This window comes from Oncorhynchus mykiss, chromosome 28 (genome assembly GCF_013265735.2).
Source record: "Oncorhynchus mykiss isolate Arlee chromosome 28, USDA_OmykA_1.1, whole genome shotgun sequence".
Classification (NCBI taxonomy): domain Eukaryota; kingdom Metazoa; phylum Chordata; class Actinopteri; order Salmoniformes; family Salmonidae; genus Oncorhynchus; species Oncorhynchus mykiss.
In genome coordinates this window covers 4,600,248-4,744,426 of record NC_048592.1, presented here as the reverse complement: position 1 = coordinate 4,744,426, position 144,179 = coordinate 4,600,248, and the positions used below count along the sequence as shown (strand labels likewise).

Genomic DNA, 144,179 nt, shown 5'->3' with positions numbered 1-144,179 from the left:
GTCAATTGGAGATGTACCTGTGGATGTATTTTAAGGCCTACCTTCAAACTCAGTGCCTCTTTGCTTGACATCATGGGAAAATCAAAAGAAATCAGCCAAGACCTCAGCAATTTCCAAACGCCTGAAGGTACCATGTTCATCTGTACAAACAATAGTACACAAGTATAAAGACCAGGGGACCACACAGTCGTCATACCGCTCAGGAACAACAGCAAAGGACCTTGTGAAGATGCTGGAGGAAATAGGTACAAAAGTATCTATATCCACAGCAAAACGAGTCCTATATTGACATAACCTGAAAGGCCACTCAGCAAGGAAGAAGCCACTGCTCCAAAACCGCCATAAAAAAACAGACTACGGTTTGCAACTACACATGGGGACAAAGATGGTACTTTTTGGAGAAATGTCCTCTGGTCTGATGAAACAAAAATAGAACTGTTTGGCCATAATGACCTTCGTTATGTTTGGGGGGGAAAGGGGGAGGCTTGCAAGCCGAAGAACACCTTCCCAACCATGAGGCATGGGGGTGGCAGCATCATGTTGTGGGGGGTGCTTTGCTGCAGGAGGGTCTGGTGCACTTCACAAAATAAATGGCATCATGAGGCAGGAAATGTACGTGGATATATTGAAGCAACATCTCAAGACATCAGTTAGGAAGTTAAAGCTTTGTCGCAAATGGGTCTTCCAAATGGACAATGACCCAAGCATACTTCCAAAGTTGTGTCAAAATGGCTTAAGAACAACAAAGTCAATGTATTGGAGTGACCATCACAAAGCCCTGACCTCCATTCTATAGAATATAGAATTTGTGGACAGAATTAAAGAAGCATGTGCGAGCATGGAGGCCTACAAACCTGACTCAGTAACACCATCTCTGTCAGGAGGAATGGGTCAAAATTCACCCAACTTATTGTAGGAAGCTTGTGAAAGGCTACCCGAAACATTTGACCCAAGATAAACAATGTAAAGGCAATACTACCAAATACTAATTGAGTGTATGTAAACTTCTGACCAACTGGGAATGTGATGAAACAAATAAAAGCTGAAATAAATTATTATCTCTAATATTATTCTGACATTTCACATTCTTATATTATAGCGGTGATCCTAACTGACCTACGACAGGGCATTTTTACTAGGATTAAATGTTAGGAATGGTGAAAACTGAGTTGAAATGTATTTGGCTGAGGTGTATGTAAACTTCTAACTTCAACTGTACATCCAATTTTGAACTTGCACACACAGACACAGACAAAAATCCATTGTACCTACTAGAGCGCTGGTACGGTTGAGGTCTGGATTTCCATGGTTCTTGTCAGAAAACCAAAAACATAATGGAAGACCTGTGGGTAAACACACATGTAAACAGGACAGACCAGAATGCCTGGCAATGGACTGACTATCATTTTGTAAGAAGAGAAAGAGAAACACAAGAAGAGAGAGGGAGGAAGATCTATGAAACAGAAAGAAATGCAATAAAATTGACTTTTATTGCATTGGTTTTTGGCGTTTAGGGGGAAAAAAAGCATGAAACACACACACCGATTATGGTGTTCACACCGATTGGTCGGTTCTATTAAATGGATTCTCACTGTCTACATCAGTCAGTACTGTCCCTCCATCTCGTCAAGGAAGAGTCCTCAGTGTGTGCCCAAGCAGGGTGGACTCTCTGTGGAGAAAGTGCCTCAGGCAGTACCGCTCCCTATCCCCAGTCGCTTCCCTTCCTCTTCGATGTCAGAGACTACTTGGAATAAAGGGCCTATATGACAGAGCCATGCACCTCTGTAACGATGATTGCTACAGAGTGATTCATTTGTATCTCAGACACAGAGCCGGAGGTGCATTCACTGACAACTAGTTCAGTCACAGTTCTCTGAATACCATGTAGTAAGGTTGGCGAATTCTTATAGTTATTTTTCATACATTCCTGTCATATAAACAATTGTCGGATGTCTTGGCTTGTTCAGTGTGACAGGGTCTAAGTCTGCCAATTAAGTAACACTTTGTAAGTAAGTAGCGTGGATGTGTGGATGTAGGCTCAAAGTTCTGGCACTGTCCAAGTGTTTTTTGCCTTTATTGTGTAGTGTGGCTGGTGCTATGCTGGGCAGAATTACCGAACGGTAAAGTAGGGCACGTGCCCTGGTGCTCCCGACCTCCATGGGGTATCCAACCGATACACATTTTAGGTTGGAGGTCAGGCGCCCCCCAAACAGCATATGAACATGTCCTAAGCAATGGCAAAATGTGTAGAATAGCAAAGGATTGGTGGGACGGTTGAGGTAACATAGGTTAATGCAATTAGCTTGAGGTTGTAAGTGACAAGAACGTTTCCCAGGACATAGACATATCTGATATTGGCAGAAAGCTTAAATTCTTGTTAATCTAACTGAACTGTCCAATTTACAGTAGCTATTACAGTGAAAGAATACCATGCGATTGTTTGAGGAGAGTGCACAGTTTTGAACATGAAAAGTTATTAATAAACAAATTAGGCACATTTGGGATACACCATTTTGAACAGAAATACAATGTTTCATTGGATCAGTCTAAACCTTTCCACATACATTGCTGCCATCTAGTGGCCAATATCTAAATTGCACCTGGGCTGAAATAATACTTGTTAACCTTTCTCTTGCATTTCAAAGAAAAAAATACAAAAAGACGGTTGTTTTTTTCTTTGTATTATCTTTTACCAGATCTAATGTGCTATATTATCCTACCTTCCTTTCACATTTCCACAAACTTCAAAGTGTTTCCTTTCAAATGGTACCAAGAAAATGCATACCTTTGCTTCAGGGCCTGAGCTACAGGCAGTTAGATTTGGGTATGTCATTTTAGGCAAAAATTTGAGAAAGAAAAGTGGGCTAATCCTAAGGGTTAAAACTGCAATATCTTCTCTCACTCATCCTCTGTCAAAATGGGAAAAATAGCATGAGATGTAAAGTATTTTTTTTACATTTTGTGGGAGGGTTGGGGACCCCTGGAGTTAGGTGCCCCGATCCTGGCGACTGACCAATAGGAACACAGCAAGCATGGATTATCCACACAACAATAAGAGTATTGTGAATAGTCAGATTAATATAACAGCTATTATTATATTATGTATGATCTTTTTGGGAAGCCTATTTGATTCATAGTTCAGACATGTAAAGTTTGCAAGTGAAAACTATTTCTAAGGTGCATACTTTCAGTTTTTACAAACTCACTTCAGTCACGCATCAAATCAAATTCAACTTTATTTGGCACATGAGCCAAATACAATGTATTAGTCCGGTGGCCATTTGATTAATTGAACAGTAGTCTGGGGGTAGAAGCTGTTATGGAGCCTTTTGGTCCTAGACTGGTGCTCCAGTATCACTTGCCGTGCGGTAGCAGAGAAAACAGTCTATGACCAGGGTGACTGGAGTCTCTGACAATTTTTAGGGCTTTCCTCTGACACCACCTATTATATAGGTCCTGGATTGCAGGAAGCTTGGCCCCAGTGATGTACTGGGCCGTACACACTACCCTCAGTAGCGCCTTGCGGTCGGAGGCCGAGCAGTTGCCATACCAGGCAGTGATGCAACCGGTCAGGATGCTCTCGATGGGGCAGCAATATAACTTTTTGAGGATCTGGGGACCCATGCCAAATCTTTTCAGTCTCCTGAGGGGGAATAGGTTTTGTCGTGCCCTCTTTACGACTGTCTTGGTGTGTTTGGACCATGTCAGATTGTTGTTGATGTGGACACCAAGGAACTTGAAACTCTCGATCCGCTCCACTACTGCCCGTTGATGTTAATGGGGGCCTGTTCGGCCCACCTTTTCTTGTAGTTCATGATCAGATCCTTTGTCTTGCTCACCACACTGCCATTTCTCTGACCTCCTCCCTATAGGTTGTCTCATCATTGTCAGTGATCAGGCCTACCACTGTTGTGTCATCAGCAAACTTAATGATGGTGTTGGGGTTATGTTTGGCCATCCACGCAGTCGTGGGTGAATAGAGAGTACAGGAAGGTACTAAGTGCACACCCCTGAGGGGCCCCAGTGATGAGGATCAGCGTGGCCTACCCTTACCACCTGGGGGCAGCCTGTCAGGAAGTCCAAGATCCAGTTGCAGAGGGAGATGTTTAGTCCCAGGGTCCTTAACTTAGTGATGAGCTTTGTGGGCACTATGGTGTTGAACACTGAGCTGTAGTCAATTAACAGCATTCTCACATAGGTGTTCCTTTTGTCCAGGTGGGAAAGGGCAGTGTGGAGAGAGATTGAGATATCTGTGGATCTGTTGGGTCGGTATGCGAATTGGAGTGGGTCTAGGGTATCCGGGAGAGTGCTGTTGATGTGAGACACGGAATTTTTAGGATTAAATGTCAGGAATTGTGGAAAAAAACAGAGTTTAAATGTATTTGGCTGTGGTGTATGTAAACTTCTGACTTGTTTCCCCTTTCACCTGTGTCTGGTGTTAGCTAGTTACTGGCTAGCTAGGTCTTCATCTGTCTGGTGTTAGCTAGTTACTGGCTAGCTAGGTCTTAATCTGTCTGGTGTTAGCTAGTTACTGGCTAGCTAGGTCTTCATCTGCGTCTGGTGTTAGCTAGTTACTGGCTAGCTAGGTCTTCATCTGTCTGGTGTTAGCTAGTTACTGGCTAGCTGGGTCTTCATCTGTCTGGTGTTAGCTAGTTACTGGCTAGCTAGGTCTACATCTGTCTGGTGTTAGCTAGTTACTGGCTAGCTAGGTCTTCATCTGTCGGTGTTAGCTAGTTACTGGCTAGCTAGGTCTACACCTGTGTCTGGTGTTAGCTAGTTACTGGCTAGCTAGGTCTACATCTGTCTGGTGTTAGCTAGTTACTGGCTAGCTAGGTCTTCATCTGTCTGGTGTTAGCTAGTTACTGGCTAGCTAGGTCTACATCTGTCTGGTGTTAGCTAGTTACTGGCTAGCTAGGTCTACATCTGTCTGGTGTTAGCTAGTTACTGGCTAGCTAGGTCTACACCTGTGTCTGGTGTTAGCTAGTTACTGGCTAGGGGGGATGGGTTGTTCAACACTTAGACGCAGTTGTCAAGTCAACACATCCGTCAGTGCTGCTGTGAACGGCATCATAAGAGACATTACAAATGGGAGATGAATAAAAAAATTATATAATTCATGCAATTTCAATGTTGTTTGAGTTGCTTTGTGTGTCACCAAATCAGCATGAGATGATTTGACTGCAACACTGTTCACTGCATCCAAGTTGCATGACACAGGCGTTTCAAAGAGCTCAGTCAAGGGGAACTTATGAATATTAGTTCCTTGCCCACTCAGCCTGTCTTTTCAAACTTGCTGGTAGTTAGCCATGCAAGAAAAACAAAATTCAGAATGACTGTTCATGACCTGTTCAGGAATTGTAAAAGACTGAATCTGACGTACAGTGTGGGAAGGCCTTTATTTAGACTTGTACCTACTAATTATCACTATGTACAAAAAGTCAGCTAACAGAGACATATTTAATTAATAATGTGCTATATTGATAGTCTAGTTATTTTGTTTACACAAGGCTAATGCTCTAGATAACTAAGTGCTTGTGGAAATGAAACAATCCCATCATGTATTCTGCTGACATTTCCATAACCATTAGAAACTAGAGAAATGTAAAAAATAAAGTAACCAAGTTGACAGGAGAAATTAAACTGTGCCTTGGCTGTATCTGTCAGGGGGGTTGCCTTTCCCCCGTCTAAAGTTTAGAGTAAATGACTGGTTGCCCTGTTGGCTCTGCCTGCCTGCTGTGTGTGTGTGTGTGTGTGTGTGTGTGTGTGTGTGTGTGTGTGTGTGTGTGTGTGTGTGTGTGTGTGTGTGTGTGTGTGTGTGTGTGTGTGTGTGTGTGTGTGTGTGTGTGTGTGTGTGTGTGTGTGTTGCAGCGATCAACTTCTGCTAAATACTAATTACTGAATACTTAGTGCGGGTGCCCTTTCTATTGAGTCCCTTTAGTATAAACATTCATTATGGCTCTTTTTGTCCTTTGTAGCTCCATCATCATTATTCCACCGCATCCCCCGGAGGAGAGTGGGAGCCGAGGCCGAGACTGGGGCCGGACCCGGCTGGAAAAAACACTGATATTTGTGCGCAGAGATCAAAAGCATTTACCTTTAGATGTTTCCCCGATATGAATATTCAATGTCCTTATTGAAATCTAATGTGGGTCTCCTTGTCTCAGGGGCCTTTTCATCAGTGCCTGTTGCCCGAGGCCACTGCTGATTGACAGCCAAACTTTAATAAAGAGAGAGGAGGGAAAAGAGAAGAAAATCTGGTGGTGCTGGAGATGTGAGCAGAGAGGGTTGCTGTGTGAATCCAGGGAGGGCTGAAAAAGCCATGAGCGGAGGGGTGAAGGGTGGAAGAGGGGTGGAGGGGCTATTTAACCTCGTGTATTTCCAAGCGGAATCCAGGAGTTTATTAACACCTCTGGAAACAATAAACAAATTGAAACAAGGCAAAACACACCCTATTGTTTCCTAAAATTACATTCCTTCAACATTTGTAATGATGAGTTTCTCTCTGTCACAGACCAAATACTTTTGAACTCTCTCTCTTTCTCTGCCGGGAATGTCGTGATGATATTGTGTGTTTGTGTCTGGTGTCCGAGCTAAGACAAAGCCCATTGAATATCACTGCATATCAATAAATACGTGAGTGAACAACATCCTGAAGTCATGAAGTGATCTGCCTCTTGGGTATGATGGATGACTACATTTGGACAGACAGACTGACAGTGACAAACGCCACAGCTCAAGGAGTAGGAAACTCCGATGTGATGTGGACAATGGACTTTTAAGCCCGTTTATACCTGGTCCTAACATGTGTCCTGTGTCCTGATCTTGTCCATATCCTAATTGTGTTCACATTATAGACACGCGTTCCCCTTGGTATTAATGTGTCTTTTATATGTCCACTGTGTCCGTATTGTGACTCCATTTCCTGGTCCCTCCCTGTATGCAAAGTATTTGACAGATATTCTCTGAAAATAATATTTATTTATTCTAAGGCATACACTGAGTGTACAAAACATAAGGAACACCTTCCTAATATTGAGTTGCATCCCCTTTTGCCCTCAAAACAGTCAGGGCATGGACTCTACAAGGTGTCAAAAGCATTCTACAGGGATGCTGGCCCATGTTGACTCCAATGCTTCCCACAACTTTTCTTAATCCCATTTTATTTGTTGAGTGGATTCTCTTCCCTCCATGGTGCGTTTAAGGTCCTGCAGAGTAGTAAAGAATTGTCTCTCTGTCTTTCAGACCGACTGCTGCTGAGCTGCTAAAGCATAAATTCTTCACTAAAGCAAAGGTAAGACAGATACTGTATATACACTGAGTGTACAAAACATTAGGAACACCTACCTAATATTGAGTGACACACGATTTTGCCATCAGAACAGCCTCAATTCGTTCACTCCACACTAAGGTGTCAAAAGCGTTCCACAGGGATGTTGGCTCATGTTGATTCCAACGCTTCCCACAGTTGTGCCAAGTTGGCTGGATGTCCTTTGGGTGGTGGACCATTCTTGATACACACGGGAAACTGTTCAGCGTGAAAAACTCAGCAGCAGTGCAGATCTTGACACAAACCGGTGCACCTGGCATCTACTACCATAACCCGTTCATAGGCACTCAAATGTATTCTCTTGCCCATTCACCCTCTGAATAGCACACATACACAATCCATGTCTCAATTGTCTCAAGGCTTAAAAATCCTTCTATAACCTGTCTCCTCCCCTTCATCTACACTGATTGAAGAGGAATGAATAACAAGTGACATCAACAAGGGATCATAGCTTTCACCTGGTTTCACCTGTGTTTAATGATCATTGAAAAACAGAAGATTCACACACTCTTAGTAAATCAGCATGTATAACCATTTACAACAGAGTAAAACATTTATTTCCAACTCTCTACATTCCAGCCCAATTTACATCATTTAAACATTTGATTCGGGCAGACACAAAGTATTAGAGTATGTCAAGCAACTGTAGCCACTAGCCAGGTAGGCACCCCTGATGATAGCAGAAAGCCAACTGAAACTTAACTTACATGTAAAGAGAGGGAGCACACACACACACACACACACACACACACACACACACACACACACACACACACACACACACACACACACACACACACACACACACAATCATAGTGAAGACCTCAAAACAATGAAATAACACATATGGAATCATGTAGTAACCAAAACAGTGTTAAACAAATACAATTATATTTTATATTTGAGATTCTTCAAAGTAGCCACCCTTAGCCTTGATGACATCTTTGCACACTCTTGGCATTCTCTCAACCAGCTTCATGTGGCAGTCACCTGGAATGCATTTAAATTAACAGGTGTGCCTTGTTAAAAGTTAAATAATGGAATTTCTTTCCTTCTTAATGAGTCTGAGCCAATCAGTTGTGTTGTGAAAAGGTAGGGGTGGTATACAGAAGATAGCCCTATTTGTCACGTTCTGACCTTAGTTTCTTTTTGATGTCTTTGTTTTAGTATGGTCAGGGCGTGAGTTGGGTGGGTTGTTGATGTTTGTTTTTCTATGTTGTGTTTTGTGTTTGGCCTGGTATGGTTCTCAATCAGAGGCAGGTGTTGTTAGTTGTCTCTGATTGAGAATCATACTTAGGTAGCCTTTTCCCACCTGTGTTTCGTGGGTGATTGTTTTCTGTTGAGTGTTTGTATCTCCACCAGACAGAACTGTTTCGGTTTCGTTCGTTCACTTTGTTGTTTTTGTTCAGCGTTCTATTACTTTACTTACCACGCTGCGCATTGGTCCTCACCTTCTTCCACCGCCAACGGCCGTTACACTATCGGTAAAAGACCAAGTTCATATTATGGCAAGAACAGCTCAAATAAGCAAAAAGAACTGACTGTCCATCATTACTTTAAGACATGAATGTCAGTCAATATGGTTTTTGTGTAGTCGCAAAAACCATCAAGCGCTATGATGAAACTGGCTCTCATGAGGACCACCACAGGAAAGGAAGACCCAGAGTCACCTCTGCTGCAGAGGATAAGTTAGAGTTACCAGCCTCAGAAGTCAGCAATTAACTGCCTCAGATTGCAGCCCAAATAAATGCTTCACAGAGTTCAAGTAACAGACACATCTCAACATCAACTGTTCAGGGGAGATTGTGTGAATCAGGTCTTCATGGTCGAATTGCTGCAAAGAAACCACATCTAAAGGACACCAATAATAAGAAGAAACTTGGGCATTAGACCAAGCAATGGGCATTAGACCCGTGGAAATCTGTCCTGTGCTCTGATGAGTCCAAATTTGAGAGCTTTGGTTCCAACCGCCGTGTCTTTGTGAGACGCAGAGTAGGTGAACGGATGATCTCTGCATATGTGGTTCCCACCATGAAGCATAGAGGAGGAGGTGTGATGGTGGGGGGTAATTTGCTGGTGACACTGTCAGTGATTTATTTAGAATTCAAGGCACACTTAACCTGCATGGCTACCATAGTATTCTGAAGCAATATGTCATCCCGTCTGGTTTGCGCTGAGTGGGACAATCATTTGTTTTTCAACAGGACAATGACCCAACACACATCCAGGCTGTGTAAGGGCTATTTGACCAAGAAGGAGAGTGATGGAGTGCTGAATCAGATGACCTGGCCTCCACAATCACCCGACCTCAACTAAATTGAGATGCTTTGGGATGAGTTAGACCGCAGAGTGAAGGAAAACCAGCCAACAAGTGTTCAGCATGTGTGGGAACTCCTGTTTGCAAAGCATTCAAGGTGAAGCTGGTTGAGAGAATGCCAATAGTGTGCAAAGCTGTCGTTAAGGCAAAGGGTGGCTACTTTGAAGAATCTCAAATATAAAATATATTTAGATTTGTTTAACACTTTTTTGGTTACTACATGATTCCATGTGTTATTTCATAGTTTTAATGTCCAAACGTTTACTGGTACTGCATGTGTACTGTAATCACATTTAACAAATGAAATTAAACAAAGGAAATTAATCAAAGAAAGAATCTAGTTAGCTGGCACTAGTTTGCATCAAGCCTGTCTTGAACATTTCGCCAAAGGTTCTCATCGACATCGCAGTTAATGTCCTCATTGTTCATGCACCTGGGGGAAAAACTTTTGGAATGGCAAATCCAAGCCTGACATTGGTCTGGGTTGATCCGCATGCCTCATCCATGGCCTGAAGGAGGCTGGCACGCTTATGTGGATGGTGATCATACACCTTCGACCTCCATGCTGAAAATAAATCCTCAATAGATTTGAGGAAAGGAGATTATGGGGGCAGGTATAGGGTCAGGAATCGGGGATGGGCCTGAAACCATGCCTGAACCACAACTGCATGGTGGAACCTGACATTGTCCCACACAATGAAAGAGGTGACCCTTTCTCCTTGACAAGCCTGCTGTATCTCATTGAGGAGGTGTGCAGCATTGTAGGACACAAGTAGAGGCCTATTCCCTACCACACCATCTTCAGATATGGCTGCACACATGGAGATGTTTCCCCCACACTGTCCAGGAACTTGAACGGTCGGTCGCCTGTTGGCCGATGAGGTTCGCCCACGGTGGCAAGTTTTGGCCAGATTGAAGGCCGATTCATCAACAAATATGTATTTCATTGTTTCACAGCAACATCAAGCATCCTTCACCCTCTAAAAAGAGATTTGGGTTAGTTATTGTCATTTACAATACAATATGGTGAAGTAGCATGCACATCAAATAGCATGCACAGCCCGCAGTTGTTTCATCTGGTCATTGTTTCTCACAGAAGGCACCAGGCATATCTGTTTCATAGATACCTGGGTCCTCTTCAAAAAAGCCTATCGTAGACATGCTGATGGATGCCACATTAGCAAAGGTGTCATTGTTGTCGTCAATGGCCTGTTTGATTTCATTCAGACATATATCATTCCTGGCCCTCACCATTTCCACCACTGCCTGCTCCTGTTGGTCGGTCAGCAAACGGCCTCGGCCCCCACGTGGCCCTCTGTCACTTCTGAGGGTCGAACGGAGTACACAGTCAATCTATCATAAGAATACAGGTACTAAAAACATACATACAACACTTACTATACTATTTTGTGTGAATTTAAATTAATTCAAATATGTAATTTTGCATTATAGTGCATATCCGGCAGACTTACCGGTTTTCTTTACGAAAATGTCTTAATGATAGAATTGACTGTTGACCTTTTGAAGTTAGGATGTACCAATCATTCAGCCTCTGCCATGGTAAGGCCACTGTTTATAACATGGTCAACGGTGATGGCCTGGACTTCGTCCAACACGACACATCTCTGTTCTCTGCCTCCCCCTCTCTGATGACCAACTCTCTGACGGGACCCTTGCCACATCTCTGATGGGGCCGTTGCCACCTCTTTGTTGGGGCCCTTAGCCACCTCTCTGATGGGGCCCTTGGCCACCTCTCTAATGGGGCCCTTATCTACATCCACCAGCTCTGAGTTTTCTTTTTCTTCCTCTCCCTTGCAGTGGTCCTGCTACATGTTGAAAGAAATTGTGTTCACACACCGCCTTTTAAAATGGTTACCAATTCTGGATACCACTATGTGAAATCATTAGCAATAACAAGTAGTCATTGTGTATGGTAATCATCATGTATTGTATTTTACAGTATTGTATGTTACTTATGTATTATTGTGGTCCTGTGTAGCTCAGTTGGTAAGAGCATTGCACTAGTAACATCCGGGTTGTGCATTTGATTCCCACTGGGTGATTATCAAATAAGAGCAGTTGGATTAAGTATTAGTAAAAGGTATTTTAACAAATGAGACGACAGTCATATCAATAGTAATGTGAGCATTTACTTCATATCAGTGGTTTCTAAACTTTTTCACCCCCTCCCATCATTGGGGAACATTTGCGGAGAGAACATTTTGAAGGTTTAAAGTTTATTTCCTGCAATTCTATAACATTTTGCCATGTCTTATGTGTGTTCATGTGATATATAAGCGACTCAAACAGTACAACAAAATCAATACCCCATAATGTCAACGTGGAATTATATTTTTCTAAATGTTTACAAATTAATAAAAAATGAAAAGCTGAAATGTCTTGAGTCAATAAGTATTCAACCCCGTTGTTGAGGCAAGCCTAAATATTTGTATTTTTATTTAACCTTTATTTAACTAGGCAAGTCAGATTATTTACAAAGAAGGCCTACCAAAAGGCAAAAGGCCTCCTGCTGGGACAGGGCCTGGGATTAAAAATGTGGAAGAAAAGAGAAAGAAAGAGCATACGTTTTCTGTTTTTTATTGTTGTAGCATCATCTTTCACATGTACTAGAATAGCCCCACAGTCAGATAGGATGCTGGAGATAATTGTGATGGATGACACAAGAGGGCAACTGTAGGTGTGCAAAGTGTCAGACTGATAACTTCAGGAATGGGTGAGCTACATGACATTTAGCATGAAGTCACCCAGGTGTCCCACACAAGTTGCCCAAATGTACCCAAGTGGCCGAATTGGTGAAATGACCTAACACTATATACAGCAGTGCAAATAACTATATACAACATATCAAAAAGCAATTCTAACACACACACACACACACACACACACACAAAAATGTTTAAAAAAATATTAGAAAATAAATATTTGTTAAAAAACAGTACACCCCTTGTAAATCCTCGTCACAGTATTTTGCTGCCTGTGCCCTGTCCCACAGCAGTCTCTTTCTGATGTAAAGCAGAGGCAAACTGAACAAGTGGTGCATTTCATGCGACACAGAACACAACGACGCCTCCATGCTGTGCCCTTTTGGCTCTGAGGCACAGTCATGCCTGCAGTAATGAACTGTGGCATATGAACACCACTGGGGGCACAGGTAGAGCGGGCAGCTTGGCACCGGGGGCTCCCAGTCGGAGTCGCTATCACTGTGAAAGAAAACATTTTTAAAAAATTGCATTGTATGAGCCTTTTATCATCACATAAAATAAAACAGATATGTATTGATTGTATAGAGCAGAGGGAACAGTCACTAAGGTGTTCCATTCAACTCCGGCCATTGTTGTGTGTATATATATATATATATATATATATATATATATATATATTATATATATACACACACATACATACACACACACACACACACACAAACAAACCAACAGACACAAACTACACATTTCATTGCAAAAAAATACAAAATATATATATTTTTTTATATATAATATATATTTTTATATTTCATAAAACGGCATTAGCACTTACCCGTCCAGAAGTACGTCCTGTCCTTGCAGAAACAGCTCCTCAGTTCGTTTGAATCAGAACACTCCAAGATTCCTCAAACAAAAAATCTGTCTCACTTTCACTTTTTCACTTTAGAGTTTGACTTCGCTTTACATGATTTATTTGCCATGATATCTTCAATGAAATCGTTGAAACTACAACTTTCCAAAATACAGCTGTGCGTAAAAAGCCTTACAGCAACTCCTCTGATCGTCAAGGCGAGAATGGAGTTCCCTGCGCGTGCGATTACAACCAAGGAATTGTGGTCCAACCCCAAACCATTACATACTGGCGTTTACCTCAGCTCATTGGCTATCTACCCAGCTAGATTTCAAGAAGATCAGTGGTCATTGGGCAGAAATATAGTCAATCAATGAAGCTTCGCTAAAATTATTGGTGCGTAAGGTAGTCATTTATCGTTGTCTTCAAAGCAGCTCACTTCGGTCAATACTCCCAGCAAAAAAACCAATGACGTTTGGCTGTGTTGCAAACATCCAGAGGAATGCACTGAAACCCACCATGACTAGATAAACAATTGTTTACAGGGGCGATTCACGCCGAATGCTCCGTAAAAAATTGATAGAGATGGAATTCACGGCACAAACAGTTTACAAAATGTTTTGATTTAGGTTATAAAAATTGATTTTATCAAAGAAAACGGCACTTCATTTGATCAATGGGACACTCAGGAAGAGAAATAAGAGCAAGATATCAGAATGTAAGTCATAATTTTACCTTCAGATGTGAATGTGTAAAAACTGTCATGGCGGAAAATAATTCTGTTGTTGATTGCTCTTCTCAAACAAAAGCATGGGATTTGATCTCTGTAATAGCTATTTTAAATTGGAAAACGTAGTTTGATTACCAAGATTCTAATCTTTTGAAGGGTGTAAGACACTTGCATTTTCAAGAATGTTTAATGTTACGAAGTTGTATTTTTAGTTGTCACTCTGAAATTTCCCCTGATGTTGTTAGAAAGGCCAGCTCGCAGAAGTGTTTTAGGGAGCGTTTGACAGTGATGAGGGGTGGTCGTTTAGTCGCAGACCCATTACGAATGCAGGCAATGAGGCAGTGATCGCTGAGATGTTGATTGAAAATAGCAGAGGTGTATTTGGAGGGCGAGTTAGTTAGGATGACATCTATGAGGGTGCCCATGTTTACGGATTTGGAGTTGTACCTGGTAGGTTCATTGATAATTTGTGTGAGATTGAGGGGATCAAATTTAGATTGTAGGATGGCCGGGGTGTTAAGCATGTCCCAGTATAGGTCACCTAGTAGCACGAGCTCAGAAGATAGATGGGGGGTAATCAATTCACATATGGTATCGAGGGCACAGCTGGGGGCAGAGGGAGGTCTATAGCAAGCGGCAACAGTGAGAGGCTTGTTTCTGGAAAGGTGAATTTTTCACCACCCCTTTGGCAGTTCTATCTTGGCGGAAAATGTTATAGTTAGCGATGGAGATTTCAGGGTTTTTGGTGGTTTTCCTAAGCCATGATTCAGAATAGGTAAGACATCAGGATTGGCAGAGTGTGCTAAAGCAGTGAGTGAAACAAACTTAGGGAGTAGGCTTCTAATGTTAACTCTTGAGAATAGGGAGACACTAGCGTCTCAACTGGCCAATTGCCAGGGGAAATGCAGAGTGCCAGATTCAAATAAAATGCTATAAAATTCAAACTTTCATTAAATCACACATGTAAGATACTCAATTAAAGCTACACTCGTTGTGAATCCAGCCAACATGTCAGATTTTAAAAATGTTTTTCGGCGAAAGCATAATAAGCTATTATCTGATAGCATGCAGCCATCCTCACCAGTAGTAAACAAAAGAGCTAGCAGGCGCTACACATAACGCTGAAATAAAATATAAAATATGCATTACCTTTGACAAGCTTCTTTTGTTGGCACTCCAATATGTCCCATAAACATCACAATTGGTCGTTTTGTACGATTAATTCCGTCCATATATATCGAAAATGTCCATTTATAAAGCGCGTTTGAGCCATAAAAAACAGCTTAGAAAAACACAACGTCACTACAAAATATTTCAAAAGTTGCCTATAAACTTTGCGAAAATATTTCGAACTACTTTTGTAATACAACGTTAGGTATTTTTAAACGTTAATAATCGATCAAATTGTAGACGGGGCAATCTGTAGTCAATACATGAACGAAAAGAAAAAAGCTCTGCTCTACACATCTTGCGCAACTCACAAAAGTGTCCCCCGTTCCGAGTTGGCCTACTTCCTGATAAAACAAAGGAATAATCTCAGCCATATTCCAAAGACTGGCGACATCGTGTGGAAGCGGTATGAACTGAAAATAGATTGCTATTAAATATCCAATGGAAAAGACAAAATAGGGAAGAGAGATGGGAAGAAAAACATTTCTGAACAGTTAGTCTTCAGGGTTATGCCTGCTAGATAAGTTCTGTTATACTCACAGACATGATTCAAACAGTTTTAGAAACTTCAGAGTGTTTTCTAATAATATGCATATCTTATATTCTTGGCATGAGTAGAAGATGGTTGAAAGTGGGCACGCTATTTATCCAAAAATGAAAATTCTGCCCCCTAGCTTTAAGAGGTTATTAACATGCATGAAAATAAGGCTTTTACGGTTACAGAAGTAAACAAATGAGAGCACCTGGGGAGTGGGAGTGTAGCTAGGCACCTCTACATCACCAGAGGAACAGAGGAGAAATAGGATAAGGGTACGGCTAAATGCTATACGAACCCTATATGTATAGTAACCCTAGGATTAAAATAGTAAATAATGGCTACATCTCAGAAAGTTGAAAACTGTCTAGAGGAATAAAACAGGGTTGTCCACTATCGGCATATCTATTTATTATTGCCATCGAAATGTTAGCTGTTAAGATTAGATCAAACAATAATATTAAGGGATTAGAAATCCGTGCCTTATAAACAGTACACTGATGATTCATGTTTTCTTTTAAAACCACAATTAGTCTCTCCACGGCCTCATAGAGGATCTAGATACATTTGCTATCCTCTCTGGATTGAAACCAAATGATGATAAGTGATGATGATAATATTACGTATTGGATCACTAAAAATGCAAATTTAACATTACCATGTAGTTTACCAATTAAATGGTCTGACAAAGATGTGGACATACTCGGTATACATATCCCAAAAGAAAGAAATGATCTCACTCCAATAAATTTTTATAGAAAGTTAGCAAAAATAGATAAGATCTTGTTACCATGGAAAGGAAAATACCTGTCTATTTGTGGAAAAATCACCCTGATTAACTCTTTAGTCACATCACAGTTTACCTATTTGCTTATGTTTTTGCCTACACCTAGTGACCTGCTTTTTAAATTATATGAACCAAAAATATTCAATTTTATTTGGAACGGCAAGCTAGATAAAATTAAAAGGGCCTATTTATATAACGAATATGAATTCGGAGGACAGAAATTATTAAATATTAAAGCATTAGACCTCTCACTAAAGGCATCAGTCATACAAAAGTTATACTTAAATCCAAACTGGTTCTCTAGTAAATCGGTACAAATGTCTCATCCTGTTTAAGAAGGGCCTTTTTCCCTTTATTCAAATTACACCTTCCCACTTTCGTTTGTTTGAAAAGGAAATAATCTCCAAAATACCTTTATTTTTTTAAACAAGCCATAGAAAGTTGGTTGCAATTTCAGTTTAATCCACCAGAAAAGACAGAACAAATAATACAACAAATATTATGGTTAAATTCAACTATACTAATTGATTAGAAAAAAATATTTTTGAAGAAATTTAAAAAAAAGGTATGATTTTAGTGAATGATATCATAAATAGGACTGGTGGAGTTATGTCACAAATGCAGCTAACACAGACATATGGAAATGTCTGCTCTACCCAAAATTACAACCAATTAATTGCAGCATTACCACAAAAATGGAAGAGGCGAGTAGAAGGGGAAAAAGTAAGGAACTTGTATGTCGGCCCTGTATTAAAGAACATAAATGGTTAAAGAAAAGTGTGATAAATAAAAACATATACCAATTTTCATTTAAGGACCAAAAAACTGACATATGGAAATGTCTGCTCTACCCAAAATTACAACCAATTAATTGCAGCATTACCACAAAAATGGAAGAGGCGAGTAGAAGGGGAAAAAGTAAGGAACTTGTATGTCGGCCCTGTATTAAAGAACATAAATGGTTAAAGAAAAGTGTGATAAATAAAAACATATACCAATTTTCATTTAAGGACCAAAAAACTGACAGCTGTGCCATATAAATTGCAAAATAGTTGGGAAGAGATTTGCGATGTACCCATTCTATGGCACATGGTTTATGAATTGATACGCAAACAATGCCGGATTCAAAACTTCACATTTTTCTATTTAAATTACTATACAAAATTATTGCAACTAATAGAATGTGATATATATATGGGGGATACAATCTTCCCAGCTCTGCAGATTCTGCTGTGAAGAGGCATAGTCATTAGATCATTTATTTTGGTATTGTCCATATGTAGCTCGTTTTTGGTCACAGGTCCAGGAATGGATGAAGAATTGTAACATTTGCCTAGAACTAACGCTGCTGTAACGGCGTTCATCGGAAGAAGAGGAATCGTCAGACCAAAATACGAGTTCATCTTTATTATAAGGAACTGAACACTGACTACAAAAATAACAAAAAGGAAAACCCGAAACAGTCCTGCAAGGTGAAACCAACACTAAACAGAAATACAGCTACCCACAACTAAAAGTGGAAATACAGGCTACCTAAGTATGATTCCCAATCAGAGACAACAATAGACAGCTGTCCCTGATTGAGAACCATACCCAGCCGAAACATAGAAATACAAAAACCTATAGAAACATACAACGCAGTCTACGGTCAGGGCGTGACAGCTGCAGATAGCAATACTGGGTGATTTGAAAGGCCATAGTCAATCAATCAATAATATAATAATTATTTTAGCAAAAATGTTTATTTTTAATTTCCAATCTGTAGAAGCTATGAGAATGGAAAGGTTCAATTATTTTGCGAAGCATCACAGCACAGTTGAAAAATATATGGCAAATAGAAAAACCCGAAATGAATGATGTTGAGAGATAGATGGGAGGGGTTCAATGGAGCTGAAGGGAGGGACTAATAACAAGATTAACAATGTAAAACATACCGGGGTCTGTAAACTGTATATAGGTCCAGAACTTTTGTGAAATAGTGGGGAGAACAAGTATTTGTTTTTGCAGGTTTTCCTACTTACAAAGCATGTAGAGGTCTGTAATTCTTATCATAGGCATCATGAGGTAGGAAATTTATGTGGATATATTGAAGCAACATCTCAAGACATCAGTCAGGAAGTTAAAGCTTGGTCGCAAATGGGCCTTCCAAATAGACAATGACCCCAAGCATACTTCCAACGTTGTGGCAAAACGGCGTAAGAACAACAAAGTCAAGGTATTGGAGTGGCCATCACAAAGCCCTGACCTCAATCCCATAGAAAATTTGTGGGCAGAACTGAAAACGCGTGTACGAGCAACTCAGTGACTGACTCAGTTACACCAGCTCTGACAGGAGGAATGGGCCAAAATTCACCCAACTTATTGTGGGAAGCTTGTGGAAGGCTACCCAAAACATTTGACCAAAGTTGTTGTATGTAAACTTCTGACCCACTGGGAATGTGATGAAAGAAATAAAAGCTGAAATATATAATTCTGTCACATAATTCTGTCACATGTCACATTCTTAAAATAAAGTGGTGAACCTAGCTGACCTAAGACAGGCAATGTTTACTAGGATTAAGTGTCAGGAGTTGTGAAAAACTGAGTTTAAATGTATTTAGCTAAGGTGTATGTTAACTTCCGACTTCAACTGTATGTGTGTAAGAGAAAGGGAATGAGAGTGAGAGGGGCATTTGGCCATCACAGAATCATTCCAAAACAAGTATGGGCAGCTGCAGCCCAATATGGTGACTGGAGTATGGGTGAGTCAAAAGGACTGGGTGTATGGAAAGCAAATCAGACCAGAGGGCAACACCAACACCTGGACACAGTGCCCTTCGTTCCTGCTTGACAAGCACTACTGTCTGGCAACGGCATGGGAAGTATCTATCTAGTAGCCAATATCAGGGTGACAGTCACAGCAAGCACACGCATACAATGCATGAAGCAACAGTACACCCATCATCATTTAATAACACATTCACTATTACTAGTTTTATAACTGAAAATGCAGAATTATTTGTGTAAAACTAACAGTGAAATACGACTCATTGTCTGGCTTCAAAAAAGAAGTGCAAGCTCTCTGTACTGTAGGTCAATCTACAGTGGTTGCCTGGTAAGAGAAGGAAGAACAACACACTGCTTAATTAAAACGTCTAACCTATAGCAGAGCACTCCGTTCCACACGCCCACAAATGTCCTTACGACACACACTTTCAACATCGGATGTTTGTCCCAGATGCTGCCCACTACCCGGTCCTGGAATGGGCTCATTCCTCCAGGCTTGCCCGCCACCCTGGTTCCTGTCGGTACCCTGAACTTTGTGCGACAACGCTTTTGGTGGCCCACCATGGTTCCGGACGTCTCCGCGTTCATTGCCACCTGCACTGTCTGTGCTCAGAACAAGACACCTCAGAAAGCTCCGGCTGGCCTCCTTCAACCTCTTCCTGTCCCTCACCGTCCCTGGTCACACATATCCCTGGACTTCGTCACTGGTCTCCCTCCGTCTGATGGCAACACCACTCTCCAGGTTTTCCAAAGCCGCCCATTTTATTCCCCTCCCCAAGCTACCTTCGCCAAGGAGACAGCCCAGCTCATGTTGCAGCACGTCTTCCGGATCCATGAACTTCCGGTGGACATGGTCTCTGACCATGGTCCTCATTTCTCATCTCGGTTCTGGAAGACGTTCTGCACATTGAGTCGTCGGCCAGCCGGTCCTCCGGGTTGCATCCCCAATCCAACGGCCAGTCGGAGCGAGCCAATCAGGGCCTGGAGACGACTCTTTGTTGCCTCGTCTCCACCAACCACACAACCTGGAGCCAGCAACTCATGTGGGTGGAATAAGCACGCATCACACTTCCCTGCTCGGCCACTGGTCTCTCGTCTTTCGAGTGCCCCATGGGTTATCAGCCCCTGCTCTTCCCGGAGCAAGAGGAATAGGTCAAAATACCCTCTGCCCAGATGTTTGTCCGCCGCTGTCACCGTATCTCGAAGAGAGCTCAGTCAGGAGCTCAGGTATTGTCAACAGGCGGACCGTCACCAGACCCCAGCTACCCACCATCGTCTTGGGAAGATGGTATGGCTGTCTACTCAGAATCTGCCTCTCCGGGTAGAGTCCCACGAACATTCCCCCTGTTTATCCTCCCTTTCCCCATTTCCTTCGTCCCTCTGCTGTTTGTCTTCTGTTGCCCCGCACCCTCCATATACATCCTACGTTTCATCTATCAAGGATTAAACCTCTGTATCACAGCCCTCTGTCTCCTCTTTCCAGGGCAGACCATTCTGCCTGCCCTGAGCCTGCCGTTCTGTACCTTTCAGACTCTGACCTGGATTACTGACCTCTGCCTGCCCTGACCCTGCCGTTCTGTACCTTTCAGACTATGACCTGGATTACTGACCTCTGCCTGCCCTGACCCTGCCGTTCTGTACCTTTCGCACTCTGCTCTGGATTACTGACCTCTGCCTGCTCTTGATCTGTCGTTTGCCTGCCCCCTGTTTTTGTACTACACCTTTGTTACTTCGAACTGTCTGCATCTGGGTCTTATTTTGAGGTCTGATAGACGTAGGCTATACTGGAAATATGTTACTTCTATCAGGCTGCAACGTCTAAAATTAACCTCCTAAGGAAATCCCTAACATCAGGCTAACAGGCGCAATGCAATTAGCGTTTAAACCATGTCAATGGTGTTCCAATACAAAGGCTCTCAGAGGACCTCAGGACTTCTAACACCTGATCTATCACCAGTGAATGATTAATCCTCAACAACAGAATGCCCAGTCGTTAACTAGGTCTTTATGTCCTTAGTTAGTCCTAATAAACTCCCTGTGCCTTTTAGTGTCGTTAACTCGCATTCAACTAATTAGCATTCTGATCAGGGGATCAGGAGAGAGAAAGAGGGCGAGAGAGTGAGGAGGGGGAGGGACATACAGTAGAGTAGGCCCTCTGCCACAATGGAAGGATATCCCATGAGACGGTGACACTGTGACATTGTCATTAACTTGATGTTAATTACAAATTAATAGGGCTATTTCATTTACATGTATCTCTGGCTCTGTGACGGGGCCCTCTTATAGCAGGTTACTCTAGCGAGGCCCATTGAAGCCCAGAAGATGTGGGGAGGTTCCTCTTGTCCCATCTCCCCCCAGTGTTTCATGGGAGCTAATTAAACAGTGGGCATCATGATTATGTCTGTGTGCTGCTTTAGCTCTGCAATTAAGGGACTTTTTGAATCTACCCATCTAGACCGTGAAGTGACTGACTGACCCTCCGCCTACTCTTAAAATGGAGGCAGTGTTCCGCTCTAGAGGTCAGCCAATTATGATTTTTCAAGGCCGATACCGATTATTGGAGGACCCAAAAAAGCCGATACCGATTAAATCGGGCAATTTAAAAAAATGTATTTGTAATAATGACAATTACAATACTGAATGAACACTTATTTTAACTTAATATAATACATCAATAAAAATCCATTTAGCCTCAAATAAATAATGAAACATGTTCAATTTGGTTTATAAATGCAAAAACAAAGTGTTGGAGAAGTAAAAGTGCAATATGTGCCATGTAATATGTAATATGTGCCATCCTCGGAGTGGGCCACAGTGTCTCCTGACCCCTCCTGTCTCAGCCTCCAGTATTTATGCTGCAGTAGTTTATGTGTCGGGGGGCTAGGGTCAGTTTGTTATATCTGGAGTACTTCTCCTGTCCTATTCGAATCTAAGTGTGCGTTCTCTAATTCTCTCCTTCTCCTTTTCTCTCTCTCGGAGGACCTGAGCCCTAGGACCATGCCCCAGGACTACCTGATATGATGACTCCTTGCTGTCCCCAGTCCACCTGGCTGTGCTGCTGCTCCAGTTTCAACTGTTCTGCCTTATTATTATTCGACCATGCTGATCATTTATGAACATTTGAACATCTTGGCCATGTTCTGTTATAATCTCCACCCGGCACAGCCAGAAGAGGACTGGCCATCCCACATATGCTCTCTCTAATTCTCTCTTTCTTTCTCTCTCTCGGAGGACCTGAGCCCTAGGACCATGCCCCAGGAATACCTGACATGATGACTCCTTGCTGTCCCCAGTCCACCTGACTGTGCTGCTGCTCCAGTTTCAACTATTCTGCCTTATTATTATTCGACCATGCTGGTCATTTATGAACATTTGAACATCTTGACCATGTTTTGTTATAATCTCCACCCGGCACAGCCAGAAGAGGACTGGCCACCCCACATAGCCTGGTTCCTCTCTAGGTTTCTTCCTAGGTTTTGGCCTTTCTAGGGAGTTTTTCCTAGCCACCGTGCTTCTTCACCTGCATTGCTTGCTGTTTGGGGTTTTAGGCTGGGTTTCTGTACAGCACTTTGAGATATCAGCTGATGTACGAAGGGCTATATAAAATAAATTTGATTGAAATTTGATGTAAGAAAGCTAACGTTTCAGTTCCTTGCTCAGAACATGAGAACATATGAAAGTTGGTGGTTCCTTTTAACACTTCAATATTAAACTTCAATATTCCAAGGTAAGAGGTTTTAGGTTGTAGTTATTATAGTAATTATAGGACTATTTCCCTCTATACCATTTGTATTTCATATACCCTTGACTATTGGATGTTCTTATAGGCACTATAGTATTGCCAGTGTAACTGTATAGCTTCCATCCCTCTCCTTGCCGCTAGCTGGGCTCGAACCAGGAACACATCGACAACAGCCACCCTCGAAGCAGCGTTACCCATGCAGAGCAAGGGGAACAACCACCCCAAGTCTCAGAGTGAGTGACGTTTGAACCGCTATTAGCGCGCACCCCGCTAACTAGCTAGCCATTTCACATCAGTTACACCAGCCATTTAGCTCAATATGCAGGTTTAAAAATACTGTATATACTTCTGTGGATTGATTTTAAGAAAGACATTGGTGTTTATGGTTAGGTACAGTCGTCCAACGATTGTGCATTTTTCGCAAATGCGCTTTTGTTAAATCATACCCCAGCGTTGCATCGATTATATGCAACGCAGGACACGCTAGATAAACTAGTAATATCATCAACCAGTTATAACTAGTGATTATGATTGATTGATTGATTGTTTTTTATAAGATTAATGCTAGCTAGCAACTTACCTTGGTTTACTGCATTTGAGTAACAGGCAGTCTCCTCGTGGAGTGCAATGAGAGGCAGGTGGTTAGAGCGTTGGAATAGTTAACTGTAAGGTTGCAAGATTGGTTCCCTCGAGCTGTCAATGTGAAAATCTGTCGTTCTGCCCCTGAACGAGGCAGTTAACCCACCGTTCCTAGGCCGTCATTGAAAATAAGAATGTGTTCTTAACTGACTTGCCTAGTTAAATAAAATATATAAAAAAATTATAATTTAATCGGCATCCAAAAATACAGACTTCCGATTGTTATGAAAGCTTGAAAATCGGCCCTAATTAAATCGGCCATTCTGATTAATCGGTCGACCTCTATTCCGCTCTACCTCTCCCGTCCATGTAACTACAGCGACAGTAAAGTCTTATTAGATCAGAGGTCTTAGAGGAAAGGAGACAAGGAACTGTTTCAGACTATTTGGGACATGATGTAAAGTGCGATTCCTGTTTTTCTCATGGCACCTGTAGTATATTGTCTTCAGATTGTGTTGCAAGTGAGATGGAGATGGTCAGAAATCAAGTCATCATCAGTGTAAGACATTTATAACAACAATATTACCTAAAAACCTGCAACTCCCTGCTCCAGCCATCTTCAAATGATTAATTCTGTTAACCATTGAATTCCCCAGAACCACCCTTAGTCTCTGACCCCTCCACGTCTATCGCCACGTTGACGGCCACAAGCCACTGGTCTCCATGGTAACCTGAGCCTTTAGTCCCGTGAGAGTGGTGTCAGCTAGCCAACATGGCACATAGCGTTCTGCCATATGGTGCCACCCCATACGTCCTGGCTGAGCTGGGCCTGAAGAGAGGGGAGTGTTAATGGGAGAGACCTGCCTGCACCAGTATACACTGCACAGCTGAGGCAGAGAGATCGGAGAGCACATGATGCCCACTATAAGGTGCATGTTGCATGCTTGATGGTTTTACTATTGCTCAGCCGTTATCGCAAGGGTGTGTGCAATGAGTACAACAAGTATGTTATGCAAGAAAGTACAATATCACTGAAACATCTTTGAAGTTAATTGCCATGATACAAACAAATCTGATTGGACGGAAAAAAATAAGTATATGACATCTTGTAGACATACGTAAACACACAATTACATTTTTTGTATTTCTAAAGTAAGACAAAACATGTATTGTACTGCCCTTTCCCAATGAGCTACTTTGTGACTCTTGATTATAAGCCCTCTGCTGCCCCTGTGTGGTAGCAGGTGAAAGTACATCTTACAGTCTAACCAGTCACTTTCCATGGCAGGAAGGAATAGTCCAACTCACTACAGTTGATAAAATAGTTGTAATCTTATTTTATTGAACTTGAAAAAAATACAAATACAATATATGTCTTAAACAATAGAATGCTATTTATTTTGCATAAACCTTTTTTGATATATATTACATTGTCTTATCAAAAATAGTCCGTATGCTTTTGAAGAAAGCTACACGTTTGTGAGGGGGGAGGGGGGGTTATTCTGGAGAAATTGAAGTTCATCAAAATTCCAATTAAATCATTTTTTAAATCCTAATTGAGATGGCATTTTTCTATTCTTGAATTAGAATTTCAATTCACTCACTGATTGGACCCCAAACCTGATGTGACAGAAATCAAACAAGCAATGAAGGCATTTTCAAACAATCATCAGCTAAGGCAAGTGAACTGAAAGAGCTTTTGAATAAGGGCATCTCTTAGTCAGCTTCTGTGATCGAAAATGTTGGGTGTTCAGTTGACAACAAAGTAAAAACAGTAGACTACAATTTGGTCAGACATTGGCAAACTAGGGCACAGTGTTTGTACAGTACCCAGTCACTAACAGTGTGCTTCCTTTTATATGCCAAGGCCTAAGGTATAAAGCAGGTCTATATGTAAGTTTCATTTATATATGCATCTACAGGTAGAGTCAACACTGTTCATGTATTCAGTTACAAGAACACGTTCAATCAAAAATGCCATAATATAACTGATTCATAACGTCATCCTGTTTGACCTCATCATAACCTTAGTGCAATCAGGGCCTTTGTTTCGGAGAAGCAAGCACCCTACTGTGTCCGTACCACTCTGTGGGTGGTAAGGCTTAACATGTTACAGATGACGTCACATCCTGTCCAGACTGAAGTAAATCACAACAAACAGGGAGCCGTCTACGGCATGGCAGTTGACTGCCTCATCAGCTGTGCGGAACTGCATCCATCAAGCCTCTTTTAAGTGGCCCCTCTCAAATGATACACTATGGCATCTTTCTACAGGTCTCCTATGCTTTATTGACAACATCATTGATATCAATTTCCATATAAATGAAATACATCAAATTAAAATAAGAATCTGTGATTCAGGTCTTTGTATTTGAGCATGTCATGCAATTATCATCTTTACATTAAAAAAAGGAAACGTAATAACCTTTGGCCTTCTTAATTTAACCAATAACCAATTGTGCAAGTTCTCCCACTTAAAAAGATGAGAGGCCTGTAATACCAGCAACAGTGTGTGAAAACCTTGTGAAGAACGTTTGACCTCTGTCATTGCCAACAAAGGGTATATAACAAAGTATTGAGATAAACTTTTGTTATTGACCAAATACTTATTTTCCACCATAATTTGCAAATAAATTCATTAAAAATCCTACAATGTGATTTTCTGGATTTTTTTTTCTCATTTTGTCTGTCATAGTTGAAGTGTACCTATGATGAAAATTACAGGCCTCTTATCCTTTTAAGTGGGAGAACTTGCACAATTGGTGGCTGACTAAATACTTTTTTGCCCCACTGTATGTTGAGGCTACAGTCTCTCTATGACAGCTCTGGAGATAAAACAAAACGCAGTGAAGCACACTGACGAGCATGTAACCATGGTGATAGACGATGGCAGGTAAATTGTACAGTACATCAGAGTGGGTGTATGGGTGATTAGTCACCTCCTAATTAGATGCCACTCACACAGTCAGGTCTTTTTCTTTTAGTATGCTTTCCCAATAGTCTCCACAGAGTAGGGCTTCCTTCATCAGCCACAAACACACATCTTTCCCAATAGTCTCCACAGAGTAGGGCTTCCTTCATCAGCCACAAACACATATCTTTCCCAATAGTCTCCACAGAGTAGGGCTTCCTTCATCAGCCACAAACACACATCTTTCCCAATAGTCTCCACAGAGTAGGGCTTCCTTCATCAGCCACAAACACACATCTTTCCCAATAGTCTCCACAGAGTAGGGCTGCCTTCATCAGCCACAAACACACATCTTTCCCAATAGTCTCCACAGAGTAGGGCTTCCTTCATCAGCCACAAACACACATCTTTCCCAATAGTCTCCACAGAGTAGGGCTTCCTTCATCAGCCACAAACACACATCTTTCCCAATAGTCTCCACAGAGTAGGGCTTCCTTCATCAGCCACAAACACACACCTTGTTCGGTGGGTGCTCGGTTACCTATAGAGCACCCACCGTCAAACTGACTACTCACACACGTTATTCTCCTCATATTCCTCTAACATAAACCCAGACCTGTGTGTGGAACCAGGAGACACTGAGGTCATACTGAACCTTTGAACTGTTAACCACAGTCACCATTTCCACGACCGCTACTCCACAGTCCCAGCCCAACAGGCCCAACCATGGCTGAAATTCGAACAATCCAAAACATGACAGGAATGGTTCTTTAAATCCAAATATGGAAGCACTGTCAGTGTTCCCCTCTGATTTTTTTCAGCAGTGGTGGCAAGGTTAGTGGGTGGGAAGGGAGGGAGAGAGGATTGGTGCATTGCAACTAATGTTCGTGCAATGACATGCTAGCTGTTCCCATATAATTAGACACACTACTTTGTGCATGACAAGTCATTTTTCCAACAATTGTTTACAGACAGATAATTTCACTTATAATTCACAGTATCATAATTCCAATGGGTAAGAAGTGTACATACACTAAGTTGACTGTGCCTTTAACCTCTTAGAGCTCTAGGGGCGCTATTTCATTTTTGGATAAAAAACGTTCCCGTTTTAAGCGCGATATTTTGTCACGAAAAGATGCTCGACTATGCATATTCTTAGCAGCATTGTGACGTATTTGTAGGCATATCATTGGAAGATTGACCATAAGAGACTACATTTCCCAAGTGTCCGCCTGGTGTCCTGCGTCGAATTCGGTGCGCAATTGCCAGCTGCTTCCACTTTACCATTTGATTCAGGGGAGAAAGCATGTGTCCAAGAACGATGTATCAATGAAGAGATATGTGAAAAACACCTTGATGATTGATTCTAAACAACGTTTGCCATGTTTTCAGTCGATATTATGGAGTTAATTTGGAAAAAAGTTTGCGTTTTGAGGACTGAATTTATGGATTTTTTTTGGTGGCCAAATGTGATGTATAAAACAGAGCTATTTCTAATACACAAGGAATCTTTTTGGAAAAACTGAGCATCTGCTATCTAACTGAGAGTATCCTCATTGAAAACATCAGAAGTTCTTCAAAGGTAAATGATTTTATTTGAAGGCTTTTATGTTTTTGTTAATGTTGCGTGCTGGATGCTAACGCTAATGCTAACGCTAAATGCTAACGCGAAATGCTAACTCTAGCTAGCTACTTTTACACAAATTATTGTTTTCCTATGGTTGAGAAGCATATTTTGAAAATCTGAGATGACAGTGTTGTTTACAAAAGGCTAAGCTTGAGAGATGGCATATTTATTTCATTTCATTTGCGATTTTCATAAATAGTTAACGTTGTGTTATGCTAATGAGCTTGCTGATAGATTTACACAATCCTGGATACAGGGTTTTTTTCATAGCTAAACGTGACGCAGAAAACGGAGCGATTTGTCCTAAACAAATAATCTTTCAGGAAAAACTGAACATTTGCTATCTGAGAGTCTCCTCATTGAAAACATCTGAAGTTCTTCAAAGGTAAATGATTTTTTTGAATGCTTTTCTGTTTTTTTGTGTAAATGTTGCCAGCTGAATGTTAATGCTAAATGCTACGTTAGCCATCAATACTGTTACACAAATGCTTGTTTTGCAATGGTTGAGAAGCATATTTTGAAAATCTGAGATGACAGTGTTGTTAACAAAAGGCTAAGCTTGAGAGCTAGCATATTTATTTCATTTCATTTGCGATTTTCATGAATAGTTAACGTTGCGTTATGGTAATGAGCTTGAGTCTGTATTCACGAACCCGGATCCGGGATGGGGAGATCAGAAAGGTTAAACAGCTTGGAAAATTCCAGAAAATGATGTCATGGCTTTAGAAGCTACTGATAGGCTAATTGACATCATTTGAGTTAATTGGAAGTGTACCTGTGGATGTATTTTAAGGCCTGCCTTCAAACTCAGTGCCTCTTTGCTTGACATCATGGGAAAATCAAAAGAAATCAGCCAAGACCTCAGAAAAAAAATTGTAGACCTCCACAAGTCTGGAAATTGCTCCCAAGGATGAACCAAACGACTGAAGGTACCGCGTTCACCTGTACAAACAATAGTACGCAAGTATAAACACCATGGGACCACGCAGCTGTCATACCGCTCAGGAAGGAGACGCGTTTTGTCTCCTAGAGATGAACATACTTCGGTGCGAAAAGTGCAAATCAATCCCAGAACAACAGCAAAAGACCTTGTGAAGATGCTGGAGGAAACAGGTACAAAAGTATCTATATCCACAGTAAAACGAGTCCTATATCGGCATAACCTGAAAGGTCGCTCAGCAAGGAAGAAGCCACTGCTCCAAAACCGCCATTAAAAAAACAGACTACGTTTTGCAACTGCACATGGGGACAAAGATCGTACTTTTTGGAGAAATGTCCTCTGTTCTGATGAAACAAAAATAGAACTGTTTGGCCATAATGACCATCGTTATGTTTGGAGGAAAAAGGGGAAGGCTTGCAAGCCAAAGAACCCCATCCCAACCATGAAGCACGGGGGTGGCAGCATCATGTTGTGGGGGTGCTTTGCTGCAGGAGGGACTGGTGCACTTCACAAATTAGATGGCATCATGAGGGAGGAATTTGTGTGTGGCTATATTGAAGCAACATCTCAAGACATCAGTTAAAACTTGGTCGCAAATGGGGCTTCCAATGGACAATGACCCCAAACATACTTCCAAAAATGTAGCAAAATGGCCTAAGGACAATAAAGTCAAGATATTGGAATGGCCATCACAAAGCCCTGACCTCAATCCTATAGAAAATGTGTGGGCAGAACTGAAAAAGCATGTGCAAGCAAGGAGGCCAATAAACCTGATGCAGTTACACCAGCTCTGTCAGGAGGAATGGGCCAAAATTCAGTGTATGTAAACTTCTGACCCACTGGGAATGTGCTGAAATAAATAATTCACTCTATTATTATTATGACATTTCACATTCTTAAAATAAAGTGATGATCCTAACTGACCTAAGACAGGGAATTTTACCAGGATTAAATGTCAGGGATTGTGAAAAATTTAGTTTAAATGTATTTGGCTAAGGTGTAAACTTCCGACTTCAACTATATATATATATATATATATATATATATATATATATATATATATATATATATATATATATATATATAGTATGTGGACACATGCTCGTCGAACATCTAATTCTAAAATTATGGGCAATAATATGGAGTTAGTCCCCCCTTCGCTGCTATAACAGCTTACACTCTTATGGGAAGGCTTTCCACTAGATGTTGGAACATTGCTGCAGGAACTTGCTTCCATTCAGCCACAAGAGCATTAGAGAGGTCGGGCACTGATGTTGGGCGATTAGGCCTGGCTCGCAGTCAATGTTCCAATTCATCAAAGTTTTTCGATGGGGTTGAGGTCAGGGCTCTGTGCAGGCCAGTCAAGTTCTTCCACACCAATCTCGGCAAACCATTTCTGTATGGACCTCGCTTTTTGCACGGAGGCATTGTCATGCTAAAACAGGAAAGCACCTTCCCCAAACTGTTGCCACAAAGTTGGAAGGACAGAATCATGTAGAATGTCATTGTATGCTGTAGCATTGTGATTTCCCTTCACTGGAACTGAGGGGCCTGAACCATGAAAAACAGCCACAGATCATTATTCCTCCTCCACAATCTTTCCATTTGGCACTATGCATTGGGGCAGGTAGCGTTCTCCTGGCATCCGCAAAACCCAGATTCGTCCATCAGACTGCCAGAGGGTGAAGTGTGATTCATCACTCCAGAGAACGCATGTTCCAGAGTCCAATGGCAGGAAGCTTTACACCACTCCACCCGACACATGGCATTGTGCATGGTGACCTTAGGCTTGTGTGCGGCTGCTCGGCCATGGAAACCCTTCTCATGAAGCTCCCGACAGTTCTTGTGCTGACGTTGCTTCCAGAGGCCGTTTGGAACTCGGTAGTGAAAATTGTAACTGAGGACAGATGATTTCTACGTGCTTCAGTACTCGACAGTCCCGTTCTGTGAGCTTGTGTGGCGTACCATTTTGCGACCGTTGTTGCTCCTAGACGTTTCCACGTCACAATAACAGCACTGACATTTGACCGGGGAAGCTCTAGCAGGGCAGACATTAGACAAACTGGTGACATCTTATGACGGTGCCAAGTTGAAAGTCACTGAGCTCTTCAGTAAGGCCATTCTACTGTGCTAATGTTTGTCTATAGAGATGACATGGCTGTGTGCTTGTCAGCAACAGGTGTAGCTGAAATGGCCAAATCCACAAATGTCTATATAGAGAGAAACAATTGAGTTGTTAAATTAATATAGAAGAAGCACTGACTATGATCTGACAAACATCTAGGATTGACTTTCACTACTGTTTCACTTCTTTCACTTCTCAAATTCTGATGTGGATGTTTTGATACATTCAACAGACCAAGGCTCTCGCTGTTCTCTTTCTATATTTAAGTCTCCCGTGTGCATTCTGTGGTACATGGGCATAGGTTCTGGTCCTGTTTTGGGGACTCAGATGTGGATAGTGTGGGACCTGGTCCCGTTTTGGCCCCTCAGTTTAAAAGGTGGTTGTTGAGGGACCTGGGCTTGGGACTCAGATGCGGATAGTGTGGGACCTGGTCCCGTTTTGGCCCCTCAGTTTAAAAGGTGGTTGTTGAGGGACCAGGGGTTGGGACTCAGATGTGGATGTCGTGGTAGTGGCCCTTGGAAGAGTCCATGTCGACCCGGCGGGCCTCAGCAAAGGCCAGGAAGGTGACCAGGCCCACCAGGTTCACCACAGTGATGAGGGTGAAGACAGACGCCCACGACCCTGTAGCCTCAATCAGATACCCCGAGAAATACACCATCAGCACACCTGGAGAAACACGATCAGATACGCAGAGAAATACGGCATTAGGAGACAGTACATGCACGCACAAACTGAGCAGTTTCAGACTACGGCATATCATATCAACAAATGCCAGTTCAGCCTCCCATTCCCAGTTGTGTGGGGTATAAGTAAACGGATTCAAATGCCCCTACGGTGCCCAAACTGTCATCTTCTACTCCCTCAATGATTTATCTGACACAAACTCTATTATCACTCCGGTATGAAATATGCATAGAGCATTGGGGCCAATGAGACTGACAAGAGACACAACCCAAAGTCCTGCCTTCAGAACCATCAGATGAATTATTCATCACCACCTCATGAAAGGACAACACAACTGATCCTGGAACTGTCGGTGAACGATTCATCACAGATGTTTCCGCTTTGGTTTGTCCCTCAATGAACATGCTTACCTGAGAATGCTCCACAGGTATTCATAACACCTGCAATGAAAAATAGATACATGATTAATTTGTAATATTTGACAGGACTGTAATATTCATCAATCAAATCTGCTGAGAGGTGGATAAATGAGTTGCTGGTGTAACATACCAAACAGAGCCCCAGCACATGACGGAGCCAGGTCCTGAACATTCACAGACACACCGCTGGAGTACAGACACAAGACACGTTACTGTCTGCTGGTGTAACATACCAAACAGAGCCCCAGCACATGACGGAGCCAGGTCTTGAACATTCACAGACTCACCGCTGGAGTACAGACACAAGACACGTTACTGTCTGCTGGTGTAACATACCAAACAGAGCCCCAGCACATGACGGAGCCAGGTCCTGAACATTCACAGACACACCACTGGAGTACAGACACAAGACACGTTACTGTCTGCTGGTGTAACATACCAAACAGAGCCCCAGCACATGACGGAGCCAGGTCCTGAACATTCACAGACACACCGCTGGAGTACAGACACAAGACACGTTACTGTCTGCTGGTGTAACATACCAAACAGAGCCCCAGCACATGACGGAGCCAGGTCCTGAACATTCACAGACTCACCGCTGGAGTACAGACACAAGACACGTTACTGTCTGCTGGTGTAACATACCAAACAGAGCCCCAGCACATGACGGAGCCAGGTCCTGAACATTCACAGACTCACCGCTGGAGTACAGACACAAGACACGTTACTGTCTGCTGGTGTAACATACCAAACAGAGCCCCAGCACATGACGGAGCCAGATCCTGAACATTCACAGACACACTGCTGGAGTACAGACACAAGACACGTTACTGTCTACTGGTGTAACATACCAAACAGAGCCCCAGCACATGACGGAGCCAGGTCCTGAACATTCACAGACACACCGCTGGAGTACAGACACAAGACACGTTACTGTCTGCTGGTGTAACATACCAAACAGAGCCCCAGCACATGACGGAGCCAGGTCCTGAACATTCACAGACACACCGCTGGAGTACAGACACAAGACACGTTACTGTCTGCTGGTGTAACATACCAAACAGAGCCCCAGCACATGACGGAGCCAGATCCTGAACATTCACAGACACACCGCTGGAGTACAGACACAAGACACGTTACTGTCTGCTGGTGTAACATACCAAACAGAGCCCCAGCACATGACGGAGCCAGGTCCTGAACATTCACAGACTCACCGCTGGAGTACAGACACAAGACACGTTACTGTCTGCTGGTGTAACATACCAAACAGAGCCCCAGCACATGACGGAGCCAGGTCCTGAACATTCACAGACACACCGCTGGAGTACAGACACAAGACACGTTACTGTCTGCTGGTGTAACATACCAAACAGAGCCCCAGCACATGACGGAGCCAGGTCCTGAACATTCACAGACACACCGCTGGAGTACAGACACAAGACACGTTACTGTCTGCTGGTGTAACATACCAAACAGAGCCCCAGCACATGACGGAGCCAGGTCCTGAACATTCACAGACACACCGCTGGAGTACAGACACAAGACACGTTACTGTCTGCTGGTGTAACATACCAAACAGAGCCCCAGCACATGACGGAGCCAGGTCCTGAACATTCACAGACACACCACTGGAGTACAGACACAAGACACGTTACTGTCTGCCCCAGTAGACAAGGTGTTACAGACGCCCTATATTTTCTGCCTCTGTAGTGAAGGTGTTACAGACTCCCTATATTTTCTGCCCCAGTAGATGTGGTGTAATACAGACTCCCTATCTTTGTCACCTGAACATATTAAACCCTATAAAACTGACAGATAAGATGAGTGGAACTACATAGTCGCTGTTAAAGCGCTTGTGGGGGGGGGTGATTATGTTTATATGATCCATTCCACTGTTGGTTATTATCTACATCCTGCATCAATCATTTACATCCTTGTATACTTCCAGGATCAAACAGCGTAGCCCTCAAGGTTTAGTACCGGTGGCTGAATATGGTCCTAGATGATAGACACTAGGCCTAGGAGCGGATTTGGGGACGAGCATTGGTACCTGTGGCCGAATATGGTCCTAGATGATAGACACTAGGCCTAGGAGCGGATTTGGGGACGAGCATCGGTACCTGTGGCTGAATATGGTCCTAGATGATAGACACTAAGCCTAGGAGCGGATTTGGGGACGAGCATTGGTAGCTGTGGCTGAATATGGTCCTAGATGATAGACACTAGGCCTAGGAGCGGATTTGGGGACGAGCATCGGTACCTGTGGCTGAAGGTGGTGAGGCCCATGGTGGCAGAGACAAAGGCCACAGCTGTGGGGAAGGTGGTGGTGCCACACAGCAGGAGGGTAAACACACTGGACACACCCATGGAGAAGAACTGACCAGGACACAAGGAGAGGAAAGGAGAGGAAAGGCAAAGTTAACTAGTAATGCCAATGTGGGCATTGAATCGGAAACAAGCTACAATACCTGCATAAGCTTCCTCACAGCAGCAGTGTCAAACCCTAGAGACAGAGAGAGAAAGAGACAAAGAGAGAGAGACGTGGGACAGATCAATAGTTAAAAACCTTGACAATCGCATAAGGGTACCAACTTCGACTGAAACATTCACTACATTTGTTTCCTGATGACAAATAGTTGATATCTCTGGCATTACCTCGGCTGATAAGGTGGTCAGAGAGACAGCCACTGAAGAGAGAAGAGGGGATGGCCACAAACCATGGGATAACATTAAACACCCAACCCTGCGGGGAGAACACCATAACATTTAACACCAAGAACGCTGATATGAGCTCAGACATGTATGACATTAATACCCTATACGTTTGTTAAGAGATAGTGATCCAACTTGTCAAACATCTAAGTTTGGGGAACATCCGAGTTCCTTAGCTAGCAGAGTTTTATGTCTACACCGTGTCTACAGCGCCCTCTCTTGGTTTACTCAGTGGTATTACACAGGTCGGTCAGATGCAGGGGGGTCTGACTAGATTTGAGCCATTTTGTATGTACACTTTCAAGTGTGTCTGTTGTCTTTGCCATTCCAACCTTGAACTCCAATGTGGTCTTTCAAGTTTTGTTTTGTCTCGTCTTCTGAAGGAATGGGTTGGGAGAAGAGGAGGGATGGAGGGGGCAAGTTACCTTGGCATCAGGGAAGGTGTCCTTGAAGTAAGTCGGTAGCCATGACAACATTGTGAAGAAGGTGCTCGCAGTGCAAAGGTGCGTAATAATCACAGCACTGAAGGGAGGATAATGGAGACAGAGAGAGAGAGCGAGACAGAGAGAGACAGAGCAAACAAATATAATTAAGTTAGTGTACCACTTCTATGACTCATAGGCTACATCTTTGTAAAGCTCAAAATATTCCACAGCAGTTCCTACTTTTACTGGCTGAAATAACTTACGTATGGGTCACCACTACAGTTATATTAATGTGCTTGTGCAACATAAAAACAAGCAACATCAGTATGTTTACTGTACATTTATTCGGAGTGTTTAAATAGCTCTCTCTCCACTGAGTTTCGCTCATTCAAGAACTGAACAGTGTCAGTCCGTGCTGCAAATCCATGCTCACACCAACCCCCACCTACACAGTCAGTGACATCTGCTTTTCTGTTCAGTGGTTCATTTTCCTATCAAGGTGTGGTTTAGCCGTTACAGGAAATAACACCAACCAACCAACCATTTCTGTCATTGTAAACAGGGCAGATCAGTTGCACGGACTGCCATGGGGTTCTATAAATAACAGCCAATAGAGACAGGCACAGAGGATATGAATGAAGCCTTTATGTGAGACGGAAACATCTACAGGGAAGTGAGCTGATCAGAGAGGATTGTGTTTGGGCCTTATCTCACCAGACAGCAGGTTGTTTGAAGAGACGTAGCCAGTGTCTCTTGGAGAGTTTGGACCGGGGCCCTCCACGACCCAGCGACTCCAATGTGATGATAGGTCCTGGAACACACACACACAAAGAAAGAGAAATGTCTGAGCTCAATGTGGAGCTCAGAGGAAGTTCATGACAACAATAGGAGCAGATGGCTAGAAAACAACAATGACGCAGCACTTGCCCAAAATAGTCTAGCTGTGAAATGAAAGTGTTCAGTTTCAGTAAGATATGCATGTGGTCATTACACCTACACACTCCTTACCTTCCCCTTTGAGCAGGTATTTCCATATGCAGTACGCCCAGAGGACAGAGAGCAGACCAGACACGTAGAACACACTCTCCCAACCATACAGGTCCAGCATGAGGGAACCAGCCCCCCCAATCACCAGTGTCCTGCAGGAGACAACAGCACTGGTCATACACTCAAACTGTAGTGTTGGATAGTTTTTTTTACTGCAATGGCAAAACAAGACCATCTGTGGAGAACTCCTGACTGGAGACGAAACATCTGTGGTTCCCTGATGAGTTGTTTATGGCCCAAAATGACATCCCCCGGCAACTCCAATGACAAACAGCTGACCCTGGCTTCCATAACAGATGACCTCAACAACAGCAGCACTTAAAACACCTCGGTAAAAAGTGCTCCAAGGCACAGATCTAGGTCCATATTATCCATGAGTTTCTATTGGAGAGAATATATACTAATTATTCAACAATGGCATTATAACTCTTCCAACTAAGGCCTTTTTCCACAACTGACACCAAAAAAATCTACAACACAGAAAAAAAAAGGAAGTTTGATGCTGAAACCCTCATATTAAACATATTATAGAACTAAATTAAGTTGATGCTAGATAGTAAGCAACGCTCGAAAAAACCTACTGCAAACAAACTTCCAGAAATAATTAAGGCACTCATGTAGTGAAAACATTAAGAAGCCTTTATTGTTTTACGGCCAAGAATAAGAAAATACGGATGCGTTGCGGCTATAACAGCCTTCATCAGGGTGACAAAGAATAGTGGTGGACAACGTGTGTATATCGCGGCTTTTTGGGCATTGTTTACTGTATAGCATCAACTTCTTTTTGCTCTATAGCATTTCATCCCATGATTAAAGAGCACCTCGTGGATGAACTAAAAACCAAAGTCCTCCTCTTCTGTGTCTCTACATTAAACATGGGGCGGCAGGGTGGCCTACTGGTTAGAGCGTTGGACTAGTAACCGGAAGGTTGCAAGTTCAAACCCCCGAGCTGACAAGGTACAAATCTGTCGTTCTGCCCCTGAACAAGGCAGTTAACCCACTGTTCCTAGGCCGTCATTGTAAATAAGAATTTGTTCTTAACTGACTTGCCTAGTTAAATAAAGGTAAAATATTATATTTAGGATAACGTTTTACAGCTTTGTAGTTCCAATGTTTGTTTTTACCATCTTATTTGATTAATAATATATTTAACATGTGAAAAGGCCACACAGAGGGACAGAGATAATTACACACTGGGGTCAAGCTTCCTGCCATCCAGGACCTACACACTAGGCAGTGTCAGAGGAAGAGTCAAAGACTCCAGTCACCCTAGTCATAGACTGTTCTCACTACTACTGCACAGCAAGCGGTACCGGAGCGCCAAATCTTGGTCCAAAAGGCTCCTTAACAGCTTCTACCCCAAAGACTGCTTCATTATTGTCATTGTTTAATTTTTTTACTTTAGTACATTTAGTAAATATTTTCTTAACTCTATTTTCTTAAAACTGCATTGTTAGATAAGGGCTTGTAAGTAAGCATTTTACAGTAAGGTCTACCTGTTGTATTTGGCTCATGTGACAAATAAAATTGGATTTGATCATTTGAAGTACCCAAAAGGGCCTCTAGATGTCTTGTGATAAATTACATAGAAATTCTTTAAAGTTCAAAAATTCTGGTAGTTTCCAGTAATATTTGCAACCCTAGATCAGCGTGGAAACAGAGAGTTTCATAGGGCCAGACTCACCCCAGATAGGAGCCACTGCCCACAGTGCTCATGAGGAATCCTCTCTCACTCTCCACCACCTTCTGAGAACACAGGCTAACCAGAGACGGGTAGTGCACACCTGGAGGTACAGATACACAGCTCTGTTACACTATGTAGTGAGCGCAGAAAGTCACACACATTGGTTCATTCATTTAATACATATTTGGAAGGAATGTTCTGTATTCTGTCTTCTTTAGGCAAAATGACACAGAAAAAAACCATTGTCTGAAATGCGAAAGCGTTGTCGCCTGCAGAGTCAAACTAATGATTCATATCCTGACAGACGCGCTTCAAATCAACATCTACATTTAATTGTAAATACGGGTCCTTTTTCAACAATGCAGAGTTAAAGATAAAAAATGTATAACATTTTGAAAAGTGACACAATAAATAAATACACAAAAAGAACATGGCTATATACAGGGAGTACCAGTACTGAGTCAATATGCAGGGCTAAGAGGTAATAACATGACTATATACAGGAAGTACCAGGTAATAACATGGCTATATACAGGGAGTACCAGTACTGAGTCAATATGCAGGGGTACGAGGTAATAACATGGCTATATACAGGAAGTACCAGTACTGAGTCAATATGCAGGGCTACGAGGTAATAACATGACTATATACAGGAAGTACCAGGTAATAACACGGCTATATACAGGGAGTACCAGTACTGAGTCAATATGCAGGGGTACGAGGTAATAACATGGCTATATACAGGAAGTACCAGTACTGAGTCAATATGCAGGGCTACGAGGTAATAACATGACAATATACAGGGAGTACCAGTACTGAGTCAATATGCAGGGCTACGAGGTAATAACATGACTATATACAGGGAGTACCAGTACTGACTGAGTCAATATGCAGGGCTACGAGGTAATAACATGACTATATACAGGGAGAACCAGTACTGAGTCAATATGCAGGGGTACGAGGTAATAACATGGCTATATACAGGGAGTACCAGTACTGAGTCAATGTGCAGGGGTACGAGGTAATAACATGGCTATATACAGGAAGTACCAGGTAATAACATGGCTATATACAGGGAGTACCAGTACTGAGTCAATTTGCAGGGGTACGAGGTAATAACATGGCTATATACAGGGGATACCAGTACTGAGTCAATATGCAGGGGTACGAGGTAATAACATGGCTATATACAGGAAGTACCAGTACTGAGTCAATATGCGGGGGTACGAGGTAATAACACGGCTATATACAGGAAGTACCAGTACTGAGTCAATATTCAGGGGTACGAGGTAATAACATGACTATATACAGGGAGTACCAGTACTGAGTCAATATGCAGGGGTACGAGGTAATAACATGACTATATACAGGAAGTACCAGTACTGAGTCAATATGCAGGGGTATGAGGTAAAAACATGACTATATACAGGAAGTACCAGGTAATAATGTGGCTATATACAGGGGATACCAGTACTGAGTCAATATGCAGGAGTACGAGGTAACAACATGACTATATACAGGAAGTACCAGGTAATAACATGGCTATATACAGGGAGTACCAGTACTGAGTCAATATGCAGGGGTACGAGGTAATAACATGACTATATACAGGGAGTACCAGTACTGAGTCAATATGCAGGGGTACGAGGTAATAACATGACTATATACAGGGAGTACCAGTACTGAGTCAATATGCAGGGGTACGAGGTAATAACATGACTATATACAGGGAGTACCAGTACTGAGTCAATATGCAGGGGTATGAGGTAAAAACATGACTATATGCAGGAAGTACCAGGTAATAACGTGGCTATATACAGGGGATACCAGTACTGAGTCAATATGCAGGGGTACGAGGTAATAACATGACTATATACAGGAAGTACCAGTACTGAGTCAATATGCAGGGGTACGAGGTAACAACATGACTATATACAGGAAGTACCAGGTAATAACATGGCTATATACAGGGAGAACCAGTACTGAGTCAATATGCAGGGGTATGAGGTAATAACATGGCTATATACAGGGAGTACCAGTACTGAGTCAATATTCAGGGGTACAAGGTAATAACATGACTATATACAGGAAGTACCAGTACCGAGTCAATATGCAGGGGTACGAGGTAATAACATGACTATATACAGGGAGTACCAGTACTGAGTCAATATGCAGGGGTACGAGGTAATAACATGACTATATACAGGAAGTACCAGTACTGAGTCAATATGCAGGGGTATGAGGTAAAAACATGACTATATAAAGGAAGTACCAGGTAATAACGTGGCTATATACAGGGGATACCAGTACTGAGTCAATATGCAGGGGTACGAGGTAACAACATGACTATATACAGGAAGTACCAGGTAATAACATGGCTATATACAGGGAGTACCAGTACTGAGTCAATATACAGGGGTACGAGGTAACAACATGACTATATACAGGAAGTACCAGGTAATAACATGGCTATATACAGGGAGTACCAGTACTGAGTCAATATGCAGGGGTACGAGGTAACAACATGACTATATACAGGAAGTACCAGTACTGAGTCAGTTGTTTTTTTCATTTTAACCTTTATTTAACTAGGCAAGTCAGGTAAGAACAAATTCTTATTGACAATGACGGCCTACCCCGGCCAAAACCGGATGACGCTGGGCCAATTGTGCGCCACCCTATGGCACTCCCAATCACGGTCGGATGTGATATAGCCTGAATTCAAACCAGGGACTGTAGTAAAGCCACTTGCACCGAAATGCAGTGCATTAGACCCCTGCGCCACTCAACATCAATAAACTCAGCAAAAAAAGAAACGTCCTCTCACTGTCAAGTGAGTTTATTTTCAGCAAACTTAACATGTGTAAATATTTGTATGAACATAAGATTAAACAACTGAAACAAACTGAACAAGTTCCACAGACATGTGACTAACAGAAATATAATAGTGTGTCCCTGAACAAAGGGGGGTCAAAATCAAAAGTAACAGTCAGTATCTGGTGTGGCCACCAGCTGCATTAAGTACTGCAGTGCATCTCCTTCTCATGGACTGCACCAGATTTGCCAGTTCTTGATGTGAGATGTTACCCCACTCTTCCATCAAGGCACCTGCAAGTTTCCGGACATTTCTGGGGGGGATGGCCCTAGCCCTCACCCTCTAATCCAACAGGTCCCAGACGTGATCAATGGGATTGAGATCCGGGCTCGTTGCTGGCCATGGCAGAACACTGACATTCCTGTCTTGCAGGAAATCACACACAGAACGAGCAGTATGGCTGATGGCATTGTCATGCTGGAGGGTCATGTCAGGATGAGTCTGCAGGAAGGGTACCACATGAGGGAGGAGGATGTCTTCCCTATAACGCACAGCATTGAGATTACCTGCAATGATAACAAGCTCAGTACAATGATGCTGTGACACACCGCCCCAGAACATGACGGACCCTCCACCTCCAAATCAATCCCGCTCCAGAGTACAGGCCTCGGTGTAACGCTCATTCCTTTGATGGTAAACGTGAATCCAACCATCATCCCTGGTGAGACAAAACCACGACTCGTCATTGAAGAGCACGTTTTGCCAGTTCTGTCTAGTCCAGCGACGGTGGGTTTGTGCCCATAGGCAATGTTGTTGCCGGTGATGTCTGGTGAGGACCTGCCTTACAACAGGCCTACAAACCCTCAGTCCAGCCTCTCTCATCCTATTGCGGACAGTCTTAGCAGTGACGTAGGGATTGTGCATTCCTGGTGTAACTCTGACAGTTGTTGTTGCCATCCTGTACCTGTCCCGCAGGTGTGATGTTCGGATGTACCGATCCTGTGCAGGTGTTGTTACACATGGTCTGCTACTACGAGGACGATCAGCTGTCTGTCCTGTCTCCCTGTAGCGCTGTCTTAGGCGTCTCACAGTACGGACATTGCAATGTATTGCCCTGGTCACATCTGCAGTCCTCATGCCTCCTTGCAGCATGCCTAAGACACGTTCACGCAGATGAGCAGGGACCCTGGTCTTTCTTTTGGTGTTTTTCAGAGTCAGTAGAAAGGCCTCTTTAGTGTCCTAAGTTTTCATAACTGTGACCTTAATTGCCTACCGTCTATAAGCTGTTAGTGTCTTAACAACCGTTCCACATGTGCATGTTCATTAATTGTTTATGGTTAATTGAACAAGCATGGGAAGTTATTTGGATTTTTACGAATTATCTTCGAAAGACAGGGTCCTGAAAATATCCTTTCAGTATATATATATATATATATATATATATATATATATATTTTCTCTTTTTTTCTTCTTCAGAACATTGACCGTGTGTAGGTAGATGCGGAAAGATATATACAAAAAATGTGTTGCAAGTTGGTGGGTTCACACCTAACTCGGCTCTTTAGTAAAGGTTGAATAGTCTATTGTTCAGCTAATAGCACATCCTGCTGTGCTTGTGAAAAACTAATAATAATACTTCTTCCCCTTTCCACATGTTAAAGATTCCAATAGAAAGTGTTTTTAGCCACAATCGGCCCCGACCCCAATTAATACATTTGGGTACAGTCGATAGCGTGCTGGACTTCGGGCTACAATGTTGAGGGTTTGAAACATGCTCCCTGCTTGTTTCATTACATTATTATGCCAGTCTCAGAGCAAATAGCCTGGATTGTTATTCCCATCTCGTTCCTCGCGTTATTATCCGCCTGAGTGGCTCGCTTGTGGGCGTGCTGGTAGGATGTACTGTTTTTTATTCTGTATATATGAATTACAAATCAGCCTTGACTTAAATCATGTTTCTAGTCTATTGCATAGTTACAATGTGTAATCATTGATGTCCTAGGAGCAGGAGAGGTAAACACTGTTGAAGTGGATAATTGTAATACATCATTCAGAAAATGGCGTTTGATACAACTTGATATAACTTGCTAAATAGCAAAGTTCGTAAGTTAAGTTTATGACGGAAAAATATGCACAATCGTTTGTCTCTACATTAGCTAACATATTCCTCTCAGTTGTACATGTTTTGCTTGTCTCGTTATGACGTTATCGCTACTTACATTTGCTTCCACCGTAACGTTTTGTCAGCCATCGGGTGGCTCGCGTATATCTTGGCTCTCTGTGGTAAAGGGTGTTAACCCCCCGTGTCCTGGCTAAAGTCACAAGTCACAAAGTCACAAAGTCACAAACATACTGTACCATCATGGCCACCTAATCATCCTCAGCTTACGGTAGGCTCATTCCCCCCCTGTAACTATTCCCCAGGTCGTTGCTATAAATGAGAATGTGTTTTCAGTCAACTTACCTGGTAAAACAAGGGTTAAATAAAAAAAAGAAACAAAAAAAAGTAGGAAACGGTGAACAGTTATACCTCAGGAGGAAGCAATAAAGTCAAACTTCAACCCCAGAGGCCACTCTTAAAGTTAAAACCACAGGCTATGTAGTTCTGAAGGTGAGACCATTTTTGTTTGTTCAGGACAGAGAAACTATTCGACTGGTTTTGTACAGTAATTGACTCTTAACCAGAAACCAGTTCTCTCGGTTTGGGCACACAGTTACTTGTCCCTTCCCCATGTGGCTCTAGTTATAATTACAGCACTATGTAGGAAATAATAGGGTGTCATTTGAGACGGAGCATAGCTGTTCATTCGCTCCCAGTGCCCAGTGACCTCTGACCTTGCAGCAGCCCCATCAGGAAGCGGGCCAGCGTCATGGAGAAGATGGGCTGAGAGCAGAAGTGGGCCAGGACGGGCGTGAAGGCTGTCATCGCCCCCCAGGCCGCCGCAGACAGCAGGAGCACCTTCTCACCTCCAACCCTGAAGGGAATAGATATCATAATAATGTTACTGCAACAACATGCACTCTCCAGACAACTTTATTATTACGACTATACATTCTCACCTTCAGCCATGAGGGGAAGAGATAGTCAGTCATATAACAGCATGGCTATTACTACAGTATTACACTACACCGTCAACCCTGAGGGGAAGAGATAGTCATATAATAGCATGGCTATTACTACAGTATTACACTACACCGTCAACCCTGAGGGGAAGAGATAGTCATATAACAGCATGGCTATTACTACAGTATTACACTACACTGTCAACCCTGAGGGGCCGAGATAGTCATATAACAGCATGGCTATTACTACAGTATTACACTACACTGTCAACCCTGAGGGGCAGAGATAGTCATATAACATCATGGCTATTACTACAGTATTACACAACACTGTCAAACCTGAGGGGAAGAGATAGTGATATAACAGCATGGCTATTACTACTGTATTACACTACACTGTCAACCCTGAGGGGCAGAGATAGTCATGTAACAGCATGGCTATTACTACAGTATTACAATACACTGTCAACCTGAGGGGCAGAGATAGTCATATAACAGCATGGCTATTACTACAGTATTACAATACACTGTCAACCTGAGGGGCAGAGATAGTCATATAACAGCATGGCTATTACTACAGTATTACACTACACCGTCAACCCTGAGAGGCAGAGATGGAGTAATATAACAACACTATCATTACTACTGGACTACTAACCTCCTCCTCCAACCCTGAGGGGAAGAGATGGAGTAATATAACAACACTATCATTACTACTGGACTACTAACCTCCTCCTCCAACCCTGAGGGGAAGAGATGGAGTAATATAACAACACTATCATTACTACTGGACTACTAACCTCCTCCTCCAACCCTGAGGGGCAGAGATGGAGTAATATAACAACACTATCATTACTACTGGACTACTAACCTCCTCCTCCAACCCTGAGGGGCAGAGATGGAGTAATATAACAACACTATCATTACTACTGGACTACTAACCTCCTCCTCCAACCCTGAGGGGAAGAGATGGAGTAATATAACAACACTATCATTACTACTGGACTACTAACCTCCTCCTCCAACCCTGAGGGGCAGAGATGGAGTAATAACAACACTATCATTACTACTAACCTCCTCCTCCAACCCTGAGAGGCAGAGATGGAGTCATATAACAACACTATCATTACTACTGGACTACTAACCTCCTCCTCCAACCCTGAGGGGAAGAGATGGAGTAATATAACAACACTATCATTACTACTGGACTACTAACCTCCTCCTCCAACCCTGAGGGGCAGAGATGGAGTAATATAACAACACTATCATTACTACTGGACTACTAACCTCCTCCTCCAACCCTGAGGGGCAGAGATGGAGTAATAACAACACTATCATTACTACTAACCTCCTCCTCCAACCCTGAGGGGCAGAGATGGAGTAATATAACAACACTATCATTACTACTGGACTACTAACCTCCTCCTCCAACCCTGAGGGGCAGAGATGGAGTAATATAACAACACTATCATTACTACTGGACTACTAACCTCCTCCTCCAACCCTGAGGGGCAGAGATGGAGTAATATAACAACACTATCATTACTACTGGACTACTAACCTCCTCCTCCAACCCTGAGGGGCAGAGATGGAGTAATAACAACACTATCATTACTACTGGACTACTAACCTCCTCCTCCAACCCTGAGGGGAAGAGATGGAGTAATATAACAACACTATCATTACTACTGGACTACTAACCTCCTCCTCCAACCCTGAGGGGAAGAGATGGAGTAATGTAACAACACTATCATTACTACTGGACTACTAACCTCCTCCTCCAACCCTGAGGGGCAGAGATGGAGTAATAACAACACTATCATTACTACTGGACTACTAACCTCCTCCTCCAACCCTGAGGGGCAGAGATGGAGTAATAACAACACTATCATTACTACTGGACTACTAACCTCCTCCTCCAACCCTGAGGGGCAGAGATGGAGTAATAACAACACTATCATTACTACTGGACTACTAACCTCCTCCTCCAACCCTGAGGGGAAGAGATGGAGTAATAACAACACTATCATTACTACTGGACTACTAACCTCCTCCTCCAACCCTGAGGGGCAGAGATGGAGTAATAACAACACTATCATTACTACTAACCTCCTCCTCCAACCCTGAGGGGCAGAGATGGAGTAATATAACAACACTATCATTACTACTGGACTACTAACCTCCTCCTCCAACCCTGAGGGGCAGAGATGGAGTAATATAACAACACTATCATTACTACTGGACTACTAACCTCCTCCTCCAACCCTGAGGGGCAGAGATGGAGTAATATAACAACACTATCATTACTACTGGACTACTAACCTCCTCCTCCAACCCTGAGGGGCAGAGATGGAGTAATAACAACACTATCATTACTACTGGACTACTAACCTCCTCCTCCAACCCTGAGGGGAAGAGATGGAGTAATATAACAACACTATCATTACTACTGGACTACTAACCTCCTCCTCCAACCCTGAGGGGCAGAGATGGAGTAATAACAACACTATCATTACTACTAACCTCCTCCTCCAACCCTGAGGGGCAGAGATGGAGTAATATAACAACACTATCATTACTACTGGACTACTAACCTCCTCCTCCAACCCTGAGGGGAAGAGATGGAGTAATATAACAACACTATCATTACTACTGGACTACTAACCTCCTCCTCCAACCCTGAGGGGAAGAGATGGAGTAATATAACAACACTATCATTACTACTAACCTCCTCCTCCAACCCTGAGGGGCAGAGATGGAGTAATATAACAACACTATCATTACTACTGGACTACTAACCTCCTCCTCCAACCCTGAGGGGCAGAGATGGAGTAATATAACAACACTATCATTACTACTGGACTACTAACCTCCTCCTCCAACCCTGAGGGGCAGAGATGGAGTAATAACAACACTATCATTACTACTGGACTACTAACCTCCTCCTCCAACCCTGAGGGGAAGAGATGGAGTAATATAACAACACTATCATTACTACTGGACTACTAACCTCCTCCTCCAACCCTGAGGGGAAGAGATGGAGTAATATAACAACACTATCATTACTACTGGACTACTAACCTCCTCCTCCAACCCTGAGGGGAAGAGATGGAGTAATATAACAACACTATCATTACTACTGGACTACTAACCTCCTCCTCCAACCCTGAGGGGAAGAGATGGAGTAATATAACAACACTATCATTACTACTGGACTACTAACCTCCTCCTCCAACCCTGAGGGGCAGAGATGGAGTAATAACAACACTATCATTACTACTGGACTACTAACCTCCTCCTCCAACCCTGAGGGGAAGAGATGGAGTAATATAACAACACTATCATTACTACTGGACTACTAACCTCCTCCTCCAACCCTGAGGGGCAGAGATGGAGTAATATAACAACACTATCATTACTACTGGACTACTAACCTCCTCCTCCAACCCTGAGGGGCAGAGATGGAGTAATAACAACACTATCATTACTACTGGACTACTAACCTCCTCCTCCAACCCTGAGGGGCAGAGATGGAGTAATATAACAACACTATCATTACTACTGGACTACTAACCTCCTCCTCCAACCCTGAGGGGAAGAGATGGAGTAATAACAACACTATCATTACTACTGGACTACTAACCTCCTCCTCCAACCCTGAGGGGCAGAGATGGAGTAATATAACAACACTATCATTACTACTGGACTACTAACCTCCTCCTCCAACCCTGAGGGGCAGAGATGGAGTAATATAACAACACTATCATTACTACTGGACTACTAACCTCCTCCTCCAACCCTGAGGGGCAGAGATGGAGTAATATAACAACACTATCATTACTACTGGACTACTAACCTCCTCCTCCAACCCTGAGGGGAAGAGATGGAGTAATATAACAACACTATCATTACTACTGGACTACTAACCTCCTCCTCCAACCCTGAGGGGAAGAGATGGAGTAATATAACAACACTATCATTACTAATGGACTACTAACCTCCTCCTCCAACCCTGAGGGGCAGAGATGGAGTAATATAACAACACTATCATTACTACTGGACTACTAACCTCCTCCTCCAACCCTGAGGGGAAGAGATGGAGTAATATAACAACACTATCATTACTACTGGACTACTAACCTCCTCCTCCAACCCTGAGGGGCAGAGATGGAGTAATAACAACACTATCATTACTACTAACCTCCTCCTCCAACCCTGAGGGGCAGAGATGGAGTAATATAACAACACTATCATTACTACTGGACTACTAACCTCCTCCTCCAACCCTGAGGGGCAGAGATGGAGTAATAACAACACTATCATTACTACTAACCTCCTCCTCCAACCCTGAGGGGCAGAGATGGAGTAATATAACAACACTATCATTACTACTGGACTACTAACCTCCTCCTCCAACCCTGAGGGGCAGAGATGGAGTAATATAACAACACTATCATTACTACTGGACTACTAACCTCCTCCTCCAACCCTGAGGGGCAGAGATGGAGTAATATAACAACACTATCATTACTACTGGACTACTAACCTCCTCCTCCAACCCTGAGGGGCAGAGATGGAGTAATAACAACACTATCATTACTACTGGACTACTAACCTCCTCCTCCAACCCTGAGGGGAAGAGATGGAGTAATATAACAACACTATCATTACTACTGGACTACTAACCTCCTCCTCCAACCCTGAGGGGAAGAGATGGAGTAATATAACAACACTATCATTACTACTGGACTACTAACCTCCTCCTCCAACCCTGAGGGGAAGAGATGGAGTAATAACAACACTATCATTACTACTGGACTACTAACATCCTCCTCCAACCCTGAGGGGCAGAGATGGAGTAATATAACAACACTATCATTACTACTGGACTACTAACCTCCTCCTCCAACCCTGAGGGGCAGAGATGGAGTAATATAACAACACTATCATTACTACTGGACTACTAACCTCCTCCTCCAACCCTGAGGGGCAGAGATGGAGTAATATAACAACACTATCATTACTACTGGACTACTAACCTCCTCCTCCAACCCTGAGGGGCAGAGATGGAGTAATAACAACACTATCATTACTACTGGACTACTAACCTCCTCCTCCAACCCTGAGGGGCAGAGATGGAGTAATATAACAACACTATCATTACTACTGGACTACTAACCTCCTCCTCCAACCCTGAGGGGAAGAGATGGAGTAATATAACAACACTATCATTACTACTGGACTACTAACCTCCTCCTCCAACCCTGAGGGGCAGAGATGGAGTAATATAACAACACTATCATTACTACTGGACTACTAACCTCCTCCTCCAACCCTGAGGGGCAGAGATGGAGTAATATAACAACACTATCATTACTACTGGACTACTAACCTCCTCCTCCAACCCTGAGGGGCAGAGATGGAGTAATATAACAACACTATCATTACTACTGGACTACTAACCTCCTCCTCCAACCCTGAGGGGAAGAGATGGAGTAATATAACAACACTATCATTACTACTGGACTACTAACCTCCTCCTCCAACCCTGAGGGGCAGAGATGGAGTAATAACAACACTATCATTACTACTGGACTACTAACCTCCTCCTCCAACCCTGAGGGGCAGAGATGGAGTAATAACAACACTATCATTACTACTGGACTACTAACCTCCTCCTCCAACCCTGAGGGGCAGAGATGGAGTAATATAACAACACTATCATTACTACTGGACTACTAACCTCCTCCTCCAACCCTGAGGGGCAGAGATGGAGTAATATAACAACACTATCATTACTACTGGACTACTAACCTCCTCCTCCAACCCTGAGGGGCAGAGATGGAGTAATATAACAACACTATCATTACTACTGGACTACTAACCTCCTCCTCCAACCCTGAGGGGAAGAGATGGAGTAATATAACAACACTATCATTACTACTGGACTACTAACCTCCTCCTCCAACCCTGAGGGGAAGAGATGGAGTAATATAACAACACTATCATTACTACTAACCTCCTCCTCCAACCCTGAGGGGCAGAGATGGAGTAATATAACAACACTATCATTACTACTAACCTCCTCCTCCAACCCTGAGGGGCAGAGATGGAGTAATATAACAACACTATCATTACTACTGGACTACTAACCTCCTCCTCCAACCCTGAGGGGAAGAGATGGAGTAATATAACAACACTATCATTACTACTGGACTACTAACCTCCTCCTCCAACCCTGAGGGGAAGAGATGGAGTAATATAACAACACTATCATTACTACTGGACTACTAACCTCCTCCTCCAACCCTGAGGGGAAGAGATGGAGTAATATAACAACACTATCATTACTACTGGACTACTAACCTCCTCCTCCAACCCTGAGGGGCAGAGATGGAGTAATATAACAACACTATCATTACTACTGGACTACTAACCTCCTCCTCCAACCCTGAGGGGCAGAGATGGAGTAATATAACAACACTATCATTACTACTGGACTACTAACCTCCTCCTCCAACCCTGAGGGGCAGAGATGGAGTAATAACAACACTATCATTACTACTGGACTACTAACCTCCTCCTCCAACCCTGAGGGGCAGAGATGGAGTAATATAACAACACTATCATTACTACTGGACTACTAACCTCCTCCTCCAACCCTGAGGGGCAGAGATGGAGTAATATAACAACACTATCATTACTACTGGACTACTAACCTCCTCCTCCAACCCTGAGGGGCAGAGATGGAGTAATAACAACACTATCATTACTACTGGACTACTAACCTCCTCCTCCAACCCTGAGGGGCAGAGATGGAGTAATATAACAACACTATCATTACTACTGGACTACTAACCTCCTCCTCCAACCCTGAGGGGCAGAGATGGAGTAATAACAACACTATCATTACTACTAACCTCCTCCTCCAACCCTGAGGGGCAGAGATGGAGTAATATAACAACACTATCATTACTACTGGACTACTAACCTCCTCCTCCAACCCTGAGGGGCAGAGATGGAGTAATAACAACACTATCATTACTACTAACCTCCTCCTCCAACCCTGAGGGGCAGAGATGGAGTAATATAACAACACTATCATTACTACTGGACTACTAACCTCCTCCTCCAACCCTGAGGGGCAGAGATGGAGTAATATAACAACACTATCATTACTACTGGACTACTAACCTCCTCCTCCAACCCTGAGGGGAAGAGATGGAGTAATATAACAACACTATCATTACTACTGGACTACTAACCTCCTCCTCCAACCCTGAGGGGCAGAGATGGAGTAATATAACAACACTATCATTACTACTGGACTACTAACCTCCTCCTCCAACCCTGAGGGGCAGAGATGGAGTAATATAACAACACTATCATTACTACTGGACTACTAACCTCCTCCTCCAACCCTGAGGGGAAGAGATGGAGTAATAACAACACTATCATTACTACTAACCTCCTCCTCCAACCCTGAGGGGAAGAGAATGATGAAACAGTGATACAAGTAGATGACAGTTACAATGATGACATACTCTCAATTTACAACCTGAAGGAAAGACACAGTACTGTAACCAGATGATAAGAATTACGCATCTCTCAATAGTACAACATGTATTTTCTCATCTAACCTGCTTCATTTGCACTATTCACAACAACATGCATACATGAAACCAAGTGATCCAGTTGGTCTCCAACAATTAGCTTTCACCTATTCTGTTGTCAGAACAATGCAAATGAAGAAAAGGAGACAAGGAGGCTACTTCCCATTATCAGCTGCCCATTTCCTGGGTGCTTCCTCTAATATCTGAAAGAATTGAAAATCAGAATCATATGATAATAGCTTCAGGTTTCTGACAAAAGGATTGAAAATCAGAATCATATGATAACAGCTTCAGGTTTCTGACAAATGTGTTGAAAATCATAATCATATGATAACAGCTTCAGGTTTCTGACAAATGTGTTGAAAATCAGAATCATATGATAATTGCTTCAGGTGTTTGGCCAAATCTAAACTGTTTCAGTGGAGTTAAGACCGTTTCAGGTCATTGATTTATGGGGGAGGAGTTGAGAGCAGAGGCTTCTGAACTTTGAACGCTCTATGACTTATTTCCTCCGTTGGCAAGATGTGAGATGACCCTAAACATCAACAGGCCATGTGAAAAAACAGAGAATCATTAAATACCTTTTAGACTGCCATTTTAGTCTGCAGTCACTTAAAATGTCTTGGTACTCATCTTCCCTACCAGGAAACACAACTGCCAGGCAATGTAATTGAAAAATGACTGACATTGGATGATTTGATCTGCTTTGACATCAGCATACAAAGCAAGCACAACTAACCAAGGATGTCAACGTCATTGCTGTCACCCTTTTCACCACCCAGACACCGACACAAGGGCTGTGCACTCCTCAAACAACACACAGTATAATACTAACGGTCACATAATGCCCTTCAAATTCCACTCATAACTCAAGGTTTATCTTGTATCCCTTTCATACATAGACCAAAATCCCACAAATTTACCATAACTTCAATTAAAAAACAGCCTTTTCGTATTTCTGAAAGGGGTTCTCCAAGAAAAAATGAATGTATTCATTTTTCCTGCATTTTCACAGACCCTGTATCCAAAATACAGGAATTGGGTCTGTGTGAATGATTCTGTTTTTTTTTTAAGGTAAATTCATTAAAAACTTATATTGTTTAACACCTCCTTAATTTGAACTGCAAACAGACCCCATGTTCAAACAACAACCCCCAACCCTCCCAAATTGCCAGTTACGACCTGATATATACAGTGCATTCGGGCAAGTATTCAGACTTTTTCCACATTTTGTTACCTTACAGCCTTATTCTAAAATGGATAGATTTAAAAGTCTCCCCCCCCCCCCCCCCCCACCTTACACACAATTCCCCATAATGACAAAGATAAACAGGTTGAGAATTTCTTGCAAATGTTTTTTTATTTTTTTTATATATAAAAATTAAATATGACATTTACATAAGTATTCAGACATTTTACTCATTACATTGTTGAAGCATCTTTGGCCGCGATTACAGCCTCAACGCTTCTTGGGTATGACGCTACAAGCTTGGCTCACCTATATTTGGGGAGTTTATCCCAATCTTCTCTGCAGATTCTCTCAAGCTCTGTCAGGTTGGATGGGGAGCGTTGCTGCACAGCTATTTTCAGGTCTCTTTGAAAGTCCGGGCTCTGGCTGGACCACGCAAGGACATTGAGAGACTTGTCCCGAAGCCACTCCTGCGGTGTCTTGGTTGTGTGCTTATGGTCGATGTCCTGTTGGAAGGTGAACCTTTGCCCCAGTCTGAAGTCCTGAGTGTTCTGGAGCAGGTTTTCATCAAGTATCTCCCTTTACTTTTCTCTGTTCACCTTTCCTTCGATCCTGACTATTCTCCCAGTCCCTGCCGATGAAAAACATCCTCACAGCATGATGCTGCCACCAGCATGCTTCACCGAAGGAATGGTGCCAGGTTTCCTTCAGACTTGACGCTTGGCATTCAGGCCAAAGAGCACAACATTGGTTTTATCAGACCAGAGAATCTTGTTTATCATGGTCTGAGAGTCTTTAGGTGCCTTTTGGCAAACTCCAAGTAGGATGTTATGTGCTTTTTACTGAGGTGGTTTCCGTCTGGCCTCTCCACCATAAAGGCCTGAATGGTGGAGTGCTACAGAGATGATTGTCCTTCTGGAAGGTTCTCCTATTTCCACAGAGGAACTCTGGAGCTCTGTCAGGTTTTCCTTTTGAATAGATTCGACCATCAGCCGACACAGCGATCTGTGTTGCCTGTGTCACTGACCTACTGACCTACTGAAAACTTGCTAACCATACAACAGTGTTTCTCTTATCCTCTAACACTAGCACTTCCTCCAACCACGAGTGAGTACTCAATAGTTTAAACATGTTTTATTGTGTGTATCTACCGGAAAGATCCATCCATTGTTTTGTTATTTTTGTTTAACTCTGCCTGCAAACACGCTGGATGACTCAAACCGTTGAGGAGCTTGAACGATTCATTGACGAGAGATACTTACGAACTCAAAAGAAACGCGTCACTGGTTACGGAGGACTCGAGCACTGCTGAGGACAACAAACCCAATCAACAAAACAAACCAAGTTGGCCAAGCTGTATCAACGATGGCACCAAACCATCCCCAAGCAAGAAGGCACATGTGGAGAGAGGTTTACGGATATAGATGTTGACTTGTTAAAATTCATCAATGAAAGGCTTGCCAAACTTGATATCTTGGATATATTACGAGAGGACATCAAAGCATTATGTGCTAGTCTAGAATTCAGCCAACGTCAGATTGATGATATAAGGAAAGAGAACACGGCGCTGAAATGTACTGTAGACTCTATTCATAGCAAGGTGGAGGTGGTGCAAAGGGAGAACAAACAACTTAAAGAAACCTTGCTTGATGTACAGTGTCGATCAATGCGGAACAATCTAATATTTTCAGGGATACCGGAGAATGACAACAGCAGAGGCTGTGAGCACACTGTCTGAGACTTCATGTCAACTCAACTAAAACTGCCCACTTAATGTTGTGTGTAATGTCACTTTCTCCAGCGTCCATAGAATAGGTAAGGCCTCTGGGAAATAGGCCACGGGCTATTGTTGCATGTTTTGACCATTTTAAGCAAAAGGAATTGACGAAGAGCAGGGGCAGAGAACTCAGAAACACTGATTTTGGAATGAATGATCACTTCCCCACGGAGATCAATGAAAGGAGAAAAAAAACAGTATCCCATTATGAAGGAAAAGCATTGCTGAATCAACAAGTCTCCATGGTGATGGATAAACTTTACATCCACAGGCAATTGTATCAGGACTCTAGAGTAACTCCCTGGCTATTTTAATTTAATGTTCAAATTTGAGTTTGTGTGTTGTAGTGTATCATGACAACTTCTACTATAATGAATACATGCTCTATTGATCTTCACTTGATAAGGAAAGGGCTGCATATAGCTCAGGTTAATGTATGTACCCTTCCTAACAAAATACATTAGGTTTTTAACTTGGTCAACGTAAATAATATTCATATTTTGACTATGACCGAAATGCATTTAGATGCATCTGTAAATGATGGGCAAATGAACATTCAAGGATATAGTCTACTGAGAAGGGACAGGAAGAGGAATGGTGGGGGTGTTGCACTGTATATTCAGAATCATATACCTTTTAAGAGGAGGGATGACCTTAATGTAGGTCAAATAGAGGCACTATGGGATGGCCTTGTCAAGGCACCCATATTGATTAAGGTTTTACTGCTAATCTACAAAGCATTACATAGGCTTGCTCATACCGATCTTTCCGATTTGGTCCTGCCGGTATATACCTACATGTAAGCTACAGTCACAAGACGCAGGCCTCCTAATTGTCCCTAGAATTTCTAAGCAAATGGCTGGAGGCAGGGCTTTCTCCTATAGAGCTCCATTTTTATGGAATTTTCTGCCTACCCATGTGAGAGACGCAGACTCGGTCTCAACCTTTAAGTCTTTACTGAAGACTCATCTCTTCAGTAGATCCTATGATTGAGTGTAGTCTGACCCAGGAGTGTGAAGGTGAAAGGAAAGGCACTGGAGCAACGAACCGCCCTTGCTGTCTCTGCCTGGCCGGTTCCCCTCTCTCCACTGGGATTCTCTGCCTCTAACCCTGTTACAGGGGCTGAGTCACTGGTGCTCTTCCATGCCGTCCCTAGGAGGGGTGCGTCACTTGAGTGGGTTGAGTCACTTGGGTTGTGCCGTGGCGGAGATCTTTGTGGGCTATACTCAGCCTTGTCTCAGGATGGTAAGTTGGTGGTTGAAGATATCCCTCTAGCGGTGTGGGGGCTGTGCTTTGACAAAGTGGGTGGGGTTATATCCTTCCTGTTTGGCCCTATCCGGGGGTATCGTCGGATGGGGACAGTCTCCCGACCCCTCCTGTCTCAGCCTCCAGTATTTATGCTGCAGTAGTTTATGTGTCGGGGGACTAGGGTCAGTCTGTTAAATCTGGAGTATTTCTCCTGTCTTAACCGGTGTCCTGTGTGAATTTAAGTATGCTCTCTCTAACTCGCTCTTTCTTTCTCTCTCGGAGGACCTGAGCCCTAGGACCATGCTTCAGGACTACCTGGCCTGATGACTCCTTGCTGTCTCCAGTCACCTGGTCATGCTGCTGCTCCAGTTTCAACTGTTCTGCCTGTGGCTATGGAACACTGACCTGTTCACCGAACGTGCTACCTGTCCCAGACCTGCTGTTTTCAACTCTCTAGAGACAGCAGGAGCGGTAGAGATACTCTGAATAATCGGCTATGAAAAGCCAACTGACATTTACTCCTGAGGTGCTGACTTGTTGCACCCTCGACAACTACTGTGATTATTATTATTTGACACTGCTGGTCATCTATGAACATCTTGGCCATGTTCTGTTATAATTTCCACCCGGCACAGCCAGAAGAGGACTGGCCACCACCCAGCCTGGTTCCTCTCTAGGTTTCTTCCTAGATTCTGGCCTTTCTAGGGAGTTTTTCCTAGCCACCGTGCTTCTACACCTGCATTGCTTGCTGTTTGTGGTTTTAGGCTGGGTTTCTGTACAGCACTTTGAGATATCAGCTATATAAATCAATTTGATTTGAAATAGAGGCACTATGGGTTAATGTACATCTGCCTCACTAGGCACCCATATTGGTAGGGTGTGTATAGACCTCCTAGCTCCAAGGTGTCCTATCTGAATGACTTACGCACTGCATTTGACCAGGCCACAGATAGTAACAGGGTGATTTTGATATAAACTGGAAGTATCATAATAATTCAAATAGAACTAAATTGATGAGATTTGTTTCAAACCACAGTTCTCGGCATATGGTTAATGATACTACTAGATCATCAACTGAAATTGGGTCACCGTTTGGACACATGCATTGATCATCTGTAATATACCATTGATCTGACAGGTTCATTAAATAGTACCTGCAAAACACCAGTCTCAACGTCAACAGTGAAGAGGCGACTCCAGGATGCTGGCCTTCTAGGCAGAGTTGCAAAGAAAAAGCCAGACTGGCCAATAAAACGAAAATATTAATCTGGGAGAAAGAACAGACACTGGACAGAGGAACTCTGCCTAGAAGGCCAGCGTCCCGGAGTCACCTCGTCACTGCTGACGTTGAGACTGGTGTTTTGCGGGTACTATTTAACGAAGCTGTCAGATTTATTTATTTATTTATTTTTTATTTTACCTTTATTTAACCAGGTAGGCAAGTTGAGAACAAGTTCTCATTTACAATTGCGACCTGGCCAAGATAAAGCAAAGCAGTTCGACAGATACAACAACACAGAGTTACACATGGAGTAAAACAAACATACAGTCAATAATAAAGTATAAACAAGTCTATATACAATGTGAGCAAATGAGGTGAGAAGGGAGGTAAAGGCAAAAAAAGGCCTTGGTGGCAATGAGGACTTGTGAGGAGTTTGTCAAGCGATGAAACCGTCACTCTTGTGCGGACATTTAGAAACAAAACATGGCAATTTGAAAAATAAGACACCTGAGTTTGAGCGAGATTTAAGATTACTTTTGAGTAGTAAGACGTGTAAAAGCAACAGATACCATTAATAAGAAGGGACTAGAAGCATCTTAAATGGTGAGCTACCGAGTGGCTAGGACAGGCAAGCTCCATACTATTGTGGAGGACTTAATTCTTCCTGCTGCCGTGGATATGGCTGGGATAATGCTGGGGGAAAAGACGACCAAAAAATATTCCGACATTGCCTTCATCAAACAACACTGTTTCACAACACATCAGTGACAAGGCAGGACATGTTTTGAAACAATTACTGCTTCGCATACAAGCCAGTGAATTATAAAGCTGGATGAGTCAACAGACCTGGCTGGCCTGGCACAGCTCCGGCTGGCCTGGCACAGTTCCTGGTATATGTCCGTTTACGTTTATGGGGGGTAAATTAAGGAAGACATCCTCTTCTGCAAACCACTGGAAACCAGGACAAAAGGAGAGGCTATTTTTCAAATTAGGAGGCTGCAGATTGCACAGAACAAAGCAGCAAGCATTGTTTTAAGGTGGAGACATGGTTCTTCTGTTGTAGTCATGCTCAAAGCGCTTGATTGGTCATCAATCAACAAGATAATTGAGGAAAAAAAACATGCACATTATATTCCATAGTATACACCATTTAAAACTCTTCACAAAAGTATTCAGTTGGTAAGAGACAGACAGTTAATACTAGGAAAATATTGTCCCATCTATGTGTTATCCAGACAGGAAAGAGAAATGGGCAAAATAACAATTCGATTTAGAGCAATAAAGAAATTGAATAATTTGTCTGAGCAAACCAGAAACCTTTCAATATATAAATTCAAACAATACTTTAAAACCATTTAAATATAATACATATGAAAGTTGTGCTGGACTATGGTAGAATGAACTATGAAGAATCAATCCATCTTTTTAGACTGTTAGAGTATTTATCTAATCAATATGTACCTGTATATATGTCTGTAACAGTGTGTTATGTCTGTAACAGTGTGTTATGTCTGTAACAGTGTATTATGTCTGTAACAGTGTGTTATGTCTGTAACAGTGTATTATGTCTGTAACAGTGTGTTATGTCTGTAACAGTGTGTTATGTCTGTAACAGTGTGTTATGTCTGTAACAGTGTGTTATGTCTGTAACAGTGTGTTATGTCTGTAACAGTGTGTTATGTCTGTAACAGTGTATTATGTCTGTAACAGTGTATTATGTCTGTAATAGTGTATTATGTCTGTAACAGTGTGTTATGTCTGTAACAGTGTGTTACAGTGTGTTATGTCTGTAACAGTGTGTTATGTCTGTAACAGTGTATTATGTCTGTAACAGTGTATTATGTCTGTAATAGTGTATTATGTCTGTAACAGTGTGTTACGTGAAAATGTGATCGTATTATGAATTGTATTTTAATGTTGAAGGACTCTTGGAAGATTAGAATCTCTTTTAGTCCTCATTTGGACTAATCAAATCAAAGAGTAACCATGGGGTTCTTGGTCACCTCCCTGACCAAGTCCCTTCTCACCCAATTGCTCAGTTTTGCCGGGCGGACAGCTCTAGGAAGGTTCTCGGGGTTCCAAACTTCTTCCATATAACAATAATGGAGGCCATCATGTTCTTAGAGACCTTCAATGCTGCAGAAATGTTTTGGTACCCTTCCCCAGATCTGTTCCTCGACACAATCCTGTCTCGGAGCTCCGTGGACAATTCCTTCGACCTCATGGCTTGGTTTCTGCTCTGACATGCACTTTCATCTTATATAGACAGGTGTGTGCCTTTCCAAAGCATGTCCAATCAATAGAATTTACCACAGGTGGATTCTAATAAAGGATGATCAATGGAAACAGGATGCACCTGAACTCAAGTCTCATAAGCAAAGCAAATACTTATGTAAATAAGGTATTTCTGATTTTTATTTTTTATAAATTAGCAAAAATGTCTAAAAATCTGTTTTCGCTTTGTCCTTATGGGGTATTGTGTGTAGATTTATGAGGAATTGCAAATGAGAACTTGTTCTCAACTGGCCTACCTGGTTAAATAAAAGGTGAAATAAAATAACATTTGTTTTATTCAATTTTAGAATAAGGCTGTAACATATATATTTTTTTGAAAAAGTACAGGGGACTGAATACTTTCCGAATGCACTGTATTTATATGGTTTATAAACGCAAATAAGTGCTAAATAAGGGGCTGTTTGAAAGGAGGCCATATAAACACTGCCTTATAATTTAAGGTAAATTACTCCATCCTCCGTCTGAAATGGGTATTGGCTCCTCAAACTACACTCCCTTTATACTCTGTAGCATGTACAGTAGTGTCTCTGCACCATGACATTCTATCACCATCCCCTCAGGAGTTCTTTTGCTTTTTGGGCTAATGGGTGTTTTGAAGTGAATATGAGTTAAATAAAATGTATTGTTTTATAGTCTATTGTACCAATGGAGCAGCTGTATGACGTAAAACAAATGTGTAAAACAGACAGTCTTGGGCTATTTCATTCTCAAATCGCAGGTCTCATATCATCCGATTGTCCATCTGTGTTTAAAGGTGAATAAAATGTAATGCAATGTACACTGTTTATTCTAGCTATTGTATGTAGTGAGCGCAGCTGCAGGTTGTGCAAACAGGCAATTTATGTGCAAATGTATGAGCAAACAGACAATAACTCTATAATCATCTCCTCTCGTTGCCCACCTGTCGCTGACGTAGCCTCCAAGGACCTGTGTGAAGCAGTAGCCCCAGAAGAAGCTGCCCAGCACCATGCCCTGTTCCCTCTTGGTCCAGTTAAACTTCTCGGCCATGCTGACGGCACAGATGGGCATGGCCACGCGGGCACAGTACAGCAGACAGGTCCCCAGCAGTAGCACCACCGTCCATACCCGCGCCAGGGGTCTGCAGAGCGGGTGCAGGGAATGATTGTGTAGCAAAGACAATGGTGTGTGTGGTGTGTTTGAGAGAGTAGGTGTGATATTCTCAGTAAAACCAACATATGTATATTTATTTTGCTTTTCTACATTTTAAAAACAGCAAATGGGGCTCATGAGACATGTAGAACGTTAAACTTAACCAACTAGGCGTATTCACTTTACTTCAAATGTATAAATTGTATCTATGCTAAATTGTACTAACTAGTTAGGTTAAGCCTACATCTCATGTTATAAGTATTGGCTGAATCCTTAGTTGACAAGACAAAGATAAGGCTATGATGGATGCTAAGAAAATTCTATAAAATGCCTGACTATCAGACTTCCTAGTAGCTTTGAAAGTCCCAAAAGTTGTGTGTGTGCAGTTTAGTAAAATAACCTGGAGACCAGCTGACAGGTATCTGATTAAAAATCAAGTATTTGGGGGGGGATGCCCCTCACAGCAGTGTTAGCTACATTTCATATGGTTACAGTATGGCTTCATTGTAGGTCTACACTTTGTGTCAACTTTTAGAGAAGACTCAAAAGTATCAAACACAAAGCTACATTTGTATGAGTCGTACTTTTTGTTTGCTTACATCAAGGGAGAGAAAATGTTCTGAAAATTAAATTTGCCAATGCCAATTACTTTCAGTAACCCACCAAGAGCTTAAATCATTTCTAACTTGTAGGGCATTTGCAAAATAAGGAACTAGCTAAGACATCTCTCATATAGTGTTATGTTATTACAAACCTAAGAAAACGTCCGTAATTTCAATATGGTAGTTTTAGTCTTTGGGGGAAATGATGGATACTAAAATCTTGCTTCGTTAACTCACCTGGGCCAGTTCGTGTTATGTTCACTCCAATTCTTCTGATGACCTCCGGCGTCACCGATTGTGTCTGACGGGGTTTCTTTGAGGCAGACCAAATCTGGACCAGAGATCTTTCCATGTTTTTGCAGAATTGCCATTCAACAAGAGATGCTAATGTTTGAGATTTGCTTTTTCCTGCACGTCGCAGTTCAGTGGGCTATGGAATGAGTGAGGAAAGCCGACAAAAAGAAACGCTTTGATCGATGTTCGCGCCCACTTATCATTTCCTTTCGTTTAACGAGGATCCATTATTGTATTGCAGTGTGATGAGATGAAGAGCACGGGAGAATAAGAACAGATAGCCACAAAGAGGATGTTTTTTTTCCGTGGCTCTTGCCTGGAACTAGAGGAGCAATGATAATCCACGTGTCCGTTTTATTTTCCAGACACGCAGTTCTTCCTGCTAACGGTTTGTTACACCAGGAAGTAAGTTAAAGAAGTTACTCAGTCCCTATGAAAACCAGTTTGAATGCACTCTCTTTTCCACCCGGGGTATCGCTGCCTAGTACATCCATCCAACATAGGCGTTCGCGCTCCATAATGACTGTGCAATATTCTTGAAACTCTATGCTACATAACCTGGATGATAACTATGGAAGCCCGTTCACGCCACCCTCCCCCTCCAAAAAAATCTGACTACGAGATAGTAAATCATAATTATGACATTGCAAATCATAATGAGATTGAGGGCCAAATCGTGAGAGATAGTAAATCATGATTATGAAATCATTCAAAATTATGAGATAGTAGACTTACTATGAGATAGTAAGCCATAATTATGTGATAGTAAATCAAACTAATGATATAGGAAGTCATAATTAGGAGACATTATACAACGGGTGGGTCTAATCCTGAATCCTACTGGTTAACACCGCATTCCAGCCAGTGTCTATTCCACAAATGACCACCTGTTAAAGCTGAGGTTAAAATGCCTATTTACTTTGTTCCATCAGCCCAGCCAGGCAATTTATAAACTTGATCTCCACTATAAAAAGCATCTAGACATTCTCACATTTCTTTTAGAATTACATTTGGTTTCAACAGCAGATATTTGTATAAACCTTGCTCTCTGTCTGACATTTGCAACATTGTTTCAATATTGAAATTCGATCTCCAGCTGTCCCATAGTAATGTTGAACGAGTCGGGATGAGACAGACAGGCAGCTTTTCTCAGCCAGTCGAAATCATGAATCAGCATCATTTTTATGGATATATAAAGAACCATCAATAAAAAAAGTAGCTGAAATTAAACGAAGTGCAGCTCATTTGCTTTATTTCCAGCTTCAGTTTTAAGTGATTGTGTTAGCTGTGTTTTTGGCTAGCTCCACATTGTCCTGACGAGAGAGCACATTTTCTATGCCCGGTGAAATCACATCATTAGCTCATTGTTATGGATGTATCCAAATTCATGTCACTCGAAAACAGCTTAAACAAACAAATGCAGCCACTTTGCTGTTTGTCTTGTGTGACTAAGTTAGCTGTAGTTGGCTAGCTAGCAAGCAGGAACATTTAGAACAAACCAACTGGATCGTGTCCATAAATGTAGAACAAAAAGATTGAACGACTGGGTCCTGTCTCTGGCAACCAAACCGATAATACAAACAACCAGCCGGCTTGGGTAGCAACCCTAGATTTGTGTCGAGACTATATATTGTGGATGGATGAAATTGTATGTATAAATTAATAAAATGAAAGTAAAAAAATATGAAAATATGTAAATCATTACGGTTTGCTGGCACTCGACTAACAACACCTGTGCCAATATATCCTCCAAACACCGGCTTCTCTGGCATTATCAATTAACTCATAATAATGAGATAGTAAGTTTGGATCATGGACATTGAATAGATCTGCAGGTTGACCCCTTTTAAAGAGGCAATCTGGGATTCAAAGAATAAAGCATTGTCCCCACCACTTTATTTGGTAAACAGCTGAGGAATGGGGCAGGAGAAATGTAACCACACTCAATTCCATAGACACAGTGTTTGTTTACAAACAATGGAGTAAAACAAGCTTATATTTTGGGTTGGTGGAGTAAAACCGTTGTTCATGAGGCATTTCTAAGATACATTCAAGAATCAATGGCTATATATTAATAAGTAAATAAAAAAAATGTATGTACTATTCCCAGATTGCCCCTTTAATGAATTGAATTGAGTTAATGAATTACCATTTTTTTTAAAGTCTCAAATAGCTACCTGTCTCTTTTAATAGCAGAGCAACACACATTAAAGAAAATAAACATGGGGTCTAAATGAATCATTTACAAGGTTAACAAATTACCATGAATTGTTTACAAGGTTTAATGTTTGATTTGTTACATTAAATAATTCAGTAATGATTCAAAAATGGCAACCATCCATTTTATTGCCAGTAAGAGAACGTGCTAGCCATTGGCTGCTAACAGCTGAGAAATCCTAGCTAGTACAAAAACAGTCAACAATTTCCCTAGAAACTGGCCAATCGCCCTCTAGTCGTAGAACTCCCACGTTTACATAGAGGCATACTAAGACAAAAGAAACGTGACAGTGTGTAAATAATAACACAGTGCAGGCAATGTAGAAATTGATTCAAATGCTGGAAGTGAATGCTGGAATTAAACAATTAACTGCAAATGAGCAAAAGCTGTGTTCAGTGATTTAAGGAAATAAATGCCTGAGCTATTAACTGAAAGTGTTACAGAAATTAATTAAATCTGATAAACCAGATGTCATCACACAGGCACTAACTCACATCAACAAAGCTCTCCAATCCATTAATATGGGACAATACCACCACAAACTCTCTCTCACATACACAATGTGTGATTGGCTATAGGATATACATAAGGTTATCCTTGAAAGTTGAGGCAGGCCTGATGCAAAGTGCACATTGGATTCATGTGATACAGATCACCTAAATGTATTTGGCTCCCAAGTGGCACAGTGGTCTAAGGCACTGCATCTCAGTGCAAGAGGTGTCACTACAGTCCCTGGTTTGAATCCAGGCTGTATCACAACCAGCACATCCAGCTGTGATTGGGAGTCCCAGGCTGTCATTGCAAATAAGAATTTGTCCTTAACTGTCTTGCATAGTTAAATGACTTACAATCTCATGATGACTTCTCATAATTATGACTTACTATTTCATAAAGTCAGATATTTTTTTTTGAGTGGGGGGAACAAGCTTCCATAAATACCTGATTGGATTGCACAGCAAAACTCAGCAGGGTCCATATTAGAAAAACCACACATCCCAGCCCAATATAGCCAGCTACTACAGAATGTTAGTCTAGAATGGCCATTTCATCCTATATTCCGTAGGTCTACCACTTACGGGATGGATGCACTACCCTGCCCTTGGCAAAAGCATGTCTGATGATCCTCTGTTGCGATGTAGTTGGTGTTGTCATCCTTCATAGGACAGCCAGGGACGCTGCAGAACATCTTCAATGAGTTGGCTCCTCTGCCTGAGGTACCAAGCATAGGTACCATTATATAACCTGCAATCAGATGGGAAAAAAGTGAGATTCCTGCACATTGGTGTCTAAAACGACATTTCTTACTTGTTCCATCCTGTGAGAAAGTAAGCTATCGGTAACTAGCGCACGGATGACAATAACACACACAATATCATCATTACATATTTTTTGTTGGAAATATAATGAACAACAACCTAGGCATATCAAGTGTTCCAAAAGAGTATTTTATTCCATACATGTAAATAATCCGGTTGCAAAACAGCCACCGTGAACTGAGTGGATGTCTCTGTATGTATTCACATTATTGTCTTGTTTGTTCAAGATAACACAGGATGAAAACTAAAGTTGCAATAAAACTCTGACAAAGATACAGGGCATTGGCAGCTTAGAAGCATTCACCATCAGTACCCAGAAGCTTTGGCCCCTATCCTATAGCATTAAACTCAAATGTGCATGTTTTTGTTCAGAAAAATAAAACAATGTTGACAGTGGACCACAGCAATGGGAACCAATCGTTCTACCCAAACACCACACCTTCATTCCTCTTCTAGGTTGACACATTATAGTTCCGAGAGCCTAATTTAGGCTTTAAACACACCCTCCATATGCAAAGATTGCTAACTTTCCCTGCCAGTAGACAGAAAAAAAATAGTGAAACTGTGAAATATGTAACCATCTATCGAAGACATGAACCAAAAGTCTAATTTTACTTCATTAAAATACAAGGGTTTATATTTCAGATGTTGAAGTTTCAGTCAGAAAGTCACTTTAAAAATACAAACCATCCAGTTTGCACAGTCCATGTTATCAAAGTCTCCCAAAAAGCAACCCACACAAAAAAAGAAAAAAGTAGTATGAGTCAGTCTGTGTCGGAGCATAAATAGATAGGAGGGGAGTAGGTGAGTCCATTTAGTTTCCCACGGCACACATAGCCTGGTGTGCGGTCACTTTGGGTCCTCGATCGTGCCCTTGCTGAGGTCTGTCATTTTGGGGTACTTGACTTTCTTTTGGTCAAGTTCGTTCTGAGCCCACAGGAGCAGTTTGAGGAGCTTGGCCAGTTTGGGCGTTGACTCTCTGTTCTCGTAGTCCAGCACAGACTGGTTCACTTCACTCCATACCTTCAGGAAGCACACAGTGGACAGGAAGAACATGAAATCAGCAATAATGTAGTCAAAAGTTCAATTACTGAAGAAATAAAATTCAATAGTAGAAACGTACAATTACAAAGCAATAAGTTATCTATTTCTAGATTATGACGCGACATTAAAGCCTCACCTTCTGCCTCTGCATCGTGTTGAGGAGGTCTCCGAAGGGCGACTCCTCAGGGTTGTCGAAGGCCAGCAGGGCCAGGGTTCTCTCCATCTCTGTCAGACACTCTCTGCTCTCCTCCCCCTGCTCGGCCAGCTGGGACTGAGCAAATTCTAGTGCTGCCTCAGTCTCCCTCAGACGGATCAGCTCAATCAGGTGCTGCTGCTGCAGAGGGGCAGATCAGTATGAGGGGACGGTCAGAGGGGGGGATGGACAAAAGAAAAGGATAATGAGAGGAACAGATTGCATGAAATAAAGGGAACACTGCACATAAGACTGCCAGAAGAATAAAAGGGAGAGGCCATCTGCTTTTTACCTGTAGGTGAAAGTACAGGTAGCGGTTTGTGTCGAGCAGTTCTGGGTGCAGGCTGTTGATGAGTGCAATGGCCTCCTGTATCTGTCCCTTCAGGATCATCTCCCGGATCTTTATCCTCTCATCCAGAGAATCCAGGTCCACACTGGGCTCAATTCCAGACTCCATACGGAACTTCTCAGCTGCCTCCTTAAAACCCTCTGTTGATATCAAAGACATACAATTGTCTGTTTAGAGAACCTTTTTGTGCACCTGGTATTTCTTGGTATGCCTATGTGTGTGTGTGCATGGTTTACTGTACCGGTCACCAGGTAGTTCATGGTATGTGTGTGTTTTACTGTACCTGTCACCAAGTAGTTCATGATGAGCCTGTTCATGTCGGCTCTCTGAATGTGGACATTGTTGAGCTTTTCCATCCACTCCTCTCTCGTTATCTCCTCCGGCTTTTCAGCATAACTCATCATGAATTGTTCTGCAAAAACATGTTCTTTCTGATGATCATTGCCATTTCACTAATAAAACTAAGGCTCAATGTTTAACGTTGCAGTTAGTGGGTGTGTCAGCTGTACTGTAACGTTACAGTGAGTTATTTAGGTTATTTTATTTATTTAACTAGGCAAGTCAGTTATGAACAAATTATTATTTACAATGACGGCCGGTTAAATGTAGCACATAGAAGCCAGGTTAAAATAGAATAACTGCAATGTTGTAAAATTGTTGTATGAGATTGCCATGGACGTCATTTTAACGTCAGTAACGTATTCGTAAATAAAGTTGGGGAACTGAGTGACTGTCCTTTTGGTATAAGCCGGAAACGTAATACTGCGGCCTTCGACGAAAACCACAACATTGAAGCCTGGCCGCTATCAAGCAGAACAACGCCACCTATTTGGCCTCAACTAATTTCTATCAGACATAAATAAGCACAGGGTCAGTTTAGGAACGCGAATATCTATTTGTAGGAGTCAACTGTGTTTTGGTAAAGAAAATATATTGTTTTAAATACTGTACCTGATATTTTCCTCCTACTCTTCAGCGATAGCAATCAAGATCACACTGGAAAACTCGCGAGACTTCGTCATAAAGCCCATGAACGTGGGATTTCATTGATTCCCCCAAATTATTGGTACCGACTGCGTAGGTCATGTGATAAGAATCCTGCGTGTGGGTTTTTTTTTTCGTGTGTGTGTACGGAAGCAGGCGCAATGGGTGAGTTCAAAATCACATTAGAATAAACATTTATTTCATTGATCAAACATGCAAAAACTGACAATAGTCACAATATAATATGATGTCATCACACGATGCAGAGGTAACGAACGATCTTGTATTTTCATGTTACGAAGCCATAGTCGGCAGCACCTGCCAAATGTAGCCAGCTGCCAATGCTTGGAAATAAATGTATTATATGAGAATGCTAGTGGGTTAGCGATATGTCAGCTTACCAAAGCTCTCTTTCAGTGTCCATGTAGGATACATGATTTTGTTGTAAGGTGTTCGTTTGGCTGCTGTCCTCTCTTCTTGACAGTTTATTTCCCTCCACACCTATGTGATGCTGTGAGCACGCCAGATAATAATCATGCAGCCCTCACATTCCCAGACCAATAGTTGTTCCATGTAACTACAGATTGTACGCCAAATGTTTCCGTTACAGGTTAGCTTATACAAAATGCTCACGAATTTATTTTCCAATCGTTTCGATCTGAACAGAACCACTTATTTTTCTGTTCCCGACAAGCAAAATAAAGTTCTGAACCGGTTCAACCCCACCAAAAAACGCAGTTTATATCAAGTTTATATCATTCCTTTTTTAACCTGTGAAATCAACATTGTGTTTACATTTAGCTCATTAAATTACTCCACCAATCAGTGTGGCACAGCTTGCTATAGACCGGGTAAGCAAATTGTTTACATGCTTTATGTACAGACAAGTGTGTGGCGCAAGGTGCGACTGAAATGTTGCTGGTGGCAAGACATGGTGTCAAATAAAATGTGATTGGTCACATACCCGTGTTTAGCAGATGTTATTGCGGATGTAGCAAGATGCTTGTGTTTCTAGCTCCAACAGTGCATTAATATCTGACAAGTAATATCTAACAATGTCACAACAATAAACACAATACACACATCTAAGTAAAGGAATGGAATTAAAAATATATAAATATATGGATGCACAATGTCAGAGGGGCATAGACTAAGATACAATAGAATACAGTATATACTGTAGTGACCTGCACAGACAGCTGTGTGTTATGTGTTAGGCTAGTAGGTGGTTGTGTTGTACTTACCAGTACCCAGTGTTCGCGGGGTCTGACATGCCAATCAACCTGCTATCTGCAATCACGGGAATGCCTGGAATGTTCTGATGCCGGGCATCCTGGCGGTTGGCGGAGTGGCGTGGAGGGGGGGTTGGGCAGGGGGATGGAGCATTGGAAGTTAAGACCAGGTTTAGCCTTTGTTCTCTCTCTTATGTCTGGGCTTCACAAGAGAAGGTCACGATTGGCTTGTGGGTTATCTTTCATTTATTTGGCGTGGGCTACGGCCAAACAGTAACCTGTGTGAAGTTGGTTTAATAAACCGTCAATTCATAAACTCCATCCTCTGTCTGGACAATTGTTCCTTTATGATCTAGTCGGGTCATTACAATACATATGAGATGAGTAATGCAAAATATGTAATAATTATTAGTGACTAATGTTCCATTTATTAAAGTGGCCAGGGATTTCAAGTCTGTGTGTTGGCAGCAGCCTCTGTGTTGGCTGTTTAACAGTTTGATGGCCTTGAGATAGTTTTTCAGTCACTTGGTCCCAGCTTTGATGCACCTGTACTGACCTCACCTTCTGGATGATAGCGGGGTGAACAGGCAATGGCGCCGGTGGTTGTTGTCCTTGATGATCTTTTTGGCCTTCCTGTGACATCGGATGCTTTAGGTGTCCTGGAGGGCAGGTAGTTTGCCCCCGATGATGCGTTGGACAAACCGAACCACACTCTGGAGAGCCCAGCGGTGGCGGGCGGTGCAGGTGCCGTACCATGTCTGTGGAACTTGTTCAGTTTGTCTCAGTTGTTGAAACTTATGTTCATACACATTTTTACACGTGTTAAGTTTGCTGAACATAAAACAGTTGACAGTGAGAGGACATTTTATTTTTTTGCTGAGTTTAGTTGATTTGAATAAAACACATAGGGTGTGTCAATATGGAAAAAAACACGTTTGGCCGAAAGAACAAACGGTTCTTGGTCGACAAAGATTTATATTTTTTTGTCAGACAGCACTAGTTGTGCTACTGCCAAATAAAAAATGGACTAAATACAATTGTATAACCCATCTATATACCCCATAATGACAAAATGAAACAGTCTTTATATATTTTAGCAAACTTATTGAAAATGAAATACAAAAATACCATCTCATTTACATATTCACACCCATGAGTCAATACATGTTAGAATCACAATTGGCAGTGATTTACAAGCTGTGAGTCGTTCAGGGTAAGTCTCTTAGTGCTTTACACACCTAGATTGTACAACATTTGCACATTTATTCTTTTAAAATTCTTTGAGCGCTGTCAAGTTGGTTGTTGATCATTGCTAGACAGTAATTTTCAAGTCTTCCCATAGATTTTCAGCCTGTTGTCAAAACGGTAACTCTGCCACTCAGGAACATTCACTATCTTCTTGGTAAGCAACTGCCGTTTATATTGGACCTTGTCGGATTTTGACTATGCTTAGCTCTATTCGATTTATTTTTATCCTAAAAAACTGCCTAGTTCTTGCCGATGACAGGCATACCCATAGCATGATTCAGCCACCACCAATGCCTGAAAATATGAAGTTACTTACGGTAGTGCTGTGTTGGATTTGCCCCAAACTTAACACTTTGTACGCCGGACAAAAAGTACATTTCTTTGCCATATTTTTAGCAGTTTTACTTGAGTGCCTTATTGCAAACAGGGAGCATTTTTTGTAATATTTGTATTCTGTACAAGCTTCCTTCTTTTCACTCAGTCATTTAGGTTAGTATTGTGGAATAACTGCAATGTTGTTGATCCATCCTCAGTTTTCTCCTATCACAGTCATTAAATTCTGTAACTGTTTTAAAGTCACCATTGGCCTCATGGTGAAATCCCTGAGCGGTTTCCTTCCTCTCCAGCAATTAAGTTAGGAAGGAAGCATGTATCTTTGTAGTGACTGGGTGTATTGATACACCATCCAAAGTGTAATTAATAACTTGAAAATCCTCAAAGGGATATTCAATGTCTTCTTTTTTACCCTTCTACCAATATGTCCTTTGTGGGGCATTGGGAACCTCCTGGTCTTTGGTTGAATCGGTGTTTGAAATTCACTGCACGACTGAGGGATCGTACAGATAATTGTATGTGTGGAGTATAGAGATTATTTCTCATCCATCAGCAGACAGAGCTCTGACTGAAGTGAAGCTACTTTTCTCTTGTACTTTCTCAGGTGTATCTGGTAAAATGCAATATTGACTTCAGGCAAAATATTAGGAAATGTAGCTGGGTGCATTTTTTCTATGATAAACAGAAGTATGATGGCCATAGATTGTTTTTGCAAAAAAATGCCTAGATTATTTTACTTTAAGCTCATTTACTTGTGTGGCTGCGAGCCAAACAGCATTGGACTGTTGTCATTGGATGAAAAATAAGCTATTTTCTGCCAAATGTGTTGCACTAATGTATTTTCTGTGAAGGAAATCTATAGTTGCACACCCCTGGTCCATCCTATTGAAGAAAAAAAATAATACTTTCAATATACATTAAAATGCAGGTGAATCCTGGAGTCCTCCAGAACTCCAGATTTTCTCTTGACTTGCTTTTATATATATCTCTCAGACCCTGAAGCGTGTGTCCCTGAGGTAGTGGACGTACTGCTTAGGTTTGGTGTGTTTTCGGGTTATAAATTAAACCTCAAAGTTAGTTTTCCTATTAATGAATTAGCATTACAAATGCCACGGGATACTATTCCATTTCGTGTGTCCAAGTCTGGCTTTAAGTATTTAGGGATCAATATCCCTCGTACCATGTCTTCCCTCCATGATGAGAACTTTACTCCCCTGATCAACAAACGGTAAAGAAAGATGTTGTTCGGGCGCCAGGCAGGTATTAACCATGCCGAAAGGAAAAGAGTAGAAGAGAGAGAGTACCACTACCAGACCCACACACATCAGCAGAAGAGACTGCCTAGAGTGTAGCCGGTTTACCAGATAGCCAGTGGAGAGAAAAGAGAACACACACCATATAAAACTCACATCACAGCACAGGGGTAACCCCAACAAGAATACCTCATACAATAATACTAATAATGGCAGAGCAATTTAACAGCAACTTCATACAAGAATGAACCCAGTCATCAACAGAGGATTTGCAATAATCTGTATTATCTTCCAGTGGATAAGTGCACAGGGTATGAATGTGGGGATGTTCATAGACACAACAAAGGCCTTAAAAATGTCCACAATCTTCTCGGCCACATGTCATTAGTACCCCTCACCTCAATACAGTTCACATAACAATACACAACTTGCAAGCAACCTCCATTTTAACTAAAATGTCCACCCAAATACTTCTGGCAGGGCAATAATAGTCCAGCTCTAATGAACTTCAATGGGAAGTGCATTGGAAAATTAGAGAGTCTGTTGCAGGGTAAAGCACTAGAACGATAGAGGGAAGAGAAAGAGACCAAGAGAGATCTTAGCTGTGGTCTTCAGGCATGCAGGTGTACTGTCTGACTGTCCGATGGTTTGTATGTTAAAGCTTCGCAACAATGTTGCTACTAATCCATGCGATCCATTACGGGCGCGGTCCCAAACGAAAACAACCACGACCTAGAGCGATTACACCGATGATTGAGTTAAATACTTTATAAACTACACACGCTGATAACAAACAAAACTTCTACAGCACACAATCAAACTGTCGCTCCTCCCCAAAGAGCTGAACGAGCTCTCTTTATTTCCTCCTTTCTTACTGCTCATGCACTCTTGGCAGCGCATGGTGAAGGCTCCGTGCAGATTTCGCCACAAATTGTATCAAGATGAATTTATTGCCCAGATTTCTGTACTTGTTCCAATGTCTCCTTCTGTTTTTACCAAAGTAATTTTTCACTTCAGTGGATAAGCTTATATATTTTTTTCTATGAGGTGGTGGGAATCCAAGAATATGTAAAGCATTCCTACAGAGAGCGAGAACACACGGAGGACTAGCCCTTCCTAACTTTATGTATTATTACTGGGCAGCGAAATATACAAAATATTATTTACTGTCTTCACACCCCAGAAACTGACTGGTGTCAAACAGAAGCCAAATCCTGTTTCTCCTCCTCTTTGTCAGCCTTAGTCACCTCCAGTCTCCCTCTGTCAGCTTCGCGTTACACACCCAATCCAATTGTTGTCAATACTCTAAAATGTGTACTCAATTCCATCTACATTTTAAATTCTGTGATTTGTCTAGTCAAGGTCCAATATGTAATAATCACCTCTTCCTTCCAGGCAAACTGGATTCAGCTTTCAGGCTGTGACAGAGGAATGGCCTCACTAAGTTTCATGACCTTTATATTGATGGCACCTTTGCCAAATTTGAAGACCTTTCTATCAAATTGAATCTACATCATTCAAGTTTGTTTCGGTATTTACAAATCCGCCAGTTTATTCGCACTCAAAGCCCAACCTTTTCAATTATATCACCCGATACGGGATGCTCTTTTGAAAACACCTTTTCAAATAAAGGGATTCATATCCCATATTCTTTTAGATAATCATGTCCCATGATAACCCGGAACTCAATCAAATCTGATCTGAGTGGGAAAGGGAACTTGGTGGAGGGATCTCTGATGAAGTCTGGAATGGTGCCTTACTCTGGGTAAATGGAAGTTCCTCTTGTGCCTGGCTCAGCCATATACAGTTTAAGGTACTTCACCGTATCCATTTCAGCAAGGCCAGATCATCCAAATTCTACCCAAATATTGATGGTACATGTGACAGGTGTAAAGGCCCCTTGACAGACCTAACCCACACGTTCTGATCCTGTCCCTGTCTGGCAGATTATTGGTCCACTATATTTAAAACCCTTTCTGAAGCATTTGATATGAAGTTGCAGCCTAGTGCAGAAATGTGTGGCGTATCAAACAACAACTGTTCTCTTACCAATAGACAGCTGGATGCCATTGCCTTTGCCTGCCTGTTAGCCCGCCAAAGGATTTCATTGGATTGGTAATCTATCAATCCTCCCTTAGCCTCTCTTGGCTCAAAGATCTGATGCTGTTCCTAAAATTAGAAAAAAATAAGTTTACCATTTGAGGATCAACCAACTCGTTTTATTCCACAGGGGACCCGATGATATCCTGTTTGGAACAGCTCCAAACACTTCCTCCAGATTAGTGCACCTGGCCCCACCCCTTCAGATTACTGCTGTAGGCCTATAGGATCACCTAATCACCTGAAATTGTTAGGCTATTACATTTTTGCTTGTATTGAAGTAACGTTGTTGTACACTTTTGTACAACTTTTGTTTTCTGATATGTAACCCAATGACTTTGCCTTTCTTTGTAAATGTGTTTGGAGGCATTCTGGGGGAGGTCAAAGGGGACAAAAAGGGGAAAATGTACAATGTCTTTACATTTTATCTTTCATTCATTGTGAATAAAAGTATTATAAAAAAAATATAGAAATGCATTTGTCTACAATTTTTTTGCTACAATTTGCCATAATTTTTAATTATTATTTGAGCAAAAAATTTAGAAATATTTTAAAACATTTTCCTTAAAATATAATTTTGAAAGTATGAACTTTTAATTATTTTTACTGTCCCCACTACAAAAAAAATACTTAAATACATGTAATTTTGTCCTTAACATTGAATTGAAATACTGTAAAATTCCATTCATTCCTATGGAGGACTGCTTCAGGGGAGTGCCAATATGGCCGATCAGGTGGCTTCAAAGCCTCTCATTGGCCATTACACAGAAACAGCAATCCATATTATATTATATATTGTACATCATTGAGCTAGATTCATTTACCAATCCAAAAATTGTTCGCTGACATGGCTAATTGAGTGACTCAGTGACTGACATAACAAAATAAACTGTTGATGCAAATCCACATATTGAAATTGCACCTTGTATGTTCTACTATTTTAACTCTCTACGCCCCCCATTAGTGGACATTGATCCCATGGCCCTACAAAGAGCCGTTGCCCATCCCTCAAGAACAGCCATATACTTTTGATTTGTGTTTTGGTTTATTATGAGTTTGCCATCTATGTTTCCTGGATTTTCCTCCTTTGAACTTCCTACACAATTTCCAGGCTTTTCATCATAACCACTGTTTAGAAATCCTCTTCCTCCTCTCTCAACAGGAAAACGATGAAGTCTTGGTAGCAGAATTTGGTTGAATGGGACATTCCGATGGTGATATTCCTGGTGTCTGCTTCAACGTGGTCAAAGTAGCCAATGTCTCACTACTGGCCCTTTACAAGGGCAAGAAAGAATGACCTCGATCATAGAAAATGTGTACACTCAAACAATAAAAAATAAAAATGGAAGCCATTTCTATTATGAGGATATGAATTCTGAAATGTGTAAAATGTCGTAGACATGTAAATGTTTTATTTCTATAGGGTTAATAGTTAGCATAAAACATGTGGTAGACAACTATAAAGGAGCTGTATAGCCTCTCACTTTTTTTCTCCCTCTTTTTTTTTGTGTTGTTGCAATGCAAAGTATTCTAATTGTTTGTACCTTTAAATGTCCCTGCATAAATTGCAATGCATGATAATGCTAGTCTGGTACCCAGTCTTTTTAGCTAATATTCCACTCCATGTCATTGCCAAAGAGACTGCCTAAAGGCCAATCTCAACTTTCTATATGCAGCTGGATTTGAGACTGATTGGTTGTTGGCTGCCTCAAATTGGTTGATATGTGGAGCCTCAAATAGAATTATAGGCAAATTGTTGTATTTTGTGGTTGGAATTGCAGTATGTACACTGTATATATTTGTTTCAGTAAAAATCAAATGTTTGGACACACCTACTCGTTCCACTTTTTTTGGGTTATTTTCTACATTGTGAAAAACAAAAACAATGAAATGACACACATGGAATCATGTAGTAACCAAAAAAAGTATTAAACAAATCTATATGTTTGATTTGAGATTCTTCAAAGTAGCCACCCTTTGCCTTGATGGCTTTGCACACTCTTGACATTCTCTCAACCAGCTTCATGAGGCAGTCACCTGGAATGCATTTCAATTAACAGGTGTGCCTTTCTTTCCTTCTTAATCCATTTGAGCCAATAAGTTGTGTTGTGACAAGATAGGGATGGTATACAGAAGATAGCATCCATATTCTGGCAAGAACAGCACAAATAAGCAAAGAGAAACAAAAGTCCATCATTACTTTAAGACATGAAGGTCAGTCAATCTGGAACATTTAAAGAACTTTGAAAGTTTCTTTAAGTGCAGTTGCAAAAACTGTTAAGAGGAGACTGAGAATCAGGCCTTAATTTGATCAAGAAGGAGGGTGTTGCATCAAATGTCCTGTTCTCCACAATCACCCAACCTCAACACAATTGGAATGAGTTGGACCACAGAGTGAAGGAGACGGTTGGAAAATAATTCCAGGTGAAGCTGGTTGAGAGAATGCCAAGAGTGTGCAAAGCTGTCATCAAGGCAAAGGGTGGCTACTTTGAAGAATCAAAAACATAAAATATATTCTAACTTGTTTACACTTGGTTATTACTACATGAGTCCATATGTGGAATGTAGAAAATAGTACAAAAATAAAGAAAAACCCTTGAATGAGTAGGTGTGTCCAAACTTTTGACTGGTACTGTATAAACACATGTATTTTTGGTCCCATGTTTCATGAACTGAAATAAAAGAACACAGAAATGTTACATATGCACAAAAAGCTTGGTCTCATCTCTTGCACAAATGTATTTACATCCCTGTTAGTGAGCATTTCTCCTTTGCCAAGATAATCCATCCACCTGACAGGTGTGGCATATCAAGAAACTGATTAAACGGCATGATCATTACACAGGTACACCTTGTGCTGGGGACAATAAAAGGCCACTGTAAAATGTGCAGTTTTGTCACACAACACAATGCCACAGATGTCTCAAATTTTGAGGGAGTGTGCAATTGTCATGCTGACTGCAGACATGTCCACCAGAGCTGTTGCAGGATAATGTTATGTTAATTTCTCCACCATAAGCAGCCTCCAACGTCGTTTTAGAGAATTTGGCAGTACGTCCAACCGGTCTCACAACTGCAGACCAGAACAGGCCCTCCACATCCGCCTTCTTCGCCTGTAGGATCGTCTGAGACCAGCCACCTGGGCAGCTGATGAAACTGAGTTCTTACAACCAAAGAATTTATGCAGAAACTGTCTTAGGGAAGCTCATCTACGTAATCGTCATCCTCACCAGGGAATTGACCTGACTGCAGTTCAGCATCGTAACTGACTTCAATGGGAAAATGCTCACCTTCAATGGCCACTGGCACGCTGTAGAAGTGTGCTCTTCACTGATCAATCCTGGTTTCAACTGTACCGGGCAGATGGCAGACAGCGTGCATGGTGTCTTGTGGGCGAGCGGTTTGCTGATGTCGACGTTGTGAACAGAGTGCCCCATGGTGGCACTTCACACAGCCATTGAAGAGAAGTGGGACAACATTCCACAGGCCACAATCAACTGCCTGATCAACTCAATGTGAAGGAGATGTGTCGCGCTGCATGAGGCAAATGGTGGTCTGGTTTGCTGATCCACACCCCGTTTTTTTAAGGTATCTGTGACCAACCGATGCATAGCTGTATTCTCAGTCATGTGAAACACAGTGTTGGTGCATAATGAATTTAGTTTAATTGAATAATTTCCTTATATGAACTTTAACTCAGTAAAATCTTTGAAGTTGTTGCATGTTGTGTTTATTTTTGTCCAGTGTATTTAGTTTGAGAACTTACAAATGAGCTAGAAACCTCTGACAGACTTAGCAGCAGGATACCAATGTGTTCTGTGGAGAAAAAAAAGTGATAGTTCCAATATTTGCATAATTGTTGTTGAGGATGGCAGTGAGGGTTATCGAATCAGGTTCAACTCTTCTGTTCCCCTCGAGCTCATGGTTTCTACTAGTTACACAAAATCAAACTGGGCTATATTGTCAAAGTTCATGAGAACAAAAATGTGATTTTTGGTCTTAATATAAGGTTGGGATTAGGCATAAGGTTAGCAGTGTGGTTAGGGTTCAAAAATAGTTGAACTGGGCTCGGTTTATGACTTTGTGGCTGTGATAACTAGTGATGACCCAAGCTCATTAATGATAGAATGTTCATATTTGAAGATGGCAGAAAGGCCAGTCTTTGGCAATGACAAAGAGTACAATGTTGGCTAAAGAGACTGGTGTCTCAGTCGCTAGTTAGCATTGGCTCACGAAATGACCTCAAACTTCATTCATACTGGATACAGAGACTTAAAAAGGATATCCACTCTGGGGAAGTAGATAAAGGGCCTCATTGCCAAAATCCTGAAGAAGTCAACCCTGTAACTTGGCCACTGAGAAACATTCACTGTCTTCTTGGTAAGCAACTCTAATGTAGATTTGGCTTTGTGTTGTAGGCTATTGTCCTGCTGAAAGGTGAATTCCTCTTCCAGTGCCTGCCTGGTCTAAAGCAGGTTTTCCTCTAGGATTTTGCCTGTGCTTAGCTCCATCCCATTTCTTTTCATCCTGAAAAACTCCCCAGTCTTTGCCGATTTCAAGGATACCCATACCATGATGCAGCCACCACCATGCTTGAAAATAAGGATGGGGGGGGTTAATCAGTGATGTGTTGGATTTGGCCAAAAAGTGTTATTTTTTTTGCAATATTACTTATTGCCTTGTTCCATACAGATGCATGTTTTGGAATATGTGTATTCTGTATATATTTTTAAAATATATTTAGGTAATTATTGTGGAGTCACTGCACTGTTGTTGGGGGGGGGGGGGGGGTGAGAGAAAAATGACATATTTACCTGCTTTGTTTAATATTAATAGTTAACAACTATGTGCTTAACAAATGGTAAGACATTTCTATTCTACCAATGCTGTGCTTCTGAGGAACTTGGTCATATGGCATGAGACAAAGAGCCTATGAGAGTGACCATAGTGTCACAGTTCAACCTGTTGGAATGACAATCCTGTGAGGATACAAAGATCAAGTTACAGTGGATCAGCGTCTACAGAGCCCTCTCACCCGCAGAGGGGAAGAGGGACTGGTGTGGGGGTTCTATGACACACGCCAATCGTAAATTGTAGGCAGCAGACGACTCCTTTTGGTCTCTAATGTTGGTGAATAGAATCTCTTTGTTGCAGAAGGTTTTGCCGCCCAAAAACTAACATCCATCAGTGAACACTGGGACAATATATTTCAACTTCCAAATGTGGGGAATGATGAGAGATGGAACATGGGAAATTAATGTCTATTTTGTGATGCCATTAAAAATGGTATAAAAGTGATATAATGAAAATATTGTAACTTGAAGAGTTTTCTAACGGTGTAAATCAGGTTTACATCCTTTACGCTGTGTAGGAAATATCAAGGATGAAGATAATATTTTTGTTAAGACAGGAATGTGATTATGGTTTTCTAACAAGCTCACAGTTTTTGATGATGTTTTGTCCCGTAACTAGCCACACACGAGGGAGCTCAGAGAGCGTGTCAGTATGACGGCAATCCAAGTGTATAAAAGATTGAGTATCGGCCGGGCTAGGTGCCATGAAGCCGGCTCTACGCATCTGGTCTCCAGTGCGTCTCCTTGGGCCGGCATACATGGCACCAGCCATATGTATGGTGTCCCCGGTTTGCCTGCACAGCTCAGTGCGGGCTATTCCACCTTGCCGCACTGGGCGGGCTACAGGGAGCATTCAACCAGGTAAGGTTGGGCAGGCTCGGTGCTCGAGACCTCCAGTACGCCTTCTCGGGCCGGTCTATCCGGTGCCATCTCCACGCACCAGTCCTCTGGTGGCAGCCCCTCGCACCAGGCTTCCTGTACGCGTCCTGAGCCCAGTACTCCCTGTTCCTCCTCCTCGCACTCGCCCTGAGGTGCGTGTGCTCGGCCCAGTACCACCAGTACCGGCACCACGCACCAGGCCTACAGTGCGCCTCGTCTGTTCAGCGCCGCCAGAGCGTTCCTCCTGTCTTGAGCCGCCAGAGTCTCCCGTCTGTTCTGAGCAGCCAGAGCCGCCAGTCTATTCTGAGCCGCCAGAGCCGCCAGTCTGCAAGGAGCCGCCAGAGCCGCCAGTCTACAAGGAGCCGCCAGAGCCGCCAGTCTGCAAGGAGCCGCGAGTCAGCCAGGAGCCGCCAGAGCCGGCAGTCAGCTAGAAGCCGCCAGAGCCGTCAGTCAGCCAGGAGCCGCCAGTCAGCCAGGAGTCGCCAGTCAGCCAGGAGCCGCCAGAGCCGCTAGTCAGCCAGGAGCCGCCAGTCAGCCAGGATCCGCCAGAGCCGCCAGTCAGCCAGGATCCGCCAGTCAGCCAAGATCCACCAGAGCCGCCAGTCAGCCAGGATCCGCCAGAGCCTCCAGTCAGCCAGGATCCACCAGAGCCGCCAGTCGTCCAGGATCCGCCAGAGCCGCCAGTCAGCCAGGATCCGCCAGTGCCGCCAGTCAGCCAGGAGCCACCAGAGCCGCCAGTCAGCCAGGATCCGCCAGAGCTCCCAGTCAGCCAGGAGCCGCCAGAGCCGCTAGTCATCCAGTAGCCGCCAGAGCCGCCGGACTAAGACTATGGTGGAGTGGGGTCCACGTCCAGCGCCAGAGCCGCCACCATGGACAGACGCCCACCCAGACCCTCCCCTATAGGTTTAGGTGTGCAGCCAGGAGTCCATACCTTTGGGGGGGAGGGGGGTACTGTCACACCCTGACCTTAGTATTCTTTGTTTTCCTTGTTATTTTGGTTAGGTCAGAGTGTGACATGGGTGATATATGTGTTTTTGTCTTGTCTAGGGCTTTTTGTATGTTTATGGGGCTGTACCCTTTCTAGGTAAATTGTATGTCTATGGTTGCCTAGATTGGTTCTCAAATAAAGGCAGCTGTCTATCGTTGTCTCTGATTGGGAACCATATTTAGGCAGCCATATTCTGTGGGTATTTTGTGGGTGATTGTCTATGTTATGTTGCACGTTAGCACATTGTTTATATAGCGGTCACGTTCGTCTTATTCGTTTTGTTGTTTTTGTTTACGTGTTCTTCGTGTTCTTCATTAAATAAAGAATAATGTATTCTAACCACGCTGCACTTTGGTCTACTCCATACGACGATCGTGACACATAAATACTCTAAGCTCCCAAGTGGACTCTGCGATACTGCAGAATACCACCCTTATGTACCATTTGGAGGAACTCCAGAACAGTCACGCACTATTGTGGGACTACCCATCCAAGCAACCTAGCTTGCAACCAGAACTCAAGGAACAAAGGAATGTAGACGACAGGAGGTTTTAGACTTCACCTCTCTTAGGGGTCCCTTAGTCTTTCCCTTTTTGCCATTCGGCCCATAGTAACATGGCGCCTCCTCGCCAACAAAACCAAAGCTTGGCTTTTCCTCTTGGCCTTTCGGCCCAAAATTCCCCACAGGACGGAGCAGACACTCCCCGTTCACTGGCGCGGAACAAATGACAAAATCATTTAAAACTTCCGCACCTTTGACCCCGTTCTATGTAAGCCAAACGACACTGAGACATTCTTAGCAGACATAGAGGATGCCTTGGATGGCTACTAGCACTATGAATACTGACAGGCTTTACCTGTTGAATCGAACGTCCTACAGACACGTGACAAGGTTCATCCATCTACAACAGCAACACATGCAAATGACTATGCTAAACTTGCCAATGGAATTCAGTGGTTCTGCGACTCGCAAACACGACAGCTCGCTGGCTAACAATGTCAAATAACTTGGGAATGAACACCCACAAGCCTTCGAAAGTGAGCCAGGCTAAGACCCCGGACATTTTGGTTTTCAAGCTTAGGAGGGAGCAATCACTCCAGTTGGAGTGTGCGGCATCAGGGAAAGGAGCAGGAAAAGATGACGTACATGTAACCACCACACCGATAACCACCACAGTCACGGTAGCTATAAAGAACGTCCCCAACAAAACAGGTCCTGCAGAGATCGATCTGGCCGCTACATTCCTGGATCTAACCCTCACAAATGGTCAGGGCACAAGGGTAACAAGCATAAGAAGAGCAACAAAGGGTTCAATGACGATAAAAACGTCAAACGAAACTCTCTAGAAGTTTGGCGTCATCAACTGACGTACCCCCGGTGAACTTGGTCATGAGTCTGCCATTTGTGGCAAATGACAGGGTGACAAGTTCAACTCAGAAATGAACCAAACATGAGGTTCTCCTGTGTGGCTTGGGTGAATCACCAACAGACACTTACCGCCCTCCACTGATAGACGGCTTGTGCCTAAACGGCACTATGGTTGAGGATGCCATACTGGCAACCTGGTCCGAAAAATCTGAAATCAGTTTGGAAATGTTCAATAACATTTAGAAAGCGGCTAACTGCCACCCCCTTGTTCCAACGAAATTCAGATTCCCACTGGGAATGACTCCCCAGATGACACTGACTGCTGTAGGGGTGTCTGCGCTATCACTTCGCATTGGAACCAAGGAATCATCTCACTACCTACTACTTGTCACAAACCATCCGAGCAGACTATTCCTGAAGCTTGCAAAGTGCTAACTTAGTCCGCCGTAGTGATACCGGCAAGAACCAGAAAGGTTCTGAACCTGGTGCCCGGCTACCAGATGGAAGGCACCACTGCGTTCTTCCAACCATCTCCGCGACTATTCGACTTGGGGCTAACTATCATTGGTAACCCACTGTTGGAGCTAAACGCTAGATCCACTTACCTCTTGGTGCAGAATCTGACTCAATCAGATATTTAAATTCCTCGGCACACTCAGCTAGGAACATTGATTGATTAATCCTTCCTTGATTTTCAACTTGTTGTTCCCATGATTGGGCCTCTTCCTTTCTCTCTAGACCTATTTGGTGAGGGAGGGACGCTTTTTAGTTGTCCGTCAAAGGTAGACGCACTTGTCAATTACACTGAACGACATCAGTTGCAGGAATTGTTTAACAAACACAGAGTGATCTGGTCGACAGACTCGCTGGATTGCAGTGTTACGGATATTCATGTGGTGAGTATTCCTACGCCACCAGGAGTGTCAGTGTCTGATTTCAAAAATGCTTTACAGCGAAAGCTCCACAAACTATTATGTTAGATCACCACCAAGACACAGAATAAACACAGCCATTTTTCCAGCCAGAGAGAGGAGTCACAAAAAGCACAAATAGAGATATAATTAACCTGTTAGAGCTCTAGGGGCGCTATTTCATTTTTGGATAAAAAACGTTCCCGTTTTAAGCGCGATATTTTGTCACGAAAAGATGCTCGACTATGCATATTCTTGACAGTTTTGGAAAGAAAACACTCTGAAGTTTCAGAATCTGCAAAGATTTTGTCTGTAAGTGCCCCAGAACTCATTCTACAGGCAAAACCCAGGAATTAGCAGAATTTCTGAAGCTCTGTTTTCCATTCTCTCCTTATATGGCTGTGATTGCGCAACGAATGAGCCTACACTTTCTGTCGTTCGCCCAAGGTCTTAGCAGCATTGTGACGTATTTGTAGGCATATCATTGGAAGATTGACCATAAGAGACTACATTTTCCAAGTGTCCGCCTGGTGTCCTGCGTCGAATTCGGTGCGCAATTGCCAGCTGCTTCTACTTTACCATTTGATTCAGGGGAGAAAGCATGTGTCCAAGAACGATGTATCAATGAAGAGATATGTGAAAAACACCTTGATGATTGATTCTAAACAACGTTTGCCATGTTTTCAGTCGATATTATGGAGTTAATTTGGAAAAAAGTTCGCGTTTTGAGGACTGAATTTGGGGATTTTTTTTGGTAGCCAAATGTGATGTATAAAACGGAGCTATTTCTAATACACAAGGAATCTTTTTGGAAAAACTGAGCATCTGCTATCTAACTGAGAGTATCCTCATTGAAAACATCAGAAGTTCTTCAAAGGTAAATGATTTTATTTGAAGGCTTTTATGTTTTTGTTAATGTTGCGTGCTGGATGCTAACGCTAATGCTAACGCTAAATGCTAACGCGAAATGCTAACGCTAGCTAGCTACTTTTACACAAATGATTGTTTTCCTATGGTTGAGAAGCATATTTTGAAAATCTGAGATGACAGTGTTGTTTACAAAAGGCTAAGCTTGAGAGATGGCATATTTATTTCATTTCATTTGCGATTTTCATAAATAGTTAACGTTGTGTTATGCTAATGAGCTTGCTGATAGATTTACACAATCCTGGATACAGGGGTTTTTTCATAGCTAAACGTGACGCAGAAAACGGAGCGATTTGTCCTAAACAAATAATCTTTCAGGAAAAACTGAACATTTGCTATCTGAGAGTCTCCTCATTGAAAACATCTGAAGTTCTTCAAAGGTAAATGATTTTATTTGAATGCTTTTCTGTTTTTTTGTGTAAATGTTGCCAGCTGAATGCTAATGCTAAATGCTACGTTAGCCATCAATACTGTTACACAAATGCTTGTTTTGCAATGGTTGAGAAGCATATTTTGAAAATCTGAGATGACAGTGTTGTTAACAAAAGGCTAAGCTTGAGAGCTAGCATATTTATTTCATTTCATTTGCGATTTTCATGAATAGTTAACGTTGCGTTATGGTAATGAGCTTGAGTCTGTATTCACGATCCCGGATCCGGGATGGGGAGATCAGAAAGGTTAATCACTAACCTTTGTTGATCTTCATCAGATGACACTCATAGGACTTCATGTTACACAATACATGTATGTTTTGTTCGGTAAAGTGCATATTTTATAAATAAATCTCAATTTACATTGCCGCGTTATGTTCAGTTGTTCTAAAACATGCAATGATTTAGCTTAGAGCCCCATAAAATTACAGAAATACTCATAATAAACATTGATAAAGATACAACTATTATACATGGAATTAGAGATATACTTCTCCTTAATGTAACCGCTGTGTCAGATTTTTTTTAAACTTTACGGAAAAAGCAAACCATGCAATAATCTGAGAACAGCGTTCAGACAACAAAGAAGCCAAAGCGATATCCGCCATATTAGGTAGTCAACAGTAGTCAAAAATAGCATTAGAAATATTCACTTACCTTTGATGATCTTCATCAAAATGCACTCCCAGGAATCCCAGGTGTTAAATAATGCTCCAACCAGAGAATTCCTATGTCTGAAGAAAAGCAATGGAACTAGAGCTAACTCTCTCGTGACCGCGCGTCATGAGACCAAGGCACTCTGGCAGAACACTGACTCAAACAGGTCTCATGAGCCCCTCCTTTATAGTAGAATCCTCAAACAAGTTTCTAAAGACGGTTGACATCTAGTGGAAGCCTTAGGAAGTGAAAAATGACCCCATGGACACTGTGTATTCGATAGGCCAAGCAAAACCTACAAGCCTCAGATTTCCCACTTCCTGGTTGGATTTGTTTCAGGTTTTCGCCTGCCATATGAGTTCTGTTATACTCACAGACATCATTCAAACAGTTTTAGAAACTTCAGAGTGTTTTCTATCCAATACTACTAATAATATTTAAATATTAGCATCTGGGACAGAGTAGCAGGCAGTTTACTCAGGGCACCTTATTCATCCAAGCTACTCAATACTGCCCCCCTGTCACCAAGAAGTTCAAGTACATCCCCTGTAACCTGTGAAAACTCACTAAAAACCAAATGAAAAGATACCACACAATAAATCAAACATGTTATTAACACCACTAACAAATATTCATAACAATTGGGTTATGTGTGTGAGCGTGCTGGTGTGTGTATGGTAAAACATAGGACAAAAGCAACCAAATGCCCAGGCCTTACTTAACTGGGGCTCCCTTTACGGCCAGATCTGGGTACCTTTATACTTAATAGAACAGCAGAATTTCACTAACTGCTCTCCCTAGGAAACAGCCTCAGGAAACATTTCAAATGGAGCGATAGGGACACCCCATCCTCTCCTAAAGGAGAAAATAACCCTCTGCTTAAATCTTAATCAGTCCAAACAATTTCAAATGTGAAATCTTACTTTCCATTTTACTTTCCAATTAACTTTCCATTTAATTTCTTTCCCACTTTCTTTGTTATTTCCACTAGTCTACATATATGTTTGCTTTAACTCAGAAGCACTCACCATCACCCAATACATTTCTCTTCCACTCAAATCCTTGTTTACCTCTACAATCTTTTTGTATAATGTTACTTTACCAGGTGAACAAAATGGTTTAAATTAGAGACAAAACAAAACATGATAACTTATGTTAACACTGTCCTCCCTCCACTTTTTAATAATTTGTGTTACATTTTTGGATGTTTTTATTTTCTGAGTTTTAATTGAACATGTTCATTAATTTAAGAAGAAATGTACTGAAAAAAACCCTAATTAAAAAAACCCTAACCCTTGTTATACAAAATTATGATATTTTATAAATGTTTTTAAATAATGAGTCTGAGTTGGAGGGAGAGAAAGGGGGAGAGAAACACTCATTTCATGGGGTTGAATAACCTCTGACCTCTGTGATGACTTTCTGGTGGGGCCTGATCACCCTCACTAGAGAGCTTGGAGACATTGGGTGAGATGTGAAATGTAATATGTAAACACTAAAGATTAGGAAGAAGTTTAAAATGTATTACTAGTCCCCAGTCCCCTGTCTCTAGTCTATTTTACTATTACCTCATGGGATACAATTATTTATTTATGGAGTTTTAAGGGTAGTAATTCTAATTCGATTTGTTATTTTGATGATTTTGATTTAACCAGCAGTGTTGTTTTTTGTTACATATTAATCACGATATGAGTCATGTGTCAAAAGGGGGGATTACCCTGAGGCTCTTTGGTTAAATATGCAGATTGATTTTGTTGACATGCCTGCCTGTAAAAGGAAGAAGTGAATCAAAGGATATATGCAGAAGTGTATGGCTGTTTTTTTGTTTGGTTTGTTCTGTTTCTCTCTTGTTTTAATATAAATCTCACCAGATTGGCTGTGCTGGATGGTTGAGATTTCTCCCTAAGAATTAGCCGTCTAACTCACTAACCTTGTAACTCTGCAGTGAGGTCGTCGATATGATCGGGGAGTATAGGCCAATAACTATGTGTTGTTATTCTCTTTGACATGTTAGAAATGTGTATTAAGAATGTTGGTAGAAGTAATAATTTGTCATACAGTAAATTGTTTGTCTGGACTTCTTGAATCAGAAATGCCTTAAACTAAACTTTTGTTCTGATATGTCCTCTCTCGAGGTTATGGCGAAGGTGACCACACACCGGAACAGTCTGAATCTAAAACCCTTTACCTGGCTGAAGTAATGGGTTAAAATGGCATTCAGTATGGTCCTTCACCACTTCTACTGTGAGACCTGAGTTCGAGCCAGCATCTGTACACAGCATCCAGTCGGAGATATCAACTGCCTGTTCTCTCACCTTTTATTTTGGGAGTCCACATGGATTGAGCATGGAGAGAGATCTGTTCCAAACTTCTCTCATGTTGTTGGTATACTGGTTGGCAAATGGACAAGACATAATGGACTGTAAAGGACAGTGGCGGCTCAAGTAAGAGACATTATCAAGGGCCATCCACTTTGAACATGTGTGCCATTGGGAAGACAAACTGTGAAGCTATCTGAAGAAGAAAATGAAGAGACGCCAGAAGATTGAGTGCTGGTGAGGGGGTTGGTCAACTGTGCCTGTAATTGATTTGGACAAGTCCAAAATTGTTTATTCGGGGTATCAAGTTGATTGTGGAGGGCTACACGCTGCAAAATGTATTGCAATTTGGACAAAGAATGCATTAAGATACTGATCTGTAATTATAACCGTGATGAGAAAGTTAATGCTAGAATTATGGATAATTATACTGTGTGTTAATGTAAATGCACATTCTGCTATTGCCAATGGGTGCTAAATTGAGGGTTTTTAACTTTGAGTGATAGAACCAATGTGAATCATTGTCATTCAAAATGTCATTCTAAATGAAATTCCAAGACCTATTCCCTATTCCTGACTACATCTCTGATGATGAGCACCCCAATCCTGAGCATAGGGGCCCAGATGTGGAGCTCATGTTCCACACTGTGTACAAAGTGCCCAAAGAGGGGTCTCTGTCACTGATGTAGGAAGGGTTCTAAAAGAGATGGACATTTCCACCATGCTGACCCCTACCACTGCGCTCGTTGTACGCGGGATGATTGTCCCATATGCTGTAATGAAACTTGTGTGTGATGTTAATTTGATGTTTTTTATTATTTTCCAGATTGATTCCGTTTTGATAAATAAGGTATTAAACTCAACAACTAAGAGGAAGGTTATTTACCATAGATGAAATGTCAGGCACCAGAAGGATGTATTTTGTTTGTTTAAATGTAAGCGTGTTATTCAATGGGTTTCTATGGGCTATAGTAGTAAAGGCCAAATTCGAACATCTTAAAACCTTTTCTCGTGTCGTGGAAATTCTAACCAATAAGGAGAGACTTTGTTAATTCTTCAAACATTTATACTTTAATATCGATTAATTGTTGCAATAATGGAGCTGGTCAACAAACCACCCGTAAGTGATTTGTTGAGATCCCAATGATACAGAAAATATTGTGTTATATAGTAGACCTAAAGCTCTTTTACAGTCCCCAAGTCCAGAACAGACTACAGCTACAGAGAGCCATGACTACAGAGAGCCATGACTACATGGAACTCAGTTCCACATCAGGTAACTGCCACCGGCGAGCTCTTTTACAGTCCCCAAGTCCAGAATAGACTATGAGAGGCACACAGTACTACAGAGAGCCATGACTACATGGAACTCAGTTCCACATCAGGTAACTGCCACCAGAGAGCTCTTTTACAGTCCCCAAGTCCAGAATAGACTATGAGAGGCACACAGTACTACAGAGAGCCATGACTACATGGAACTCAGTTCCACATCAGGTAACTGCCACCGGAGAGCTCTTTACAGTCCCCAAGTCCAGAACAGACTATGAGAGGCACACAGTACTACAGATAGAGATGACTACATGGAACTCAGTTCCACATCAGGATGCAGCAGTAGAATCAGATAAAACCCAGGTAAGAATACACCTTATGGATCAGTGGGGACTGTGACACACACAAAGGTACAGACACACCATACAAGCACTAGCACACGCACTCTACACACACACACATTATAATATTGTTGTATGGTGGTATTATACATGTTGTATTGTATGAAGTGGTGTAATATTGTTATAGGATGTACTGTTTTATCTTTTGTTTTATATGTAATGTAAGTGCTTTAATGTGTTTGGACCCCAGGAAGGGGGGTCAATATACACTGCCAATGTGGCATATCATACACTACATTGTAACATATTCCATTTTGAATCTCTGAGTCTGTACCTTTATCCAATGTCCAAAAGACTATTTCAAATTTTGGAGCAAAAGACTGAAAAGAGATGGTGGGTCACAAATAGGATACAATCGCAGGCAGAATCATAATCTATCTCTGTCTTTCACTCACTCTTACACACACACACACACTTTCTCTCCCTTCCTCTCTTTATTTTTCTCAGCCTAACACATACTCTCTAATAATCACCTGTTAGGGGTTTCCATAGTAGATGTTGTGTTACAGTAACAGCATGCCTTCCATTACACACACACACACACTTAGGGGTTTCCATAGTACATGTTGTGTTACAGTAACAGCACGCCTTCCATTACACACACACACACACACACACACACACACACACACACACACACACACACTTAGGGGTTTCCATAGTATATGTTGTGTTACAGTAACAGCATGCCTTCCATTACACACACACACAAACACTTAGGGGTTTCCATAGTACATGTTGTGTTACAGTAACAGCACGCCTTCCATTACACACACACGCACACACACACACACACACTTAGGGGTTTCCATAGTACATGTTGTGTTACAGTAACAGCACGCCTTCCATTACACACACACACACACACACACACACACTATAATCATGTGGTACACCAGGAAGAGTAGACCAGCGTCGATCCTGACATGTATGGTACACACACTTCAAGACACATGGTGAGATGCACAATGATCCACTCAACTCTCGTTTTCTTGCCTGACAGACAACTACAAAGTCAGATAATGTTATCTGATTACTTATAAAGCTGGGACAGTTTACAAATGATTAGCACGGGTAGAAACAGGACAAAACAAGCAACTTGTTAGCTGGCTATGTAAACAAAAAATGTAGTAAAATTTGAGCTCCACTGCACAGGCACAATAACATGTCAGTTAAGCAAGCTGTCAGATAATAGGGAAACGAGGCAATGTATAACCCATGCATATCTGTAACTAGCAAACATAACAAATCAAGTCCAACAGATAAACATCAATTACTCAAATCTATATTTTGTGGCTAGTTAGCTGGTTGTCTGTATGGCTAACATTAGGTAGTGAAAGAAACTTGATGTTTTGCGAATGCAGCTCACATTTACAGCCACACCACTTTTCTAGCTAGCCTGACAGACAAGCCAAGCTAGTAAGTTAGCTAGCTATAGCATGCATCCTGGGTCATTTTGATATGAATTACTTCGATAGAAACAAGACAAAACAACTAACTAGGTAGCTTACTAAACAGGGCCCACAGCTAAACACTGATCCACCACTGATGTGCTTGCCTGTATCAACCCGGTGATCATGACAGGACTGGCTAATCTAAGAGCGTAATGGCGCTGGAGTGGAGGGCGGACGTTTTACGGGCTCCTAACCAACTGTGCTATTTTGTGTGTTTATTCACCTCGAACTGGATGAAGATTCTCTCTTTAATGAGTCTGACATGAAGGATATGCTGCTTCTCTGAGACCAGGCCCAAATTCCTGTCATTCGCGTGAAGAAAATACATAAAGTGGGCAGAGATCGGGATGCCTTGTTAGGATTCGTAGTGAGTGGGTAACCCTCCTCTACCATCCGTTCTATTGGCCAACGTGCAATCACTAGAAAATAAACTAGATGATCTCCGTTCGAGACTATCCTACCAATATCTTATGTTACAACGAAAAGTGGCTGAAAAGTGGCTGAATGACGACACGGATAATATACATTTGGCTGGGTTTTCCGTGCATCGTCAGGACAGAACAGCTACATCTGGTATGACGAGGGGTGTAGGTGTGTATCCATTTGTCAATAACAGCTGGTGCGCAATGTCTAATAAGGAAATACCTGATGATAAACTGTAGACCACAATCTCTACCAAGAGAATTTTCATACATACAGCCTCTTGCACAGTGAAACTTATTCATTTGAGTAATAATGTTATGGGTTTTTAAAAAAATTATGGTGGTTGATCAGGGTGGATGAGTAGGCATATAGCAACCCAAAGGTTGTGTGTTCAAATCTCATGACGGACAACATTTTAGCTAATTAGAAATGTTGCAAGTACTTACTACTTTTTAGCTACTATGCAACTACTTAGCATGTTAGCTAACTGTTCACCCAACCCTTTAACCTAACGCCTAAACCTAAGCTTAACCCTAACCCTAACCTTAACCCTAACCTTAACCTCTTACCTAACGTAGCATGTCATACTAAAGCAGTTGAATGTAATATGGGTCATTCTAACCCTAACCTTAACCCCAACCTTAACCCCTTACCTAACGTAGCATGTCATACTAAAGCAGTTGAATGTAATATGGGTCATTCTAACTCTAACTTTAACCCCAACCTTAACCCCTTACCTAACGTAGCATGTCATACTAAAGCAGTTGAATGTAATATGGGTCATTCTTGGGCAATATTTCAGTCCCTCTGACTTTTTAAATTATATTTCAAGTATTGGGTCGCCAATATGAAATGCTAAAAGATTTTATATATAAATTGAAATGTCCAGTATAATGAATTTAAAGAAATATAGCGTTAATTTAAACTTTCTTATTAAAAAATCGTATTTAACTGACATTAAGAATTATGTCATGTCCACCAATCATTTCACTTAATTTTTACTTGGGAAATGAATTAATAACTTTGCCGTTAACGCAAACTTATATTTGTGTTCTTTTGTTGAGAAAGTATTTTTATCAAATAAATGCACAATTATTGATTAAAATCACACAATTTAGCTCTGTCCCTCAGTCTACACTCAATCCCATCACGCCAACAAAACTCCGGCAATAAAAACGATCAGCCCACCTGTAATGAACACGAAGAGACAGAGCTGGTTTCAAGCGCAGGGCGCAGCAGGTGTTTATTGCAAGGACCACAGGAGGAGGCAGGTAGCTGGGTCCAGGGGCAGGCAGAAGGTCCTACACAGGAGGAGGCAGGTAGCTGTGTTCAGTGGCAGGCAGAAGGTCCTACACAGGAGGAGGCAGGTAGCTGGGTCCAGGGGCAGGCAGAAGGTCATACACAGGAGGAGGCGGGTAGCTGGGTCCAGGGGCAGGCAGAAGGTCATACACAGGAGGAGGCAGGTAGCTGGGTCCAGGGGCAGAAGGTCATACACAGGAGGAGGCAGGTAGCTGGGTCCAGGGCCAGGCAGAAGGTCTTACACAGGAGGAGGCAGGTAGCTGGGTCCAGGGGCAGAAGGTCATACACAGGAGGAGGCAGGTAGCTGGGTCCAGGGGCAGGCAGAAGGTCCTACACAGGAGGAGGCAGGTAGCTGGATCCAGGGGCATGCAGAAGGTCCTACACAGGAGGAGGCAGGTAGCTGGGTCCAGGGGCAGGCAGAAGGTCCTACACAGGAGGAGGCAGGTAGCTGGGTCCAGGGGCAGGCAGAAGGTCATACACAGGAGGAGGCGGGTAGCTGGGTCCAGGGGCAGGCAGAAGGTCCTACACAGGAGGAGGCGGGTAGCTGGGTCCAGGGGCAGGCAGAAGGTCATACACAGGAGGAGGCAGGTAACTGGGTCCAGGGGCAGGCAGAAGGTCCTACACAGGAGGAGGCAGGAAGCTGGGTCCAGGGGCAGGCATAAGATCCTACACAGGAGGAGGCAGGTAGCTGTGTCCAGGGGCAGGCAGAAGGTCATACACAGGAGGAGGCAGGAAGCTGGGTCCAGGGGCAGGCAGAAGGTCACACAGAGGAGGAGGCAGGTAGCTGTGTCCAGGGGCAGGCAGAACGCCATACACAGGAGGAGGCAGGTAGCTGGGTCCAGGGGCAGGCAGAAGGTCATACACAGATGGTCCAAAAAGGGCAACAGTACAGGCAGGGAAAAGGCTAGTAACATAGTCCGGGAGATCAGGCAACAGGTACAGTTGAAGTCGGAAGTTTACATACACTTAGGTTGGAGTCGTTAAAACTGGTTTTTCAACCACTTCACAAATTTCTTGTTTACAAACTATAGTTTTAGCAAGTCGGATAGGATATCTACTTTGTGCATGACACAAGTAATTTTTCCAACAATTGTTTTACAGACAGATTATTTCACTTATAATTCACTGTATCACAATTCCATTGGGTCAGACATACACTACGTTGACTGTGCCATTAAACAGCTTGGAAAATTCCAGAAAATGTCATGGCTTTAGAAGCTTCTGATAGGCTAATTGACATCATTTGAGTCAATTGGAGGTGTACCTGTGGATGTATTTCAAGGCCTACATTCAACCTCAGTGCCTCTTTGCTTGACATCATGGGAAAATCTAAAGAAATCAGCCATATCAACATATCCTGAAAGGCCACTCAATAAGGAAGAAGCCACTGCACCAGAAACGCCAAAAAAAAGCCAGACTACGGTTTGCAACTGCACATGGGGACAAAGAACGTTCTTTTGGAGAAATGTCCTCTGGTTTGATGAAACAAGAAAATAACTGTTTGGCCATAATGACCATCATTGTTTGGAGGAAAAAGGGGGAGGCTTGCAAGCCGAAGAACACCATCCCAACCGTGAAGCATTGGGGTGGCAGCGCTTTGCTGCAGGAGGGACTGGTGCCTTTCACAAAATAGATGGCATCATGAGTAGGAAAATTATGTGGATATACTGAAGCAACATCTCAAGACATCAGTCGGGAAGTTAAAGCTTGGTCGCAAATGGGTCTTCCAAATGGAAAATGACCCCAAGCATACTTCCAAAGTTGTGGCAAAATGTCTTAAGGACAACAAAGTCAATGTTTTGGAGTGGCCATCACAAAGCCCTGACCTCCATCCTGTAGAAAATGTGTCGGCAGAACTGAAAAAGCATCTGCAAGCAAGGAGGACTTCAAACCTGACTCAGTTACACCAGCTCTGTCAGGAGGAATGGGCCAAAATTCACCTAACTTATTGTGAGAAGCTTATGGAATGCTACCTGAAACATTTGACCCAAGTTAAGCAATTTAAAGGCAATGCTACCAAATACTAATTGACTGTATGTAAACTTCTGACCCACTGGGAATGTGATGACAGAAATAAAAGAGAGAGGCAACTTCCTGCTTTTCACAACAGAATTACACAAACGTGGATTCAAAGCTGGTACTTGGAACTTCTTTGAGTCAAGCCATGGATAAGTGGCTCCTGATGGTGTGGGAGGAACGTTGAAGGGAACGGTGGACAGGTTGGTGGCTAAGGGCTGTGATATCAGTGATGTACAGGAGCTTTACAAAGCCTTCCGTGAGACATACACATCAGCGAAGCTGTTCTTTCTGAAGAGTCCGGAATGTTGAACGTGCGATGGAGAGGATGCCAAGCCCGATAAAAGCGGTGCCCTCCATCATGAGAACACACCAGGTTATCCTCCATGCTCCTGGTGAGCTGATGTCTCGTGATGTCAGCTGCCTTTGATCAACAACAAAGGACCTAAACTGTACAGGCTTTAACACACAGCACTTCAGTTTCAGGCAGAAGGGCCTGGCTGCTCCAGAACAGCCAGCCAATGAGGAAGATCCACAACCTGTGGATGAAATCCAGTTGGGAAATCCAGGTCTTCTTGGTCAGTGGTGTGTAGAGGAATATGATGATGACCTTTATCTAGGCATCATCCTCGGCACAGATGAAATGAGTGTGCAAGTGAAATGTTTGCGTCTTGTAGGACCAAACAGATTTTTCTGGCCTTCTTGAGACGACATCCACTGGTATCAGTTTGATGAAGTCCTTGAGATGATCCCACCGCGTGTGACATCCCGCCGTGTAAAGGTTGAGAGAGATGTGTGGGCCAGACTCTCAGGACGAAAACCATGAATGAATGAATATGGTGCTCCTGAGAAGAAGGATCGTCATGCTGACACTAGTGCTGTAGTTACAGCTGTTCTCGCATTCTAAATGCCCTTGTGCTGTAGTTACAGCTGTTCTCGCATTCTAAATGCCCTTGGAAAATGTTCCTACTGTTTGATGACACGCTGATCTTTTGGCTTAATAAGTATGACTTTAATGTTTTCTGAGCTCAGTCTGAAATGTTAAGAACAATCCCAAGAAGATTAGATTTATGTTAAAATTCTGAATTGAAACCATTTTTTAATTTAAATTATGAGCCCGCTGACACGAAATGTCTATTTCAGGGTTTAATATAGCAAAATTCTGAGATTTTACATTTAAAAAAATAGTATAATAATTTAATTGGTTTGGGGGACACATGAGCATTAGGGAAATGTTGATTTTATAACAAGTATCTGTTATAATCCTATTCAGACAACTTCTATGTTGTCTGTGACGGGGTTGAAGATAAATGGTCTCCATATCAGACCAAAATGGACAATAATAAAGCGCTTTAATGCCTGAGGTGGAAAATATGTTTTCTTTAAGGTTTAATATGTAGTTAATGTTGTGGGGTGTTCAGAAAATGCATTTATTCTAGTAAAAAAAAATAATATATATATATATATAGATTACCGCAGCCTAAGAATGACCCATATATCATACTAAACAGGTAAAATATGCGATCAAGACATAGGATACTATACATCCTAGAAATCATATTATATTGTACAACTGCTATTACATTGGTAGGTCAATGTAATAAAACCTAACTTAAAGTAACATATTATACTATACTGAACAAAAATATAAACACAATGTGTGTTACGGTGCGTGAATGAGGACCCAAAAGCGAATTAACGTAAACCGAGCTTCTTTAATAACAAAACAAAACGTAGGCTCAGATGGACCGGCAGGTTCCGACAGGACAGGACAAGGTTGCAGCAAACATGACGATAGTCTGGTTCAGGCATGAACAACACAAACAAGAATCCGACAAAACAGGAGCAGAAACAGAGAGAGATATAGAGGACTAATCAGAGGGAAAAAGGGAACAGGTGGGAAAAGGGGTGACGAGGTAGTTAGGAGGAGACAAGGCACAGCTGGGGGAAAGAGGGGGAGAAAAGGTAACCTAACAACGACCAGCAGAGGGAGACAGGGTGAAGGGAAAGGACAGAAACAAGACACAACATGACAGTACATGACAGTACCCCCCCACTCACCGAGCGCCTCCTGGCGCACTCGAGGAGGAAACCTGGCGGCAACGGAGGAAATCATCGATCAGCGCACGGTCCAGCACGTCCCGAGAGGGAACCCAACTCCTCTCCTCAGGACCGTACCCCTCCCAATCTACTAGGTACTGATGACCACGGCCCCGAGGACGCATGTCCAAAATCCTACGGACCCTGTAGATAGGTGCGCCCTCGACAAGGATGGGGGGGGGGGGGGAAGACGAGCGGGGGCGCGAAGAACGGGCTTGACACAGGAGACATGGAAGACCGGGTGGACGCGACGAAGATATCGCGGAAGAAGAAGTCGAACTGCGACAGGATTAATGATCCGAGAAATACGGAACGGACCAATGAACCGCGGGGTCAACTTGCGAGAAGTGGTCTTAAGGGGAAGGTTCTGAGTGGAGAGCCAAACTCTCTGACCGCGACAATATCTAGGACTCTTAGTTCTACGCTTATTAGCAGCCCTCACAGTCTGCGCCCTATAACGGCAAAGTGCAGACCTGACCCTCTTCCAGGTGCGCTCGCAACGTTGGACAAAAGCCTGAGCGGAGGGGACGCTGGACTCGGCGAACTGAGATGAGAACAGCGGAGGCTGGTACCCGAGGCTACTCTGAAAAGGAGATAGCCCGGTCGCAGACGAAGGAAGCGAGTTGTGGGCGTATTCTGCCCAGGGGAGCTGTTCTGACCAAGACGCAGGGTTGCAAAAAGAAAGACTGCGTAAGATGCGACCAATAGTCTGATTGGCCCGTTCTGCTTGACCGTTAGACTGGGGGTGAAAGCCGGAAGAGAGACTGACGGAAGCCCCAATCAAACGGCAAAACTCCCTCCAAAATTGAGACGTGAATTGCGGACCTCTGTCCGAAACGACGTCTGACGGAAGGCCATGAATTCTGAAAACATTCTCGATGATGATTTGTGCCGTCTCTTTAGCAGAAGGAAGCTTAGCAAGGGGAATAAAATGAGCCGCCTTAGAGAACCTGTCGACAACCGTAAGAATAACAGTCTTCCCCGCTGACGAAGGCAGTCCGGTGACAAAATCTAAGGCGATGTGAGACCACGGTCGAGAGGGAATGGGAAGCGGCCTGAGACGGCCGGCAGGAGGAGAGTTACCGGACTTAGTCTGCGCGCAGACCGAACAAGCAGCCACGAAGCGACGCATGTCATGCTCCCGGGTGGGCCACCAAAAGCGCTGGCGAATGGAAGCAAGCGTACCCCGAACGCCAGGGTGGCCGGCTAACTTGGCAGAGTGAGCCCACTGAAGAACGGCCAGACGAGTAGGAACGGGAACGAAAAGAAGGTTCCTGGGACAAGCGCGCGGCGACGGAGTTTGAGTGAGTGCTTGCTTTACCTGCCTCTCAATTCCCCAGACAGTCAACCCGACAACACGCCCCTCAGGGAGAATCCCCTCGGGGTCAGTGGAGGCTACTGAAGAACTGAAGAGACGAGATAAAGCATCAGGCTTGGTGTTCTTAGAGCCCGGACGATAAGAAATCACGAACTCGAAACGAGTGAAAAACAGCGCCCAGCGCGCCTGACGCGCATTAAGTCGTTTGGCAGAACGGATGTACTCAAGGTTCCTATGGTCAGTCCAAACGACAAAAGGAACGGTCGCCCCCTCCAACCACTGTCGCCATTCGCCTAGGGCTAAGCGGATGGCGAGCAGTTCGCGGTTTCCCACATCATAGTTACGTTCCGACGGCGACAGGCGATGAGAAAAATACGCGCAAGGGTGGACCTTGTCGTCAGAGAAGGAGCGCTGAGAAAGAATGGCTCCCACGCCCACCTCTGACGCGTCAACCTCGACAATGAACTGTCTAGAGACGTCAGGTGTAACAAGGATAGGTGCGGATGTAAAACGATTCTTGAGGAGATCAAAAGCTCCCTGGGCGGAAACGGACCACTTAAAGCACGTCTTGACAGAAGTAAGGGCTGTGAGAGGGGCTGCCACCTGACCGAAATTACGGATGAAACGACGATAGAAGTTCGCGAAGCCGAGAAAGCGCTGCAACTCGACGCGTGACTTAGGGACGGGCCAATCAATGACAGCTTGGACCTTAGCGGGATCCATCTTAATGCCTTCAGCGGAAATAACAGAACCGAGAAATGTGACGGAGGAGGCATGAATAGAGCACTTCTCAGCCTTCACAAAAAGACAATTCTCTAAAAGGCGCTGGAGGACACGTCGAACGTGCTGAACATGAATCTGGAGTGACGGTGAAAAAAATCAGGATATCGTCAAGGTAAACGAAAACAAAGATGTTCAGCATGTCTCTCAGGACATCATTGACTAATGCCTGAAAGACAGCTGGAGCGTTAGCGAGGCCGAAAGGAAGAACCCGGTATTCAAAGTGCCCTAACGGAGTGTTAAACGCCGTCTTCCACTCGTCCCCCTCCCTGATGCGCACAAGATGGTAAGCGTTACGAAGGTCCAACTTAGTGAAAAACCTGGCTCCCTGCAGGATCTCGAAGGCTGAAGACATAAGAGGAAGCGGATAACGATTCTTCACTGTTATGTCATTCAGCCCTCGATAATCTATGCAGGGGCGCAGGGACCCGTCCTTCTTCTTAACAAAAAAAAAACCCCGCTCCGGCGGGAGAGGAGGAGGGGACTATGGTACCGGCGGCAAGAGCTACAGACAAATAATCTTCGAGAGCCTTACGTTCGGGAGCCGACAGAGAGTATAGTCTACCCCGGGGGGGAGTGGTTCCCGGAAGGAGATCAATACTACAATCATACGACCGGTGTGGAGGAAGAGAGGTGGCCCTGGACCGACTGAACACCGTGCGCAGATCGTGATATTCCTCCGGCACCCCTGTCAAATCACCAGGCTCCTCCTGTGAAGAAGAGACAGAGGAAACAGGAGGGATAGCAGACATTAAACATTTCACATGACAAGAGACGTTCCAGGAGAGGATAGAATTACTAGACCAATTAATGGAAGGATTATGACAAACTAGCCAGGGATGGCCCAAAACAACAGGTGTAAAAGGTGAACGAAAAATTAAAAAAGAAATGGTTTCGCTATGATTACCAGAAACAGTGAGGGTTAAAGGTAGCGTCTCACGCTGAATCCTGGGGAGAGGACTACCATCCAGGGCGAACAAGGCCGTGGACTCCCTTAACTGTCTGAGAGGAATGTCATGTTCCCGAGCCCAGGTCTCGTCCATAAAACAGCCCTCCGCCCCAGAGTCTATTAAGGCACTGCAGGAAGCTGACGAACCGGTCCAGCGTAGATGGACCGACAAGGTAGTGCAGGGTCTTGAAGGAGAGACAGGAGTAGTAGCGCTCACCAGTAGCCCTCCGCTTACTGATGAGCTCTGGCTTTTACTGGACATGAAGTGACAAAATGACCAGCAGAACCGCAATAGAGACAGAGGCGGTTGGTGATTCTCCGTTCCCTCTCCTTAGTCGAGATGCGGATACCTCCCAGCTGCATAGGCTCAGCACCCGAGCCGGCAGAGGAAGATGGTAGTGATGCGGAGAGGGGGGCAACGGAGAACGCGAGCTCCTTTCCACGAGCTCGGTGACGAAGATCAACCCGTCGCTCAATGCGAATAGCGAGTTCAATCAAGGAATCCACGCTGGAAGGAACCTCCCGGGAGAGAATCTCATCCTTTACCTCTGCGCGGAGACCCTCCAGAAAACGAGCGAGCAAAGCCGGCTCGTTCCAGCCACTGGAGGCAGCAAGAGTGCGAAACTCAATAGAGTAGTCTGTTATGGATCGATTACCTTGACATAGGGAAGACAGGGCCCTGGAAGCCTCCTCCCCAAAAACAGATCGATCAAAAACCTGTATCATCTCCTCCTTAAAGTCCTGATACTGGTTAGTACACTCAGCCCTTGCCTCCCAGATTGCCGTGCCCCACTCACGAGCCCGTCCAATAAGGAGAGATATGACGTAGGCGACACGAGCAGTGCTCCAGGAGTAAGTGTTGGGCTGGAGAGAAAACACAATATCACACTGGGTGAGGAACGAGCGGCATTCAGTGGGCTCCCCAGAGTAACACGGCGGGTTATTGATTCTGGGCTCCGGAGATTCGAAAGCCCTGGAAGTGGCCGGTGGATCGAGGCGGAGATGGTGGACCTGTTCTGTGAGGTTGGAGACTTGGGTGGCCAGGGTCTCAACGGCATGTCGAGCAGCAGACAATTCCTGCTTGTGTCTGCCTAGCATCGCTCCCTGGATCTCGACGGCTGAGTGGAGAGGATCCGAAGTCGCTGGGTCCATTCTTGGTCGGATTCTTCTGTTACGGTGCGTGAATGAGGACCCAAAAGCGAATTAACGTAAACCGAGCTTCTTTAATAACAAAACAAAACGTAGGCTCAGATGGACCGGCAGGTTCCGACAGGACAGGACAAGGTTGCAGCAAACATGACGATAGTCTGGTTCAGGCATGAACAACACAAACAAGAATCCGACAAAGACAGGAGCAGAAACAGAGAGAGATATAGAGGACTAATCAGAGGGAAAAAGGGAACAGGTGGGAAAAGGGGTGACGAGGTAGTTAGGAGGAGACAAGGCACAGCTGGGGGAAAGAGGGGGAGAAAAGGTAACCTAACAACGACCAGCAGAGGGAGACAGGGTGAAGGGAAAGGACAGAAACAAGACACAACATGACAGTACATGACAATGTGTAAAGGGTTGGTCAGAAATGTTCCATATGCACAAAAAACATGTTTCTTTCATTACATTTTGTGAACAAATTTGTTTACATCCGTGTTTTTGAGCATTTCTCCCTTGCCAAGATAATCCATCCACCTGACAGGTGTGGCATATCAAGAAGATGACTAAACAGCATGATCGCTACACAGGTGCACCTTGTGCTGGGACCAATAAAAGGCCACTCTAAAATGTGCCATTTTGTCACGCAACACAATGCCACAGATGTCTCAGGTTTTGAGGGAGTGCAATTGGCATGCTGACTGCAGAAATAACAGAAATGTTGTCGGAGAATTGAATGTTAATTTCTCTACCATAATCCACCTCAAACTTAGTTTCAGAGAACAATCGCAGACCACGTGTAACCACGCCAGTCCAGGACCTCAACATCCAGTTTCTTCACCTGCAGGATCATCTGATGAGGGGGTGGACCTGGCTTCCAAGTGGGTGGGCCTATGCCCTCCCAGGCCCACCCATGGCTGTGCCCCTGCCCAGTCATGTGTAATCCATAGATTAGGGCCTAATGAATTTAATTAAATTGACTGAATTTCTTCTATGAACTGTGTCTAAGTCAAATCTTTGAAAATGTTGCATGTTGCATTTATATTTTTGTGGCACATTTTTTTGTAGAATATAATATGATTTGCTCTGAGAACAGGTTAGCCAAGTGGGTTAGCTGTTCAGCTGTTTGTATCATACACATATTCAGCCTCAGTGGACAATTCTGCCCCGGGTCTCCTGTGCTCACAACAACACATAGATCAAGTGAACGAATGCAACTATTGTGGCAGCACACTCACTGTGGATCTAGGTCATGCATTCATGGCTTTGTTTTTCTCCCGGTAAAATAATGTCAACATTAATCCAACCTTGATATTCCCATGTGATTTTTTTATGTTTGTTTGTGTGTGTGTGTGTGTGTGTGTGTGTGCGGTGTGCGTGTGTAGCTTGTGTGTGTGTTTATGTGCGTTTTATGTACATTATTGGGCTAGAATAGGTATAATGAGCTGTGAAAAATAATCAGCCACTGTCTATTCCTAGGGTTTGCCTGAAGGTATGCTTACATGAGAGAGAAAGATAGAGGGAGGACGACAGAGAAGGGAGAAAGGAGGAAGAGGTGGAGGGAGGGGCTGTATAAGTATGACTCAAACTGATCCCTATTCCGCATTGTGACTGGCTTCTGAGGCTGTCTGTCAGTGAGCTCAGCGGCTGACGATGCAGGGAGAGCAGATTATGAAGGGGAGCTCACCAGCAGCAGTCTCCTCTCATTGTCTCAATGGCTGCACACGCATTCCTCTTCTCTGCCTTACTGTCTGCCCTCAGCCAGCCCACCCTGTCCTTAGATCAAGTGCCTGCACTCCTGGAGAGAAGGTAAATACCCTCTGTGTGTGTGTGTGTGTTGGTGTGTGTGTGATGGTGGAGTGGAGGGGGGTGTACGAATCCAGGGATGCTGGTAGGCTGATCTCTTTTGCTCTCCCTCGCTCTCCCTTCCTTTCTCTATATCTCTGTCTCTCTTGCTATCGCTATGTAAATACACAAGGTATCAGATCTGATACAGATGCTGTAAAAGCGTTGATGAATCTGTGGCCAGGGACTCTATGGTTATCTGTAATTTAGCGTTAACAAGACATTTCTTGTTTCACACAGCTGTTGTCTGTACAGGACAGCACTCGCTCTCTTTGTCTGACAGAGAGCAGGTAAATGAGGCCAGGATAGAGGAGAGGAGAGGAGAGGAGAGGAGAGGAGAGGAGAGGAGAGGAGAGGAGAGGAGAGGAGAGGAGAGGAGAGGAGAGGAGAGGAGAGGAGGAATCGGTGCTGGTCTGTTGGGCTCTGTTTACAGATGCAGAGAGAGAGAGAGAGAGGGAGAGAGAGAGATGAGAAGGATTTTTCTCAGCAACACAAAGTGAGGCAATGTTGAGGCTTTATACTTGCTCTATGGGAAAGGTACATAATAACATTAGTTGTATTCACTATATAAAAATTAGTCAATACTGCATTGAGAACGACTTATGGTTGTTATGAGGATTCTAGTGGTTTTCTGTTAATATTCAGATTTCAAAAGCCTGAAACTGCTCTCTCTGCTCTCTGAGCTCACTGACATGTGAATGAGTTTTCCTTTTCTGCTCACTGACATGTGAATGTGTTTTCCCTTTCTGCTCACTGACATGTCAATGTGCTTTCCTTTTCTGCATGGCTCTTCAGGTGCAACTAAAGGATAGTAGAGAGCGATCATACAAAAGGTAGAATGGTAGCTTTTAGAGTTTCAAGAGGAACAATATTAGCTAGAGATTACCTGGGGAAGGGCAAAATCAAATCAACCCTTTATTTAAATGGTATATGGTATACAGAAGCCATGGATTACAGGCAACATCCGTACTGAGCTAAAGGCTAGTGCTGCCACCTTCAAGGAGCAGGACACTAATCTGGATGCTTATAAGAAATCCCGCTATGCCCTCAGGCAAACCATCAAACAGGCAAAGCGTCAATACAGGACATTGAATTCTACTACACAGGCTCTGACGCTCGTCATATGTGGCAGGGCTTGAAAAATATTACGGACAACAGAGGGAAACACAGCCGCGAGCTGCCCAGTGACATGAGCCTACCACACGAGCTAAATGCCTTTTATGCTCGCTTCAAGGCTAGCAAAACTGAAGCATGCATGAGAGCACAAGCTGTTCCGGACGACTGTGTGATTACACTCTCCGTAGCCGATGTGAGCAAGACCTTTAAACAGGTCAACATTCACAAAGCCGCGGGCCAGATGGATTACCAGGATGTGTACTCAAAGCATGCGCGGACCAACTAGCATGTGTCTTCACTGACATTTTCAACCTCTCCCTGACTGAATCTGTAATACCTACATGTTTCAAGCAGACCACCATAGTCCCTGTGCCCAAGGAGGCAAAGGTAACCTGCCTAAATGATTACTGTTCCGTAGCACTCACGTTGGTAGCCATGAAGTGCTTTGAAAGGCTGGTCTTGGCTCACATCAACACCATCATGTCGGAAACCCTAGACCCACTCCAATTCACTTACCACCCTAACAGATCCACAGATGACGCAATCTCTATTGCACTCCACACTGCCCTTTCACACCTGGACAAAAGGAACACCTACGTGAGAATGCTGTTCATTGACTACAGCTCAGCGTTCCACACCATAGTACCCTCAAAGCTCATCACTGAGCGAAGGACCCTGGGACTTAACAACTCCCTCTGCAACTGGATTCTGGACTTCCTGACAGGCCGCCCCCCAGGTGGTAAGGGTAGGTAGCAACACATCTGCCACGCCGATCCTCAACACTGGGGCCCCACAGGAGTGCATGCTGAGTCCCCTCCTGTACTCCCTCTCACCCACGACTGCGTGGCCAAGCACAACTCAGCGGTCAGAGACCTGGCAATGTTGTGTCCGAAGAATGTGAGCTAGACAAAGGAGCTGATCATGGACAATTGGAAAAGGAGGGCCAAACGTTAGCATTAATGGAGCTGAAGTGGAGCGGATCGAGAGTTTCAAGTTCCTTGGTGTCCACATCACCAACAAACTATCATGGTTCAAACACACCAAGATAGTTGTGAAGAGGGCACGAAAACACATTTTTCCTCTCAGGAGACAGAAAAGATTTGGCATGGGTCCACAGATCCTCAAAAAGTTATACAGCTGCACCATCAAGAGCATCAATGCAATACCATGCAATCAATGGTATGGCAGCTGCTCGGCATCTGAAAATAAGGCGCTACAGACGGTAGTGCGTACGGCCCAGTACATTGCTGGGGCTTAGCTTCCTGACATCCAGGACCTATATAATAGGCAATGTCAGAGGAAGGCCCAAAAAGTTGTCAAATTCTCCAGTCACCCAAGTCATAGACTGTTCTCTCTGCTACTGCACGGCAAGCGGTAACGGAGCGCCAAGTCTAGGTCTAAAAGGCTCCTTAACAGCTTCTACCTACAAGCCATAAGACTGCTGAATAATGTATCAAATGGCCAACCGGACTATTTACATCGACCCCCCCCCCCCCCCCCCCCCCCCCCCCCCCCGTTTGTTTTTACACTGTTGCAACTCACTGTTTATTATCTATGCATAGTTTCAGGTGACTTTACAAATTACCTCAACAAACCTGTACCGCATTGACTCGGTACCGGTATCCCATGTATATAGCCTTGTTATTGTTTACTTTTTCCACTTTAGTTTATTTAATAAATAACCCTTAACTCTATACCTTGAACTGCATTGTTGTAAGTAAATATTTCACAGTACACGTGTTGTATTCGGCACATGTGACGATTTTATTTGATTTGAAATTAGATGGGGAGCATGGCTGGACAGATATTTTTAGGTCTCTCCAGAGATGTTAGACCTGGTTCAAGTCCAGGCTCTGGATGGGCCACTCAAGGACAGGTTTTCATCAAGGATCACTCTGTACTTTGCCCTGTTCATCTTTGCCTCATCCTGACTAGTCTCCCAGTCCCTGCCACTGAAAAACATCCCCATAGCATGATGCTGCAACCACCATGCTTCACATTAGGGATGCTAGGTTTCCTCTAGACGCAATGCTTGGCGTTCAGTCCAAAGAGTTCAATATTTGTTTCATCAGACCAGAGAATCTAGGTGCCTTTTGGCAAATTCCAAGCGGGCTTTTGTCTTTTTACTGAGGAGTGGCTTTGGTTTGACCACTCTACGATAAAGGCCTGATTGGTGGAATGCTGCAGAGACGGTTGTCCTTCTGGAAGGTTCTCCCATCTCCACAGAGGAACTCTGGAGCTCTGTCAGAGTGACCATCGAGTTCTTGGCCACCTCCCTGACCAAGGCCCTTCTCCCTCGACTGCTCAGTTTGGCCAGGCAGCCAGCTCTAGGAAGAGTCTTGGTGGTTCCAAACTTCTTCCATTTTTTAGAATGATGGAGGCCACTGTGTTCTTGGGGACCATCAACGCTTCATAAATGTTTTGGTACCCTTCCCCGGATCTGTGCCTTGAAACAATCCCACCTCGGAGCTCTACGGACAGTACCTTCAACCTCGCTGCTTGTTTTTGTCTCTAACATGCACTGTCAAATGTGGAACCTTATATAGACAGGTGTGTGCTTTTCCAAATCATGTTCAATCAATTGAATTTACCACAGGTGGACTGTAATCAAGATGTAGAAACATCTCAAGGATGATGAATTGAAACAGGATGCACCTGAGCTCAATTTCGAGATTTCATAGCAAAGGGTCTGAATACTTACAGTACCAGTCAATGGTTGACGCACCTACTTATTCAAGGGTTTTTCTTTATTTTTACTATTTACGAAAATGGTAGAATAATAGAGAAGACATCAAAACTATGAAATAACCCATATTGAATCATGTACTAACTAAAAAGTGTTAAACACCTCAAAATCTATTTTGTATTTTAGATTCTTCAAAGTAGCCACCTTTTGGCTTGATGACAGCTTTCCACAATATTGGCATTCTCTCAACCAGCTTCACCTGGAATGCTTTTACAATTGTCTTGAAAGAGTTCCCACATATGCTGAGCACTTGTTGGCTGTTTTTCCTTCACTCTGTGGTCTAACTCCTCCCAAACCATCTCAATTTGGTTGAGGTCGGGTGATTGTGGAGGCCAGATAATCTGATGCAGCACTCCATCACTTTCCTTCTTGTTCAAATAGCCCTTACACAGCCTGGAGGTGTGTTGGGTAATTTTCCTGTTGAAAAACAAATGATAGTCCCACTAAGCGCAAACCAGATGGAATGGCGTGTTGTGTTTTGAAAAAGCTAAGTAGCCAATAGCCAGCAGCATAATTTGTCTGATTCTCTGTAATAATGGTATGGTAATAGTAATGCAATTTATTTTGTAAAGTGGTTTCTTGCTTCAAGTAAAACTTTCAGTCACCTCCTTTCCCGAAGGACAAGTGGATAAACAGGTTCATGTCAACCCCGCATGTTTTTTTCAGAAGTCTCATGGAATGTAGGCCTACATTGAACACCACACATTGTCTTCTACTGTAGGCTGAATCCATGTTAAAATGTTATGAGACACATTTTCTCCATTGTTTTTGATGGTAGGCGACTCTGGTAGCCCTACATTATGATCAAATAGCCACATAAGCCTACTTGACCACTGTAACTTGAAACTGTAACTTAAAGTGGATACAGCCACAGTGTTCACAGTAAACACGCACTGGAAGTTGCACATTTTCACAACATTCAAGTTTGCACTCAGCAGACCTAAAATTTGCTCAGTGACAAAACATTTTTGAGGGAACATTGCTGATGGATGGGTTAATGAAAGTGTGAGTATTTACGTTTTCTGTTAGAATCACTTTAATAGATAACTTTGACACCTTCTGGAAACAGAAGATATTCTAAAAGAATGACAGAGTCGATCCAAATCATCTTGACTCCTGGACTCTGTCCACGCAATTTCAAGGCTGCGTTGAGACAATGACTTATCTATGACCCAAGCCCAGCTCAGCTAATCCCTAACATTGTGACAATGAGTCATCATAATGCTGCATCAAATGTACATTATCCAAAGGGGGTTGGCAGACACAATGTAAGTAACTTAATTTATGTCCCTCTAACTGCCCTGAATGCCTCTGTTGATCCTACAGTTATTGTATGCAGTAAACATGTGCCTATGAACCAGAGTTACACTGTTACACTAGTAGCAAGACCACTTTATGCAGCTCACCCTGCACTATCAGCTCCAATATGAATAACATGAGCAAGTCTACTTCTGATAAGCTTCCCAGTAAATTATTCAAATCAATCAAGAATCACAGAGAAGTGCAAAAAATAGCCCATATTAACATATGTAGCCTAAGAAACAAGGTTCATAAAGTCAATAACTTGCTTGTAACTTAATGACATTCATATTCTGACCATCTGTGAAACTCTCTTAGATAATACCTTTGATGATGCAGTGGTAGAAATACATGGTTATAACATCTACCAAAATACAGAAATGCCAACGGGTGAGGTGTTGCGGTTTATATTCAGAACCACAATCCTGTAAAGATTAGAGAGGATCTCATGTTAAATGCTGTTGAAGTAATATGGCTACAGGTTCATCTGCCTTACCTAAAGCCCATTCTGGTGGGAAGCTGCTATAGACCACCAAGTGCTAACAGTCACTATCTGGATAACATGTGTGAAATGCTTGATAATGTATGTGATATCAACAGAGAAGTATATTTTCACGGTGATTTAAATATTGACTGGCATTCATCAAGCTGGCCACTCAAGAAGTAACTTCAAACTGTAACCACGTTGCAGTCAACCAACCAACCAACCAGGGCAGTTACAAACAGCACAGGAATGAAATCATCAACATGTATTGATCACGTCTTTACTAATGCTGCAGAAATCTGCTCTATAGCTGTATCCAGATATATAGAAATCCAGACAATATATAGATATCCAGACAATATAGTAGCCATATCTAGGAAAACCAAAGTTCCAAAGGCTGGACCTAATATAGTGTATAAGAGGTCATACAATAAGTTTTGCAGTGATTCTTATGTTGATGATGTAAATAATATTTGTTGGTCTGTGGTGTGTAATGAGGAGCAACCAGATGCTGCACTTGACGCATTTATGAAATTGCTTATTCCTGTTACTAATAATCATGCACCCATTTAAAACAATGACTGTAAAAACTGTTAAATACTAATTGATGAGGAACTGAAAAATGGTATGGTTGAGAGGGATGAGATAAAAGGTATGGCAAATAAATCTGGCAGCCCAACCGATTGGCAAACGTATTGCAAATTGAGAAATCATGTGACTAAACTAAATAAAAATAAACTATACTACGAAATAAAGATGAATGATTGCTTTTAACTAACTCGGCTCCATCATTCATTGAATCTGATGGCTCATTCATCACAAAACCCACTGATATAAAATAACTACTTGAATGACTTTTTCATTGGCAAGATTAGCAAATGTAGGCATGACATGCCAGCAAATAAACCATCAAGTATATCTGATCAAATTATGAAAGACAAGCATTGTACTTTTGAATTCCATAAAGTGAGTGTGGAAGAGATGATTTTCCATTGTTGTTGCCTAATAACAATGACAAGCCACCGGGGTCTGACAATCTGGATAATCTGAATTACTGAGGATAATAGCGGACGTTATTGCCACTGCTATTTGTAATATCTTCAATATAAGCCTACTAGAAAGTGTGTCCCTCACGCCTGGAGGGAAGAATAGTAAAGCCCCCTTTACTGGCTGAAATAGCCGACCAATCAGCCTGTTACAAACCCTTAGTAAACTTCTGGAGTAAAATTGTGTTTGACCAGATACAATGCTACTTTACAGTAAACAAATTGACAAGAGACATTCAGCACCCTTATAGGGAAGGACATTCAACAAGCACAGCACTTATACAAATGACTGATGATTGGCTGAGAGAAATTGATGACAAAAAGATAGTGGGGGTCTGTTTTGTTAGACTTCAGTGCAGCTTTTGACATTATCGATAATAGTCAGCTGCTGGTAAACATATGTGTTTTGGCTTTACACCCCCTGCTATGTTGTGGATAAAGAGTTACTTGTCTAGCAGAACACAGAGGGTGTTCTTTATTAAGGATCCGCCCCTTGCCATTTTCACCTAAAAGGACATACCCAAATCTAACTGCCTGTAGCTCAGGACCTGAAGCAAGGATATGCAAATTCTTGATTCCATTTGAAAGGAAAAAGTTTGAAGTTTGTGGAAATGTGAAGTGAATGTAGTAGAATAACACATTAGATCTGGTAAAAGATAATACAAAGATAAAAACATAAGTTTGTTTTGTATTTTTTTGTACGATCAACTTTGAAATGGAAGGCCATAATGTATTATTCCAGCCCAGGTGCCATTTAGATTTTGGCCACTAGATGACAGCAGTGTATGTGCAAAGTTTTAGACTGATCCAATGAACCGATGCATTTTTGTTAAAAATGTTGTATCAAGACTGCCAAAATATTGGTTTAATAATGACTTTTCAAGTTCATAACAGTGCACTTCCGTCAAACAATAGCATTGTATTCTTTCACTGTAATAGCTACTGTAAATCGGACAGTGCAGTTAGATTAACAAGAATTTAAGCTTTCTGCCAATATCAGATATGTCTATGTCCTGGGGTATTTTCTTGCATTAGCCTACGTTAACTCAACTGCCCCGAGCGGGAGAGATTGAATATGTTCGTAAACACACCAGCCAGCTGGTCTGCGCATGATCTGAGGACGCGGCTAGGGATGCCGTCTGGGCCGTCAGCCTTGCGAGGGTTAACACGTTTAAACAGCGCTTACATTACATATAAAACCAAATACAAAACATTACACTGCATCTGTAGTGGCTTCCTTTCCTCTTCACCTTAGCCACTGCCCAAGCCTGAAGCGGGGTTGTTTCGTACGCATACAGTTCACACAAGGTTTCCAAACGGCCAAACATTCAATGAGATTTAGGGTGCAACAAAAAAGGTTTATACTTCTTATATCTTACCAAAAAAATGATTCCCCAATCAACTTAAAGCATAGAATACTTGACATTGAAAATACATAATATGACCTGTTTGTAAGTCTATATGTTCAAAAAATTATACCGCTCCCGTGTCTAGCAAGGACTATACCGCTCCCGCGTCTAGCAAGGAACTGCCAGAAAATCATTTTTATTTTTGTTTCAAACCTTTTTTAAATGTTGATCCCAATGCCACACATTGGCCCCATGATTTTTAGAAAGATTGATGTTTCCCTTGGTTTCTGTCCTGTCCTTTCTGTCCTGTCTGGGACAACAACAGAGTTACACAAACAAACGTACAGTCAATGACACAAAAGAAAATAAGAATGTAAAAATATATGTACAGTGTGTGCAAATGTAGAAGAGTAGGGAGGTAGGCAATAAATAGGCCCTAGAGGTGAAAAATAATTACAATTTAGCATTAATATGCCAGCAGCATACCACCCTGCGTACCACTGCTGGCTTGCTTCTGAAGCTAAGCAGGGTTGGTCCTGGTCAGTCCTTGGATGGGAGACCAGATGCTGCTGGAAGTGGTGTTGGAGGGCCAGTAGGAGGCACTCTTTCCACTGGTCTAAAAAATATCCCAATGCCCCAGGGCAGTGATTGGGGACACTGCCCTGTGTAGGGTGCCGTCTCTCGGATGGGACGTTAAACGGGTGTCCTGACTCTCTGAGGTCATTAAAGATCCCATGGCACTTATCGTAAGAGTAGGGGTGTTAACCCTGGTGTCCTGGCTAAATTCCCAATCTGACCCTCAAACCATCACGGTCACCTAATAATCCCCAGTTTGCAATTGGCTCATTCATCCCCCTCCTCTCCCCTGTAACTATTCCCCAGGTTGTTGCTGCAAATGAGAACGTGTTCTCAGTCAAATTACCTGGTAAAATAACGGATAAATAAAAATAAAATAAATAAATACTGGAGTGATAGATGTGCAGATGATGATGTGCAAGTAGAGATACTGGGGTGCAAAAGAGAAAGAGGGTAAATAATTTTTATTTATTTATTTCACCTTTATTTCACCAGGTAGGCAAGTTGAGAACAAGTTCTCATTTACAATTGCGACCTGGCCAAGATAAAGCAAAGCAGTTCGACACGTACAACGACACAGAGTTACACGTGGAGTAAAACAAACATACAGTCAATAATACAGTATAAACAAGTCTATATACGAAGTGAGCAAATGAGGTGAGATAAGGGAGGTAAAGGCAAAAAAAAGGCCATGGTGGCAAAGTAAATACGATATAGCAAGTAAAACACTGGAATGGTAGATTTGCAGTGGAAGAATGTGCAAAGTAGAAATAAAAATAATGGGGTGCAAAATAAATAAATAAATAAAATAAATACAGTAGGGGGAGAGGTAGTTGTTTGGGCTAAATTATAGATGGGCTATGTACAGGTGCAGTAATCTGTGAGCTGCTCTGACAGTTGGTGCTTAAAGCTAGTGAGGGAGATAAGTGTTTCCAGTTTCAGAGATTTTTGTAGTTCGTTCTAGTCATTGGCAGCAGAGAACTGGAAGGAGAGGCGGCCAAAGAAAGAATTGGTTTTGGGGGTGACCAGAGAGATATACCTGCTGGAGCTTGTGCTACAGGTGGGAGATGCTATGGTGACCAGCGAGCTGAGATAAGGGGGGACTTTACCTAGCAGGGTCTTGTAGATGACATGGAGCCAGTGGGTTTGGCGACGAGTATGAAGCGAGGGCCAGCGAGGGCTTTGGTGACAAAACGGATTGCACTGTGATAGACTGCATCCAATTTGTTGAGTAGGGTATTGGAGGCTATTTTGTAAATGACATCGCCGAAGTCGAGGATTGGTTGGATGGTCAGTTTTACAAGGGTATGTTTGGCAGCATGAGTGAAGGATGCTTTGTTGCGAAATAGGAAGCCAATTATAGATTTAACTTTGGATTGGAGATGTTTGATATGGTTCTGGAAGGAGAGTTTACAGTCTAACCAGACACCTAGGTATTTGCAGATGTCCACGTATTCTAAGTCAGAGCCGTCCAGAGTAGTGATGTTGGACAGGCGGGCAGGTGCAGGCAGCGATCGGTTGAAGAGCATGCATTTAGTTTTACTTGTATTTAAGAGCAATTGGAGGCCACGGAAGGAGAGTTGTATGGCATTGAAGCTTGCCTGGAGGGTTGTTAACACAGTGTCCAAAGAAGGGCCAGAAGTATACAGAATGGTGTCATCTGCGTAGAGGTGGATCAGAGACTCACCAGCAGTAAAAGCAACATCATTGATGTATACAGAGAAGAGAGTCGGTCCAAGAATTGAACCCTGTGGCACCCCCATAGAGACTGCCAGAGGTCCAGACAGCAGACCCTCCGATTTGACACACTGAACTCTATCAGAGAAGCAGTTGGTGAACCAGGCGAGGCAATCATTTGAGAAACCAAGGCTGTCGAGTCTGCCGATGAGGATGTGGTGATTGACAGAGTCGAAAGCCTTGGCCAGATCAATGAATACGGCTGCAGAGTAATGTTTCTTATCGATGGCAGTTAAGATATCGTTTAGGACCTTGAGCATGGCTGAGGTGCACCCATGACCAGCTCTGAAACCAGATTGCATAGCAGAGAAGGTATGGTGAGATTCGAAATTGTCGGTAATCTGTTTGTTGACTTGGCTTTCGAAGACCTTAGAAAGGCAGGGTAGGATAGATATAGGTCTGTAGCAGTTTGGGTCAAGAGTGTCACCCCCTTTGAAGAGGGAGATGACCGCAGCCGACACGAAAGAGAGGTTGAACAGGCTAGTAATAGGGGTGGCAACAATTTCGGCAGATCATTTTAGAAAGGGTCCAGATTGTCTAGCCCGGCTGATTTGTAGGGGTCCAGATTTTGCAGCTCTTTCAGAACATCAGCTGACTGGATTTGGGAAAAGGAGAAATGGGGAAGGCTTGGGCGAGTTGCTGTGGGGGGTGCAGTGCTGTTGACCGGGGTAGGAGTAGCCAGGTGGAAAGCATGGCCAGCCATAGAAAAATGCTTCTTGAAATTCTCAATTATAGTGGATTTATCAGTGGTGACAGTGTTTCCTATCTTCAGTGCAGTGGGCAGCTGGGAGGAGGTGTTCTTATTCTCCATGGACTTTACAGTGTCCCAGAACTTTTTTGAGTTAGTGTTGCAGGAAGCAAATTTCTGCTTGAAAAAGCCAGGCTAGGCTTTTCTAACTGCCTGTGTATAATGGTTTCTAGCTTCCCTGAACAGCTGCATATCACGGGGGCTGTTCGATGCTAATGCAGAACGCCATAGGATGTTTTTGTATTGGTTAAGGGCAGTCAGGTCTGGGGAGAACCAAGGGCTATATCTGTTCCTGGTTCTAAATTTCTTGAATGGGGCATACTTATTTAAGATGGTTAGGAAGGCATTTAAAAAAAAATAACCAGGCATCCTCTACTGACGGGATGAGATCAATATCCTTCCAGGATACCCCGACCAGGTCGATTAGAAAGGCCTGCTCGCTGAAGTGTTTCAGGGAGCGTTTGGCAGTGATGAGTGGAGGTCGTTTGACCGCTGACCCATTACGGATGCAGGCAATGAGGCAGTGATCGCTGAGATCTTGGTTGAAGACAGCAGAGGTGTATTTAGAGGGCAAGTTGGTTAGGATGATATCTATGAGGGTGCCCATGTTTAAGACTTTGGGGAGGTACATGGTTGGTTCATTGATAATTTGTGTGAGATTGAGGGCATCATCAAGCTTAGATTGTAGGATGGCTGGGGTGTTAAGCATGTTCCAGTTTAGGTCGCTTAGCAGCACGAGCTCTGAAGATAGATGGGGGGCAATCAGTTCACATATGGTGTCCAGAGCACAGCTGGGGGCAGAGGGTGGTCTATAGCAGGCAGCAACAGTGAGAGACTTGTTTTTAGAGAGGTGGATTTTTAAAAGTAGAAGTTCAAATTGTATGGGTACAGACCTGGATAGTAGGACAGAACTCTGCAGGCTATCTTTGCAGTAGATAGAACTGCCAAAGGGGGCGGTGTTGCTATCTTGTCTGAAAATGTTGTAGTTTGGGGTAAAAATGTCTGAATTTTTGGTGGTGTTCCTAAGCCAGGATTCAGACACAGCAAGAACATCAAGGGTTGGCAGAGTGTGCAAATGCAGTGAATAAAACAAACTTAGGGAGGAGGCTTCTAATGTTAACATGCATGAAACCAAGGCTATTACGGTTACAGAAGTCATCAAAAGAGAGCGCCTGGGGAATAGGAGGATGGGGATGAGGGGATATTGTGATGAGGTAGTTGGGTGTGCTATTTACAGATGGCTGTGTACAGGTACAGTGATCGGTAAGCTGCTCAGACAGCTGATGCTTAAAATTAGAGAGGGAGATAAGAGATTTCTGCAATTCGTTCCAGGTGGCCAAAGTAAAGGCGGCAAAAGTAAGTGTTGGCTTTGGGGATGACCAGTGCAATATACCTGCTGGAACGTGATCTATGGGTGAGTGTTGCTATGGTGACCAGTGAGCTGAGATAACGCTGGGTTTTACCAAGCAAAGACTTATAGATGTCCTGGAGCCCGTAGGTTTGGTGACGGATATGTTGTGAGGGCCAGCCAACGAGAGCATACAGGTCGCAGTGGTGGGTAGTATATGGGGCTTTGGTGATAAAACGGATGGCACTGTGATAGACGACATCCAGTTTGCTGAGTAGAGTGTTGGGGAATATTTTGTAAATGACATCGCCAAAGACAAGGATCGGTAGGATAGTCAGTTTTACAAGGGTATGTTTGGAGGAGTCTTTGACGTAGGCTTTGTTGCGAAATATGAAGCCGATTCAAGATTTAATTTTGGATTGTAGATGCTTAATATGAGTCTGGAAGGAGAGTTTATAGTCTAACCAGACACCTAGGTATTTGTAGTTGTCCAGAGTAGGTCAGAACCGTCCAGAGTAGTGATGCTAGTCGGGCAGGAGGGTGCGGGCAGCAATATGTTGAAGAGCATGCATTTAGTTAGCATTTAAAAGCAGTTGGAGGCCACGGAAGAAGTGTTGTTTGGCGTTGAAGCTCGTTTGGAGGTTTCTTAGCACAGTGTCCAAAGAAGGGCCAGATGTATACAGAATGGTGTCGTCTGCATAGAGGTGGATCAGAGAATCACCAGCAGCAAGAGCGATGTCATTGATACATTCAGAGATGTTTTATTTTATTTGACCTTTGTTTATACAGGTTCTCTTTTCCAAGAGAGACCTGGTCCAATAGCAGCAGGGGGAACAATGTTTCAGACAAAACAACTTACATACACTAACACAACATTAAACAAAACTATAAACACACATACAGTACAACAATTACATATTACATTAAAAACACAAACATCTTGACTAAAAACAGCTGGCCTAAAAACAATTACACGCTTCTATGACATATACATCGATCAAGTGTTGAAACTCCACCAACGAAACTAGATCAGAGAATCACCAGCAGCAAGAGCGACATCATTGATATATACAGAGAAAAGAGTAATGTATATGTGTGTGTCTGTCCATTTGTCTTTGTGAGTGTGTGAACATGCGTGTGTACATACGTACAGTATGTGTCCCTGTGTCTGTCTGTGAGGTGAGCCAAGGATGGCTTTGATTATATAAAGGGACTGTTCAGCACCCTGGCCCCATATGACCGGCTCACCGTCCCTGTGTTGCTGACCTCGCTGAACTGGCACAGGAACAAACGGCTGGGCTTACACAGCTTTTTTTAATGACTGTTAATTGAGGTGCTTGTGAGTGTGTGTGAAGGGAGAGAGAGGGTGGAGGTAGTGTAGTGGGTATTATTTGATACATTTCCACCCCTACAGTAGTGGGGTTAGTCATAGTCTCAGTAAGGCCATGATTGTGATTTAGATAGATGGTTAAAGGGATCTGGTTTAGATTAACCACAAGGGATAATCTAAGCTACTAATGCCACAGACAACCTGCATGGTCAGCCTGGTCAGGACGATAAGATGACCAACCACAACTATAGGCCACTGCTTGATAAGAAATAAAGTAAGCTTTGTTTTGCATTGGGGAGATTTACCACCCCATCCATTGCCAATGTGTAGCCGCCACCTGCATGACAGCCTTTTGGCGCAGAAAGCTCACCATACATCGGCTATGATCTGGTTGAAAGGATCGGACGTGGACGAAGAACACTGTTAGTATAGTTTGCCTATACAGACAGACGTGTGCTGTTTTGGAACCTGGCAACTCTGAGGAAATGTGCACTGACATGTAGCTGCATCTTTGAACCTTTTCCTCTTCTCTCTACAGCACAGAAGAGGACTACGTTACAGAGGTTCCATACCCAGCTGGGAGAATCAGAGCAGGTAAGTAACACACATTGTCTCACATTTAACATTTATTTTATTTAACTAGGCAAGTCAGTTAAGAACAAATTCTTATTTTCAATGACGGCCTAGGAACAGTGGGTTAACTGCCTGTTCAGGGGCAGAACGACAGATTTGTACCTTGTCAGCTCGGGGGTTTGAACTTGCAACCTTCCGGTTATTAGTCCACTAACCACTAGGCTACCCTGCCACCCCAACATGACTATGGGCCTGATGCAATCAAACCTGTTTTAGCCATGTGTATGCTGTATCGTTTTACAAACTACTGCCCACACATAAAGCTTGAAGAATCAATGTAAAATGTCAATTTAGGGAGTATATTTCTAAGCAAATATATTTGAGCTAAATAGTATCTGACTGTTTTATTTGTGTGTGTCAGGTGGTCTTGATGGAATGAGCTTGGAGACTCAGGGTTATGTGCCCACTAAAGAAACCCCACTCAGAAGATTACTGAAGGTAGATCCCTCTCTCCCTCTCCTTCTTTTTGCTCACTTTCTATATGGCTCTCTCTCTCTCGGATCCTGTGCATCGTAGTATCATATCGCCCCCAAGAGGACAATGTTCAGATACTCCAAACCAGCCTCTCGCTCGCAGGGCCCTCCGTTTTCACGTGTTGTTGACAAAACTCAGGGGGTGGCTTCCAGAGAGTGGCGAGGGGATCAATAAACCCATCAACTTCCAGACGCACTCGTGACTTGAATGATAGGTAGATTTATTTGAAAATGTAAAACAATACAACCACACATGTGGATAATGAATTCATCAAATTCATCAGTATTTCATCTGTTACATGCATCAATGCATACATGCATACATGTGGCATATATTAATGCACCCCTCTCCATTCTTTTATATCAACATGCGCAAACACCAAACATATCACAGTGTCGGGATCGCATTTTGCTCTGAGGTTTGCAGCCTTGCTGGCTTGGCCGAAGTGGTTATCAGAGAGTCTAATTAGTGACTAAACTTTAGATCCTTTTAACTTCCTCAGCTTTGGGACATTTGTGTATACGGCGGAGGTACACTTCCACACCTGGGGTATCGTGTGAGACCAGCTACCTGGACAGCTGATGAAACCGAGGAATATTTCTGTCTGTAATAAAGCCTTTTTGTGGGTCGAAAAACGTTTTCTGATTGGCTGGGCCTGGCTCACCAGTGTGTGGGCCTATGCCCTCCCAGGCCCACTCATAGCTGCCCAGTCATATGAAATCCATCGATTAGGGCCTAATGAATTTATTCCAATTGACTGACGAACTGTAACTCAATCAAATAATTGAAATTGTTGCATGTTGCGTTTAGATTTTTGTTCAGTATCAGCTATTAAATCGACCAAAATAAGTTATATTCTTTTAACAATCACTACCTGGATAACAGGATACACAGACAGCCCAATTCTGATATTTTGCCCAATTAAAGACCAATTAGTGAAAAATATATCAGAATTAGGCTTCTTCTGTAGGCACAGCCAGTGTGTGACATTGCCAATCAATTATATAATTGATCAATATCTCTTCCATCCTTCCTCTCTGCAGCTGCATGGCTGGCACCTCCTCAACCAGCATGGCCATGGCAAGGGCAAGAGAAAGCTGCTCCAGTCCCCCATCCACGGGCCCTACTCTCCCCTGAGCGTGGCCTACAATGGCAAGACCTGCATCCTTTTCAAGGCCAAGCGCCTGGCCATCCGCTACCAGAACCACACATTCGTAGACCTGACGGAGAGGACCTTTGGACCCAATGCCCCTGTGGACACCAAGGGTTCCATCTGCACCAAGGAGAAGGCTACGTAAGTACTGTAAATCATGTACTTGAGTTGTGTACGATGTGCAACTGACACGTCAATTTTGCTTATGTATTCCTTGTTTTGTAGGTTAATGAGCCTCAAATTTGCATTGACAAAGTCATGATAATATGGCCATTTAAGATACTGTATATTCAATTATATACGTGTTTCTGGGTGAAATAACATACAATATGCGTTTTTTCAATGTATTTGACAGCCAAGAAGAGCAAAAAAAGTCAAAAAGTTACATCTGTTTGAATAGAACTACACACATGAACTACACCTATTTTGACAGCTTACCGGTCTACAAACTAATTATTTAATCAATTTAAAAAAGTACTGGCTGGCAACTTTCAGTTGAAAACCCCAGAGCATAATCTAACATAATTCCTTCAAATGGCTTGTAACCAGCAGGTTCTTACCACCCTGCAAGTCCTCAGCTCAAGCAGACACACTGATTTGTAGTCCAAAGGAGATTTTTCTAACTTTCAACAATGTGTCTTAGTTCTTGAGCATTAAATATTTTAATAAAAGGCATTGGGTATACTAAATCAATACACAATTACGAATATAAGTTTATAACTCTAATGACCTTGTTTTCTGGAATTTTACGTAATCTTGAAGTCTAGTCATGTGATTTTGGGCGCATTCCTCTGCCCAGGTGTTGCCAGATCTTACAAAGCCTGGCTAGGTATTTTATGTATCAGCTTACCACGTCATATGTTATAGCAATCTGGTGCCCGATGGCACAGTCTAGGGAACACGACCTATGGGACATGATACGGAAGTATGATGTAGGAATGCGTCACTTTCATAGGGTGTTGTATGTAGTTATCAAAGAACTTGAATTATATATATTTTTTTTACATTCAATTCATGGAGAAGAATATTGTTACAATGAGATGAGCACTGCATATCTCACAAAGGATCTACCCACTAAAGGCAATCAATCAACAAATCAACATACTCTGTGTTTGTACACAGGCTCTCGCTAAAGTTTGGAGATGTGGAGGATCTCAGGGGACTTGTTATCAGGCTGCAGATGTCCAACATTTTCTATGAGTCAGCAGGGCAGAACTGGTTCACCTTAGACAGCGTCCACATCCACTACAATTGGACCCATGAAGCTACGTTCAACGCCAGTGAGGTGTACGCCCCCGCCACCTCCTCCTACCACTGCCAGCATGTCAGCAGTCAGCACAAATATGACACCCTTCTGGTGCCCAGCTCACACACCGACACCTCAGCTAACTGGCACATCACGTTTACTGACTTCCAGGTATGGGGCATGGGCCGTTTCTATTGACTGATTGATGGATTTATTTAGCTATCTAATTGTTTTACTTCAGCTTGCAATATTCCCTCTTTCCTCTTCCTCTCCGCAGATCCAGGCGTTCAACGTCATGTCTGATAAGTTTGCGTCTGCCAGTGACTGTGCCAACTTCCTGACCCCAGCCATCCTGATGGGCCTGGTGACCTCTCTGATCCTGCTGTTGGTCCTGGCCTATGCTCTGCACATGGTGGTCCACCTAAAACACATTGACCGCTACGAGGAACAGAAAGCTATGGTGTACTTCCCACGCAGGCTGAGCAAAGCTCTAGAATGCAGAGCCTCACAGCAGTGCGAGTTACCTGACAAGAACTGCCTGTGAGAGATGGAGGAAGAAAGAGTGAGAAGATGAAGAGGGGGATGCTGCCAAATGCAAGAGTGGGAAGATGAAGAGGGGGATGCTGCCAAATGCAAGAGTGAGAAGATGAAGGGGGGGGGGGGTGCTGCCAAATGCAAGAGTGAGAAAGTATCACCCACACAGTTTTCCACGCTTCCAAATGTTTGTTTACTAGTGGCAACTATTTTGACCTGTTGGCTTTTGTAATTTCTCGATATGTAAGATCAACACATTTGACATGTTCTTACTTCTAAGCTATCACATTTTTTTGGAGCATTAAAACAAATAATTTTTTTAATTGACCTGAACACACATTAATATCCTACGTAAAGATTATTGGATGTTAAACCCTCTTGATGGTGGGGTTAGAGGTCAGGAAGAGACCAGGGGCCCAGGATGGTCACAGTGTCCCCAGGATTTCACTTGAGCACCTGAATCAACAGTTAACGACTGCAGCTAACCCTGCCATTGTCCAAGCCTGCTAAGCGGCCTTCACTATTTGGCATAACTAGACTTTGGTGTGTTGAGTCCCCACTCTCCATCGCTAGCCTTGACACATTGCCAAATTCACTAGCTCATCTTCAATACCAGCACGAGGAATCTTTTTAAGTTGAATTAGATGGTTTAGCACATTATTTCTAAAGTGGTGTGTGTGAGGATCCACTGGTAGATCACTGACAAATCTTCTTGGGTGAAGATAGTGCTTGAGCTGGAAACTTGTTTGGAATATCTGGAGGGTATCTCATGAATTATAAAGGGCTTTGGTGGGTCATGGAACAAAACCATTTGGGAACCACTGGTCTGGCACTTGGCAGAGGTGAACTGAATTGGTCACTGTGGACCACTGAACCTCTGGGGCGTAGACTTTGGGGACTTACTGTGAAACGGCCTTGAACGGACCAGCAGCCAGTTAGCCTTGAAGGCACTAATGGCTAACTTTCAAAACTAAAGACAAAACACTGCACAAGACTGCCCTTCTGAAGTGAAGCTAAATGATTTGCCATTACACATGGTGAAGGACAGACTGTGATAATGTGAAGATGAGAAGTACAGTTACAATGTAAAAAAACAAACAAAAAAACACTCAAATGTACAGATGTATCTCTCAGCTGTCTTTTTTTTACAGTTTAATCAATAAATCCTATTATGTACAGGAAGGCTATTCTACTCCTCATAATCACAAAGATATACAGTTCTGGTCTGTATATGATCGTAACTGTTTACTATTTTCAGTTAGAGCACACTTGCTTAGACGGAACCCAAACCGGCTGCGCTCGTGTGTCATCGTGCATAAATGTATTTTGTCCCCCCACACCAAACGCGATCACGACACACAGGTTAAAATATCAAAACAAACTCTGAACCAATTACATTAATTTGGAGACAGGTCGAAAAGCATTAAACATGTATGGCAATTTAGCTAGTTAGCTTGCACTTGCTAGCTAATTTGCCCTATTTAGATAGCTTGCTGATGCTAGCTAATTTGTCCTGGGATATAAACATTGAGTTGTTATTTTACCTAAAATGCACAAGGTCCTCTACTCCAACAAATTAATCCACACATAAAACGGTCAACCGAATCGTTTCTAGTCATCTTTCCTCCTTCCAGGCTTTTTCATTGTTGAACTTATATGGTGAAAGCAACTAAACTATCAATGTATTACCACGACAACCGGCAACAAAATTAGTCTTTCAATCACCAACGTGGGTATAACCAATGAGGAGATGGCACGTGGGTACCTACTTCTATAAACCAATGAGGAGATAGGAGAGGCAGGACTTTCAGTGCGATCTGCGTCAGAAATAGGAAGGACTTCTATTTTAGTCCTTGGCGTCGCAGACGCTCGTTGGCGCGTGCGAGCAGTGTGGGTGCAATGATTGACTAACATGGATTTCTACATTTATTTTACGACGCTCGCGCACAAGACATGTCCGGTCTGGTCAGCATGTTAGGTACCAGTTAAACATTGCACTATGAGGATGAATTAAAGTGTCAATACATATGAGTTATTTTTCTAAAGTATTACCATATTACACTGTCTTTCTTATATTTGTCTTGAACTGGGCCCGTCATGACGCTCTAGAAATACAGTCCAGTTTAAAGGTAGACTCAGCGATACAACATAATCATCTATAGCAGGGCAGCTTCCTGCTTCACAGACAACAATGTAAGCCTACAAGAAAGTGTGTGCCCTCCCAAAATTAATTATGCTTCCCAAGATCAGCAAAGCACCCTTTACTGGATCAAACAATTGACCAATCAGCCTGTTACCAACCCTTAGTAAACTTTTGGAAAAAAATGGTGTTTGACCAGACACAATGCTAGTTCACAGTAACAAATTAATTGACAGATTTTTGGCACACTTATAGGAAAGGGCATTCAACTTGTAAGGCTCTTACACAAATGACTGATGATTGGATGAGAGAAATGTAAAATAAAAAATATTGTGGCAATTGATTTGTTAGACTTCAGGCCAGATTTTGACATTATCATAATCTGCTGCTGGAAAAACGTATGTGTTATGGCTTTACATTCACTGCTATATTGTAGATCAAGAGTTGCCTGTCTAACAGAACACAGAGGGTGTTCTTTAATGGAAGCCTCTCTAATATAATCTAGGTAGAGTCAGGCATTCCCCAGGGCAGCTGTCTACGCTCTTTACTTTTTTCAATCTTAACTAATGACCTCCCTCTGGCTCTGAGTAAAGACTGTTTGTCAATTTATGCTGATGACTCAACACTATACACGTCAGCTACCACAACAAGTGAAATCACTGCAACATTTAACAAAGAGCTGCAGTCCGATTCAGAATCGGTGGCAAGAAATAAGTTAGTCCTAAATATTTCAAAACTGAATCATTCACTAAACCTCAACTAATTCTTGTAATGAATCATGTGGAAATTGAGCAAGTTGAGGAGACTAATCTGCTTGGAGTAACCCTGGACTGTACTGTCATGGTCAAAACACATTGACACAATAGTAGCTAAGATGGGGAGAGGTCTGTCCATAATAAAGTGTTACTCTGCCATCAACAAAACAGGCCCTAGTTTTGTCGCATCTGGATTAGTGTCCAGTCGTGTGATCTGGTGCCACAAAGAGGGACTTAGGAAAATTACAATTGGCCCAGAACAGGGCACGGTTGGCCCATGAATGTACACAGAGAGCTAATATAAATAATAGGAATGTCAATCTCTTCTGGCTCAAAGTAGAGATTTACTTCATCACTACTTGTATTTGTGAGAGGTTGAATGGGGACACCCATGCATACCCCACAAGACATGCCACCGGAGGGCTCTTCGTAGTCCCCAAGTCCGGAACAGGCTACGGGAGGCACACAGTACTACATAGAGCCATGACTACATAGATTTCTATTCCACATCAAGTAACTCATGCAAGCAGATCAATTACACCTTATGGAACAATGGGGACTGTGAAGAGACACACACACATGGACACAGACACACACACTTGATAACATACAGTACATACAGTACATTCTGAAAATGTTGAGCCCCATTCACTTTTTCCACAATTTGTTATGTTACAGCCTTATTATATTTAATGTTTTTCCCCCTCATCAATCTACACACAATACCCCATAAAAAAAATGAAATATCACATCTACATAAGTATTCAGACCTTAACTCTGTACTTTGTTGAAACACCTTTGGCAGCAATTACAGCCTCAAGTCTTTTTGGGTATGATGCTAAGAGCTTGGCAAACCTGTCTCTGGAAAGTTTCTCACAGTCTTCTCTGCAGATCCTCTCAAGCTATGTCAGGTTGGATGGGGAGCGACGCTGCACAGCTATGTTCAGATCTCTCCAGAGATGTTCGATTGGGTTCAAGTCCAGGCTCTGGCTGGGCCACACAACGACATTCAGAGACTTGTCCCGAAGCCAATCCTGCGTTGCCTTGGCATTTGTGCTTAGGGTCATTGTCCTGTTGGAAGGTGAACCTTCACCCCAGTCCTGGGAGTGAAGGTTCGCTCTGGAGCCGTGTTTTATCAAGGACCTCTCTGTACTTGTCTCCGTTCATCTTTCTCTCGATCCTGACTAGTCTCCCAGTCCCACATCCACACAGCATGATGCTGCCACCATCATGCTTCACCATAGGGATGGTGCCAGGTTTCCTCCAGACATGACGCTTGGCCAAAGACCAAAGACCAAAGAATCTTGTTTCTCATTGTCTGAGAGTCCTTTAGGTGCCGTTTGGCACCTCAACTTATCTTTGCACCCAATAGTTCCTCTTAACCATCTTGGTGGAAGCGGTCACTGGCAGCTGGCGGACCAAGCATAGTATGGGCTTGATTACTTGGGCTGCAACAACAGGAACAACACAAGACCCTACTCCAAATCCCTGGGCTGGTTGTGCCCGGAACCCTGGTGCTCCTACCCGGAATCCTGGTGTTCCTGCCGAGCAAGAGGAGTGCCCCTCCCCCTCGGTCTCCGCACAGCTGGAAGGTGCCAGATCGACCTTATTACAATATACCCTAACCTGGCAAAGTGCCTGGGTGTTGGGCGCCAGGGGGCCCAGACACAGTCTGCCCTGGCTTTACTCCGATACTCGGGCATAACCACTACACAACGGACACAATGGCGGCAGCAGTGGACAGGTGTTGAACAACGGGTACTACAACAACAGACAATGGAAGGAACCACCATCTCCACACAGCAGTCACAGGAACTGCGACAATGGGCGGGTGTTGAACAACGGGTACGACAACAACAGACAATGGAAGGAACCACCATCTCCACACAGCAGTCACAGGAACTGCGACAACGGGCAGGTGTTGAACAACGGGTACGACAACAACAGACAATGGAAGGAACCACCATCTCCACACAGCAGTCACAGGAACTGCGACAATGGGCGGGTGTTAAACAACGGGTACGACAACAACAACGGCGGGACACACAGTCGGACAACTGACGGGGGAACCAACCACGATACAATAGCTGTCCAACACAACATAAGGTGCAACACACAACAACGAGTGGTTTGAGGATAACAACCAAGGGAGAGAGGTGAGATGGAGGGAGCTGGGTGCCTGAGATGGAGCCGGCACTCATCATTGTCACACTAGTAAAGATGTCACATGACACCTGAACTGTGCGACACGGAGGAGAGGAGGCAACTCCTACACCAACAAGGGAGCCGCAGTTAACACAGAGGTTCTTATGCTCAATGGGTTTGCAGGTTGGGCGCCACAGCATCGTACCACATACCATCACAAGGCCATCAGGACACCGTGCAATAACCAGGAAAAATACAGTGGGGCAAAAAAGTATTTAGTCAGCCACCAATTTAGTATTTAGTCAGCCACCAAGTTCTCCCACTTAAGAAGATGAGAGAGGCCTGTAATTTTCATCATAGGTACACTTCAACTATGACAGACAAAATGAGAAAAAAAATCCAGAAAATCACATTGTAGGATTTTTAATGAATTTATTTGCATATTATGGTGGAAAATAAGTATTTGGTCAATAACAAAAGTTTATCTCAATACTTTGTTATATACCCTTTGTTGGCAATGACAGAGGTCAAATGTTTTCTGTAAGTCTGGTATTTTGGCCCATTCCTCCATTCAGATCTCCTCTAGAGCAGTGATGTTTTGGAGCTGTTGCTGGGCAACACGGACTTTCAACTCCCTCCAAAGATTTTCTATGGGGTTGAGATCTGGAGACTGGCTAGGCCACTCCAGGACCTTGAAATGCTTCTTACGAAGACACTCCTTCATTGCCCGGGCGATGTGTTTGGGATCATTGTCATGCTGAAAGACCCAGCCACATTTCATCTTCAATGCTGATGGAAGGAGGTTTTCCCTCAAAATCTCACGATACATGGCCCCATTCATTCTTTCCTTTACATGGATCAGTCGTCCTGGTCCCTTTGCAGAAAAACAGCCCAAAAGCATGATGTTTCCACCCCCATGCTTCACAGTAGGTATGGTGTTCTTTGGATGCAACTCAGCATTCTTTGTCCTCCAGAGTTGAGTTTTTACCAAAAAGTTATATTTTGGTTTCATCTGACCATATGACATTCTCCCAATCTTCTTCTGGATCATCCAAATGCTCTCTAGCAAACTTCAGACGGGCCTGGACATGTACTGGCTTAAGCAGGGGGACTCGTCTGGCACTGCAGGATTTGAGTCCCTGGCGGAGTAGTGTGTTACTGATGGTAGGCTTTGTTACTTTGGTCCCAGCTCTCTGCAGGTCATTCACTAGGTCCCCCCTTGTGGTTCTGGGATTTTTGCTCACCGTTCTTGTGATCATTTTCACCCCACGGGGTGAGATCTTGTGTGGAGCCCCAGATCGAGGGAGATTATCAGTGGTCTTGTATGTCTTCCATCTCCTAAAAATTGCTCCCACAGTTGATTTCTTCAAACCAAGCTGCTTACCTATTGCAGATTCAGTCTTCCCAGCCTGGTGCAGGTCTACAAGTTTGTTTCTGGTGTCCTTTGACAGCTCTTTGGTCTTGGCCATAGTGGAGTTTGGAGTGTGACTGTTTGAGGTTGTGGACAGGTGTCTTTTATACTGATAACAAGTTCAAACAGGTACCATTAATACAGGTAACGAGTGGAGGACAGAGGAGCCTCTTAAAGAACAAGTTACAGGTCTGTGAGAGCCAGAAATCTTGCTTGTTTGTAGGTGACCAAATACTTATTTTCCACCATCATTTGCAAATCAATTCATTAAAAATCCTACAATGGATTTTCTGGATTTTTTCTCTCTCATTTTGTTTGTCATAGTTGAAGTGTACCTATGATGAAAATTACAGGCCTCTCTCATCTTTTTAAGTGGGAGAACTTGCACAATTGGTGGCTGACTAAATACTTTTTTGCCCCACTGTATGAGGATTCACACAGGTAAGTATCATCCTAAATAGGAGGATCCACACAGGTAAGTATCATCCTAAATAGGAGGATCCACACAGGTAAGTGTCATTTCAACACGTGTGGTGCAAAAAGCAGGTGTCGTGCTCACAGTGGCTACTAAGTGGTGAAGACTAGGCACAAAGTGGGAGCAACCGTTCACACTGCTCGCCAAACGGAGGTCAAGGCGCACAACTATAGAGACACCATGAGGCCACAAAACACCTCACAGAGGCTGTGCTTTGAGTTGGATAGAACCCCAGGCAGGGGCACAACTGCCTCCAACACTCCCCGAGTCTGTCGCTACCACACAACGGTAGTCGGATCCAAAAGAACAGAGCAGGAGAATATCACTCCCCAATCGCTACATTAAAGTAAATGGGAAGACGGAGGTCCAAGCACAGCAGCAATCGGCCGATCACAGTGTCACGGAAATAATTAAATGTGCCATTCAAACCCCCGGAGGGACACAACAGCCTCCCACACTCCCTGAACCTGTCGCTAATTCACAACGGAAGTCGGAATGGAGACAAAGCAGCAGGCGACCGACCACCTTTGAAATCAACAGCGTCCCTGTGCCCTCACTTGTTCTCCAGAACCCCGTGACTCCCTACTATTCAAGACGTCGCCGAGGGATGGCTAGAGAACGGATCTCTCGACAAAACCGGCAACAACGGCTGAGACTTCAAGACTACCCAGAAAGAACTGCACCCACACACACACCTTTTACCTTTGGACAGTTAAACTCCTGTACCCATTTCTTTCATTTTAACTCCTCCTTGCCACCTGAGTAAGCTGAGTAGGCAGAAACACGTAGTGGCTGGGACCTTTCTAGACCCGGTGTGTTGCCGTAACAAAGGTGGGTTCCACCCAGCTGTTGTAAAGGTCTCCTTTTGGCTACTTTCTGCCTTTTTTGCTACTTTTCTCTCTCCATAGTTTGTGTTTTACACAGCACTTCGGCTGTTGCGACGAGGGACGTGACAGCTTGGACTCAAGGCACCTCAACGAGCTCTATGCCGCTCCCAACTGACCCCACCGACTCGAACGTTGATCTCCCATCTGAGACGACGCAGCATGGAAACAACGAATGCTTTTCCCGTTCTACAACCAGCAACTTCACCATCGAGCTGTCATCTCAGCTGACGCAACGAGGGACCACCAGAAGTTTTCCCAGTACACAAGTCACATTTATATTTTGTTGTTTTTATGTCTGCAGGATTGTTTTGAAAAAAAATCTCATTGTTTAGGCAATCTGATTGATGTACACTCAAAATACTCTTCACAGATAAAAAATAACAAAGTTACACATTTGCCAAGGATTAAAGAATCTTAGCTAGAAAAGAAAGATATGGGATAATAGAAATCAAGATCACAACAATCACCTCCCTTATGTAGTGGCAGCACATAAGCTGACTGCCGTACTTTAGGAATATTTACAGATAAGTGTTAAATTAAAGATGTGGGTTATTGAACCAACAATAAGGGATGCTGCACACTTGAGCAGACATGGATCCAAATGGTCAGCCCCTGGAGATTTCTTCATGTCCGACAACACACCAAGGACTTCACTGTCTGTGAATTGCCGAAAGGAAAAAACAGGGTCTGACATTTTCAAAATGATTCAGTAAAATTCCTCCATCACCATCCAGTACATTGAGTAGTGAGTGGGTTTTTGAATTATATCAGAGAGAACCTGCAGAAATAAAATGTTGATTAAATTCAATTTTATCAGTAACAGTGCCAGACTCTACATTCATTTGTAAGTGAAGAGTATAAGAAGTACAACCGTTTAATGATTTCACAGTTTTCCAGAATGTATATGGATTTCCAGTACAGTCAGCTAGAGTTTTTTTATTTTTTTATACCTTTATTTAACCAGGTAGGCAAGTTGAGAACAAGTTCTCATTTACAATTGCGACCTGGCCAAGATAAAGCAAAGCAGTTCGACAGATACAACAACACAGAGTTACACATGGAGTAAAACAAACATACAGTCAATAATAAAGTATAAACAAGTCTATATACAATGTGAGCAAATGAGGTGAGAAGGGAGGTAAAGGCAAAAAAAGGCCTTGGTGGCAAGGTAAATACAATATAGCAAGTAAAACACTGGAATGGTAGTTTTGCAATGGAAGAATGTGCAAAGTAGAAATAAAAATAATGGGGTGCAAAGGAGCAAAATAAATAAATAAATTAAATACAGTTGGGAAAGAGGTAGTTGATAGGGCTAAATTATAGGTGGGCTATGTACAGGTGCAGTAATCTGTGAGCTGCTCTGACAGTTGGTGCTTAAAGCTAGTGAGGGAGATAAGTGTTTCCAGTTTCAGAGATTTTTGTAGTTCGTTCCAGTCATTGGCAGCAGAGAACTGGAAAGAGAGACGGCCAAAGAAATAATTGGTTTTGGGGGTGACTAGAGAGATATACCTGCTGGAGCGTGTGCTACAGGTGGGAGATGCTATGGTGACCAGCGAGCTGAGATAAGGGGGGACTTTACCTAGCAGGGTCTTGTAGATGACATGGAGCCAGTGGGTTTGGCGACGAGTATGAAGCGAGGGCCAGCCAACGAGAGCGTACAGGTCGCAATGGTGGGTAGTATATGGGGCTTTGGTGACAAAACGGATTGCACTGTGATAGACTGCATCCAGTTTGTTGAGTAGGGTATTGGAGGCTATTTTGTAAATTACATCGCCAAAGTCGAGGATTGGTAGGATGGTCAGTTTTACAAGGGTATGTTTGGCAGCATGAGTGAAGGATGCTTTGTTGCGAAATAGGAAGCCAATTCTAGATTTAACTTTGGATTGGAGATGTTTGATATGGGTCTGGAAGGAGAGTTTACAGTCTAACCAGACACCTAAGTATTTGTAGTTGTCCACGTATTCTAAGTCAGAGCCGTCCAGAGTAGTGATGTTGGACAGGCGGGTAGGTGCAGGTAGTGATCGGTTGAAGAGCATGCATTTAGTTTTACTTGTATTTAAGAGCAATTGGAGGCCACGGAAGGAGAGTTGTATGGCATTGAAGCTTGCCTGGAGGGTTGTTAACACAGTGTCCAAAGAAGGGCCGGAAGTATACAGAATGGTGTCGTCTGCGTAGAGGTGGATCAGAGACTCACCAGCAGCAAGAGCGACCTCATTGATGTATACAGAGAAGAGAGTCGGTCCAAGAATTGAACCCTGTGGCACCCCCATAGAGACTGCCAGAGGTCCGGACAACAGACCCTCAGATTTGACACACTGAACTCTATCAGAGAAGTAGTTGGTGAACCAGGCGAGGCAATCATTTGAGAAACCAAGGCTGTTGAGTCTGCCGATGAGGATGTGGTGATTGCAGAGTCGAAAGCCTTGGCCAGATCAATGAATACGGCTGCACAGTAATGTTTCTTATCGATGGCGGTTAAGATATCGTTTAGGACCTTGAGCGTGGCTGAGGTGCACCCATGACCAGCTCTGAAACCAGATTGCATAGCAGAGAAGGTATGGTGAGATTCAAAATGGTCGGTAATCTGTTTGTTGACTTGGCTTTCGAAGACCTTAGAAAGGCATGGTAGGATAGATATAGGTCTGTAGCAGTTTGGGTCAAGAGTGTCCCCCCCTTTGAAGAGGGGGATGACCGCAGCTGCTTTCCAATCTTTGGGAATCTCAGACGACACGAAAGAGAGGTTGAACAGGCTAGTAATAGGGGTGGCAACAATTTCGGCAGATAATTTTAGAAAGAAAGGGTCCAGATTGTCTAGCCCGGCTGATTTGTAGGGGTCCAGATTTTGCAGCTCTTTCAGAACATCAGCTGAATGGATTTGGGAGAAGGAGAAATGGGGAAGGCTTGGGCGAGTTGCTGTTGGGGGTGCAGTGCTGTTGACAGGGGTAGGAGTAGCCAGGTGGAAAGCATGGCCAGCAGTAGAAAAATGCTTATTGAAATTTTCAATTATGGTGGATTTATCAGTGGTGACAGTGTTTCCTATCTTCAGTGCAGTGGGCAGCTGGGAGGAGGTGTTCTTATTCTCCATGGACTTTACAGTGTCCCAGAACTTTTTTGAGTTAGTGTTGCAAGAAGCAAATTTCTGCTTGAAAAAGCTAGCCTTGGCTTTTCTAACTGCCTGTGTATAATGGTTTCTAGCTTCCCTGAACAGCTGCATATCACGGGGGCTGTTCGATGCTAATGCAGAACGCCATAGGACATTTTTGTGTTGATTAAGGGCAGTCAGGTCTGGGGAGAACCAAGGGCTATATCTGTTCCTGGTTCTAAATTTCTTGAATGGGGCATGTTTATTTAAGATGGTTAGGAAGGCATTTTTAAAAAATATCCAGGCATCCTCTACTGACGGGATGAGGTCAATATCCTTCCAGGATACCCCGGCCAGGTCGATTAGAAAGGCCTGCTCGCTGAAGTGTTTCAGGGAGCGTTTTACAGTGATGAGAGGAGGTCGTTTGACCGCTGACCCATTACGGATGCAGGCAATGAGGCAGTGATCGCTGAGATCTTGGTTGAAGACAGCAGAGGTGTATTTAGAGGGGAAGTTGGTTAGGATGATATCTATGAGGGTGCCCGTGTTTAAGGCTTTGGGGAGGTACCTGGTAGGTTCATTGATAATTTGTGTGAGATTGAGGGCATCAAGTTTAGATTGTAGGATGGCTGGGGTGTTAAGCATGTTCCAGTTTAGGTCGCCTAGCAGCACGAGCTCTGAAGATAGATGGGGGGCAATCAGTTCACATATGGTGTCCAGAGCACAGCTGGGGGCAGAGGGTGGTCTATAGCAGGCGGCAACGGTGAGAGACTTGTTTTTAGAGAGGTGGATTTTTAAAAGTAGAAGTTCAAATTGTTTGGGTACAGACCTGGATAGTAGGACAGAACTCTGCAGGCTATCTTTGCAGTAGATTGCAACACCGCCCCATTTGGCAGTTCTATCTTGTCTGAAAATGTTGTAGTTTGGAATTAAAATGTCTGAATTTTTGGTGGTCTTCCTAAGCCAGGATTCAGACACAGCTAGAACATCCGGGTTGGCAGAGTGTGCTAAAGCAGTGAATAGAACAAACTTAGGGAGGAGGCTTCTAATGTTAACATGCATGAAACCAAGGCTATTACGGTTACAGAAGTCGTCAAAAGAGAGCGCCTGGGGAATAGGAGTGGAGCTAGGCACTGCAGAGTGTTACCATAATAATCAGACTTCTGCTTTTGGTTTTACACATACATTTCTCAATTTTCTGAAGGATTGCCAGTCCCGGCCGGAGTCGGTACTTCTAGCCTTGGCCCAGGCATAATCTCTATTGCGTCTGAACTCAGATAATTCAGGTGTGAACCAAGGGTTCAATTTATTTTGACGGTTATTTTGATGATCACAATGGTAGAGATCATGTAAAAAAGCTTGTTCACATTTTTTTTTTACATTTCTCCCTGTAATAATGAATGTTTTTGTCCTTAACATCTCTAATACAAACAATAGGACAGTGATCACTAATATCCAGGGAGAAAACACCACTAGCCTCAGATTTCTCTGGAGTATTTGTAAACATAAGCTCAGTTGTTGATTTAGTAGATTTCCTCAGATTTAGACGTGTGGGTTTAGTAATCAACTGAGTGAGATCTTGGCTATTACAAAAATCATTTAAACAGTCTGAATCTTAGGTTCTCCAGGACAGGTTAAAATCACCTATGACAAACATCTCAGAAGTAGAAAAGAAAGCATACAACAGCACAGAGAAAGAGTTCCAAGACCCCCATAAGGTGATGGCCTTTGTAAAGGTGAATATTTTACAAAGGTTGGACGAAGCAAATGGCTGAATGTTCACCTATTTGGCGGTTAGGGTAATAGACTAATATGTCTACCACTGCAGACTCGTTCTCTCTTTTGTAGTTTCTGCATAGGTGTAACGGTTTTCTGTATGAGAAGGAGAGTCGGACCAAAATGCAGCGTGTAGATTTCAATCCATGTTTTAATAAACAAACGTAAAACACGAATCAATACAAACACTACAAAATAAAGGACGTAATGAACGTAACGAAAACCTAAACAGCCTATCTGGTGAAAACACATAGACAGGAACAATCACCCACAAACACACAGTGAAACCCAGGCTACCTAAATATGGTTCCCAATCAGAGACAATGACAAACACCTGCCTCTGATTGAGAACCATATCAGGCCGAACATAGAACTGGACAAACTAGACATGTAACATAGAATGCCCACTCAGATCACACCCTGACCAACCAAAACATAGAAACATACAAAGTAAACTATGGTCAGGGTGTGACAATAGGGTTGCCAGTGGTATCTGTTGATGTTATTTTTATTAGATTATGTTAGTGCCTTAGTTCTGGTGAATCAATTCTCCTTTTGTTTTAACATTTTATTTTATTACCTTGAAGCTGCTTATTTCTAGTTATCAATGGCACCCGTATCCAGGGTAGATAAAGGATAGTTATTTTATTAGGTTACGTAATTTCTTTAAAGACGTTGCTTATAAAATGTTTTATACTTTCTTTTAAAACAGCCTACTTTTAGGTTGTAAATAAGCATTTATTCATTTATTACGTGCAATTAGTTTTAAATCCTTCACTATTTCAGCGGGGGTTTTTACTCGATAGGTTTAGTGTTCCCCGCTACAAGCACTCTATGTGTGGACATCTTTGCTTTGGAATTAGCGGTTACCTTGCTCTATTAGGTGACCAGAGTGGGTTTCCTTTTTCATACCAGATTATTTGTTTATGTTTTTTATTCTTCTTCAACTTTGCTAGCTGGAATGTAAAATCTTGAAATCACCTAGTCAAATGCTTCTTTCTCATATAGATTTCCTGACGGGCCGACCCCAGGTGGTGACGGTAGGCGGCAACACAGGGGTGCGTGCTCAGTCCCCTCCTCTACTCCCTGTTCACCCACGACTGCATGGCCAGGCACGACGCCAACACCATCATTAAGTTTGCAGACGACACAACAGTGGTAGGCCTGATCACCGACAACGACGAGACAGCCTATAGGGAGGAGGTCAGAGACCTGACCAGGTGGTACCAGAATAACAACCTATCCCTCAACTTAACCAAGACTAAGGAGATGATTGTGGACTACAGGAAAAGGAGGATCGAGCACGCCCCCATTCTCATCAACGGGGCTGTAGTAGAGCAGGTTGAGAGCTTACAGTTCCTTGGTGTCCACATGAACAACAAACTAGAATTGTCCAAACACACCAAGACAGTTGTGAAGAGGGCACGAAAAAGCCTATTCCCCCTCAGGAAACTAAAAAGATTTGGCATGGGTCCTGAGATCCTGGACCTCTACACCAGGCGGTGTTAGAGGAAGGCCCTAAAAATTGTCCAAGACCCCAGCCACCCAGTCATAGACTGTTCTCTCTACTACCGCATGGCAAGCGGTACCGGAGTGCCAAGTCTAGAACAAAAAGGCTTCTCAACAGTTTTTACCCCCAAGCCATAAGACTCCTGAGCAGGTAATCAAATCGCTACCCAGACTATTTGCATTGTGTTCCCCCCCCCCCCCCAACCCCTCTTTTTACGCTGCTGCTACTCTCTAAACTAGAGGAGCAGCTATTTTATTTAGTAAAAACATACCATTCGCAATGTCAAGTGTAGAGGCAGACTCAGCAGACCGTTTCATTGTTGTGGTAGGAAGACTGTTTAACATACTCTAAATAGGGATAAAAAAGGTATTTTCTCAATGACCAAATATGGACACACACCACCTAATACTAGGTGTTGATATGAATTGTGTACTGTCCAATCTGGATCATAGCTCTCCTAAGATATCATCTTCATCAAAGACAGTGTACACAATTCAGCTATTTCTTAAGACATAAGACACATCTGATGCGTGCCGTTTCCACAATCTCACAGCTATGGAGTATTCTTTTTCTCACCAGTTCATAAGACCTTCTCACGTATAGACTACTTTTTCCTAGACAGTATATTTCTGCCACTTATCACGGAGTGTGATTACCAAACTATAGTCATTTCAGATCATTCTCATCTTATCATGAAACTACTCATACTCATACAAATACACAGCCTAATTATCGTCCTCGTGGCTTAAGTCACTACTGCTATCAGAAAAAACCTTGTTGCTTTTATATAATCTCAAATGTAGCTATTTCTCGAGGTTAATCAAACCCCTGGAATGTCTCCTACAATAGTATGGGAATCAATGAAGGCTTATGTAAGGGGAACAATTTTTTGTACAGCGCAAGACTATGGAAGTGCAATATTCAAAGCCTAGGGGAATGGACGGGTCCTTACCAGTTTGAGACTGGTGACAATAAAGGACGGACAGACCCTCATGGTCCTGGGAAGCTGGAGAGGATAGGTGACCGGGTCGATGTGACTCAGAATCTTGAATGGTCTTAGGTAGCGAGGAGCGAGCTTCCACGAGTCCACCTTTAAGGGAAGATCACGGGTGGAGAGCTACACCCATTGACCTGGTTGGAGGAGCCGAAGAGGTCTTCTGTGCAGGTTTGCCTCATGTTTATGTCGGGCAGGGGAGCAGAGAAAGTAGGATTGCTCTCTGATCCAGGTGTGGCCACATTATCGAATGAACGCCTCGGCTTTGACCTCTCTTTCAGGAAATTGGGGGGGGGGGGGGGGGGGGGGGGGGGTGACAATCCAGTGGACGAGTTCGGCAGTGTGTTATGAGCATACTCTGCCCAGATGAGGAACTTGCTTCAGTAGCTGGCCTGAGTGGAGACGAAGCAGCGCAGGAACTTCTTGGGGAGAATATAAAACTTTGGGATCAAATCAATTTCACGGATCAAACTTAGTTTCCTATTGCAGAGACAGAGCCCAATTATGCTTAGGGTTATTCAATCGTCTTTTAGCCTCTATGAGGTATCCAATGTCAGGCCTCCGCCGAATCATCGGGCTCCCACACCTCAGCAGGATCGACAGGCCTTCATGCCTCAGCCGGATCGTCGGTCCCTACAGTCTGTAAGTTTTATAACTATGTCTTGATTATGTCTCAGCCTTTTCAACCCTTGTCTGTTTACTAAAAGACAATTCATTATTTTTTTCAACCCGAGACTCAATGGCCTTTGCTCATTTTCTGTGAAGCAATTTTATTTTGAGTGCATACTTTTATTTGAGTGCATACTTGTGAGAAGGGTTACGGTAGGGTTAGGGTTAGCACCCAACACTCCTAATTATGTCAGACGGCCGACCCACGGTTCTAAGCATAATAACTTGTCAGCACTATATCCACCAATTAAGTAACAATATGGTATGCCAGCTGAGGGAAGAGCCCTTATGAACCTCCATAATGTTTTACTATAAAAGGGTAAAATGTACCACATGCTCCTCGTTAGTAGAGTGGAATGGCTATTCTAGTTGGTCAAAGATTTTTAAATTGTATGAACTTGAAATTGTCTATCCAACTCTCATTCTGTCTTACGGCCATACCAGCCTGAATACACCTGCTCTTGTCTGACCTTGTTGACCTAAGCTGGATCGGGCCTGGTTAGTACTTGGTTGGGAGACTGCCTGGGAAAATCAGGTGCTGCAAGCTTTTTGCTCAGTTACTCTTGTAAACACAGTAATGATATAATGGCCATTTTAAAACGGAATGGTATTCTATTTCCTCAAAGTTTTTTGAGATACATGAACTTGAAATAGACTATCCAACTCTTATTCTTCATTCTCTATATTCCAGGTTTTTTAATGTTTTTTTTTGTTATAGAATCGCTAAGGTTGATCTGATGCCTTCCAGCCAATGCAGAGACCAAGGGGGAGGTGCACTCCACTTGCTGAATGGGGGAGTTGAGGGGACTGGGCACAACTGGCCCAGGTTGCAAACCCTATGGTTTTCCACTTTTGTAGAGTTGGTTATGGGGTGTGATGGTTGAGTTGGTGTATTTGTGGGTAAGTCCGTAGGTGTCCATAGAGTCAACGAGGTGATGAGGGTTAAGGTTAGTCAAGATAGGGGTTCAGGGAGGGTTAAGGTTAGGGATCGGGTTAGGGCTGGGTTATGGTGATGGTTAATGTTAATGTTAGGATTAGGGTTAGGGTTATGTTAGGGTGAGGAACAAGTAAGGGTGAGGGAAGTCGTCCTACTGTCCGTGTGTCGACAGTGGTGGAGCAGACAGGATCATCAGAGAATCACTCTCCACCAGGACCATCCCCACCTGCTGGTTGCCATGCGTCCATCCTGTTTTCGTCTGTCGTTAGGTCCTAGGTGTTTCAACCGGCAAAACGACTGAGAGTTACTCCTTCCAGGTTTCTTGTTCTAAATCAATTAACGTGTATCGGCGCCTAGCTGGTCTGTCATAGCGTTCTTGGTGTAGGGTCAGGCAAAAAAAACATTGAGGGCCATTCCCTTCCAGGATCCTAGCTTCTCAGTCGGTTGCCATGTATCTATGTCAAGTTGGTCCATTATTGAGTCCTGAGTGTTTGAACATACAAAAACACAGAAAGTGAGGTTGTCATTCATCCGCAATGAGTACTCCGTCCTTCGTCCTAGTAGGTACATACTTGGTTTAGGATTAGGCAAAAACTCTTGAGGGCCGGACATAGGATCGTCGCCGGAGGAACCGGACCGTGGATCGTCGCCGGAGGAAACGGACCGTGGATCGTCGCCGGTGACTCCGGAAGGTAGATCGTCACCAGAAGCGCCGGACCATGGGTCGTCGCCGGATGCTCCTGAACGTGGATCATCGCCGGAGGAACCGGACCGTGGATCGTCGCCAGGGACTCCGGACCGTAGATCGTCACCGGAAGCTCCGGACCAAGGATTGTTGCCAGAGGAACCGGACCGTGGGTTGTCACCGGAGGCTCCGGACTGTGGGTTGTCACCGGAGGCTCCGGACCGTGGATCAGCACCGGAAGCTCCGGGCCATGGATCACCACTGGAGGCTCCGGGCCATGGATCATCACTGGAGTTATGGAGGTCTGGAACGCAGATCCAGCACAACGTGTCCTGGACAGATAACCACCTTCACACGGCAAGTGCGGGGGTCTGGCACAGGACGCACTGGGCTGTGGAGGCGCACTGGAGACAAAGTGCGTAGAACGGGCACAGGACGTACCGGCCGTGGAGGCGTACTGGAGACCAGGAGCGCAGAGCAGGCACAACATGTCCTGGACAGATGCCCACTTTCGCACGGCAAGTGCGGGGAGCCGACACAACGCGCACTGGGCTGTGGAGGCGCCCTGGAGACCCAGTGCGTAGAGTCGGAAAATATGGTACCTGAACGGTGACCCACTCCACACAGTGGAGGCGCACTGGAGACACAGTGCGTAGAACCGGCACAGGACGTACCGGGCCGTGGAGGCGTACTGGAGACCAGGAACGCAGAGCAGGCACAACATGTCCTGGACAGATGCCCACTTTCGCACGGCAAGTGCGGGGAGCCGACACAACGCGCGCTGGGCTGTGGAGGCGCCCTGGAGACCCAGTGCGTAGAGTCGGAAAATATGGTACCTGAACGGTGACCCACTCCACACAGTGAGTGGTCCTCCAACCACCCCGTTTCACCACCCCCCCAATTTTATTTGAGGCTGCCTTACGGGCTTCCGTCGGTGAACCCCGGTGTCGTGGTTGCTAATCCTTAGCTGCCTCCGCCTGCTTCCATGGCAGGCTCCTGTCTCCTGCCATGATTTTGTCCCACGTCCAGGATGTCCTCAACTCCTGGCTTTCCTCCCAGGCCCAGGATCCCTGCTCCTCCTGGGCACGCTGCTTGGTCCTGGGATCTTCTGAAACGATCGTTGTTGGAAGGATTGGACCAAGGTGCAGCATGTTTATTAATGTGAACCAGCAACAAAACAATAAAGAATAACAAAACGAACGTGCAGCTTTGCGGTGCAAAAAGGCCACAATACAAAAACAAGATCCCACACACAACAGGTGGAAAAGACTGCCTAAATATGATCCCCAATCAGAGACAACGATAGACAGCTGCCTCTGATTGGGAACCATAATAGGCCAACCTAGAAACGAAAAACTAGAATGCTCACCCTAGTCACACCCTGACCTAACCAACTAGAGAAATAAAAGGATCTCTAAGGTCAGGGCGTGACATGATGTTTGATAAACCAGGAGCAGTTCTACCCTCTGAGGGATCCGAGGTAGTGGCGGTGGCAGCAACAGTGAAGGAAGAGGGAGAGAGTTGTGAAAAGAGTATGTTGGTGTGGCTATGATTGTCCAAGCTGTGGATGGAAGTCAATGTACATTTAATTGCTGGCACCAGTCATTGAATATCAATCTTGCTGTGGTTGTTGTCCAGTGTGTCAGATCTGCAGATGTGTGGAATGAATCCTGGAGTATTTCTAGGAGAGTTGGGAATTGTGTGGTGATGTATCCATTCTTGATTTTCAGGTTGCGTTTCTGCACTTGGGTGAGGAACTGTGAGTGGTTAAGGATGATAGAAATATTTGCATATGGAAGACCGGGGCTGGGGCTGGGGTAGAGACTGTGGTTGAGGCTGGTATGGCTGGAACTGTGTCTGGGATTGATTTGTACTTTTCGCATCAAAGTACGTTCATCTCTAGGAGACAGAACGCGTCTTCTTCCTGAGCGGTATGATGGCTGCGTGGTCCCATGGTGTTTATACTTGTGTACTATTATTTGTACATATGAAAGTGGTACCTTCAGGCATTTGGAAATTGCTCCCAAGTATGAACCAGACTTATGGTCTAAAAACAAATTCTGAGGTCTTGGCTGATTTCTTTTAATTTTCCCATGATGTCAAGCAAAGAGGCACTGAGTTTGAAGGTCAGCCTTGAAATACATCCACAGGTACACCTCCAATTGACTCAAATGATGTCAATTAGCCTATCAGAAGCTTCTAAAGCCATGACATCATTTTTCTGGAATTTTCCAAAGGCACAGTCAACTTAGAGTAGGTAAACTTCTGACCCACTGGAATTGTGATACATTCAATTATAAGTGAAATAATCTGTCTCTGTAAACAATTGTTGGAAAATTGCTTGTGTTTTGCACGAAGTAGATGTCCTAACCAACTTGCCAAAACAATAGTTTGTTAACAAGAAATTTGTGGAGTGGTTGAATAATTAGTTTTATGACTCCAAGCTAACGGTATGTAAACTTCCGAATTCAACTGTATATATACTGTATATACATGTATCTAAATATATATATAAACGGAATTTCTGTGTATATACAGTGAGGGAAAAAAGTATTTGATCCCCTGCTGATTTTGTACGTTTGCCCACTGACAAGGAAATGATCAGTCTATAATTTTAATTGTAGGTTTATTTGAACAGTGAGACACAGAATAACAACAAAAATATCCAGAAAAACATATTCAACATATTTTTTACAAAAGGATAGATTTGGAGTTAGATAAACTTGATATTTTTCAGCAGGTACATTTGCAGAATGCTACACTCCACAGCATGGCCTTCGCTCTAGATCAAAACTCCAAACCTACAACCTAATTTTGACCAGATTTAACCGGAGAGATTACTGCTTCCACTGTTTTATTTTTCCAAACTATACAGAGGGTGCTCTAGCAAGCAAACAGCAGACACCTGAGGACACCATTCCAACCTGGAACTGAGCCAGATACAAATTCAATTAACACTAAGGTGTGAAGTAAAAGGCCTTTGGGCCCAACAAGTGTCAGGAGTCTTTGAAACATCATCTGAAGCCCTCTCTTGCTGTTCAAAGACCATTCACTACAAGAAATCTACCTCCAGAAATAAGAACTTATACCATGTGGGTGTGACACTTCCTCCCATTGCCTGCTGCACTGCTGCTTGGATTCCACCTGGTGATCTGTTCACCGTCTGCCCTGGCCTGTCTCCCCCTGTCTGGTACAGGTACCTCCACCACACACACCCCTCTCTCCCGAGCTTCGCCAGTTCACCACCGACAACACGGGTACCAGAAGCCATTGTGACATCTGCCATTGTGCCACCTGCATTGTTGCCGCCGTCACCTAGGAGATCGAGTCCCGTATCCGCCGGGCTCAGCAGAACCAGCCTGACCCAGGTAACAGTTCAGGTAATACTTTGTTTGTTCCAGATTCTGTTCGCTCTGATGTTCTTCAGTGGGGCCATTCTACCCACCTCACCGGTCACCCTGGTATGAACCAGACTCTTACCTTCCTGCGTCAGAGCTCTCCACCATGGAGAGAGATGTCCAGGAGTTTGTCTCAGCCTGCTCGGTCTGTGCCTGGAACAAGACCTCCACTAAACCCAAGTCCTGCCTGCTTCGCCCTCTTCCCATACCCAATTGCCCCTGGTTACACATAGCTCTGGACTTTGTCACTTCCCCCATCTAACGGTAACTCCGTCATCCTCACCATTATTGACAGGTTTTCCAAAATGGCTCACTTCATTTTCCTCTCCAAGCTCCTGTCCTCCAAGCTCCAAGACTGTGGACCTGTTAGTATTCCATGTGTTTTGTCTGCATGGTATCCCCTCTGACATTGTTTCCGACAGAGGACCCCAGTTTACCTCCCAGGTATGGAGAGCCTTCTGTTCAGCTCTTGGTATTAATGTCAGTCTTCCTTCTGGATATCACCCCCAGACCAACGGCCAGACCGAACAACCCAACCAAGAGATGAAGGACAGGACCTGCAATTGAAGGTGGCATTGAAGAAACTTTCCCCCCGATTCATTGGTTTGTCTCTGTGAATTTTTTGTCCTCTGCGAAATCAACTGTAATTTTGGGTTTTCTCAAGGTTCCGTTTTAGGACCACTATTGTTTTCACTATATATTTTACCTCTTGGGGATGTCATTCAAAAACATAATGTTAACTTTCACTGCTATGCGGATGACACACAGCTGTACATTTCAATGAAACATGGTGAAGCCCCAAAATTTCCCTCGCTAGAAGCCTGTGTTTCAGACATAAGGAAGTGGATGGCTGCAAACTTTCTACTTTTAAACTCGGACAAAACAGAGAAGCGTGTTCTAGGTCCCAAGAAACAAAAATATCTTCTGTTGAATCTGACAATTAATCTTAATGGTTGTACAGTCATCTCAGATAAAACTGTGAAGGACCTCGGCGTTACTCTGGACCCTGATCTCTCTTTTGACGAACATATCAAGACTGTTTCAAGGACAGCTTTTTTCCATCTACGTAACATTGCAAAAATCTGAAACGTTATGTCCAAAAATTATGCAGAAAAATGTATCCATGCTTTTGTCACTTCTAGGTTAGACTACTGCAATGCTCTACTTTCCAGCTACCCGGATAAAGCACAAAATAAACTTCAGTTAGTGCTAAATACGGCTGCTAGAATCCTGACTAGAACCAAAAAATGTGATCATATTACTCCAGTGCTAGCCACCCTACACTGGCTTCCTGTTAAGGCAAGGGCTGATTTCAAGGTTTTACTACTAACCTACAAAGCATTACATGGGCTTGCTCCTACCTATCTCTCTGATTTGGTCCTGCCGTACATACCTACACGTACGCTACGGTCACAAGACGCAGGCCTCCTAATTGTCCCTAGAATTTCTAAGCAAACAGCTGGAGGCAGGGCTTTCTCCTATAGAGCTCCATTTTTATGGAATGGTCTGCCTACCCATGTGAGAGACGCAGACTCGGTCTCAACCTTTTAAGTCTTTACTGAAGACTCATCTCTTCAGTGGGTCATATGATTGAGTGCCCAGGAGTGTGAAGGTGAACGAAAAGGCTCTGGAGCAACGAACAGCCCTTGCTGTCTCTGCCTGGCCGGTTCCCCTCTTTCCACTGGGATTCTCTGCCTCTAACCCTATTACAGTCACTGGCTTACTGGTGCTCTTTCATGCCGTCCCTAGGAGGGGTGCGTCACTTGAGTGGGTTGAGTCACTGATGTGATCTTCCTGTCTGGGTTGGCGCCCCCACTTGGGTTGTGCCGTGGAGGAGATCTATATGGGCTATACTCGGCCTTGTCTCAGGATGGTAAGTTGGTGGTTGAAGATATCCCTCTAGTGTTATGGGGGCTGTGCTTTGGCAAAGTGGGTGGGGTTATATCCTTCCTGTTTGGGAGGGTCACGGGGGTATCATCGGATGGGGCCACAGTGTCTCCTGACCCCTCCTGTCTCAGCCTCCAGTATTTATGCTGCAGTAGTAGTTTATGTGTCGGGGGCTAGGGTCAGTTTGTTATATCTGGAATACTTCTCCTGTCCTATCTGGTGTCCTGTGTGAATTTAAGTATGCTCTCTCTAATTCTCTCTTTCTTTCTCTCTCTCGGAGGACCTGAGCCCTAGGACCATGCCTCAGGACAACCTGGCATGATGACTCCTTGGTGTCCCCAGTCCACCTGGTCATGCTGCTGCTCCAGTTTCAACTGTTCTGCCTGCGGCTATGGAATCCTGACCTGTTCACCGGACGTGCTACCTGTCCCAGACATGCTGTTTTCAACTCTCTAGAGACAGCAGGAGTGGAAGAGATACTCTTAATTAATGATCGGCTATGAAAAGCCAACTGACATTTACTCCTGAGGTGCTGAGCTGCTGACTTGCTGCACCCTCGACAACTACTGTGATTATTATTTGACCATGCTGGTCATTTATGAACATTTGAAGATCTTGGCCATGTTCTGTTATAATCTCCACCCGGCACAGCCAGAAGAGGACTGGCCACCCTTTATAGCCTGGTTCCTCCCTAGGTTTCTTCCTAGGTTTTGGCCTTTCTAGGGAGTTTTTCCTAGCCACCATGCTTCGACACCTGCATATCTTGCTGTTTGGGGTTTTAGGCTGGGTATCTGTACAGCACTTTGAGATATCAGCTGATGTATGAAGGGCTATATAAATACATTTTATTTTGATTTGATTTGATTGGTCCCTTTGAAATTGACTGTGTCATCAACCCCTCGGCGGTGCTCTTGAAACTCCCAGCCTCTGTCAGGATCCATTCTACCTTCCATGTATCACTGATTAAACCTATCTGTGTCAGTCCCCTGTCTCCTCCTGCACCAGCTCCTCCACCCCCTTGGCTCATCGATGACCATCCTGCCTATACCGTCCAGCTTCTGATCATGCGCCGTCGGGGTCGTGGCCGGCTGTACCTGGTGGCCTGGGAGGGATGCGGGCATGATGCGGGCATGATGATTGGGTGCCCCACCGTCACATTCTGGACCCCTCTCTCTTACGGGATTTCTATACCTCACACCCAGATAAGCCTGGTCGGGCAGCAGGTGGCCCCCGTAGAGGGGGGAGGGTACTGTCACATCTTATCCTGCATCACCCTCTACTGCTCCTCCTGTGTCTCCTTGACCTGCTGCCACTCCCCCAGTACCCTCTCCCTCTCCCTCTCCCTCTCCCTCTCCCTCTCTGTGTGTGACTGTGTGGGCGGAGATAGGTGTGCTGGATTCAGAGCAGATCCCCACCAGCTGCAACCAGTTCCATAATCAAGACCTCTACAAATACTAAGCCATGCCACTTCCACGCTGCCAGCTCGTAATCTCTGCTCAGTCAGCCTACGTTTCCAGCTGTTTGTTACTATTCAGATCCTGTTATCCTGTTGTGCCTGTTTTCCTTGCCTGACGCTGTTTTCCTCTCCGCTACAGTTCTGTCCGCTCTGACTCTGGTCCCTACCTCCTGTCCCACATTTCGTCATCCTGATACGCTGTCCTGGATTCCCCCACTC

At 43.3% G+C, this 144,179-nt stretch overlaps 3 protein-coding genes across 6 annotated transcripts; 1 reads left to right on the top strand and 2 right to left on the bottom strand.

Annotated features, from left to right (window-relative positions):
- Positions 1-30,796: 30,796 nt before the first annotated feature.
- slc17a9b (solute carrier family 17 member 9b) lies at positions 30,797-61,928 on the bottom strand. 3 transcript variants are annotated; one of them, XM_036966448.1, is made up of 13 exons: positions 61,275-61,928; positions 60,227-60,424; positions 43,754-43,893; positions 38,104-38,203; positions 36,381-36,511; positions 36,087-36,183; positions 35,373-35,469; positions 34,891-34,978; positions 34,704-34,738; positions 34,496-34,611; positions 33,808-33,863; positions 32,227-32,256; positions 30,797-31,798 (listed from the first exon to the last, which is right to left on the bottom strand). In XM_036966448.1, exons 1-13 carry the CDS (start codon positions 61,406-61,408, stop codon positions 31,620-31,622), a joined length of 1,401 nt encoding a protein of 466 aa, XP_036822343.1. In that variant the 5' UTR covers positions 61,409-61,928; the 3' UTR covers positions 30,797-31,619. The 3 variants fall into 3 exon arrangements, with proteins under 3 accessions (XP_036822343.1, XP_036822340.1, XP_036822341.1); XM_036966445.1 differs by lacking the exon at positions 33,808-33,863 and adding an exon at positions 32,366-32,421 and having other exon boundaries at positions 61,275-61,927; XM_036966446.1 differs by lacking the exons at positions 30,797-31,798; positions 32,227-32,256; positions 33,808-33,863 and adding an exon at positions 33,320-33,760 and having other exon boundaries at positions 61,275-61,922.
- Positions 61,929-64,975: 3,047 nt separating this feature from the next.
- LOC110508377 (glucose-induced degradation protein 8-B homolog) lies at positions 64,976-67,861 on the bottom strand. Of its 2 annotated transcripts, none has more exons than XM_021588874.2 (5): positions 67,837-67,861; positions 66,735-66,863; positions 66,395-66,591; positions 66,046-66,243; positions 64,976-65,888 (listed from the first exon to the last, which is right to left on the bottom strand). In XM_021588874.2, the coding sequence occupies exons 2-5, from the start codon at positions 66,853-66,855 to the stop codon at positions 65,715-65,717; spliced, it is 690 nt and encodes a 229-aa protein (XP_021444549.2). In that variant the 5' UTR covers positions 66,856-66,863; positions 67,837-67,861; the 3' UTR covers positions 64,976-65,714. The 2 variants fall into 2 exon arrangements, with proteins under 2 accessions (XP_021444549.2, XP_021444550.1); XM_021588875.2 differs by lacking the exon at positions 67,837-67,861 and adding an exon at positions 67,403-67,525 and having other exon boundaries at positions 65,291-65,888.
- Positions 67,862-101,737: 33,876 nt separating this feature from the next.
- LOC110508376 (V-type proton ATPase subunit S1-like protein) lies at positions 101,738-121,115 on the top strand. Its single transcript, XM_021588873.2, has 6 exons — positions 101,738-101,898; positions 116,252-116,307; positions 116,708-116,784; positions 117,864-118,114; positions 119,096-119,390; positions 119,497-121,115. Exons 1-6 carry the CDS (start codon positions 101,804-101,806, stop codon positions 119,761-119,763), a joined length of 1,041 nt encoding a protein of 346 aa, XP_021444548.2. The 5' UTR covers positions 101,738-101,803; the 3' UTR covers positions 119,764-121,115.
- The last annotated feature ends 23,064 nt before the right edge of the window (positions 121,116-144,179 follow it).

Excerpts from the sequence above, each read along its gene's own strand:
- LOC110508376 (XM_021588873.2), top strand. The coding sequence starts at position 101,804 with ATGGCTGCACACGCATTCCTCTTCTCTGCCTTACTGTCTGCCCTCAGC. Across the intron at positions 118,115-119,095 it reads TGCACCAAGGAGAAGGCTAC|GCTCTCGCTAAAGTTTGGAG; the intron begins GTAAGTACTGTA and ends GTTTGTACACAG. Across the intron at positions 119,391-119,496 it reads TCACGTTTACTGACTTCCAG|ATCCAGGCGTTCAACGTCAT; the intron begins GTATGGGGCATG and ends TCCTCTCCGCAG.
- LOC110508377 (XM_021588874.2), bottom strand. The coding sequence starts at position 66,855 with ATGATGAGTTATGCTGAAAAGCCGGAGGAGATAACGAGAGAGGAGTGG. Across the intron at positions 66,592-66,734 it reads CATGAACTACTTGGTGACAG|AGGGTTTTAAGGAGGCAGCT; the intron begins GTACAGTAAAAC and ends TGATATCAACAG. Across the intron at positions 66,244-66,394 it reads ACCTGTACTTTCACCTACAG|CAGCAGCACCTGATTGAGCT; the intron begins GTAAAAAGCAGA and ends GCCCCTCTGCAG.
- slc17a9b (XM_036966448.1), bottom strand. The coding sequence starts at position 61,408 with ATGGCAATTCTGCAAAAACATGGAAAGATCTCTGGTCCAGATTTGGTC. Across the intron at positions 43,894-60,226 it reads GGAGGCTACGTCAGCGACAG|GGTTGGAGGTGAGAAGGTGC; the intron begins GTGGGCAACGAG and ends TATTCCCTTCAG. Across the intron at positions 32,257-33,807 it reads ATGTGCTGGGGCTCTGTTTG|GTGTTATGAATACCTGTGGA; the intron begins GTATGTTACACC and ends TTTTCATTGCAG.